The following is a 143,100-nucleotide window of genomic DNA, read 5'->3' on the forward strand; positions in this document are numbered from 1 at the left end:
GGTGGGTTGAAAACATCATATTTATTTTGTTTTTCTAATGATATTTTCTAGCAATGTCAACATTGCTTGGTACAATATTATACCGTCATGTCTGTCCGAGCGAAAATGTAGGAATAGTGTAGGGTCCATGTAACCACTCTGGGGTTTCACAGTGGCAGAATTCTAGCCAGCGCACATGAGTTATAGGCACTGTCACATGGACTAGAGAAGGTCCTCTACACATTGATGTGCAAGCTAGCATTCAATTCGTAGCAAATTAGGTCAAATTGAGATTTTGAGTAAACCATTGCCTTAAAAAAAAAAAAAACACTTTGAATTAAACTTTGAATTTGTAGTTTTTTTTTCTTCTGTACAAAGCAGTGCAGGGTAGACAAAGGGTGATGATGAGAACAGATGGGGTGATGGTCACTCTTGTTTCCACTTCCCTTCTGCTCTTCTGAAGAACACTTTCTTTTTCATTATTGCCGGGAGAGTCTTTGTCTCATTGTCACTCCAAAGAGCTGAGGAAACCGTTGAAACCCACTTAGTCCCGGTGTCTTGTATCTCCAGACATCCAGCAGAAGCTGTGGTTGTAGTGGGACACGGTGTGCATCCATTATTCAGCGTGCCATAGGAGAAAAAAAAAAAACCCGGCTTCATATCCTGGTGGGAGAGCGTTTCATGGATGAGAAAGTCCAAGCACATGCTCAATTAGCTTTGATTCCAGATATATGCCCCTTGTCTCCGCTCTCGGCCAGAACAGAGAAAAAAGTTTTTCGCCATGATATACCGCCGGCCGGGGGGCCGCTGGTGGGCGGGTCCTCGTGTCGAGGGCCATGAGATTAGAGTCGTGGAAGAGCAGAGGACTCGGGCCATTGGGAGCGGGATGGGTTTAGTCTCCCTGGAGGGGCACAGACTTGCAATTTTTAGAAACGGCTCTCTTTGCACAAATTGGAAACTGCTGCCTTCACATGAAAGGTCAGTGGAGGTCACTCGTCAAATTAGAATCCATAAAGCAGATTTAAGGGAAATGTGGCCATTCGTTTTAGGCATCTGAGGCATTGAAGGCAAGTGAAGACTTTTTTTTCTTTCCCTCCTCTTCTCTTTTTTTTCTGGTGGGTAATCCCGGAGGAAAAGTCCTCCAGTTTCCAGAATGGAAGCGGTTCAAGCGTGAATGTGCAGAGCGTCTGGACGATGTTTCCTCTGCACAGCACCACTGACACAGCCTGACAGACTCGACGACGGTCCTTGTAGCTGAAATATCATGATCAGCAGGATCGTGTACAGTGAACAGAAGCTTCAAAAGCAGGAGATCAATTGGATGGAAAACCTGTAAAATCGTATATTTAGCAATATTAGACCAATTTGGACGACCCATTATTTTTCATCCCTGACCTCACCTGTCGGAGCATTATCAAAAAATACTTATCAAAACGCTTGAAAAATTGCATGTTTAGCCCTCTGTTTACATCTTGCCGTTTTAGCTTCCCACTAAACCTGACGCCATTCCGAGCATTCCACATGCAAGAGGGGTGTAGCATAATCCTGGCTGCGGGCGGGGTGTCATCTGACCGGGGAACAGGTATCTGCGCCCTTTGTGACCTCACAAATATCACATTTTGCCGATTGAAAAAGCAAAGGAAGTGAAAGGGTGAAATGTTTTTATCGCCGGAGTTCCCCGCCTGACTCAGAGACACAAAGTTGTTCTGTAACACTGGTCAATTGATTCCTGCATAATGTCAGAGCGCTAATACTCCAATCTGTATTCACACCGGGGCGGAAGCCAGCCGTGGTTTCAGGCTGACGCCTCCTTCCGCACGGAAGAGCCCGAGCCTGCATTTTGTGTCGTTGCAACAGTCCGAGGTCCACAGGGTCGCGTGCGAGAACATTTGCACTTCCCGTGTTCCTTCGCGCCGCACCGTCTGAAAGGAGAGAGGACGCGACGTTTTTAATTCCCTCGGCGCTTTTCACTGCGAGCCCCCCCCCCCTCCCCCCCTGCCCCCCGCGCGTGCGCGCGGACGAGTGTTTAAATTCCTCGTCGCGAGGGAGGAGCAGATATTGAAGCCGAAAACGAGATGTCACGCTCAGGCTGGGCTTCCTGTAACCGGTTTAGAGCGTCCCCCAGCACGCGCGGGCGTCTGTGTTTGTCTCTGTGTGTGTGTGTGTGTGTGTGTGTGTGTGTGTGTGTGTGCATGTGGGGGAAAAGGTGGCTGGAGGGTGGAGAGGCAGAGAGGCGGAAGGGATGGCGAGAACGTCAGTTTCCCTGACAGTTATCTGTGCAAATTATTCATCGACAGGAAGAGCGGCGGCTGTGGCTGACTGCTCGACGCTGACAGGTGTCCTGCTCTCTGGCTGGAAGGGGGAGGGGCGGGGCGGCGAAGGAGTGGAGGTTGTTTTTTTTGTGTGTGGAGGGAAGGAGGGAAGAGGGGGTCACGCCGTGACACCTAAGAGCAGCAATCCTGGACCCCGACCGACCATCTGTCACCTGGTGGCACTGTGACGCATCATCAGCCCCTCATTGGCGTCCTGCCTGACCGCCCTGCTAATGTTAAAGAAAGTGAAGCTGAGCAGGAAAAAAAAAGGAACCGAGGGGGGAAAAAAATCAGCGGAGCTCCGTTGATGGCATAAAAAAAGATCCAACGAGGCCAACGTGCCAAACACCTGCATTCTATTCTTTGGCCAGCAGGGACCGCCAAATCTGGTTGCAGAAAGGCTAGAAATGACTAAATTCATTCTGTTAGAAACCAGTTGTATTTTTGTTGTTGGTTTAAATTGTTTTAAACTTGTGGGCGTGGCTGCAGTTTCATAGCCAACTGTAGTCACTGGCTGGCTGGCTGGTGGGCGGGCACCAATCATTGCTCACCTCTGGTACCACCCACACGGTCTAAAAATGGAATCTCACGGAACAGAACAGAATCTCCAGCCCTCGGAATGAGTATTTGCGAGACTGTGGGTGACTCCGCCCATCGTTACATACAGTCAAAGTGTAGTGAACACAAATAATGTGCCACTTCATTAATTTGAATATGATAGGTAAATTAATCCTTATGCTCATTTTACGGGTTGAGAGTGATTTCCCCGGTGATTAACGGGATAGTTGCACCTAAACTGAAGCTTCAGCTTTTTGCCGCTCGCCGCTCTGTCAATGCCGGCACTTTAACCCGCATTAGCGATGATGAGCTCGATTTCTTTGACTCGGGTGCGAGTCATTTGAGTCAAACAGTCACTCAACCAGAGTGTGCGAAAATCCATATGCGTACAGGAGCTCCGCCCACTGATCCATACGGCCGAAGCGGCTGCCATGAAACGATCCCGTTCGTTGAAAAGTGGGGAAAAAAGAAGACTTTCAAACTGCTACATGTCTGACTCCAATCTATCAACTGTCTAATTTCTTACTTCTACTGCCAGCAACTCAGCCATGCCAGTTTTCTGTGGTTTTTAAATGACCTTTTTTTTTTTTTTTCCCTCTCCACATTTTTATTTGTCCTAATTTTAGCTCCAGCTCCTTCTCTGCGCCTCCCGCTGCTGAAGGCTCGAGCCCACATTCCGATCCAAGACCAGCAAAAGAACATCTGAGTCGGCTGATTATTTTTATTTTTAATTTTTTGCCTCACCGCCACGCAGCCTCCATCGCCTCTGAGAACGTCGCTTTTTCTTCTCCGCCGTCCAAACAAAATCTCCAAAGAAGAAAACAAAGGATACGGAAAGCGGCCAGACGAAACCGAAGAAAGCGGCGGCTAGATTTTTTTTGCCCCCCCCACCCCCTCACCCCGCACCCTGACAACGACGACCCAGGGGCGGGAGACGTCCGCCGCCAGAGGCAGAGCAGGTTTGGAGACTTGATTTCTTCTTTTTCTCCTTGTGTGTTTCTGATTGTTTCCTTTCACGCGTGGCGGCTCCAAAACGCGAGCTTGCTAGCTTGTTTCATCGCGCAAGCGCCTCAGTGCGTCACAAAGACCAAATTGTTGCCTCCCGCCCTTGTTTCTAGTGTTTAACATATATGTTGCTCGACGTGTGTGTGTGTGTGTGTGTGTGTGTGTGAGAGAGAGAGAGAGAGAAAGAGAGAGAGAGAGAGAGAGAGAGAGAGAGAGAGAGACTGTGGCACACAGTTTGACAGTGCGGTGAAAGCATTACTTAGTGTCAACTCAGGCGTGTATTATGCCATCTTCACTGCTCTTATTGCACTTATTTAACTGTTAACACCGTCATTACCACTGGCAGTGCTTCACTTACCACCACTGTTTTGTTCCGTGTGCGTGTTCGCCAGGCCGGGATGAAAGAAAAAGTAATTCTTGTAATCATTTCATCTTGAGGAGAGAAGAATCCTCCTCCCGACGTTCCGACGGGTGAGCTCGGGCTTTGTGCGGCGTCGCCGTTTCGCGGGGTTTCTCTCTGCCGCCATTCGCCGTCGATCGCGCCGCACGTAGCTGCGGCGTGCCGGTGTGAAACTTTAATGAGGGTGGTGGAAACAACAACAATGAAAAAAGAAAAAAAAAACAAGGATCGAGACGGGAGCGTTACAGCGCCACATCGTAATCGGCGCCGTCGGTGTTTAGGAGACACGCGCACACTCGAGACGCAGCGCGCTCGTTTACTTAGGCATCAAGCGCGGATCCGATTGGGTTATGGGATATTTGGTGCAAAAGCAATAAGCTAAATTGTGTTTTGATTACGAGTCAAGTGGAAATTAAGATGGTGCGACTTTCACTTAGGCAACTGTTTTAGAAAACCAAAAGCCTTTTCAACTAGTACACTAATCCACTGTGCTTCATTGACTTACTGAGTGACTGATCTCACGTCGTCTCTCGACCTCCCACATTAAAGGACCTGTACGATGCAAAATTACAACAATTGTGAGTTTCTATTCCTTAAATGGATTCCCCAGGAATGAGAAAAGCCAAACTTTTGAGTTCTTTTATCCTTTTGCACCATGTTCAACAGTGTCGGCTCAGGAAGACAGTTATACAAATCCACCCTTTCTGATGTCACGTAGGGAACAGACACCCCCCTAGCGCTCCGAGACCATGTCAAGCTGCCTTATTTTGGCTGAGCCTGGACTTATGGAAAATCCAACTGAGCATCAGTTTTAGCGGGAAGCTAACGCCAAGCAGCTTTGCTGTAAACACAGCGCTAAGTAATGCTGGATTCCAGAGTTTGTTTTTTTTAACGGAGAGATGAAAGCATGAGTTTGCTCCATTTGATAAGCAACTAAAATTAGTGGACAGTGGATAGGAGTATTTTTTTAACAGGTCAATCAGGACGCAGCAGTTCTCTTCTAATTTCAATAAAGCGACTCAAACGCATATTGAGCTGATGACGACATCAAACAGGTGACAGTGTTACGCCGGCGTCTCTTCCCCCCACCAATTTGTCCCAGCCCCGCGCACGCCGTCCACCTCCAGAAAGCACTCGGCGCTCTCTACTTTTTTGGCGAGAGCGCCGATAAGCGACAGCCAAAGAGCCTCATTCGCCGTCATTTGGAAATCATTTGCGCGGCAGATATTGCAGGGGGGGGAGCTTTTGTTCAACAGCGTGAAAAGTCGTTACAGCCGGCCTTTTATTCCAGCAATTTAATGTCTCCCATGTTGGGCTCATTTGACGCAGGCTTGTCTGCGCGGCAAATACAGTAATGTGAAAATTGCCGGGAGGTAATTACAGGCAGGTTGCGTCGTCGTTTTTAATCCCTCTTTTTGGGTCGACTTACCCTGCCACTCATCATCACCTTTGCATTATAGATTAAACCTGGTAATATGTGACTGGGGGGGGAAGAGGGAAGGGGGAATTTGCAAAACATGTTTATGCATCGTTGTTTGTGGCCACAGTCATCATCCTCTGATATAAATATATAAATATATATATATATATTTGCCAGCCACGTTGTGCAGCATAACAACTCAAGTGTAGCCGCGTGCACGTCTCTGCTCCACAAAGTCAGATACGGTTGCAAGCGAGAAAGATTAAAACAAACCCCAAAACTCACAATCCTCGCACGCTCCACGAGTTTGTTCTTTTGACAGTAGACAATTGTGAAAAAGCGCCCCCTGCCTTCGGAGACTCGACTCGACTCGACGAAAACGCGGACTCCAATGCGGTAATGAGCGCCGGGTCTCCGGCGAAAATGTCTGCGTGATGTCATGTGAGCGCATGCCTCTTATATAATCAGTTGTGACCCGCTTAATCAGCGGCTGTAACCCTGTGAAAAATCTCAACGCTTGGCCGCACAGTTGCATCTGACATGCGATATAATGAGTAAAGTCGGCCGTTTCTTACACATTCGAGAGGCTTCCCGGGCGACTTCGAAGGCATCGTCTGCTTCCAACACATCTGACAGATTCTTGCGCGGAGGAATTTTAGCTCGTCTGAATCGTGCTCTGGCACAGTTTCAGCAGATTCCTCAACGTCCGCTCCTTTTTCTCTTTTTCTCCCTGATAAGGGGCCAAGCGAGGCCAAACGTCATCGTGGCTAAATTGAGCGGTCATGCTAAACAAGTAAAAGCAGTAAAAGCAAGTCAAAGCAACCGACACTGCGCGCTTTCTATTTGGAGTTGTTACCCAGTGACTGTGTATAAAAACAAGTGGAGTCATGGTGATGTCCACCCATTGGCTTGTGAAGACACAATGATGGCTAAGCTTTAGCTGCACCCCCCCTCAGCTTTATCACTATTTTCACTCTAATAAGACCAACTTATACAAACTGGACCTGACAGCAACAGTTTTTTTTTTTTTTTTCAAACAAGCAATTCAGACAAACAAACGTTACATTTAAATGTATTGACTGCCAGTGTTTTTGGAATCTACTTTACCACTTCCTGCTGGCCAAGCGATATAATGCAGGATTTTGGTACCAGGGAACTCCATCCATCTTTTTACACAGTCAAAATGATCACCAAGTTGATGTGCTGAAATCCTCCACGCCCCTCCCCACACCCCATACATACACACACACACAGGAAATGCTTGGTTAGCACTGTGGCTAGTAAATTAGCTTTTTAGCTTTCGAATGGAACTTTATTGTCCGTTGTCTATGGTCAAACGAACAATAGCTGAAGGGCTATTTTCCAGCGCTGAGGTCTTGGCCTGACTACGCTGACAGTGCACAACAATCATGAACTTTGGCTTTTGCTCCTACGTGAGAAGATGCGGCGTAAGAGTTCTAGATCCAAACACTGTGTTCCCGGCAACAATCAAATCCTGATGGTGCAGTCAGGTGAAGAGTTAGTGGTGCCTCCAGAGACCCAGTGAGATTATTATTTGTGCCCTAATGGAGCACTAACAGCATCTCCCAATGCATTTCTCGTCCGTATAATAGAATCTAATTCAACTCATCAGCAGGAATAGCTACACAGTGCATTGCGGTCTTTCTTCTGCTGTTTGTAATTCGATGCAAGGCCAATTAGAGGAAAAGTTGTTATGCACCGCGACGCATCCGCGAAGAAACGTAATGCAGTTTTCTCCATTTCCTTTTTTCAATCAGACAGAATAAAAACAAACACACACACAGGATGTTTTTATCTGTTAATAATAAATGATTTGATCACTTCCTAATTATGGACTTGGGGCAACAATATGCAAGCTGGACCGAGGTCATAAAATACAGGAAATGAAAAGGCAATTTATCTATTTATTGGTGTTAAGGGCTAAACAGCTCATTAGCAACAAGTTAATATCGACAGGCCGGAATGAAGGAAGAATTACCATTTTCTCAAAAAAACTGTCCCGTCAGTTGAAAAATGCTTCTCCGAATGCAATTGTAGGAAGATTAAAGAGAATTCATCCTGCCCAGCCAGTGGAATAAGCGCTTTTTCTTTCAAATACAACGTGGAGAAATCTCAACGCACGACGGGTAAAAAAAAAAAAAAAGGCGATAGCTTTTGGTAATTGCTGAAAAGCCGTCAGCCGCTCAGCGGCGCTGCAGTGAAACGCCGACAATGTGACACAATGTTTTCTACCAGCTGGCATCAGAAGGCAACTTGGAAAACCCACCGTCAGTAAACACAATTAATTAGCTGCATCCAAATCCAATTTAAAACTCGTCCATGGAAAGCCCAAGTCGTACATCATTCAAAAAAAGCCTTCAGAGGACTGGAGGGGTGGCGGCGTGCGTGATCATTAGCACTCTTTTTTAAAAAAAAAAAAAAAAAAAAAAAAGAGAATCCGCTCCCTTTTCAGTGGAGTGTCCTGAAAATTCTGGGTGTATAGGTAGTGACAGCATGTGGGGAAAGAAAAAAAAAAAAAAAAACCCAGAAGATCCATGATGCAACCGCTGTAGTAATGACTGCAATAAGCCGGAGCCTCTGACTTCACTCGAGGCGAGCTAATATACAGTCATTAACATTGTCTCAGTTAACCAAGGGAGAAACTATCAAGCGCCGCGGGCTGTCGCAGATGCAATTATTGACTTTCTTAATGAAATTAAGGCAGACATTAGGCTTCTTACATCTCCAACTCATTATTGGTTTTGCTCTTAAAAAAAAAAAAAAAAAAATCTCGGGGTGTTTGCGCGTGACTTATTGCGGTCACATGCTAGCCGCGGCACGCCGACGGCTCACTGACGACGCGTGTGCCGTGTTCTAGGGCGCGTTTGTTCCTTTTCGTGCAGTAGATGTGTGATGTTTTGTTCTCCCCACAAAGATGTGGGTGGGGTAGGAGAGCTTGACAGGTTCCTGAACCGGTCCGCGCCGCTAATTGGTAGAAACGTTTTCCAAGCATGCTGAGGGGATGTGGAACACGCTGGCGGATGAAATGTGAACCCTCTCTCCATTACCGCGCAGAGTGATGGTGCTTTGTCGGGGCTTTAGCCAAACAGCGAGTCCAGTTCGAAATCCGGCTTCCTGGCAGGGAGGCTGTTTAAAATCTCTGCACATGCTGCGGCTTTCCCCCCGAAAGGTTCCTCCCAAAACCAACAGAGCCGTTCGAGCCATTTAAACAAATTGTGTTTGGCATTGGAGGCCGTTCCCAACTCTGCTACTGTACTCTTCGCTCTCCCCTCCCCGCTAATGAACCTGGGGAATCTCCTCATTGTTTCCCGTTCTGAGCAGAATTTGTCCTTCTTCTTTGTTTCGCACGGACCGAACTACCCGTTGCCTGCGCTGCGCTTTAACTACGGCCACTTAAGACAACGGCAACGAGGCACTTGCACAATATTATGATTGCCAGTGGCGCCCTGCGGGAAGTGTTGCGCTGGGTGACGCCGTCGCACTCTGCATTCACTTGACATTTATTCCCGTAAGAGCCGTCCAATGGAGCCGCGGAGGAGCGTTTAGCCGACAGGTAAATGCTGGTGTCGCTCGCTTTTCGAGCTTTGGCTTAAAGGTACTTGGGAGCAGAGAGCTTCCTCACATTACTCTCGCGCCTAACAAATCGCCCCATCTGCGCGGGCCGACGGCAATACAATGTCCTTTGTATTTGCGGATGCACCGTTAGCCCTCTTTCAGTGTACGCTGCAAGTTGGGTGCAAACAAATCCAGTTGTTTAGAGTCAAACTAGAGATGGGAAACTGTTTCACTTATTTTTACTGTGACTCGAGTTTAATTGAGTCATTGAGTCATTTGCCGTCCGTGCACGCCTCATGGTATCAAATGACTTCCTTGCACGGGCAAAGTTTTTCGATGCAAGAAAAGCGAGACCGCTGTGGGTTGTTTGCGGTGGGTTTACCTCGATGAAATGGCAACATGTTCAGCTTAGCGAACTTCTGTCAGAATTCCAGTTCTTCCTCTGATTTAAACTTCTACAGCACTCCCGCAATCTTTTCCAGCTGGGAGCCGGAACGCCAGGCGCCCTCGATGCTAATACCATTGGCTTTGGAGGTAGGTCACGTGGCTGATTGCCCCGCCCACGCCTTGTCTTTGGATTAAACCGAGCACGTACCAGTCGTCCTTTCTCAGACTGGTAGAATGGCATTTTTCTCAGAAAGGAAATACGGGTTTGCCCTGGTGACTGAAATTGGGATGAACAAATAAAAACCCTTCAATCCTTAAACGTTCAGGACCAGTTTTTGTAAAGTCCATGCTAACACAATCAATGAAGGTGATTAGAAAACTTTCCAAAAGTTCCAAGGTCTCCATCGGTTTTCGTACACAGTCCCCTCCCCCGCAAACATCACCAACACCACCACCAGAGTTGGGGTCTGCTCGAGGTTTCTTCCCCCTGCTCTGGAGGGACCAGTTGGCTTCACCTCTGATTGTGCAAAGCGCTTTATAACCAAAAGTTGATCGATGAATTCACTGGGTTTTGCAGTTATCACAGCAGAAACTGCCAAACTAGAGAAGAAACGGCTAAAAAGTTTCGTCTCGCTTGAGCTTCTCGACTGACTGCGGAAACCCATTTGCGCAGCGGCGTGGCATGAGACACATGGCAGAGAGACCCCCCCACCCCCCCGCTTTTCATCACCTCTTCCCTTATTGTTCGCACTTTTTCCACGCCAGCCGCTGCAAGGCAACGCACCTAATTTCTCCGCCCGCCCTGTTTATTGTGAATTTTTCATCAGCTTTGCCTCACGCTGAGACGGAAGCCGAGCTTATGAAAGCGGCACTGATGGAAAGGAAACGTCTTCAACCTGGAGAGACGTCTTATGATCGCGTCTCTTTTTTTTTCTCTCCCTCGCTCTCTCGCGTGTGTGACATCCCGAGCGTCTCCTGGCGTCGGGATGCATCCCAATTAATCGGCAATCTGGCAAATCCGACTTTAATTATGAGGCGTGCCACTAAAACAGGCCAACACATAAAACAGGCTTTCCAGTTATAATGGGATTATTGATTGGGTGGCAGCTTAGAACTAAGACTGTGTGTATATCTATCTATGTCTATATATATTTTTCTGTGTGTGTGTGTGTGTGTGAGTATTGTCTAGAGTCCTGCCTGTGTGGCTCAGGGTTGCCGCCGCTGCTGAAGAACTGAAGGAATGGAGCATTAAATTACCTCACAGCTTGAGTCTCATCAAGTGTGTGACATGTTTTACTGATGAGTTCTGAGTTCCTCCGCCGGGACGTTCATTACTTGGCTTTTCCCAATATTTTCCGATGTAAAATCGGTTTCCGAGATCTCCCCTGTGGCTCTCAACCACCCACCCCCTTCTCTTTTATTTCCACCCAACTTTCCCTTTCTCAAATTAAAAGGGGGCCGATCGTTAGTTCTGGCTTCGGCGGGGGCCTTCGAGGTCATTACCTCCACTCCGGCTGAGTTTCCAGGTAGCCAGACGGCCGCCTGTCGCACCCCCCCGTCCAGGGCGGCCGGTTTGAGAGTGCGCCTCATCAGCGCTGTCAGATCCATTAGGCCGTGCCAGCGCCAGCGCCAGCGCCAGCGCCAGCCTTCCCGGGGCCCCGTCTTGGCCTCTCCTGGTCGCTCCTTTACTTTGGGAGGATAAACAAGAAACCCACGGAGGCGGAACAGCTATTTGTATGCAAATAAAACAATTCCGTCCACTCGCTCCCACCTTCTGTCACCTTTGCGTCATGGCGCCGGATGCGTTTGTCGCCGTCTGTTTGTCGCAGCCGGCCCTCTGTTTGGCACGAGATGAACAAATAACAACAGAAAAAACAAAAAAAACAACCGTTTTTCCTTTCCAAAAGCGATGCTGTTTTATTCCCGCATTGGCGCCACCCTCTCTCTTTTGTCCCACCCTTTTCTTGATACCCGTGATTGTCCCGGCGCTGCCATTCCACGTGCCAGTGACACACTCTTGTTGTTGTTATCGCGCGACACGTGTCGAATTTGGCCCCCCGAACGTCTCGTGTTTTGCGCCCATCTCCTGTTTCGAAGCGCCACCTCACATTTCTCCTGGCTCGGACCCCCTTTCCCTCGCTCATTTCCCCTCCTTTGAAGTGTTAATCCCCCTGCGCCAGGTCTGTTGGCTAATGAAGGCGCAACCTTGACGTAATTATCGGCTGCTGCTTTTGTGTGTGTGTGTGTGTGTGTGTGTGTGTGCGCTTTTCGCGTGCACACGCGAAAAGCCTGCCAGCCGGCGGAAGCGGGAACCCAGAGAGAGAGAAAGAGAAAGAAATCGCAAGCGAAAGCGTAAATTGCAAACATATTCCTGGAGAAGAGCGACGTTCCTCCGCTGAGGGCGCCGCGCTCGTTCATAGAAAAACCCGCGCGGCGCCTGTAGCACAGCCACCGCTCGAGGGGAGGAAGAGGCGATGACATAATGGGTGTAGGGAGGAGTGGAAACGGGGTCGTATTCGAAAAAAAAGGGGGCGGCGGGGGGCGGGGGAGCAGGGAGGGGGAGGGGGAGGGGCGCGCGGAGGTGAGGTGAGGCGCTAGGAGGAGGGACGCGGTGACTCCGGTGATTTACAAACTAGCGGAGATATAAAGTGGGTTGGCAGAGCGACGTGTCCTTTTCTTCTCCCGGGTGCAGTGGGGTGGAGGGGGAGTGGGAGGTCACATTTTTCCTCATTTCATCCCAGTTAATCTGTGCTGACGTTCACACTATGGCCCCCGCTCGCCGCCAGATGATAACGTTACACTTCTTGGCCCGCAGTAAAGGAGAAGAGGAGGAGACGGATTACAAGATTTCTCGATAGATAGCTGCCGGGGCTCTTCTTCTTCTTCTTCTTCTTCTTCTTCTTCTTCTTCTTCCTCCTCTTTTTTTGCATGCATAAACACTCTTTGAGGCGGAAATCTTCGCTTGTCCACAACGAATGAAACAGTGAATTGGGGCACAGCGGAGCGTTTGCATCAGACACATTCGCGAGACTCCGTCCAATTGGGTTAGCATGGACCTCGCGGTTTGCGGGATGAATCCGGTGAACGAAGGCGCTTGCGGTAAACGTTTGATTTCGTTAAAGTCAGCCGGGATTGTTTTGAGGTGAAAGTACCGGAGAGAAGAGTTCATTTAAATTGCTTTGACTTTGTTAATACTGTTGCGCAGACAGGAATCATTGTAGCACAACAACAATTTACTGACTCAATTTTATAAAATAGAATTGGGTGGAAATAACCGGATGGTATAATTCCAGGGTGTTCAGCAGCAATGCAAACGGCACAAAAAAAAGAAAAGAATCCTGGCTCAGTGAATTATCAGGTTTATTGCATTTGTTTATTCATTTCGCTAATTCCCAAAAGTCACTGAGCAAAATCCCTTAAAAAGCTTTTGACTGTAAATCAAACACTGGCAAATACGGGTAGCTGACACGAGTGAGGTTCAATTCAATTAAGTCGATGAGGATGGGAGAAATTGCACCGTTTGAAATACATTTACTGTACTTAAAATGCATCGCGATCATTAATCCAATTAAATGAAATTAAATTCCGATTGAATTCATAACATGTTTCACTTAGTTTTGATTAGCAAAAAAACCAAACAAAGTGTCTTTATTTATCTGTATATGAGGGGCTGAAATGTTTCTACACTATTAACATGCAAATTGGACGCGAGGGTTGCAGCGATGTGCGCCGGGGTCGCATATTGGTCATGTGATTAGCCGCGGGCGTGCCCTACAAACGACAGACAGACAGCGAGAGCAAATGAGGGAGAGCGAGACGCGCCCGTTGCGTAAGCTGACCTATCTAGCGCGCCAATGGCGGTGGAGCGTTCGCGGAAAAGCCTCATCCCGCCGCGGCGACTTTAATGACAGACAGTCGGAGGCTGTCGGCGGGGGAGGAGGGGGGGGGGGGGGTGCGGGAGGGGGAGGAACTGGGAGGCTTCGACAAACGACGGAAGCTCCGCTCGGGCGGCGCCTCCACCACCACCACCACCTCCTCCTCCTCCTCCTCCTCCTCTTCCTCCACGGGGATTCGAACGCATCCAAGCCTCCGCTCGCGGTTCCTCTTCGGAGCGCTCGTCCCGCGGAGCGCGGTGAAATATATATAACAGGGACAGTTGGAAAAAAGAAAATGAAGAAGAAGAAGAAGAAGAAGGAGCAGCAGCCGCGAGGTCGGGGCGGTGTCGGCGGTGATTTTGGGGGCGGGCCCCATGCGTGAGAATCTGAACACACCCATCAGCTTCTCGCCGGGCAACCTGGCTGGAATTTATCAAGTATTCATAAGAGGTGCTTCCGCAATAAGAGGGCAGTTTGGAGAGAGGGGGAGATCCTGATGAATGTGAGGGGATATGAGAGTTCAAACAGAATGTGCTGATTAAATTTAATGGCCGTCTGAAATGACTCTTGGTGTTGATGGGGGGGCCTTTTCTCACGCTCCGGATTAGGTAACAGTAATCTGACTCTATTAATGCAGAGCCCATCGGTCCGAGGACGAGAGAAATGGTAGATTAATCTTTTTCTTTTTCAGTATGATTTCCAACCTTGGCACTCCGTGATACTCAAACTTGGGAGACTTTGTGAACCCATCCGCAAGTTTGTTTGCCAAAGGCCTCAATCTGGACGTCAGATATTCCCTCGCAAATAAAAATCAAAGGAAAAACCCAGATTGGGAACGCGGATCTGCGCGAACGCGAGCGTAATCACCAAATTAAAGCGTTTTGTCTATTTTTGCAGCCTCTCGCTTTGATTCGTGCGTCAGTTTGTCGCCCTGTTTGTGGCGACAACAAAAAAAAAAGTGACAGCGAGGCGTCACTTTGAGCCGAGATTGTATTTTTTTTCCCGTTGCGCCCGTCTTGATCAGACGAACATCGCGCTCATTCAACAGCCCGTCGAGAGAGGAGTCGGCGTAACGAATCGCAACCCCACCCCGTGGGGGGGGGGGGAGGAAGAAAGGGCGCCCCAGCTACTCACGTCATTTCTGTGAATTAAACTCAGTTAGCGGCGCAGAGCTGAATAATGCACGACGAAGGACGCCGCCGCCGCCGCCGCGACTCAGCTAAACAAACAAGCTCGGAACAAACACCAGACTCGCAGGCGGCGACGGGAACTCGGCGGCGCTGTGGGAAGAACTGAGCCGAGGTGCCACTCACCCGTTTTTCTGAGCCGAGCTCAGCCGTGAGTGGCGACGCGTCTCTTCCCCGACTAACCTTTCGCTCCTTGCCGCTTCTTACGCCCACTTCCAGTCTCGCGAGCAAATGAGCCGCTTTGTAAAAGTTTGGAGAGGCATTTTTTTTCCCCTCTCTCTCCCTTTTCAAAAAAGTTCAGGGGAGTTATTAATGGGCTGTAATTTGCGTGTGCGCGCTCGTGTCTCTATTAAGATGCTCCACTCCCCCCACCCAAGCCAAACACACACACACACACACACACACACATGCAGATCCACTGCCAAGACGCTGGAAGTGGAGCACTAAATGAGGAACGATGGCTCGTCTGAGACCTAGCCCTGTGTAATTTTAGAGCTGGGGAAGCGTGTCAGGGTGATGCTATCTAGGTAGCCCAGAACTGAGCGACCTGTTTGGAAAACTGCTGCTAAAGCCAAGGTCAAGGTTGCATGAAAACACTGCCCAAATTCTGAAAGAAAGGGATATGTCAACAACCTGCAGCGTCAAAACATGGTATTTGCGGAGGAGGAGGGCAGCGGAGGATCAGCTAGCAACAAGCTAGCTGACCCTCCGCAGCCGCTGGGTCGCTAAGCTATCAGGCGTCCCTGTCAAAACTGCTGAAGCTGCTCTTCAACAAAAAACTGGAGAAGAAGAATTGCGAGAAGCGGAAACTAGCCACTGCCTCCCGTGGCAACAGTTTTGGCAAATTTGGATCTGTCGCTAAAGGCTTTTCTTGCTTGTAACTGGTTAAATTACAGCCTTTGGTTAGTTAAACACCACAGCACATCATGTGTTCAGCATCCAGCTGTTGCCAGCAGTTAGAAATCTGCTCAGTCTACTTGGTGTGATAGACAGAGAGTACATTGTAAATAGTCCCCCCTTCCGCAACAAGACCTTAACTTGGCCATGTAAGATGTACGCAATGTTAGATGGACATGTTAAATAGCACACACAGACACCAAGCTATCCATTCTAAACTACTGTGATGTGGTACGATGGAAACAGTAACAATGACAATTAACGCAAAAAACCCAGAGTTGTGCAGAGAACGAAGAGCAAACGACTCGCTGCTTCCTCAAGTGTCCCAAAACGTCAGATGTTTATGTCGGAGCGAGAGAGCCCTCCAGTGACTGCGAGTCATTACGGTCCCAGCACAGGAGATTGCATTGTTACAGTGAATCAATTAGAGTTGAGCGTCGCTCTTTCTGCTTTTAATAAAAGCCCATTTATTTAATGCATCACAGGCATTGTCCTAAAAACCGCTCATCAAAGGGAAAAAAAAGAACTTGAAGCGGTGACTAAGTTTGGGAGTCGGCGAGCGTTTCCAGGAATAACTCCAATGATTCGCCGTCTTCTGACTTCCCTTTGGAGAGCGTCTGTGGGGCCGGGTGTCCTTCCAACATGTTAACATCACAAAGCACATTTCCTCAGCAAACCATTTTGAACCGGATATCATATTTGCATCGCCGTCGCTTAATCCCAAATGCAAATATGAGCGTTGAGAGTTTTTGGGAGGCGTTTTGGTTTCCGCACTGTGCTCCGTGGCGCTCTCTAGTGGTGGAAAACATTGTGCGCTGTCACTTTAAATATCCCTTTTTTTTTTTTTTAAAGTGCAGCCTTGAAGTGGAAGGTTTGCGTTTATGTGTGCGTGTGTGTGTGTGTGTGTGCAAGCGTGTTCGACAGAGGAGCGGCTGGCTCACAGAAAGGGAAGTGAGAAGATGGCAGCAATTATTGCCGTCGCTTGCAGCAGTTTAGGGAACCATTGTTCTCATCACGGAGGCCGCCGTCTTCCCAACAGGGGCCGCTTTCTCTGCGACGGTGATGTTTTCCCGGACAGACGGATAGTTGGGCACTGTGGGTGTATAATCAGTCAGTCAAATCAAACCAAACTGTGTCAATGCGACGGTAGCACATTTAAATAGAATTGCATGAAAGTTCTAGGGGCGAACACAGACAACAGACAGCTGCGTTTGGCTCTGCTGCAGTGAAACACAGTCAGGGTAAAAGAAATAGAGCATAAAGCAATAGATAACCGCCCCCCCCCCCCCCCCCCCCAAAAAAAAAAAAAGGCCCAGTGTCCATCTGACGCTATGAAATCACGCTGCACGCAGGTAAATGAGCCCTATATTTGTAATGTACAGCATCCTGCCAGCTGCCTCGCTGTCACATTAGCTACGGCTCAATCAAACTATAAATCTTAATCAGGCCCGTCGGCTCGTTGGGCCGTGCCGCAGACAGCAGCCGGCTTCGCTCCGCGGACGTCTTTCCCTCCGCCTGACAAAGGCCACTGCGATGTCAATCTGCGTTCACTGACTGGGCTCACTCGATCGCACATCTTTTTCTTATCGGCGCTGGTGTCAAATCATGAAAAACGCTGAGCAGATGTAGACACACATACACACACGTGGACACGTTTTCTTCTTCGTTTTATACCGGTGGATCCAGGCACACACACACGGTTCAGTGGGTTTTTTTTTAAGTGATGGATGATCAATGGCTTGATTGTTAATTGTTAGGTGAATGGAATGACAGTCGATGAATGGCTGGCCAATTGATTGCTGATGAGTGATGGATTGACGAACTGATAGACGGATAGATGGGTCAGTACATTGGTGGATTGATGCTAGACTTTGTTTTTACATTGTTGGGTCAATCAACTCAACCTTTATGACTAAAGTGCTCACTTACGTCCAGAAACCCTTCAAAGCGCACAGTCAACAGAGAAACCAACAGATAACTGTGGAATGCATGAATGGACAATCTTTAAGTAAAGGACAATGGATGGATGGTTGGATGGATGGATGGATGAATGGATGGATAGGCAAATTGTAGTTTGAATTAAATTTGAATGGAGGGACGATAGGTTTTTTTTAGACAGTTGGAAGGATGATGGATGGTTGACAGGTCAATAAATGCATGAATGGAGAGATGATGGACTTTTTTAGGCAGTTGGATGGATGCAGCGATAATGGATGGATGACTCGGGGTAATAGTGAATTGATGAACGATGGATGGATGGATGACAGGTAAAGAGATGTATGAATGGAGAGATGATAGACCTCTTTCAGACAGTTGGATGGATGCAGCGATAATGGATGGATGACATCAGGGAATAGTGGATGATGGATAGATGGATGGATGGATGGATGGATGGAGGTATGACAGGTAAATAAATGTATGAATGGAGAGATGATGGATTTTTTTAGACAGTTGGATGCAGTGATAATGAATAGATGACATAGGGGAATAGTGGATGGATGGATGGATGGATGGATGGTATTAACGAAGGCGGGCAGTGTGCAGCAGGACAGCAGCCATCGATCCCTCTCCTTTAAATTGCTCCTCTTGCTTTGGTTGGCTGGAGGGTCTCGGGGGGGAGGAGGGATGAGGGAGGAGGGAGGAGGGAGGGATGGGGGGGGCATGATTATAGGAGCAGAGCCTTGGCCATGCCAGGCTGTGTATATGTGTATACGAGTGTGTGTGTGATGGAGGGGAGGGGAGAGAGAGGGAGGTAAACTGATAATGGTGCCTTCTAAACGTTGCCAGGCGGCCCTGCGGACAACAGAAGTAATAATGAAGCTCGCTCTTGTTATCTGTCTCGCCCGTGTCAACTCCAGGAACAGCTGTTAGCTTCCCCCGACGTTGTCCTTTGTCATCTCGCGCCCTCCCCCACTTCCTCCTCTTCCTCCTCTCCCTCTTATCTCTTCCTCACCTTCTGCAGCACTTTCTTATGCATTTCTTAGTTCGTTTATTTTATTTATTTTATTTTCGCTGGCACTTTTCTCTGCTAATCGCAAACACCCTCCTTCCTTCCTCCCACACCTTCCTCCGCGGCGCTTCCTCCGCTCGGCTCTCCGTCTTCTCTGCCCAGCTTCCCTCTTCCAGTCCCCCCCCCCCAACCCCCCCTCCTTTTTTCCCTTCCTGCCTCTTCCCTTCCAGCCTATTGCCTCATTCGCTCGGCACGCTTACGCCGTCTGATTGCATCACCCCCCCCGGCTCCCCAACCCCCCCCCCGGTGAAAAAGCTTTCCACTCGGATTCTGAACATTATTACAAGCATATTACACATTTATTGTGCCGCGCTCGGATGCCTTTCACCGCAAGGAGAAAACAACAGTGACGTTTGGGGGAGGGCATGGGGGGGGGGGTGCTGGGATACGAAGGCGGCCGCTGGTCTGATTCATGCGCGTCTGCATTGCAACGAGGGGGCTTTTTGCTGGGCTGCGGCGCCACGTAAGACTTGGTAGCTTAGCAACAGGTGGCGCGCAGGCCAGGCAGCCGTGTCAAGACCCCCCCCCCCCCCTGCGTCTGGGGGGGATGTCGTACAGTTGGCGCATTATTTTAATGACTGTGTGTTTAAGAGGGAATGAATCAGGTTCATTTTTTTATTACTCCACAGGTCTAAAGTGTGCTTGTGGAAAAACGCAGCTAAAGGAGGAAGCAACGCAGTGTCTGTTTTAAAAAACAGATGTGAAAGACGTGAGTTCGGCATCTAGTCGGGAAATGATCGCACCCTTTCAGGCTGAGGACGTATGCACGTCATGGATGGGTGCAAGATAGATAGGTGGAATGATAATGAATGAACGGATGGTTGGTAGACGTGTCGAAGATGATGGCTGGACGGAAGGATGTACGTGGTTGAACATGTAGATGAACTGACTGCTAAATTGCTGGATGTGTGTATGGATGGATGGGTGACAAATAGGTGGATGGAAGACAGATGAACAGATGATCGACATGCTCTATTTCATGCATCATTCCGTCCAGCCAACTTCAATTGAGCCAACCAGAAGAGTTTTCCCAGCCAGCAAGGCGGTTTCCGTTTTCCTGCCACCTCGTTAACGCAAATGTTCCACTTTTTGCTGCATGTTAGCTTATTAGCTGGCTCTACTTTTGCAGTCTCTGCCTCTCAGCCTTCACGAGTGGCAGCCCCCTTCTCACTCTCCCACCTCCCACCTCTCTGCCGATCAGGTTTGGAGCCCTTGGAGCGTTAAAGAACGGCTCAAAACTCACATTTAGCTTAAGAAACCGTATTTAAATCTCTGGCGTTTTGATTGACTGACTTGCCTCCAAAAACAGACCCCTGCACTGCCAAGTACCCACAGGCTCACAGCTATCATACACTCCTGTGAAATCATGGGGTGAGAAGGAGGAGTGGGGGGGGGGGGGGGGGGGGCGTGGAGGTGTGTTCGCTTTGATTTAAGTGGCTTTCAAAGTAAGAAGAAGCCTTGTTTTGGGCTGCTGGGATCGGACTGAAGAGTTTGGCTTTCAAGTGGGAGACAAATGGTCCTCGGTTCAGAGGGGGGGGGAGCACCAGCGGAAAGGAGCGCGGAGGGAGAGATGGAGTGAGTGAATGACAAGTGAGACCATCATTAAGAGGCGGGTGGTGGGTATCGGAGGGGAGGCGGAGGATGGATGGAAGTCGGTCGGAGACCGGAGGAGTGTGAAATAGTGGAGATATGCTTCACTGTGAGGGGGGCAGACGAGCGGTGAGACGTAGCGGTGATGAATCTACAGTCACCGACTCCAGTGTCCGCCGGTTCTCCACCCAGGAGTGCGCTTCTCACGCCGCCGTTAGACCTGACCGCGTTTTTAAACGTTTTCAAGTTCACAGAAAGTTTCAATAGTGTAAGTTTTTGTTGAAACTGGTCAAAGGGATCTCGGTTGCTTGGTGTACGCAGGACTCCGCCCAGTCGGCAAGCACCATTTGCAAAAAAATAAAAATGATGTATTTCTTAGTTTCTCAAAGTGCTGTCAATGTGAATGTGTTCATTTACGTGATTAAAGTCAATTAACCGGTGGCCAACCGCCGCTAAACAGTGAGAAAATAATAAAATTGCATCAATTTATATACCTACATTGTCACTTTCCAATTTCGGGCATTTCTCTTTGCACCTAAAACCCAACAATAATTCATAAAGGAATGTATTTTCAAACTGTGATTAATCGTGATTAATCAGAACAAGTGACCTCATTTTAACTAGATCATTTTTTTTAAAAAAAACGGTCGCAATGGTGACATAAAAAAAACACGATGAGACTAAAATGCTAGTGCGGCTCATTAAAAAAAAAAAAAATGTATTCGACTGACAACAATACGCTGACTTACAAAAGGGGCCTGGTTTTATTTATTTGTTTATTTTCGTTGCATCGTTGCGCGTTACATCACGCTGGCACTCAAATCAGATCCTCGTCAAGATAACGCCTCCGAACCATAAAACAGAAAGAAAGACAGAAGGAAATGATTGTTGATGTGTATCTGCATCTATTTTTGACAGGGCCGCCCGGCCTAATTAAAGATTTCCCCTTCACGCTTCCCTCCTGCCGTTGCGTACGCGCTCCCCCCGCACACACATGGGCTTTGCATCTGTTTGCATCTCCGCGCGCCGTTCTAATGTGGACTAATCCTGCGTAATGAAAGCCCCTGCGTCCGCTCAGTGACTTCATTAAAATATTTAGTACTGATGGTTATAAATTACCCGCCGCCTGCTGCTGCAACCGCGGCGCACGCAGCCCCTTATATGTAAAGAAAAGATAGAAAGGAAAAAAAAAAAAAAAAGACCTTCAACTTTCTCCCCTTCAGTTTTATTTCCGTTCTGACGTTTGCCTTTTTTTTTTTTTTCCCCAGCTGTCGGGTTGATGTACCTGGTTTACAAGCCGGGGGAACAAGTCGGGTTTTCACGCTGCAGCATGCCCCCCGGCTGCCCACAGGCAGAATTCAACCCTGCACACAACTCTTTTTTTTTTTTTTTTAACTCAAAACGATGATGTAATTTCAGGACGAGAGCAGAGATTGCGGCAACACTGATCAGAGCTTCTTATAACCCTCTTCTAGGCCTGTGCTGTCCACTGCAGCTTCACCAGGCATGGTTTTTAAATAAATGTTTTTTCCTTTTATCGAATATAGATTTTTTTTTTTTTCTCTTAATTGTTGTTTCCTTTGGCAAGTTAACCTCAACCCTAACACTAGATTTAAGTCAATTCTATGCAGAGACTTGCTGGTTTTTGTTTTTTACACACCACCTACTGTTCGACCATTGAGAATTTCCTCATTACTAATGTTTTAAAATAATCACGTGTACACTGAAAAAAAAAAAAAAATCGGTCATTATATTTATATAGGAACTAATATGACTGTGATTTAGCCTAAACCTGATCAATGCTCTTCACTCGAGAAAAATGAACTTTATATCCCCTGTTGACACTCTGGAAGATCAATTTCCAAATGTCTGTTTCGCCGAGTGGCCAGCAGAGGGTTAAGAGCGAGTGTGAGGGAAACCACCAGGAGCAGACAATCCGTAATGAAATTTTAAAGTGACGAACCGAGTCGTTTCTATTATTCACACACATCTGCACTTAGGGGCGGGGGTTGAGCTCACCCACACTGGGGGGGAGGCGCGACCGGGGGGCTTGGCAGACGAGCTAACAGCCCGTCTTCCCGCAACAGCAGGTCACACATCCTCGAACCCCTGCCGTTGACGTTGTCATTAACATGGAATTTTAGAGCATCCGTCTGTCTTTTTGTTTTCTATCACTGATGACAGCAGCACAGGTGACGTGAGCTGATTGTTTGCAGCGTCAGACTGAACCTGGCGAACCTGCAGCAACAGAACATTTTTTTTAATCCGTGTTTTGAATTTTGCCATTTCCAAAAATTCCCTAATGCATTTTTTTTTTTTTTTTTTTGCTCTTCAATCCAACCACTGCACTCCATCAGCAATCGATGTATTCACTGAAAGTGAATGACCTTCATTTCGACGCGCATACATATCTTTAGCGCTAGATGCTAATCGACTGATCCATGGAACGGACGGACGAGAATTCCCGACTGAGCGGCGCGTCCCGAGCGTAGCGGTGCGGATGTTTTCTTTAATGCCGTTATCGCGGGAACAATGCCCCCGATAAACTCGCCTTCCTGCCAACACGGCTCGTTTCCAGCTCCTCCTCGCAAATGTATGCAAATTCCACTTCCTGACTCACCGGTGCATCGCAGATCCGGCCGACGGAGGCCAAACATGAGTGAAACTTTCAAAACGGCAACCAAACGCCTTCAGCGACCCCCCGCCCCCATTACCCACCTCGCCCAAAGTCCCACTGTGAATTACATGCAAAGGAGGGGTGTGGGGGCTCTAAGCCAATCAGGAAGCTCTGGCGAATGGGGGTCATTTATTCCTTTGGGGTTGGAGCATGCAGAGAAAACTGGATATTCCAAAAGCTGTCTTGATTCCTGAGAGCTGCGTCCCTGGTATTGATTTTTTTTTTTTGTGTGTGTTTTGTTTTATTGTTTTCCACAACACAAACCGTGTCAATTTGTAAATAACACCGCCGAGCCTTTACTGCACACGTCCGCACTCTTAAATGTCAAACACGCTGCGGCGACCCGCGACCTGTTTTGGCGCCGTCTTAACCAGGTCAGAGCGTCGACGCTCTCAGGTTTGTTTGTTTTTTTTCTTTTTTTAATTTAAACTTCCAGTGATGTTTGAATCTTTTTTTTAACGGCTTAAAGAAGAAAAAAAATTATCAGCTTCTCGGTAGCGAGAGTAAGATGTCACTTGACCGAGGCGGCTGTCAGAGTCCGGAGTCCGGAGGGGATGCAGTTGTCTCGGCAGCAAAATCAGCTTTCACGGAACCAGGATGCGGCTGGGTTGAAATGAAACAAGAGTTTAATCGTAGGATTTAGTTCAAAAATGGAAAGTTAAAATCATAACCCAGATACTTGGCATGGCCTGGTGCAGCAAGAAATCCCTGGTTCTGACTGGATTCTCCTTTCTCTCTCTCTCTCTCTCTCTTTTTTTTTTTTTACTTACTGTCGCGAATTTCTGCAACGTAATAATTTAAAAAGAGTTTTGGGGGAAGAAACAAAAAAACCAAAACAAAACTAATGAAAGCACACAGTAGCGAGCAGTCCTCTCCCTCACACGAGGTGGGAAATGAGGCACTGCTTGTTGTTCCTCGGGGGGGGAGACAGGTGTTGAAAGAGCACTGGTGCGTGCACGTGCTCATCCAATCTCGCTCTCATTCCCGTCCACGCCCTGCCATCTCGCCGCCGCCGCCGCCGCCGACACAATTGTCGCTGACAAATGCTATGGGTTTTTTTTTTCCCCGACCCGAATCTTTTTTTTTTTTAATGCTAATTGGGGGGGAAGCAGCAGTTAGTCGGAGCCCCTGGTGTGAGATAATACACCGCTCCATGGGGGGGTTTCCACGCGAAGGCGCGGGTAGGAGAGATCGAGGCGGGAGACAAACCGGCTGAGCGTCCAAGTTTAGGATGGCGAGGGCAATGCTGAAACACTTCCAGAAAGACTTCCTGATGACTTTCCATTTTTTTTCCTATAGATTTTGAAAAGTGTTTGCAATTCTTTTTAAAAAAAAAAAAAAAAAAAAAGTGTTTCTAACAGTCTGGTTCTCAGCAGATGGTTTTGGCATGTGTGTGAATGCCATCGAGAGGATCATTGAATTGATTCAATATTTGGAGAAAGTGTCAACATTTTAAATCACCTCCCTTTGATTGCATACTTATTGGATATATTGAGACAACATTGGACTATGTAGTGAATACTGATGTTCACCACGGCAAAATACCGTATCTTCTAAATGATTGGTGCAGTATATCTATATATAGTCAGCAAGGGGGGCGGGGGGGTTCAGACACAGCGCTCGTCTTATTTTGAAGGTCTCTCTCATTGGCTTTGCACTTCCTGCCTCATTTCCCTCTCTCCCGCTCTGTCCTCCGCTAATCACCCTCATCACTCTCGTCAAGTACCTGTCAGGGTTCCCTCCCGTGGGATGATCAGGCTCCGCCCTAACGCCACTCTGCGTCAGCGCCCCGTGCGTTAAAGGGCCCAACAGTAAATCTGGGCCCCCCCCGCCGGGTGGGTTTGCTGCATTTCAGGAGCCGCCGTCTTGAGGGTGAGTGTGAACCTTTTGGCGGCTCAGATTTCAATGCTGGATTTCTGGCTCATTCATCTCGCCGGGCCTCCTGATGCACGGCGCATTCAGCACCTCTCAAAGCAACATTATGTTGTTCCCCCACCTCAAAATTTCCAGTTTCGGAATCGATTTCACGATTCACGGTCGTGCAGCCGGGAGAATGGCAGCGGCGCCGCTGACACAGCCCGACCGCCCTCCTCCTCCTCCTCCTCCTCCTCTTCCTCCTCCAGCGACGTCCTCTGCCGTTCTGCCTGTTTGCACACATGAGCGAGCCGGGTCCTGCTTCTTCTGGCCACCAGGAGGGAGGTGTGGGTGTCGAAGGGAGGAACCAGCGCTGCACGACTTTGAAAATGCTTTGTCAACATGTGCAACGTGCCCTCGCCGCCCGCAGCTTTATTAGGTACAACCTGTTAGTACCGGGTACCTAATTACACCCTTCTTCCTTATTCTGAGGCTCGCTTCGAACCTCAGCAAGTCCTCCACCTCTAAAATGCCTACATGTAAAAAAAAAAAAAAGTTGCTGCCATGTGATTGGCTGACTGGCTGTCTGTATAACACGCCTGTATCGTGTCAGCCCAGCGTGTTGCGGCTACGGTGCCGTTTTCCCCCCGTTAGAAAACGTATTGAAACAGTATGAAGTTGGAAAAAAAACCCGACAGTGTTGCTTTACCATTGCACTGGATTACATATGCAAGCAGCATCTGTTTGTACCTGTGACCAAACTAAGCTGCTAGCTGCTCTTAAATACCCCCAGAAGAAGGCAGAGCAGCTTATATGGTATTTTCCCCAGAAAAATATTAAAACATTTTACGTTCAAGATTTTTTTCGGATAGAAGATAGTTGCTCATTTTCACCCCCTGGCCTTGGCTGTTCAGTTTCAAACCACTCACAGCAGCTAGCCTTGAGCTCTAGTGACCGAGGCTAAACTAGGAACTTGAAAAAGAAAGACAGAAGGTTTATACAATCAGCTTCAAAGCGCCCTTCAATCTTTAAAAGAGCTCTCGGGGACCTGAAATAAATACAAAGGATTTAGCAGACGCTGAATTAGCATTTTAAGCTAACTACAGCGTAGCACAGGGCTACGTTGGCTAACTGCTACCAGTGGCAGAGCCAGAAATGTTTCCTTTGGGTGGCCACAGGGTGACATCATGACTCACATAGGGATGGCAATAATTGACTGTCTGAAATGACCACATGACTGTTTTTATTATTATAATTTCTACTGTAGTGTTTGTATCTATTTAGCATTTTCTGCTCATACTATCTTGTTCGTACTGTCCAAGAATTCGGGTTAGTGTCACATTAAATTCCTCTGAGTGACTTGTTTCCACCAAGAACAAAATCCAGGCCAAACATTAAGTCAGAAATACATTATACATAAATGCATCCATCCACCCATCCTTCCATCTTCCACTTCTTCCTGCACTCAGGGTTGCGGGGGTCTGCTGGAGCCCATCCCAGTTACATATTAAATACATACATACATTCATACATACATACATACATACATACATACATGTATTAATACATGCTAAAAAAAAAAAAAAAAAAGATACTGTGCACTTCAATCGACAAAGATATGTCTTGAGATGCTGCAGTGTGGAAGTGTGGAAGTCTAAGGTCTTTTGTCAAATAACCCCCCGCACCCCCCCAAGGGGTGGTGTGGGAGAGGGGGGGGGGGGGGGGGGGGTGATAATGGCCCCGCGTAGCTCCGCCCCTGACGACTACCCACCTGAACAGAATTTCTCAGCTTGAATTCGAGGTTCCAGTCAACTGCTGGACTATACTAAAGTGACATCACCGCTCTTGGACTTTTGCCCCGAGCTTGTTGACTCACTGCTTCAGCCGGTGTGTGTGTGTGTGTGTGTGTGTGTGTGTGTGTGTATGTGTGTGTAGTAGGGGTGGGGTGGATAGTCTAGCCGGAGCGGCCGCGTCAGGCAGGAGTCCGTAATCGCTGCTGCTGCGGGGATTTGAACATTCCTTTGCCCGGGCCGGCTCCGACCCCCCCCCCCCTCCGCTATTAAGACGTGCTGACTCTGCTGTAGACTCCCGAGTGCCGAGACGCCGCTCGGCGTCCCGTAGCTGCAATATCTGCCGCCGCCTGGAATGATTTATCGTCGGAGGTGAGAGTGCCGCTGGAGGTGGCTGTGTGCCGCCGCAGGTCCATTAGAGGCCTGACACAAAACAAGGTGTTTGGTGTGTGTGTGTGTGTGTGTGTGTGTGTGTGTGTGTGTGTGTGTCTTTGGAAGAACATGATTTATTTTTTTTTAGCAATAGATGGGAGGGGTGTTTAGGTGTTGCTATATTTTTTATATTTATTTTAAAACCTACGTTCACGATGCGCAGACATTAAACGTTGCACAGTTACCCTTCGGAATTCAGCAGAGATCCATTAGCCAGCCCCTGTGCGTGTGTGTGTGTGTGTGTGTGTGTGTGTATGTGTGAATCAGGCCGTTTGACAGCATTGACGTAAAAGATGTTATGAGCGTCTGTGCGGCGGCTCTTGCATTAACCTTGTTGTCGCGCAAACTGAAATTTGGACGCGAGAACGCGGATAACGGACACACGTCAAGAGAAAAAGGAAAAAGCTTTTTCACTCTTACACAGTGCAGGGTGTCTTCTTCCGGCAGTGAGATGAAGGCATATTTCATTTAAGATAAAAAAAAAAAAAAAAAAGTTGTAGCATTTACAGCAGCGATTTGCTCAAATCACAACCGAATCCCTAAGACTGCGTCCAGAACCAGAACTTGAAGGTTCCTTATCGGCTGTGCTACGCTAACTCTAAACGCTAACCCCCCCCCAATCAGCCCGCCCCCCCGCCCCACATACTCTCCGCCATCTTGCTTTTTTCCCGGAATCCTCCTCTAATTGCGTCAATTCATGCGTGCCGCTTTTTGATCCGCCACTCCTCTATCTTGATCTCGCCACACACACACTCACCTCTCTGTCCCTCTCCTCACTCATTTCCTGCTCTCACTCCGCCGCTCATTCACACGTTTCCTGCCTCCTGCGCCGGCTTAGCCGCCGCGCCGCTAATTCGCCACTCTCCCTCCTCGCTCTGCTCCGCTATTTATTTAATTTTTTTTCCTCACGTATAGCGCCCGCCGTTTGTTTTACATAAGCGGGCCGCCATCTATTCCTGAATCTCACGAGGACGGGCGTTCAGATCGGAGCGTCCTCCCCGTCTTTCTCCCTCTCCCTTCCCCTCATTTGGCGTCTTGCGCACGTTCCCGATCTCTCCCAGATTTAACAGGCAAGGGGGGAGTTTCATAACATGATCTGTCACAGCTCGTTTGCTCTGCGGCGTCGGCCCTTTTGTTCCCTCCATCAGCGCCGCTCTCCCGGTCCCGCGTTTCCCCCCCCTCTTCCCTATTTTTTCTTTGCCGCCTCCATTTTGCACCCCCTCCTCGGTTCCAGGACCCCCAGTCTGCCAGCGCTGCGAAAACGTGTTTGCTCTCTCTCCCCCTATCCCCCCCCCCCCCCTCTCTCTCTCCATCTTTTTTTCAGCCACTTGAAATTCCTTGTTTCGTCTCAGATAGCGCAACATATTCCGGTGGGAGATTGAATATTTCTCAGGGTGAAGGATCCAAAGCGGCCGCTTTATAGATGCCTGAGGACCAGCAGATGTACCTAATGAAGTGGCCATCGAGTGTGTATGCCACTCATCTTTTCAAATATTATCCAAAACAGCGTGGTTATAACATTCCGTAAGTTAAATCGAAAAAGGCAGGAAGACAAAATGCTGAATTTCAGAGAAAACCGTGATTTTTCATTTGCATTTTCTTGGCAATCAGACAAAAAACTTCAACGCGGTGAAAAGTCTGACAAGCCAACAATCCTTTAATTTAACTGTCGAAGAAAGAAAGAAAAAAATGACAGCAAGCAGCCTCCGGTCTTCTTCGCCCAGTGGTGCAATTTATTACCTTTGCCAACACCTGGAACAAAATGAAAATTACCATTACACTAATGGGCCATATTAGAGCCACTGAAAGTGCAAATGGAAATGGAGGCGGAGGGGGGGAAATAACACGGCTGGAAACTTTTTTTTTTTTTTTTCCCAGCTCGGTGAGGAAGCTTTCCAGGCCGTACGTGATCAACGGCGCTGCTAACTAACTAGCCGCTGCTGCTTGAGCTCAACCAGGATCTCAGGCCTTTTTTTCAGGCTGTGAAGACAAACTGAAACCCATCCATCCATCCATCCATCCATCCATCCATCCATCCATTTTCAATACCAGCTTCTTCCTGCACTCGTGGTTGCTGGGGTCTGCTGGAGGCTCTCCCAGCTGTCATGGGGCGAAGGCAGGGCGACACCCCAGTTTATCGCGGAGCCATGTAGCGACTAACAAAGACAAACAACAATTTACGCTCACACACACTCCTACGGTCAATTTAGAGTTGCCAATTGACCTCACATGCATGTGGGAGGAAGCTGGAGAACCCGGAGAGAACCCACGCAGACACAGGGAGACCATGCACACTCCACACAGACAGGCCCCAGGTCCTGGAACCGAACCCACAACCTTTTTTGCTATGAGACGTCAGTGCTAACCGCTGCGCCCCAAACTGAAATCACAACTTCAAAAATGTCCTCGTGCAGCGGCTTACCGTGCGTTTCGACCCTTTGCACAGTTTAGCATATGACTGCATCGTAACCAATCCGCATGCAGATTAGATGCGCGCTGCATCTCTAATATTATGCCCAATACATGCCCTGGTGGAATAAAGCCTCTTCAAAAACAACGCAAAATCTACAGAACCGAATTTTGAGACTCTTGTAATTAATTCACTGCAGCAGTTGTTTCCAGACAACTTTCATCGACGGAACACAACGTCCATTAACATCGCCGACGGAATCCAAGGACGACGTCTGAGTCACCGGCTCCAGGCTGGGGGGGGGGCGCTCGGCCGCGACCGCCGATGGCCGTAGTTCTCGGACCGTTCAATATAAACTCATCTTCTTTCTTTCTTTCTTTCTTTCTTTCTTTCTTTCTTTCTTTCCGAGCCAGTATTAAATTCGCCCGGGCGTTATCTCGGGCCCCGGCCTTGACAGATGCCACGGCACTGAGCAGCCGTCAAAGGTCATTAATGAATGACTGCTGATACCATCGGAGCTCCGCCCCGACCCGCTCCGTCAGTATCAAAGCGCGGCGCCATAATTGAATCAGTGGCAGGGGTCAAATAATTAGAGGGCTCGAAGGGGACGGTGCGTTTTTTTTTTTTTTCCTTTTAGGGCGATGAGCTCCGATGTCGCGTGTTGGCCCCGCCCCCTCCTCTCTTCCCACTCCTCCGAGGGAAGCCCAACCCGTTTACCTGTTTCATCCAGTTTGCGGCGCCCTCGCCCGCAACCGCGATGCGATTACAGCGATGCCCGGGTCACACGTAACACGTGTTGTTGTTGTTGTTGTTGTTGTTGTTGTTGTTGTTGTTTTTTCCCCCCCACCTACGTTCCCCCGTACGCTCTCTCGTCCTTCTCCGTCTCACCATCTTTTTTTTTTTTATTTCCTCCTCTCCCCTTCCCTCCACCCCCCTCCCTCCCTCCTCCCTCTACTGCCAGAGGCCGTGCAGTGGCCTAGTTTGGCGGTGCAGAAGGTTTTGCTAGCGTCACCCGAAAAACGAAAAACAATAAGCGGCGCGCAAAAACCAGGCGAGAGAAGCGCAGGTTTTCCAGGGCGCTCCCACGCGGCTGGACGCTGATCTCGTTGTTTAAACTTTTTCGACGCAGATGGCAGAAGGTTTCGCCCATATCCCTCAGAATATATTAAACGGGAAGCAGCGCACACCTACACACACACACACGCGCACACACCAACATATACTGTATCTCCGACCAGCTTTGCAGCGCGGCTCGCCTGCCAACGTGAAGTCTCTGGATCCTATACGGGTTCCCTCTGAGCGCCGTGCACCTGCTCCCTTCCGCAAACACGCACGTTTGCTGGACATTATGTCTGTGTATAAATAGCTTCACCCAAACCCCGCCGCGCGTATGTCAAGTGCGTTTTCAGAGCTTCACTCGTTTCCTTCCTATCGATTTTTGCAGTAGATTCTTTTTTTTTTTTTTTTTTTTTCCCAAAAACTAACTTTTATGAATATAAATGCGATGCCCTGCGCAGTCTATGACCTGTGTGCCAAGTCCTGCGGCGCGTATTCGACGCTAAAGGGCTGTTTTGAAAAATTTCCCTTTACAGATATTTCGCAGCCTGTCAAAGGAACGAGAAAATTCCATCCTTTCCTTTCATATGCTTGCGGCGCTGTCCAGAGAGTGCTCGCGCTAACACGCGGTTGGAGAATTCAGCCCTTTTAGATGTCAAAAAATACACCGTCCTTCTTCAGTTTGTCTCCCTTTCCAAACATGTGAGCAGTGCCAGATATCATCAACATATCTTCCATTTTTTTTTGCAGCTTTGCTTTTCTAATCATTGGCGAGAGCGTATTTATTATAGGCTGAATGTTGGAATTTACATTTTTATATATTTATTCTATCTTATTTTTTTCTATGTTTAGCCCTATTTATTAACATTGCAGTTTCATTATGGCTTATAGCCATTAAGACTAAACACTCTGTGTTTAGCTGTCATCTATGTTCACTGTAAATGCACTGAAGCTTTTACACAAATGAAGAACATAGTTATTTGAATTGAATATCATCAGTTTTAGCTTCCAGTGTTGTTGCAGGAAGCTGCAAACACAGAGCTAAATATCCTGCGTTGTGGATACCCGCTGTTTTTATTTTGTCTCTTCCTGGAGAAACAACTGAGCGAAGTCGTCAGTCCTGGGGAATCAGTGATGCGAAAACCGACTGTGCGCATCGGAACAACAGGGGACCATTTGGTTTAAAGTCGCTTGGAAAGAAAAATGGATCAGCAAGATTGACGACGACAGAGAAGACAGAGTTTGTCTGTTACCTCAATAAACGACAGAACGCAGGTCTCATCATGCAGAAAGAGACTCACATTGCAGGAACATGTGCGAGCTCTTCGGGGACACACACACGCGCAGACACACAAAATTACAAACCACCCATTTGCCACGTCTGCCTGCCTGTGTCCCTCGGCTTCCCCAAACAAGTGTCGGCTGTCAGTTGACCCCTCGAGCGACGGTTACCGCATCAGCCAATCGTTGTCCTGCGGGTCACTGTGTTCGGAGCCGTTCATCTGCGGCCCCAGACAGTCACCGCCGTGGCCCATCATTATTAACCATGACTCATTGCCCGGCTTCGCTGTTGACTCATAGTTAATAAAAATGGACGGATCGACGCCGGGATGGAACGATGGCCCACGCTGAGTTAAAGCAGCGGTTTCAAAGTGTGGAAAAATGGTGAAAAATACATGAAAGAGGAGAGGAAAAAAAGGCAGAAAGATGCCCATGTCGATACGCGTTGACGCTTTCGCCATCCTTTCCCCCTAAATCGTCCCCCCCGCTCTCATTGGAAAGAAGATGCGAGCACGTAATTAACATCTTACAGTCTTACAGTGAAGCACCTGGAGGTGAGACGGGGCTAAAATGTTTAGCTCAGAACAAAACAGAGGCCAATTTCCCCCCTCATTTTCCAATAAACCTCCCGCTCTCCCGGCTCAAGGCGACAGACAAAATTGTGTCTTGGAAATAAACACGGAACCACGCAGGTCTTTTGTAAAAAGGCGGCCTCGCGGCGCCGTCGGAGTAATCGCGTTAAGCACTCGAGGCCGGGCTGAAGTTTTAATGCGGTAAATGATGCTGTCCAGGAGATGACGAGCCCCCCCCCCCACCGAAACTCCTGCCATGTCGGCGCGTGCAGATTTTTTGCTGGAGAAACTGCCAAACAATTGGGACCGAAGGGGCTTTTTTTTGCAGCACAGTTAATAACTCATCAGCACCGCGAAGGCTAAAAGCAGAGAGTGGAGCAGAGCTTTCCACTAAATGAGTCTGGGGGTCAGACTCTTCAATAAAAACGAAAGCGTTTGACCCGGGCCGATCTGCCTCACAGCGCCTTGTCTCAGAAAAGCAAATGCAAGTGCAGACATTTCACCGACAACTCTTGCGAAACTTACGCCACAGTGATTCGTCGTAATGGTCTTAATTAATCATATTGTAACGATTCGTTCTTTCTTGTTCGGCCCTGTTGTTTTCTGACTGTAGGTGAATCATATGAAGGACCACTGTGTATTTAGCATTTTCTTATTTTCATCTTGTTTTGCGCACAAACCCTGAAGGAAAGGCGTCGACAACTGATGACCATTCATGCAAGTGAAACACACGGACAAATTCTTCTTAAATTTCCGAGTTTTTACCACAGTGAATGTCTGGGCAGAATGAGGCTGCGGTCGGACCGTGGAGCAAGAGAGGAGATTTACGGATGCAGTGAAAGAGGATGTGAAGTCGGTTGGTGTGAGAGAAGAGGAAGAAGCTGCAGAGGACAGGTGTAAATGGAGGCACATGATTGGCCACCCCTGAAGGGCACGCCCCCCAAAGAAAGAGAAGATAAAGGTAGACCACAGACTGTATTTTTTTTACTGTGTCATTGCACATTTTTTCCGCCCCTCCCCCCGCCCCAGAACATAACTCCACAGTGATGACTTTTGAGATCCCACAGATCTGCTCTGGCTTGCACTGCCTTCACCACAAAACAGAAAAGAAAAGGAGGAGGCGGTGGAAGTAGAAGAAATATTGGCCGTGCGGGGCCTCCATCAGAGGCAGCCTGACGTCGGATCGTAAATATCAAAATGTGTTTTTGCGATTGGGGAGCCTTGGACTTGACCAGCAGCTGTAAAATATTCCAGCTCGACACTGGAGGACTTTTTTTTTTTTTTTTGACCAACAATAATTTGGCAGCCCCGCTGAGGAACAGGTCAGCCGTGGGGGGGCCAAGACATGGTTTAATATTGTCATTGGGTCGGTTCCATCAGGTTCCATCAGGTTTTCAATTAGCTCACCCCCATAGCGTGGAGCGAACACAGCCTCCTCCCACTTCTTCCAACCTCCTCCTCCTCTTAGCCAAGTCGCGGATCGTCGACGAGCCTGAAACAGGAGCGCTGGTCCTCGGCCGTCTGCGAATTCCGCGAACCGGAGTTAATGTGCTTACGGTTCCGGCGGGGATTAGCGCTCCCAGCAGGATCCCGCTGCTGCTTGCCGGGATTCCTCGGGAGCGGAGCTTTTCCGTGTCCCCGCGTGTCACCGTGAGAGCCTTTTGTGTGTGTGTGTGTGTGTTGGTGGTGGGGGGGGGTTGACTTAAAATCTGCCCGAATGAGTGATTACGGCAGGGAGAAAAAGAGAGAAATCATTAGCCTTTTTGCGCTGTTTACGCCTCTTCATTTAAATATTTTGCGAAATGAGGCCGCCGCGTGCCATTCGGCGGCGGTGATTACGCAACGAGCGGCGGAGCGAGGATCGTTAAGATCTCACCGTTTTCCAAATGCCGCGTTTTTTTTTTTTTTTTTTTTTCCGTGCCGAGAGAGTCGTTCCAGGAAGTCGGATACGGAAAAGATGTTTTGTTTCGAGGGACAAACTGCACTCATCGCGGCTTCTCCTTATACAACCTTCTTTCCCCCTCCCCATATGGCATTTTGTATACCGTTGGAGCTCTTCAACAATTCCGCTGGAATATTCATGACTTATAACATAAATAGCCGGAGCCGTGCAGTCAACTCCCAGCTGGGCTGTGAATATGCACGCAAAATGTAAAAAAAAAAAAAAAAGTCTTTAGAACAAATCCATATGGGGAATTTCTCTCATTTATTTCTGGGGATTGTTTCCTCTTGCTGAAGCTAATATGTAATAATATCGCTCGTTTATCCATTTACTGATATGCATGAGCAACTCTTCCACGCGACGCACTGAAATAATTGGACTCCAAGGAACATTCTAAGATTTTCTTTTTTCAAAGTTTCCCCAAAATTTCTGAGGTGGCCTGAACTTTTTTTCATTTTTGTTTTTTTTTTTGCCTTCAAAACAAAACGTGGGAAACCAGCGTTTCCGGGCGCGGCATCCCTCGATTCGATGGGTTTGACTGATGCGGGTCGGCGAAGGAGAAGCGGTGCGGCGCACGGTGATGCCGAGCAAGAGATTCCCGCCTCTGTCTCCCGAGAATCAGCCACCGCGAGAGACGGAAATGTGATTGTGACGCCGTTATTCACTCGAGCACTGCGGCCCGCCGCCGCCACTCCGGACTCACTGCTGATTCATCACTGCGGGCGCCATCCTTCTTCATTCCTCCTCTTGACACCCCCCACAACCCCACCACTCCGCCATTTATTACCCATTCCTCATGTACTCCATCCCACCGACCAATCTATCCCGGCGTCGCGCTCCTGGAATCCCATCTTCTCTCGGCCCTGCGTGAATCTCACCTATCTCTCCGCTTGCATCTCGCGCTCTTCAATATTTAATACCCAATTAGCTCTGAGGATCCTTAGTTACGGAGGAGCGCCGGTGTTTGCGCGCCCGTTGCCATGACAGCGACGTGGGAAGACATTGAGGATAATGCAGGCGCCGATGGTGCCGAGCGCACCGCTGCTGCTGCTGCTGCTGCTTTGATCGAGAGCGCGGCTCCGACCCGCGCCGCTTTCATACGTGCGCCGCCGTAAAATGTCCCACAAACCGCCAACCACCAAACGCTGCGCATTTTCACGCAAAGGTTCATATCTCTCCGATGGATTCCGGGTTGGAGCTGCTGTAGAAAAACATGAATCTATTAAGTTTCTGCAAAGGGAAGGAGAAGAAGAAGACGAAGAAGAAGAAAAACAAGACCCTTCAGGACCCTCCGGCCGGAAGAAAATCAATAGAATCCAGCTCCGGCCGCCTTATATAACCCTGCATCCTGTGAGGAAAAACCCAGGGCCTTTTAAATCCATACATTAGATCCGCGGTCACTAAGTACATTTGGAGTTTGGGGACATTATTTTTGCTGTAAATTCCAAACAGCAGGGACCGGATCAAGGCCTCGCTTAACGTTGTTTCCTCCTTACGAGGCCGCATAGGAGCGGCGTTTGCAGGCGCTTTGCAGCTCGATGATCTTTGAAAACTGTGACATAATAGTCACATTTAAAGGCCCACCCCCCAGTGTGAAACTTACTGCCATCTGATGGCTGGAAAAGCACGTTGCAGGCAACGTGGAGTCAATGTTGGTCTTTCTTCAAGCCTTGAGAAGATTGATATTCTCTCCCATTGCAGGTGTGCAGTAATGGACCGCCTCCTTGGAGATGGTCCAGGTGCTCTTTTTGCAGGCGCTAATTATTTGCATCATAGTTAGTGAATTAAACTTTGACTTTGTGTAACTAAAAATATAGATTTTTTTTTTGTTGTTCGTTCCATCTCATGCCCATTCATGTTCCGCACTGGGCCAATAAAAGTAAATCAGTGTTCACAACAGGTTTCAACACGGATCACATGACATATCAGAATTACCCAAAGCATCTTTGCGAGCGATAACTCCTGTCTGACTCACCAGTGGGTCCGTTCAAACAAGAGCCCACCCACCAGCTCAGCCAATCATAGACATGTTTATCCACGGTATGGATCCCAAAAAACTGACCTGGGAGGAATTGGAATTGAGTTTGATATTGACTTTTCTTATCGACGACCCCCCCCCCCCCACCACCACCACCACCACCACCACCACACCCCCCACTTTTCACAAATTACTGACAGAAATGTTTTCATTTTCATCATCTACCTATTGATCTCCCCCGGATGAGCAAAAGCCTTAAATCTTTTGAGCTGGCAGCCAAATATTTGACCTTTAAACAGTGATGTTGGAAAAGGAGGCACGCACGGCTGTCCTTTCTAAGGGGCTCCTTTGTGAATAATGGCTTCATTTCTGTCGCTCTGGCAATTTTCAAAGGTGCAGCGTGTAAGATTTTTGACGTTTCTCCACTGTGTTCCCATTGAAGCACAAGTAATAATTATAATAGCGATAATAAATCCTTTTCATGACTGGATTCTTACCTAATTGTCATGTTTCATGCATCTCTTCTTTTAGCAGTATAATCGTGAAATTTCCCAACAAATTTTCCAATGAACTGTTTCGTTTTTTCAAATGAAAAAACAAATTTTTGTAAATGCAATAGCAAAATCAAAATTTTTCTTGTGCAGGAAACATTATGCAGATATGTTTTCTGGCCACTCAACACTAACTGGTTCTGACTGCCATTTTAATTTATTCAGCCCTAAAAAGCTCTGCTGGACACTTAAAAAAAATCTGCCTCTGACGTCACCCAAACATTTCCCTGCTGTTTGAACGGGCTACTTGTTTTTCCTTCTTTTTTCCTTTCTTCCCGTTACTCCACCGAGGGGATTTCAGCGCTGCATCGCCCCGGCTGCAATCTTTGACATGCCGCCGACCCCAATCACTGCCTCGTCCCCCAAGTTCTGTGGCCTATATCATCCAATTTGTTTGTTGTCTGTCGCTGCCCCGCTGCTCGCCGGGGCTGCAACGCACGCGGCGCTTTTGTCCCAAAACAATCCCAGAAAATCCCGCCAATGCGACTGGAAGAAAAACAAAAAAATGAAAATAAATGAAATGAATAAAATCCGCATCTTTCCACACCCCACGTCTCACTCTGGCTGGGACCCCAAACCCTCCCTGCCTGATATCTGTCTCCGTCCTCTCGGCTGTGACGGCAGAGCGTCGCGTCCCGCTGGGCTCCTGCCCCGGCAAACAACGGCCCTGCAGCCCTGCCAATACTGCAGTTTCTTGTTTTGTTTTTTTTGGTGGGGTGGGGGTGGAGGTTGAGGGGCGGGCCCATAGGTGCTTTGCTCCATTTAGCCCCGGACCTCTGGGTCTCTCTCTTTTTTTTTATTATTTTTTCTTGTCACGCTCCATTGCATCACTTCTCCTTCCTGCGAGGCATCCAGGAAATGGATATGATGTCACGCGTGAGCGGCCACAGCGACGGCGGCCGCGGTCTTAAGGTCAAGGCCCAGGCAATCGCTCTCGGACAGACAGGCAGGCAGGCAGGCAGGCAGACAGACAGACAGGGCAGGCGAGGAAGGAGAGGCTGGGAAGATCTTGTGGAGGATCGACGATGACGTGTGAATTATACATCAAACCTGATGCGGCTAGCCGCGGCTAACGATCCCTCTGATTCCTTCGCCGCGTTCCGCGATACAAAAACTTTTTGGTCCGTTCCGGTGAGGTGATCTGTGTCTTCTTTTTTCTTCTCCTTCTTCTTCTTCTTTTTGCGCCGTCTGCGGCTTTGTCTCGCTCCTCGGGCCGGCTGCGGGAAGAGAGGACTGTGAGGGAATCAAAGATCAAACGCCGCAACTCGTCAGCTTCTGTCTCGGCTGTCGGCCCGCTGCCCTCCTCTCTCTTCCCTGTCGAACTTCTTCTCCTGCTTTATTGTGCCTCCTTCATTATTTATAACTTTTCTCCCCCTCCCGCACACACACGCGCACGTTTTGATTGAGCTGATCAAAGCGCCTGCGAGCAGTACAACAACAAAAAAAAGTTGCCAGAAATGTATCTCACCGCGTGCCATTTTAAAGTCGAGGGTCTCTCGCCTGCACGCGAGGCCGTCGAAAGCGACATAGTAACACCTTTTTTTTTTTTTTTTTTGCACGCAAAGTAGTAACAGCTTCAGATTTGGAAGGGCAGCGGCCATCGCTGCAGCCCCGGCTGAATCCATGGGAACCAGATGAGAGGAGCTCAAGGCGAGACGTCCTATCAGAATCACGCATTAGAGGCCTAGAGGAGGAAGAGGAAGAAGAAGAGGAAGAAGCGCAGAGCCCGTTGCATGATAGCAAATCCAGGGGGAGCCTGAGCTCCCTGCCTAAGCCCCCCCCCCCCTCCCTTAACTACATCTGCCAAACTAAGGGAGTGTGTCTGTCTGCCGGACTGAGACCAGAAGGTAGTTCCACAAGAGAGGAGCTCGATTACCACGAGGCTCTGGCTGCCGTTTGACTTTAAGGAACCACCCCCCTCCCATCCCCCAGAAGGGAAAAAGAGATGGGGAACCGAGCACTATGTTGTGACGATGGCTCACCCAGAGCCCAAGTTTCACCCGTACGATGTCAGGCTGCGGTGACCTTTTCTTAATTTGTATAAACTGTTCTAGAATTCCGTGGAGGGAAATAATTCCAGTTTCTCGCTCCCGGGGGGTTTACACGCTGCCACATTAGCCTCAGCTAGCAAGGCGCGACGTTCCAGGTGGATTTTCTGGCTAAAATCACGACATAGTTCTTTTTTTGGCTTGGACAATGCGGCATTTTGCATTATTTCCCATTTTTCTTTCGCAGTCAGGTCGGCGTGTCTAATTTTTGGCTAAGCTACAGCGCATAAGCGAAACAGGTCTTCGAAAACGTGTTCTTATGTGGGAGTGAAAAGACGAATCCAGATCACAGAACGCTCCCGGAAGACAGCGTAGTGCAGAGGTTACATCACAATGTAATATTTTTATATGTTTATATCGACGCCACAAAGACTTCAGCTTTCACTTCAGATGCTTTTAAATGCTGTTTCTGTTCTCTGATGCGCTCGTATCAAGCAAACATTTACTTCTCCACTGACGCTTTTGAACAATAATGTGAAGCTGAAATGGCAAAAGCCAGTCATGCTGAAACAAAATTATAGATGTCTGCCCTCTGTGATGTCACAAATAGCACTAATCCCATCGTATAATCCACCGTTAAGACATCGGCTTCACGCTATTTATGTGTCTGACCATGTGTGTGGATTATTGGAATACTCATATTCTCATATTGAGGATGATTTTAGTCGAGTAAACTTTAATTCCGTAGTCTTTCTGTTTCCTTTCCATTTTCTATTAAAAGATGTCTAACTATGCGCCTGATGAATGGAATTCATTCAAGCACAAAAAAGAATAATAGACAAATAATTTAAGAAAAACAGTCTGACAAAGGCCGTGATGTGGAACCATTTGAATAAAAGAGAAGGTCGTGAGGGCAGATGAAAATACTGGTTTTAAAGTTCAGCCAACTCGAGCCCAAGAGCCAGATTAAGGCCACGCCCACGTCATCTTAATCAATTTCCTTTTTGATATTCAAATTTGCCGAAATAATTTATCTGTTTAAAATATTAAACTTGCTCAAATCTCAGTAGATTTTTTTTTTTTTGTGAGAGATAAAGGCGCTGCTTTGTGTGTTTTTTCTTCCAGGCTTTCAAATGAATTTTATTCATAACCGGGTTAAATTTAGACTCTTATAATAGATCCCAGTCGAAAAATAGCTGCCACTCCAACTCCCCGGGTGGCGCCTCGAGGAGTGGAAGCACCGACGACGACGGCTGGAGGGGGGATCGTCGCGCTCGCCAGCACATTCATCATTCATCACGTTATCTCTAATTAGCCGCGCAGGTATGCGGGTTTGAGAGGGAGGATGCGTTGTTTTTTTTGTTTTTTTCTCAAAACACAAGCAAAAAAAAAAAAAAAACACACAAAAAAAACAACAACATACTTTGAACAGGTTTCGCTCTTTGGCGGCAAGAAGAACAACGCGCTCGCCTCTCAGAGGAGCTCCATCCGTCTGCGGCCGTGCTCGTCTCATCTCTAAGCCCTGTGTGAAGTGGAGAGGAAAGAGTCTTTTTGCTCCAACCCTCCCAGCGCCGCCGCCCCAACTGTACTCTGGGGGACGCGTCTCCGGACCGAGAGGAAAGCACAACAACCCGCAACGGCGGGAAGGAGATAGCGGGGCGGAAGGTGGGAAGGAGACAAAAGTGAAGGAAATGAAGTGAGGAACAAATATCGAGGCTTGCCGAGAGATTAAAAGGGGTTGAGAGATTTGAGAGACTTTGGAGGAGGCAGATAAAGGGAGACGGGAGCGGGGCTGCCGACAAGAGGAAGGCGAGACGGAGATTCTTGTCAAACTTTGCCGGGTTTGTCAAACAAACAAACAAGGCAAACTTGTCACTCCGGTCGCTGGGGGGAGGGGATTGAGGGAGTTGAGGGGGGGAACGCTCGAGAAAAGTGCTCTGTTACAGTTCGTGACATCAGCCAGTGGGTACAAAGAGAGGTTGTATCCCCAATATGAAGGAGAAGAAAGAGAAGAACTGAGGTTTCATCCTGACACCTGTTGAGCGGCTGAGGTGTAACGTCATTGTTACCCAATAAGACGAGCTCGAACCACGCATGACGCCCCTGAATCGAAATCCCAGAGGAGTCGTCGTCGTCGCCGCCATTGTGTGTCAACTTTTCATACCGCCGCCTCGCGGCAGTTTCAGCGTGAGTTCAGGCTGAGTTTAAATATATGTATTATTAACTAAGGACAAATAAAGCTCGCCGGGTGTAAAAAGTCGAAATTACCTCCAGGCGAAGGGCCAATAAACAAAGAGGCGAGGCGCGCGGCGGCGTCTGCGGGAATGGAAAAACGCGGCGAAGTGACAAAAGGGGAACACGACGCGTTTAATACAGCGGGAGTGACGCGCGAAACGAGAGTGAGCCCACGGCTGTGGAGGTGAGAGGGAAAAGAGGAGAAAATGACTCGCAATTATCTACAAAAGAGCAAATTAAGGGAAGGAAAACAAAAAGAAAGCCCTGCACGCAGAAACCGTTGCAGCTTCTTTTCATTTCTACATCCATTTGTTGAGGGAATGGGGGGAGAGGGAGTCCTCCGTCCCTTTGTTGTCATGCTAGCGTAAGATCCCGCCTAACGCTAGTGCGTTGTGACTGCCGCCGCCCGGGGAAATGTCACGGCACCGTGTGCCGGGTGCGAACACTCCTGGGTCGGCGCCGGACGCGTTCAAACGTATTCCCCCCATTTTTATTTATAGAACGTCTGCCACGTACGAAGCGGTCTGCCAAAAAAGCAGCGACAGAGTGTCAACGCCGCTGGATGTTTACCGCTAGCTAGCACTCTTAAGCGGCGACGGCGGTGGCGGGCGCCCGGTGTCCGTCACGTCCGAAGCGGGAAAGTCCTTGTCTGATTTGCCTAATGAGCTCCTGGCCCGAGTAAATCAGAGGCTAATTACACGCGGGGGACGGAGAGGTGCTCGAAAATGAATGGAGCCGTTTTGTGAATTAGCCGCGGCGCTAACGCGCGTAAACCCACGTAAACCCGCCTCCCCGCCTTTCGATTACGCACGTCGGGGCTCGTGTAATTCGCAGGTGACACGATTCAAAATGACAGCGCAATGCGTCCCGCTTTCAAATCGTGACGGACAAGCGGCCCCAGTGAGGAGGAAGGGGGAGGGAGGAAAAATGTTTAGCTTTTCAAAATTCCCAACGCTCGTCCGTCAACGGCGAGCGGTCGCGGGTAATTCGGCGGAGGCAGCATCTGCTCTGGAAGCACGGGGCCTGAATGGCCGCTGTCAGTCATGAGGGCGGTTGCCGTAGCGACGGGCCCGGATCGATATCAGCGCGTTGCTTGGAGTAACCCAGATCCGTGTGGAATGAGAGACAGAGGGAGACAGAGGGAGAGAGAGAGAGAGAGAGAGGAAATGGTCTGTTTGGTGCAGGTGCTGATAAGATGCAGTTGAGATTAGAGCAAAGGGGTTTCGGGAAGGCAGTGCTGAAATGCGGCGAATGGCCTTTTATGTGTGTTCGACCACTGCTTTAACTACGGCTTTAAGTATGAGGTGGAAACGAGGTTCAAGTTCAGGTTTGCATATTTCATGAGCCTATAGGAACCCAGCGAGGGCTCTTTGGAACACGCTCAGAACGAACCCGGGCTTCACCCTGTACGTCCTTGGCAGAGATTTAAAGGAGTGGCCGTCATAAAATATTGATATTTCACACCTCATTGTGGATCCAGGCCCAGGGCCTGGTGACGTCTATCGAATCCACGTAACGACTCCGGAGTTTCACAGACGCAAAGAACACCACCTACTGGATGCCTGCGGTAGCCGTCGCGTGTTAACATTATAAAGGGAGAAAAGGGAATAAAACATCTAGCGCCTGGGAGGAGTGGGAGGCCAGTTTGACCTGGAAAATGCAACAATGGTAACATTGTGGGTTTTTTTTTTGCCAGAATATCCACTGTGGCGTCAAAGCCAGGAGGAACTCAGGATCAGCACGAACCTGCCACAGCTGCCTGCGTTTCATGAGACACGCTGCTTTCCCCTTAAAATGATGAATTTGTCCTCGAAATTATCACTTTTTTTTTCCCCCTGAAGAATTAATTTATTTTGTGAATCACACCGGTGTTGGTTAAAGTTGGCCAGTGAGACATTTGCCGCTTGCCTTCCGCCAGCAGATATTTTCTCATTCGCTTTAACCTTTTGGCTTCAGTTTGTTCAGATTGAATGAATGTGAAGTTCATCCATAATTTAGAGAATAAGGCCATTGATATGAAAGTCATTACAGCAATGTTAAAAAAAAAAAACAAAGTTAGAGAGAAAATAGTAATTGAAAACAGAATTTTAAGATTTTTTTTTTTTAAACCACCAGAGGGAAATGTTTGCTCGCAGGCCAATGAGTTAATTAATGACATTTCGAGGAGCGCTATATATATACACAGTATATTTATTTATATAATGTACATTTTGAATGTTTTTCCCCCAAAAACATTTACTGGAGGGGAATGACTTCTCCTGACTCCTCCCTCCTGTCCTGTATTTTGACAGGTACAAATGGATCGTTCTTATGACTCACACTCTTTCCCTCCAAGACGTGTGTGTGTGTGTGTGTGTGTGTGTGTGTGTGTGTTTCTCTCCACTCCTTCCACCACATTCCAGCTTCAGCTTCCGTATCCCTCAATGTGCACACGTGCAGACCTTCTGCGTTTCCTCACCTCCCTCATGTGAACCCTCTGGGTCTCACAATGTAGAGCACCGAATCAGATCACGTCTCATGTGGAGGAGATGAACCTCAGACGGGAGCGAGCAAACGAGCGAGAGAGAGAGGGGGAGGGGACGAGTGAGGGGTGGTGGGACATTTGCAGCGCGGTTACTCCTCGAAGATTGGATCAAATTCAGGGGGGGGGAGAAAAAGATTCGGCATCCGTCTCCTTACGTGTTTTGAACGCAAGCCACGACTGCTCCTCCTCGACAGACCCACGCCTCTCAAAAGCATCAGGACGCTAGGTGCACGATAACATTCCTCCCCCCCCACCCTCCACCCCTCACCCCGTTCAGTAATAAGTAGATTAAAAAGGAGGCAGGACCTGATTCTGTGCTGGCACCTCCAGGGAGCTTGGACTGGAATAGGCTGGAATGAGCTCAATTCTCTGTCGGAATTAGAAAGAGGTCTGGAGTTGGAGCACAAGGTTTTTTTTTCTTTTTTTCCCCCCTCCTTTTTGGCCTCGTTCATCAAAGGCAGCGGGGGAAGATTTGCATTGCGGCTTTCAAAAAAGGGACGCCGATAATGAAAATGTAAACCGGGGAAGATGTGGGATAAAAGGGAGGCGAGACGAGCCAATTCATTTAGCCGGCCGGGGTGCATTATGTGATTACGCCTTTTTTTTTTTTTTTTGCGCGTCTTCGCCCTCTCCAAAGTGAAGAAAGCCACGCGTGACGCGGGAGGAGCGCGCGCACGTGTGTGCTTAATGGTGGATGGCCGGAATGCTCGGCCGAGAGAATCCATTCCGTCCGATGCACACGACTGCGCCACGCGTGTGTAATTGTCAAGTATGTGGAGTGTGTATATGCTGTGCGTTTTGCCAGCTGCTGAGCAGGGAAGAGGACAATGTCTGTCATGATGCAACAGGCAGCTAATCCTCTCCTTATGTAAACGCTTGACTGCTATTCAAGTGACATGCAGATGGGATAGAGGCAGCTTAGGTTTTGGCAGCTCGTATCATAACACGGATTGTCTGCACGGAGACGGTGTGCCGTCAGCACATGGGTGATTAATGTTGCACTTTTTTTCTTGCCCTCCTCCCCCCTCTGTCCCACTCTTGTTCTCTCCCGGGAATCATCCCGTTGAGGGTCTGAGCCCCTCTTGGTTGGTATGCTTAAGTCCGGTGGTCTGGTGGCCTCATCCTTAAAGGGGCAAAGTAGGGCGAAGCAGAGATTACAGCTAATGCAGTTGGGATTTTACCCGCTGGATCTTTAAATGGAAGAGCCGTGGGCAATGGAGTGGAAAATGATCTTCCCTCAATGTGCATTAAAGGCTGCCTACGCAAAAATTCACTTAACAGAAAAAAAACAACAGCGCATCCCTCAAGGTGGTGGCCATGAGCACCTGCCCCTGCATAAACATAATGGAGGTTCCTCCTTTTGTCTCCTCAACGTTTCTGAACGTGTGTACCGAAACACGGCATTCTGGAAGCCGACCCTCTCTGATGTCACACGGGGCACTGACACCTCTCCCATGTCACTGACAACACCTAAAGCATGTTAGCATCTTGGGCTGTGGCTGTGTTTGACGTTCGAAATGGGCAGAGGGTTCGACAAAGCATTGGTTCTTAGCAGGAGGTCAGATGCTGCACATCTGCAAATAAAGGGCTAAATTAGCTATTTTTGAAAATCTATGCACTTTTTTTTATATATCAGGATGAAAAACAGACGTCCAAACATGGCTACATTGCTGAACCATTGGTGACTTCTGAGTGGTTAGCTTATGGGATGTTGCGCAAATAAATATTGCGGTTTGCAGTTATATGCTGACACATTTCACGTCAGATTTTTTTTGGATGCCACTAATTGGATTGTTTTTGTGCCTTTTCTCTCTTATCCTTCACAGATTCTACATTGCTTCAGTGCGGTCAAACTCATCCCGAGTCAAAGGAGGGACTATGAAGACAGGTTGTGTCACGCCGCATCGCAGCCCGACAAGATTCAACGTAACTTGGGTCCCTTGCTAATCGCCATGACGATCATAAAGCTGTGAAAGGCATAGTGACAGGAAAAAAAAACAAAACAAAGCACCCCTCTTGATAAAAACCCTGACCCTCTGTGGAAATCTCTCCCTGAAAAAGCTGTGTTGCCTCCCTGCAACAAACACAACCTCCTCTCCTGCCTGCCCTTAAAAAACTCTCCCTGAATTATTACACTCCTGTGCAATCTGCCGCTTCCATCTGCATCATGCAGGGTTCTTCTCCCACCGCAACTCTCCTCCTAATTGTTATTCCCTCCCTGGTGTTCCTCTCCCACTTTCCCCACACGGCCAGTGGGGACTGCTGGCTCATCGAGGGGGACAAAGGCTACGTGTGGCTGGCCATCTGCAGTCAAAACCAGCCGCCGTACGAGACCATCCCCCAGCACATCAACAACACGGTCCACGACCTGAGATTGAACGAGAACAAGCTGAAAGCGGTGCTCTTCAGCTCCATGTACCGCTTCACCAACCTGACTGACCTGAACCTCACCAAGAACGAAATCAGCTTCATCGAGGACGGAGCCTTCGCGGGACAAGCCAACCTACAGGTGGGTGGATGGGGTAGGGTGGAGGGGCTCCAACCAAACCACCAAACACGGTTCATTTCGGAACGACATCGCAGGAAGGTGCGTTTCCATAAAGTTCCGCGTTCTGCTTTCTGAAAGGCAGTTATTTCTCGTCCCTGTCACTTCAGTACTGTCGGGGGAACAATTGGCGATGATAGGGTGGTCTAGACTGAATTGGGAGCGAATTGGCCTGAGTTAACGTTGTTATATTATGGCGCTATACAAATTGTGAAGATTTGCACAGAAAAGTTGATAGAAACTGAAGCAATCTGTGAAAAGTTCTCCTAATTTGCATCAAAGTGAGTCCCCTCGCTCGAGGTAGTTGTTGCTCAACTTGATAAACAGCCAATGTGCCTCTCGGCTTATGGAAAATACTTTGTCGAATGAATCTGGAAATGGCCAAAGTGTAACTCATCTGCACCAGAGCAGCGATTCTTTGGCCGAGAATATTATGTCAGTGTGGCCACTTAACTTCCTCTTTCATCTGCGAAATGTGATTTGTTTGACTTCCAGGCAACATTACCATGTTGCTAACTGCTAGTTTGTAAACATTGCCGAACAGCTGCCTTATAGTGACTCATTATGTGTCTTTACTCAATTCACACTTTGATGGAAACCAAATTTGCATTCTATTTTGCCAAATTTACTTTTAATGGAAACAAATCTAGATCATTTTTTTTAAAGAAATTTGACTACTTACTTTTCCACTGACCACAGCTGATCACTGCAATGATAGGGAACACTGTCCAACTTTTGTGACATGACGTCCATTTACTTTCAGGTTCTTCAGCTGGGCTACAACAAGTTGACAAACCTGACTGAGGGCATGATGAGAGGACTCAGCCGAATGCAGTGCCTCTTCCTGCAGCACAACCTCATCGAAGTGATCGCCAGCAATGCATTCTGGGAGTGCCCTAGCCTCAGCAGCATTGACCTGTCATCAAACAAACTTGGGCGCATTGACCCGTCCACATTCACAGTCCTTGCGCGGCTGATGGTATGTGAGCTGGCAGCGAATCCATTCCACTGCGGCTGCGATCTTTACAGCTTCCTAATCTGGTTGGAGTCGTTCAATAATGTTACACACACCTACGATCGCCTCCAGTGTGAGACGCCCCGGGAGATGTTTGGCTACCCTTTACTCGTCGCTGCTGGTCACGCTGGGCGGAATGCAAAAAACATTTTGTACCATCGCTGCAGGGATGGTGTGATGATTCCGGGAATGACATCTCTACCGCCAGATCTGGATGGTCCTTCCGGAATTGGACCAGAGATATATGGTGCAGTGGGACCATACAACCAGCCAACCACCTCCTCCTCGTCAACAGAAAACAGCTTCAGTCCCACCATTAAGCTCCAACACGTGTCTCTGTCCTCGGCTTCTCTTTTCATACAAATTCCAAAGCCCTTCAGCAAAATGTACATTCTGACACAGTACAACTACACATACGTGTCTGATGTCATGAATTTGAAGAACAAGAAGGAGATGATAACACTAAACAAGCTTAAAGCTCATACTAACTACACCTTCTGCGTGGCGTCAATCCGCAATTCCCAACGGTACAACCACACCTGCATCCAGTTTGGTACTCGGGCCCAAAGCACAGACAACATGCTCCCCTCACCCTCGACAACTACTCACTACATCATGACCATTGTGGGCTGCCTTTTTGGCATGCTCATTGTATTGGGCTTTGTCTACTACTGTCTACGTAAAAAACGGGCTCATGATGAAAAGAAGAAGTCCATCTGTGTCAAGAAAACCATTTTAGAGATGCGCTACGGGCCAGAGGTAGCGGCCGCAGTGGCCAACGATCCAGCCGCAGTGCACAAGCTACAGGAACAGTCGAGAGAGCATCACCAGTATCAGCACCACCATGGAGGCAAGCTTCCCATGTCTGCATCCTCCAGTTCGGGTATGCTTCATTCAGCAAACACCAGTTCCTCCAGACTATCCTCAATCCCACAAGTGGAGAAAATGGCGACGGCATTTTCAGAGGCGATGGGCGCGAGTAAAGGGAACTACATGGATGTACGAACCGGAGGCGCAGGGATGGATAGGATCGGAGATGGTGGCCATGGCATAATGAGGGGGGCAGACATGAGAGACGACAATGCAACTGAGGTGGGCGATGACTCGGATGACGATGGGCATGGTTCTGCCTCTGAGATTTCGACCATTGCCATGGAGGTGGACAAAGTTAACCAGATCATTAACAACTGCATTGACGCTCTAAAACTAGATGCAGTGGTTTCTGCTTCAGGGGCCTCTGCCAACCAACCAGCATCCTCCAATCCCACCTCCCTGCCTCCGACAAGTACTTCCTCCCTTACGCGTGGTCTCATCCCACTCTCCCAGGGGTTGGCTGAGGGATGCCAGGTCATTGCGCCAAACAAAATGCCACCGCCTCCTCCACTCCCCGCTTTGAATGCCCCCCTGTCTGAGCGCCCGGGAATCAGTGGTGGTGGTTTTGTTGTCACTCCCCCATACAGGCCCCCTCCACCGGCCACAGCTGTCCGCCCTATTCAGCGCCAAATGAGTGCAGACGCAGCTGGAGTCGTAGCAAACGCTGTCAAAAAACAGTGCAGCACCACCTCCTGTGGCTCCATGGGTCAGGACAGAGAGCGTGGGGGAGCAAGGGTATACAGCTTGGACGTTCCCGAGCCCAGAAGCCCGGATGGATGCAATCAACAGCAGCAGCCCTACCCAGACCGGGCCAGTCCCGTGGGCTGTGGGGAGCCCCTTGAGAGGCTACCATTAGTGGGAAGTGGGGGCTGTGGTGGAGGGGGTGGTGGTGGATGTGACAGTGGTGGTGTTGGTGGCCAGCATCAGGACAACCAGAAGCCACACCATTACCACCAACAACAGCAACAAATGCAACAGCAGCAGCAGCAACAGCAGCAGCAGCAGCAGCAGCAGTTGGAGGTGCAGCAGGACTACCACTGCTCAGAGCATCGCCACTCCGTCCCAGCTCTGTACTATGAAGGCTCCCACCAGGGCTCCCCAGCCCAGAAGGTCTCCTTCCTAAAGCCCTTGACACGTTCCCGTCGAGATGCAGCATCGTACTCCCAACTGTCCCCAGCTCGCCACCATTCCAGTTACTCCGGCTACTCCTCCAGCCCAGAGTACTCCACAGAGAGCACACTGAGGATCTGGGAGCGCTTTCGCCCCTACCGGAAGGGCCAGCGGGATGAGTCCTGTTACGTGACGGCCGGAAATGCCCTTCGAAAAAAGGTGCAATTCGCTAAAGGCGAGGACCTGCATGACATCCTTGATTACTGGAAAGGTGTATCAGCACAGCAGAAACTCTGACTGGGGGACCTGAGATAAGCATTGCGGAAAGTTTGGATATTCCTTTCCCTGAGTAGCCTTCGGCCAGAGAAGTATCAGGAGAACGTTTTTGGGGAAAAACTTTGCCTTTGGGTTAGTAGGCATGCTAAGTGTGTAGAATATTGTGCTCAGAGCAAGAAACTGTGCCTGATATACGAGAGTCATGATGGTGTTATATTTTACACTTCATTGTAGCACCGTTTTTGGACCATTCTCATTTTTTGTGTTTGTGGGGTTTATTTATAGCACAGGAAAGGAATTCATACTATCTAATGTGATAGCGTCTGGGCTATCGCATTTTGGGATCATCGGACCATCTTTTTTTTTTCAGTGCCATGTTATTATACCGACAGGTAATTACCGACGGTAAACATTGATAACCTTCAAGCTTGTGTTTTTCAAGATGTTAATACCTTCTTTTTTGTTTACGTATATATGTATATATGCTTATATATATACATATATAATTATGTAGACACATAACGGGTACTATATGAAGCTAACAGGATTGCTAAAGGACTTCTTAACGTGGGTATTTTTGATCCAGTAGCAAATGTGAAAGGGTAAAAAGATGTTAATAAATCGAGAGAGCGGAAAAACAGTCAAGTTGTCTCGTAGGCATTGCAGCACGAGGAAGTCATCGGATTTTCAGTCGGGAACCCTACCTAAAATAGTGCTCAGCTCAGATGTGACACATCTCTCCAGCTAAAACTGCAAATCACTGATCTAAAGAATGTTGTCCCAAACTGTCCTAAAGGATAAGCAAAAAAAAAAAAAAAAAAATCCCTCAATGAATTAGATCAGAAGGGGGAGATACGGCAAAAAAGCACTGGTGGATATGAGTAAAAAAAAAAAAGAAAGGCAAGGATATTTCTAATAATATTCTTCTGCCAAGGTAAAATGTAAGAAGATTACACGCAGGCTACGGAGAATCTATTTGCATCATTTAGCATGTGAGCGCCACAGTACATTCCAAATCCGTTTTCCTCAAAGCGAACCAACCTGTGGATGAGGCACACAGAGCGGAAGGGACACTTCTAATAACTGCCAAGCGTGTCTGTTCTGGAAAATTAGTACTATTGTTGTCTGTTGATAACCTCATTAGCCAACTTGTGACAGGCATGTTCACTTGCACTTTACGCCTCATGATTGTGTGTGTGTAGCTGTGTGGTTTACAGTGGTCAGTGTAAGTGGGTGTTGGCATGCCTTGTCAGATTATATTGTATTCCGAATTTGACTTAAATTAAATGTAGTAATATCTTTCCCGGTGACTGGATGTCGAAGTAAACAAATGCTAGGTTGTCCATGGCATGAGCTACAAGATATTTACATTGTTTAAGTGTTTACGTTTTTTTTTTGTTTGTTTGTTTGTTTGTTTTCCACCCAAAGGAGCGTCACATGATTGCGACAGCTCAATTGCACAAGTGCGGTGCGGAGTCTCTCGCTAACGATCGCAATCTGATTTCCATTCTCGGTGGATTATTATCCACAGAGCCGGTCGAATAATAATCAATTAGCGTTTTTGTTCTAAATGTAAATGTTGTACTGCCTGCAGTGCTGACACGAAAACAACGGGAAAAAAAAAAAAAAAAAAAGGCATCCGTTCCACTCGAAAGTGCTCTGTTGCTGTTGAATTTCCCCATCGTCAGCTGACATACACAATCTGAGACACCCCTGAAACCCGAACAATGTGAAAAACTCCCACGCGGTACCGGGAGCCTTTTACCGCACCACATTTCGCCCGCCTGCCGCTGTGTTTGATTTCAGGAACGTTTCTTTTCCACTTCTCCTCTTCATTTCTTGTCCGACCTCGGTTGTTCCGCAGCGGTTGACGTGTCTCGCTCGGCCCGCCGCTCAGCGGAAGCCACGGACGGAGCTCCGAGCTCAGCCCGCTTTTCACTCATCAAATGGGAAACGTGAAAAATTGCCTTTCGTGCAGAGTCAAAGCTCTCCGCGGCACCGACGCTGATCTTTCCCCCCTCCCACTTCCTCTTTTTGTTTGAAGCAGGTGCTTCAAAGCCTGCGCTGCACTACTACAAGAGCACTAATACGGCATCTCCATGTCATGCTCTGCAGTATGTGCTCCTTCCTCCCCGTTGTTTTTATTTAACAGCTACTTCCCTTCTTTTATGTTCCTCCCTTTTGCATTAATAAAACACAGAGTTCGGGGGCCATACGTTCTAGACAATGTGCGCCTCATTGTTCCATGTGAGTCACAGCCCGTCTCGGGTGCACTATCATTCCCGCATGATCGAGCACCGTGTCAGTCCCACGGTGGCGAAGGCCGTTCCTCCACTGCTCTCCGTAATTATCGGCAGAATCGCGTTAAGAAGGGATGCCATTGGCTCGCGGGCCGGATTTCAGGGTTGAGAAGTACCTCCAATCCCCCCACAAAGTGAATGCGACGAGACCAGAACCCCAAGATCCTCAGCCGCAATGGCACAATTTACGGGACAGACACTGCGGGACAACGGCTATGATCGAAAATTGTTCATTTTTGTGCATTCTCTGCCGTTGAAGTGCAAAAACTGCAGAGAAAAAAAAAATCCTCGTTACCGCCGCTGTTCAGCGGAGCGCCCCCCCCCACCCCCAAAAGCGGCGCAGGTTTATGCAGGTGTACAATCAAGTGCTCTTCTGCTCCGATTCAATTCAAAAACACTGTGAATGCATCTTGTTGATTATACGGAGTGAGGTTGGTGGGTAGCGACGGTGGTCTCGCAAAAGAGGGACCACTTTCAGCGCCAGCGCGAGAACGGACAATCACCCTAATCACCCGTAAACATTTTTCCCGTCGCCGCTCAAAATCAGTAGTTGGAGGGGATATTGTGTTGCTCGCCGCTGATGAGCGCCCGCGGTGGCCGCTGCCAGAAGCGGCCGCAGGAGAGTCGCTCAAATGAAAATTGAGAACAAAACTAAACAAGACAACGCCCCAAAAAAAACAAAACGTAGAAATAAAGAGAATATATATATTAAAAAAAAAACGAGACGTCTTTTCCCGAAATTGGCCCCCTAAAATTCTAGCTTCCCTCTCGCAACTTTTGGGGGAATAACTACATATTTACATCATCGTCCGACAGCGAGGAGTAAGACTCTCAAGGACTCCAACAGAAGCGCTCTAGCGCCACGCGTCTTCTTCCGTCCCACAAAGTCAGCGAGGCCCTTTATTTCCTCCTCGGCTCATATCTTGCGCGAACCCCTGGAGGCCGCACGGCTCGCTCCCAGATCAATGATTCCTTTCTTTTTCTTTTCTTTTTTTCGCCCCCCCGCAGCGCCGCCCTGGTTGTTTGTCTCAGAGCCACAGGACAGCCATACGTGAGAAAGCCATCTAATGTGCTATTAATGTTTAATCCTTTTGTGGGAAAAGAGCGAATCCCCTATCTGGTCGCGCACGGAGAAAATCACACTGCCTCACAGTTTTTTCCAGCCACCGTAATCCTTTGACACTCTCCTATATTTAAAAGACCACCCCCCCCCCCACCCCACCCCCAATTATGCAGAAAAAGAAATCCAGTTTGTTAAATAATAAATCAGTAGCCCCATAAAAAAAAAAAATAAAAAAAAAATTGGAAGTGGGTTTAGGTCTGATCATTCTTCTAAATGACTAAAAGAGTTAAACGCTTTTGCTGTAAGAAGCCACGATTAAAGTTTTCCGTACTCCCGTAGACTCTCGCTGAACCGTCCTCTTTGAGGGAAGCGCGCTACAGTTTAGCAGCCAGCGAGGGGTGAACTGAGGATGCGGACTGAATACAATGTACACCAATGAGTGCAATCTGGATGGCTTTTCTGAGTAATCTTCAGGCGGTTTAACACTCATCCCTACGATAAAGTCCACACATGCAAATGTGATGCATTCCAACCACGCTGCAGCAACGCGCACATTTATTACACGTATTTCAAATGCAGATAGGAATATTATTTACATCTTGCAGCGATTTTTAATTATAGACTAATAACCAAACCAGGAGCAGAAGAAGTTTTTTGTTTGGAGGGAGATAACAGCGGGAGCAAGTCTGGCAGAGAAAAATGTTGATTAAACGTAAATAAATAAATGCTGAAGCAACAGAAAAAAAAAAGGGAGAAAAATAATGGACACACGCTGATTCGGAGACCATTAAAAACTACATCCAGCATTTTCTTCTTCCTTTGGCTGTCGGTCCGTTCATTAAGCGGCATGTTGGAATGATTTTTAAAGAACTTTGCTTCCTCTATTCTGCCGACAAACACAACCACCCACCCGTACACGCACACACACACACACATAGAGAAAAGAGTGAGAGAGAAAGAGAGGGGGAGGAGAATAGATGGCAAAAGTGGAGCGTGAAACAAAAAAAAAAAGTGAATCAGAGTGAGTCATAGTGTGATTAAGCCGAAATGACTCTTTTTTTCCTGAAAGGCAGGTAATGGGCAAGGTCTTTTAAAAAGGAGAGAACAAGCAGAGTGCAGATTTTCATCATTTGTTTTGTGGGCTGTGCGCTGGCGAACATCTGGGCTGAAAACACGCTTGGCTGCGCTGAAAACTTCATACGCGCAAGTCGCTGAACTGCCTCTAATGAATCACGACATCGGCCCCCGACGTGCAGCGGGGTAGAAGCCCAGAATTCTCCCCGTCTGAAGCCGCCGAGGTCTCGCTTCTGGTTCATTTCAACGCAGGCGACGTGCAGGTATTAGCTGTGAAATCCCTTCTACTTTGGTATCTTTGTGCCTTGTGTTTGGACATTGGCTGGATAACTGGGACAGCGGGGGGGGGGGCCGAGATCTGAGAAGTGGTCTGCACGTTGCCTTAATGTGAATTTGTTTCCGTCCAAAGAGTGAAAGAAGAAGAATCGGTCGGAACGACTTGGAGAGTCGCTACGCAGCGACTTGATTCTTCTCTCGGTCTTCCCCCTTTTCAAGGTTTTTCATCACTGCCTTTTTAACTAGCAGACAGTCTAGGGACAAAAAAAAAAAAAAAAAAGTCTTCAAAATCAATAGCCGTGTAAGTCCAAGATAACGACGCTTTCCGGCAAAAAAAACTTTGGCAGGAAGTAGCCGACTCCGCCCGTCTGAACACGAACAGAAGGAAGCGTCAAAGTTTTTTCTGGCCGCTGCTCAGCTCAAACGATGCGACGCGCAGGATTTAAACTTTGCTGTCATGTTTATCCAGCTGGAAAACTAAAGAGGTTGGAAGCAGGGATGTCTCAAAGTCCAGTGATTACTGATAATTATATTATTTAAAAAAATAATAATAATTCCAGTAGGCGTGTTTCCGTCAGTGGCTGCGTGTGGTTTATTAGCTTTAGCTTCCACACGTCCACGAACGTTGAGGCCTTCCGTTCTCTGTGATGGTAACTGTAGTTCTCACCGCTTTGGATAAAAAAACAACTTATTTCCCAGACAACCTGGAGTTTGAATCCGTGAACAGGCACGAGTTGCAACATCAGGACACGTCTGCCGCCAAAATACTGTGAAAGTGACCATCGCATCGCAGCCTTAGTTGAGAGTCACCTTCAGTTTCATACGTCACCACACGTTCTGAGCAGAAGAGCATTTGACAACCCTGACAGTAGCCTGGCTGAGATGTACTTTTTTGTTTTGTGTTGTTTTTTGTTGTTGTTTTTTTTTTGTTTTTTTTTGCCATCTGAGCGGACTTCACGAGAACATCGGCACAACAAAGTCCATCGACGCTGACACAATATGCATTAATGTCTGCAAGGTTCGGTTTCCAAAGATGGACAAAGGACTTAATGAATCTGTGAAATAGCTGTGAATTTTGTACACTAGGTTTAAAAAACAAATAAACAAAAAAAAACTACAACAAATGCTAAGGTCTTAAAAAAAAAAAGAGAGAAAAATGCTTCAATGGTTGTTTTATACTCAGCCTGATCTCTTGTTATGTCTGTGTGTTTCTATATTTTCATTTATCTGCTTGTCTTTATTTTATTTCTTAATTTGAGGGCTCATTTTTTTTTAAACAGAAAAAAAAAAGTAGGGGTGGTCGGGTGGGTGTGCTGGAACTGGGGAGGGGAGCGACTTTTTACTACTTGCAATGACTATATGTTACAAAGGTTTAGGAAAAGAGAAAGCTTATACTAGTGTACTACATAAAAAGAAAAAGTTGTTATATTTGCATGATTCCCTGTATTTTTTCGAGAGACAAAAAATATATTGTTGTGTACAATGAGTGGACATACATTGAAAAACAAGAAGCAGTAGGGGCTGATATACAGTATTGTGGAGTATTTTTGATTTGAATATTTTTTTGATTTTTTTATTTTCGGTTGACGTTTTTTTTATATATTTGCAACCTTAAGGAGCGTTGTTCCATTCGGGTGATTGTACAGCCGCGCCGCCGTTTAGCCACGGGCTGGCGGAGTGTGTAAGGAGGGGATTAAATGGGTTTTTACATCCATCAGTTATGGGAAACGGCGCCCCTCTCTCTTTTACATTACAAAAGGTTGTTTTTTTAATTTATTTTTTCCGCGGCGGACATGCAAATTCATCTTTCTCCGGCTGGAGGTGTGGGCTCCTCTTCACACTGTAATCGCTCATAACCCGGCCTTACCTTTTTCTCTTCTTGTTTATGGAAAACAAACATGCGAGTATATCCTGTAAAAGACATTGACTATTCAAATATACACACACACAAACACATCTATATATATATACATATATATATATATATATATATATGTATATATATATATATATATATATATATATATATATATATATATATATACATATATATAAATACATACATTTGTAAAGAAGAAGTAGCAGAGTGCGCTGAAGAAATACAATCACGGTCCGAAGCATAATTCATCCGGCAGAAGTCAGAGGCAAATCGATGCGGCATCAGCGGCTTCTCCTCTACCCGCCCCGTCCCCACTCACTCTTTACTAAATCACAAGTATTTATTATTCCTCCTCCTCGGCTCCCAGAGCCTGCAGGTTTTGTTTTTTGTTTTAGTTTTTTTTTTTTTTTAAATATATATATATATATATTTATATATACCAAACTGGTTAATTGAAATTACACCTCATTGTAAATCATCCTTTTGCCATTCATCTGTCATTATGCGGCAGTTTATTATTGAAAATTCCACTTATTATGTGCGTAGAAAGGGGCCGTGCCAAATTGATGTAAATAAAGAATGGGACGGGAATGCGGCGCCGACGAGGCTGCTGATAATTTTAATTAAAATAGAAAGAAAGGAAGAGAAAGAAAATGGCTAAAACACAAACAATTCTATTCCGCGGCGGCTGGAAATCGTCAGATCTTCATCTGGTTTTTGGCAAAATAAATTCAGACAAGCAGATTGAAAGGCCCAGCGTGTAAAATTTTTAGTCTCGTCGAAAATCTAGTGACCGGAAAGCGTATTACAAATGACCCCCCCCCCCCCCCCCACTTGGTGTCATGTCCCTCTCGCAAAAACAGGTTATGGATGACGCCTCCATGCGGGGGCGGAGCTGCTTTTTGTGTAGCCAAATTTCACACACTCATTGTTGCCGAATGTAAACAAAACACAAATTTGTTGTATTTTCGATGCCACCTAGTTGCAGGTGATCCCCTTTTTTTAAAAAAAAAAATAAACCTCACACACTGGGCCTGTAGCTAATGTTCTGGTGAGCAGAAGGAGGGAGGCATTTCATTTGGCACGCGTCCAACAGCGCGCTCATAACATCCGCCGCTTATTTTATCACATGAGGGCTCGTGCACGGACGGGCAGGCTTGAGTCGGAGCCGTATGTTTACATTGTCCAGTGATAGCACAAGGCTCCTCAGTTCAGACGCGCAAGTGACACGCGCTCCTCGGCCGGCCATGCTAACCTCACGCTAGCAGCTAACTTGTGTGTATCGAGATTTAATTGCGCAAAATAGCGTCGTTGGGTTTCTTTGGGGTTTTTTGCCTCCGAAACCCCGAAACGATTCAGAACGGCCACGGCAGTTGTTTATTTATTTATTTTTTCTTTTGAAGGGGAGTGGGGTGGGCTTTGTTTGTGCTCAGGCATAGCAGGGGCGACTTGCGCTCGATTTGCTATTCCGCGCACACCATCCGGCGCCGTGGTTCTCCCAGAGCCGGAATGATCGGCCTTGTCAGTGCCAGAGATTGAAAACACAGCGGCTTCCAGATATGGCTGTCAGTGTGGAGACGAGGGGAATGGGAGGGGTCGTTGGTAGGGAGAGAGAGAGAGAGGGAGGGAGAGAGAGAGAGACAGGCCATCCTCGACTCATTGAGGAAATTAAATGTCAGAGGAGTGGCGCGTTCAAAAAGCTTAGTGTCTCGGCCCGACAGCAAACTCAACATTAGCCTAAAAGTAGAAAGTACGAGCGATATTAAAACCTGCTCAGTCAGGTCGCTCACTCCGGATCCCTTTAATTGATCTATTTATTTATTTTTACAATGTGATGTAATGCCGGAAAGAAGAACAGGAAGCAGTCTGGCGCAAATTTAACCCCCCCCCCTCCCTCCCGCCCCCACACACACACCCAACCCTGAACCCCCCCAAGCACTCAGAAGGAAGTCGAGGCATTTCACTGTCTTACACGTCGTGCCAGCTGAAAATGGGTATATATACTATAAATACTTTTTAATAGCTGCTTCTTTTGAAAAAAATAAAAATGAAACATAACAAAAGTTCCACTCGCGACCGCGCGCACACACCGTAGTAGTTGTCCATGATCCTGCCTGTTACACTACAGCCGTGGAATGTACAGTTTACTGAAGTGTTCAAGTATATCTACTCTACGTGTGACTAAAGGGATCCGAGGGGGGGGCCAAAGACGCAAAACTTGGCACCGTTTCGCTTTCCCTTAAACGCGACTGTGTGTGTGTAACATACGAGCCGGCATATGGCTCCTGTCAGGTTCTTTAGGTCATCGCTGTATCAAATTATAAACTTGTCACGGTGTGTTCAAACCCCCCCCGCCCGACCCCCATGTGGCTCCTTCCCCCTTTGGTTTCAGCTCCAGGACTGGCTGGAGGTTTAGAGGGCAAGAGGGGAGGACACCACAGAGGTCTGGGATGACGGGAACAAATCTTGGCTTTTTAGGTTCTTTGTTTATCCGTTGCTCGTATTGACTTTTTTTTTCTCCCCCCCCCCTCCCCCCCTTTGCAATTTCTGTACAAAAGATCTATTTCTATATTTGCAATAAATTTCTAATTAAAAACGACAAGTGTGACCGATTGCTCTCTGCTTTCGCGGTGCGTTCGCGGCTCGCGTGACAGATCAGCCGCTGTCAGATGGAAATCCAGCCTCTTTCATTCACAGAGACACATCCGATACGGACGGAGCATCAGTCAGTGCGTGCGCGGCCTCTAAGCGCGCACATCAGATAGCCAGATCGTCTCTTTGAAAATGCAACGATTCAACATTTTCAGTGATGGAAGGACACATGCGAGTCAGTAAATCCATGCAACAAATCCATGGCACTAATGAGCTAATGTTCCCTGGTGGCCCTTGAAAATTACTGCAGGAAGCATGCGTGGAGCTCAAACCTTCCCAGGTTTGTAGCTGAACATCCAGGCAGCATGTGTGAGTTTAGATCAGATATGGATGGTAGAAAAGAATTATATATATATACATATATATATATATGTATATATATATATATATATATATATATATATATATATATATATATATATATATATATATATATACATATATATATGTATATATATATATATATATATATATATATATATATATATATATATATATATATATATGTATATATACATATATATATGTGTGTGTGTGTGTGTGTGTGTGTGTATATATATATGGTGTAAATCCAGTCCAAATGTCACTTCAGATTTGTGCAGAGATAAAAGTGACTGCGAGTGTGTGTGTGTGTGTGTGTGGCACTAAGGAGCCAATAGAAAGACCGACTGAATAAAACCCATCAATGGGTTGCAGATCAAGGTTTGTGTGTGTGTGTGTGTGTGTCTCCTGAAAATGTGTCACTTGGAGAACTGCTCCATCTTATCACCACAGAAGGGAAGTGAGGACATCTTGTTAGCATTACATTTTAGCATGAAGGCTGAACGCTCTCTCTCTCTCTCTCTCTCTCTCTCTCTCTCTCTCTCTGTGTGTGTGTGTGTGTGTGTGTGTGTGCGTCCACGCCAGCATGTGGTTCTCAACATGCTTTACAATATGTGCCCAACTCCATCTTTATGCTCAGTCCTTTGATTTAATTATTCATGCACCAAGGGTTGCAGAGCACCTGGCCAGTCTGTTGTGAGAGACTCTTGCTCTTAGACACACACAGAGAGAGAGAGAGAGAGAGAGAGAGAGAGAGAGAGAGAGAAACACACAACACTGGCCACTTGTACTCTCCATTAAAACCTCTTAGTGTGTTGAGGGCCCTGGTAAACAGACACAGATGGGTACTCAAAAAAGGGAAAAAAGGAGGGAGGGAGGGTTAAATTGAGACTTGATGACTCAGAAACGACAGACACGTCCACCTTAGTCACAGCCCCACAGAGAGTCGACTGTTTTAGGCGACGGTGAGCAAACACTTTGCTGAACATACAAGTTTAATGAGAGGCCCGGCACACAACAAGCAGGGACCTCCAGCAACCTAAAGGCACAGAGGGTCGGCTGTGTGGGCTCAGCCAGCGGCACTCCGGGTGCCAGCAGGACCTGCTTTACATGCACGGTTGGTATTTGATGGCCGCAAACGAAACAGCAAAATTAAAGGTACACTCATCTTTCTGGAAATTTTGCGCTTTACTTTAAAGTGTGAAATATTTGAAAAGTGGTTGAAAACTGTAAGTTTAAATAAAATGTTAATACGCTGGTAGCAAACTGGAATGTATTCATCCAGTTGGGTGAACTGATAGTGATACTTTCTCATATGGTTGTAAGAAAATTGTAAAATTGTAAAATAGACCAATTGTTGTATTTGGTCAGAACTTAATAATTTGTTTGAATTTTCTCCGACTGATGACCACTCGTGGAATATCCTGTCTCCTTCCCCCCATTGGCCCCAACCAGACCAAATAAGACTGAGTCTGTGACACAACAATGAGAAATACTTGTTGGATGTGAACTTTTAGTCAGACTTCACTGTTTCGACTCTCTTTCCTCCTCCGTTTGTGGGACTGTGGAGGAAGGCGGGACTTGGGGGATTTTCACCTTCTACGAAACGCAAGAAAGGTACGTTGTTTTTTTTTCTTGAAAGCAAAGCCGGAAGTAATTCGAATGATTAAAATCGCCAAGTTTTTTTTATCTCCATAAAGTCACATATATCTAACTGAAGTAACCAGATGGATTTCACATATCAATCTGGAAAAGAGCTGGTGGAAAACCATTGGGAAAACCTTGATAATGATTGTCGGTGAGTTTGTAGTGAAAAACATCTACTTGCGATCTTAATTCTTCTGGTACTCAAGGTTTGTTGTCCACAGCAACTGAGACTGTTGTCTCATTGCCGTTGCTTCCCGCTCCCCGAGCACAACTAAACCACGGCCCTCATCTTCTTCCTCAGAGGACCACCGGTTCATCCGCATGGCTGAAAATGCTTTGGACCGGAGCTTTTGAAGATGGGTCTGCGAGATTTTTCACCCGAAATGATCGAGGATTGATTGAACCCATGAGCGATTTGACTTTGACTCTCATGTGTCCCACGTTCATATTCTTGTTTGTTGTTGTCACCTGTGTCCCGTGAACATTCCCAGACTGGATTGAGGCGGTAAAATTCCGGAAAACGGAAGGAGGAGAGACCTTCTTCCGTCGTCACAGCCGGCTCAGTCCTCCAGGGCCCGAATCCCGCAGCACCTCCCTCCTAAAAATGAACCCACTTTTTCAGATTGCGCAACGCGGACTTGAACGCGTCGGCTCGCAAGTCATGGGAGCTAAGTGCATCATGGGAGGGTGGACGGCTTAAAATAACCAGAGGGTTTAAAAAAAGAATTAAAGTGGAAATGAAAAACACATGTAAGCAACAGTGTGGGAAAAGTTGAAACCACTTGATTGTGTTTTTGGAACAGACCGATGCGGGCACTTTGGACTTGCTGACTTCAGCCTCCTGCCCTTTCCAGTGGCGTTTGACGCAAGTTCCTGTGGATGTGTGTGATCGGACTGTCCTCCGACGCTGTGACGTCTTGCGCTTGCAGGCTGTAAAATATGCATGACTGCGTATTTTCATGACTTCATTCGTCATCTGTGTCTCAAGTCGTTTTTTTTCCCCGTCCATCTCTTGCAGAATCAAACGTTTCCTCTCTCTGCTCAGCGGATCTTCCCCCCCCCTCGCTTCCCCTTCCCTCCATCTCCTTCCCCAACATCCACTTTCCTTCATTGTTGCCCTTCCTTTGTCAACATCCCCACTGAGAGACTTCTCTAAGCCAAACTGAACAGCTATAGAAAATCCCATATTTCTAAATATCCATAACTCCGAACCATCCTTGTTAAGCTCTTTATCGCCCTGAGGATTATAATGTCGCATTAACCCGTGACTATCCATTATCCATTCTGCTTTTCTTTTTTTTTTCTCCCCCCCCCGCCACCCCCACCACCAACTACCGGTTAATCCTGCCCGGGTATCTCGGTCTGCCCCTTCACGCCTGTGTCTTTCATTGTGCCTCGACACTGTGCGCTTTTGTGTTTGCGTGCGTGCATGAAAGAGGGAAGCACAATATAAAATGAAAGGGATGAAAGAGCAAACATACAGTGGGGGGGGGAGAGAGAGAGAGAGAGAGGAGAGCGGGAGAGGGAAATTCCGTGGGAACTCGGCGGTTTTTATTGACCAGAGGATGTGCGAGTCACAGTAATCTCCCTTTGACCTCATGGCTTGCTAACACACAAATATGTAGACGCGCGCACACACACACACACACACACACACACACACACACACACGCGCGAGCGCTGAGAGACACAGCTGAGAGAAAATGACATCAGGGTTCTAATTTTAGCAGCTAAATGACCACAAATATATCACACAAAGTGGTCCAGATTAAAACTGGTCTGCCGTCTGTTTGTGTAAATGTACGGCCGTCTGAAAATACTTGTATCTGTTGGTGTTTAATTAAAAATGGAGGGGGGTTGGAGATGGGGGTGGGGGGCGGGGGTTGGGGGGTATATAGGGGTTCTCAGACTCTTCGAGTGTCTCGGGCTCTGTAATAATTATCCTTATTAAAACTAATTTGTTATTAACTCTGTCTTAAGACCCACCGAGCTTCAAACGGCAGCGGCGCCCTGAGGAATCAGAGTGTGAGTTCCCATTAAAAAAAACTTTTCCCGCTCTAATGCGTCGCTGTGAATTTGAATTACGGTCTGATGCGGTCCGTGCAACGCTAATCAGTTCAATTTTCTGATACGAGAACAGGAAAAAAAACAAACAAACAAAACGAAACAAAACAAATCAGAAAAATTGAATCCAGTTTATAAAGTCGTGGAGGTGTCTTGCTGTCGCGATGAACTCATATGTGGCTCTCCGGGGTTCTGTTATTTTATTTCTATCCCCGTGGTGCTTAATGAAATGGGTAATTGAAAAATCGAAACAATCTGCTGCTCTTCGTTTCCGTCTTTGCCTCAGTGTGTTGGAGAGGCGGCGGCCTCGGAGCCCTCGCTCCTGCTGCCGTCTTATTGGCTGGCTGTCGCTGGTTCGACCCATTGTGACACCAGCAGTCTGCCGCGGCCGCCTCCGTGTGCTGCAGCCGCTAATTAGAGATACTCTGTGCAATTAATTTTTCTACCATATAGGGCTGCAGTTAGCGTCACTTGCAGACTCAGGAATAAAAGCCTCTGTGGCTGAGAAGTTCATGAGAAAGTTCAGCGTCTTTAGAAAAGTGCCAAAAGTAAGGAAACTTCTTCTTTTTTTTTTCCTTTTAGAAGGACACTAGCCAATGAAACGTAAGCTTATCCAAGGCATAGACAGAAACTGGTTAGACTCTTCTGTGTTTTAAATGTCTGTTTCATTGAGCAGCTCGGAAAAGAAAACAACATTTAAAATAAGACAATAGTTTAGTGCAGGTCATTACATAAAACTTTAAAATATCAGACTTGAAATTGATTGATGTAATTTGACAGGTAAAATTTAAACAATGTTTTGTTACGTGTGCATGTGTGTGTGTGTGTGTGTACATATATATATATAGCTTATAGCCATGTTGTTGTGCTTCTGCATAGTAAGGGTGCAACAATACAGTGAATTTTCAAGTGTAACAACAACAACAACAAAAAAAATACATGTTATTTTTTTTGAAATACAATAACAAGAGGTGTGACCTTAAAGAACAACTTTCCGACTTTTTAAAACACAGTAATTTATCAGAAAAGTGTTTTAAAGCTTTCTTATTCGTTTTACAGACAAAAGGAAAATTGTCTCCTTAAAAAAAAAAAAAAAAGACAGCCTAACAAATCGACTGTTTCTTAAAAGCAAATAGAAGAGATGCCTCCAAAAACAAAAACAAAAACAAAAACAAAAAATCTATGTCCAATAACAAGCACACTCGTTTGGGCGTTCACTTTAAGAGCCTTTGGGAGAATGAAATGACAGAATTCTAAAGTCTCCTTTCAGAATAGCCGTGAAATGTGCCGCATGAACTCCGAGGTGGAAGCGCATTAAGCAGTTTCCTGGGTCGTGTTTATGATGCCTTGCATGGATGCTGCTGGGGTTTTAGAGGCATAATGACAGAGGCAAAAACACAGGATGATGATTGCTTTCCCCGCTCCACTAAGAGCAAAAACCTGCTCTCCCCTCTGCTAACATCGCTTCGCCGCCTTTTAAGATTTATGCATGCAAACAAGGCACGAGGTGTGCGCGAAAAAAAAAAATCCAAAACTGAGAGGGAAAGAAAAAAAAACCAAAACTATCTACACTATAAATAATTTATTGCGTCTATTGCGGCTCTTTCCTCGAGGATCTCTCAGGGTTTTGGCTTCTGAATAGATTTCCCCAAATGGTTGTAGTTTGGAAGCAAAGGCACAAAGAAAATAAAGTTTAAAATCCTTTTTTTTTTTTTTTTTTAACCTTTCACGCTGGGATTTTGCTCTCAGTTGCGGCCTTAAAATGAGTAGCGACCCTTGAAATGCAACCCCCTCTCCCCCTTGGTTGTGATTTAAAACAGAATGCGAAAGTGAAATCGATGGTGTAATTTACACAAATTGAAACTGGCACTGTTCTTTTTTTCTCCCTTCCCAGTTTCATATAACTACCAGACCAGCTTCCAGCATCAAATGAAAGGAAATTAATCTTGAGCGTAATTCAGAATTATGCAAACAATGTGAGAACAGGCTGCTGGCCCAAAGCTTGCGCCGCCATCAGCGGAAGGTTGTGCATTTTTCCCCCTCTTTTCTGGTTTGTTCTTTTCTTTTTCCAACAGAAAGAAAGAAAGAAAGAAAGAAAGAAAGAAAGAAAGAAAGAAAGAAAGAAAAAAAAAAGCTGCCAGGCGCCCGAGGAATCTTCCGTCGCGGGGAAATATCTCACCGCCTTCCTCCCCACTTGCCACTCCAAGTGAGCGGCAGAGGATGTGAGGTGACAGCTGGCCGATACATGTGTAGGGTGCTGGGCGCCAGACTTGACTGACTGTGTCAGCGATCCTGGTGCCGAGGTTGAAAAGAAACTCGGCTTCTGAGCGCCTCTCACGTCTGCCGCGGTGACAGTCGCCACGGCCGGGGGAAAACGCTGTAAGCCAACCGAGATTTGATTATTCGGGGGGTGGGGGGGTAGCGGAATTGGGACGCGTCCGACGCCTTTTACCGTGATTACAGGCCTCCGGAGTTTTTGCCATGGTGTTTTTTCAACCTTTTTTTTCAGCCACGGCACATTTTTTTTTACATTGAAAAATACCATTGGAACACCACCAACCGAAAATATTATCAAATCACATCTTTTAGCCTACTAACCACAATATAGTCTCTTAATCCATTTATGCTCAGTCAGTGTGAAACCTGGGCCTGTTTAGATGCACACAAAGCTAATATGTTGGAAGGAATTGAGGGGGAAATAGGCTCACATTCCTTTTGAGGCACAGTCACTCTGCAATGGAATGTTATTATTATTATTATTCTTGGAGTAATTGGATCATTTTTCACCGCACACCTGACATTATCTCACGGAAGCCTTCGCCATGGCGCAGTGGTTGAAAAACACTGGTTTAAAACGACGTGTAGATGCAAACTTTTTTTTTTTTGTGTTCACTTCCAGAGAATGTGCACCTTTGCCTTCGACTGTGTTCCGGTTGGGCGAGTCAGACCCACAGCGCCCTCTGTGGCTGGACAGCAGCGTCAGTGTGGCGGCTGTGACGCGCTTTTGACGCGGGCCTGGTGGAGCCATGAAAGCGAGATGCCTTCGTATCGTGCTGCCCCTCCCCCGCCCTCCAACATCATCTGCTCGTATTTTTGCAATCAGAGCAGAACGTTCATTGAAGGGTATTGCTATGACTTTGTTGGTTCACTATTGTCATTTTATTTTGAAATTTATCGTGGAAAAAAAGGTGACTGTTGAAATTTGAATCAGAAGATTTCAAATTTCCGTATTCAGGTTGATGAAGCAAAACTTGATTGGGTCCATATAAAAAGGGTCGCTGTTCTATCTCGAGGAAGATTTTTTTTTTTTCAATAAATCAACATTGGTTCGCAAAGTTTAAAATTTTGGCCCTCTGTGTGTTTGAGTTTGACACCCCTGGTCTGGAGGTCCTGGATTTGATGGACTTATAACGTAGAGAGAACAGATGAAGAGAATTTTCCCTAAAGCCCCCCCCAATGCCCCAGCTCCACCACCTCCTGCCCCTCTGCCTGCGACACCAGCGCAGGCCTGTCAGACGCACCGCTGGCGAGGGTTTAACACCCTTCCGCGGCACCGTGTAATTACTCTGAATATTACGTGTCATCGCCGGCTGCCACCGTTAAGAGCACGTCAGGAATCACCCCGCCGCGCTCCTAAAACTATTAAAGCTCATTTGAACGTCTCCTCATCCCTCCTCTCCGCCCCTCCCCCCGTTCACCGTACAGTTTTTTTTTTTTTTTAAACCTCTCCCATCCCATAATCCTTCCTTATCTCTCATTAATTCATCACTCCTGGCGCGGCTCCCCCCCCCCAAGCCGCCTCCCGTCGAGGCTGATGGGGGCGCTAGTGGGGGAGGGAGACCACGCGGGCCGGTCGCCGCACGTTTTGTTTGTTTGTTTTCGACCGCATGTTTTTTTTTTTTTTTATCCTTCATTATTTTTTATTTTGAAAAGCGAGGGAACATTTCTCAGCCACGCCGCCACTCGCCATCGGCGTCCACTTGTCACGTTTATTATTCAGCTGTCAGCTCCTCGTTTGTGCCGAGCGGATTTTGTGTGGGCTCGCCATGGTCGCACTCATTTTCATTCACGCTGTTGCTGTGTGTGTGTGTGTGTGTGTGTGTGTCTCCACACCGTCCTGATGTGCAGGCAGGGGAAAATGTCCCTCTGTTTATGCTTCTCGCGCTCCCTCGGCACTGAAGCGTCAACGCGACACTGTGGGGTTTTTCGATTTTCAGCGGCGCCCACTGCATTAACTGTTTCTCATAATGGAGCGAAGCCACGTCAAATCTTGGCTTTTTTGGAGACTCAGCTGCCTCTGGAAACCAACAACCAGCAAGGCAACAACAAATTTACAGACACTGTGTTACTGTGACATTTGTCTTTACTGCCTCGGCGCACCTGCTGCCTTGTCTATGCCTTGGCTCTATGTAAAGATGGGCAGAATCATCGCGACGTCCCCTCCCGGTTCTACAAATCTACATGTGGGACATTTAAAAATGGCTTTGTCTTACATCAAACTTCTTACCCAATCAGTGCTCTACGTCACCACTTTGGTCCCTGCTCAGCTCCCGTGGAACCCCAAGGGAGTGGAAACATGCCCTAAAACAGTGAAGATGGCAAGTGTTGACTGCTGACTTTCACATGCAGTTGAAGACTGGTAGCGAGGTCGGCGAAGACTACGCGCGCGGTTGCACACGGGGGCCTTTGTCGCCCCGCTGTAGCATGACGGACAGGGAGCGCTGCTCACATCCCTCTCGTTTGAGTTCCACCTTTAATTACAGCCGTTCCGCTGGGTTCAGCCGATATCACAAAAGGAACAAAAGACGCGCTTTAAATAATTCTAATGAGTCCAAATGAAAACCATTCAGTTAAGACGAAAAACATCCAGGCTCAGGGTTTTTTTTTTTTTCCTCTAAATTTTTAATTATTTGTGAAGGAAAAAATTGGTCTGTAATATTATAAGTCGGTATCACGGCATCAATAAATGGTATACTTAAAAAAAAAAAAAAAGTATTATTTAATTATTATTTATCTAATTGCAAATTGAATTGATTCAAGATGAGAATTGTAATGTTTCCTTTGCAGTTGCAATACAGAAGACGAAATAACAGACAGAGTGCAGCCTAGTACAGCCACGAGGACATCTGTTGACTTTCACTCGTGTTCCAATCCCACCAGAGTCGATGTCTGGCCTGCTAGGATTATTTTTTGTTTCTGTTGTATTTAACAGTGTTCGGCCTTATTCCTGTGCGTGAACTGCTTTTGTGTTGTTGTTGTTGTTGTTGTTGTTTGCCTCAAAACCTTTCAATAGGTGTGAAAAGCTCCCGCAGGAAAAGCATTACCTGTTGCCCTCCATCTCTGACGCCAACCTTGCATTCAAGGTGTTCTTGTTTTCAAAATAAAGCAGTTTCGGACACACACACACACACACACAACTCAAGGTAAATAACCGTCAACTAGCGTTCACCCTTTAATGTGAGTAACTGGAACACTAGACAATACGCAAACGTTGCAGGAGATCATTGGAGGTGTTGGCTCTAGTAATGGAAGCTTTATTAACCAGGTAATGAGACAAGTGGTACCACACAATAGTTAAACGACATTTAAAGGCCCAGTGTGTATAATGCATTGCGATCTAATGATAAGAAAGAATATTGCCGCTGTGTCGCTGCAGCAATGTTCTCGTAGATCCTCGTTTTGACCCTCTCTGGATGTTTGCTGGCAAAATATGGCTGCCTGGTTATAAATAGACCCTCTTTAGATGTTTTTATGAAAAGGAAAATTAGCTCTACTCTTTTAGTGACTTTATATATTGGCGTAAATATATGCACAGAGAGAGAGAAACATTCCAAAATTAAATTACCGTTATATTCAATTGGCAGTTTGCTCTCTGTTTCCAATGCAAATGTGGTTTTGCCATTCAAAGCGTATTTTCTTTCACTGTTGGTTGATTTTTTTTTTCCATAAAGAGAGCACAGACATGTACATGAAACGCATGATGAAATGTAAAAAGGAAAACTGAAATAACCTGAAATAATCTTTTAAAAAAAAAAAATCTAATTTACGATTCAAATGACAATAGAATAGTAAAGAAGCAGGCTCAAAGAGAAGACACCCTGCACCTCTGTGTCCCAATTTGGACAAGATTACGTATTTGCGGCACCATTTCTTGGTTTATTTATATTCTTGGTGGTGACGTCGTCCAGGATACTGCACAGTGAAGGAGAAAGGCCGGCAACGCTTCGACGTGAACACGCCGTAAAAACTGAGCTTACGTGTCCAGAAGACATGACACAGATGAGGCGAACTTGGTCACGTGACTCCGTCGACCAATCGGGCTCATTAAAAACCTGTTGGAGGGGCCCTCTGCATTTTTAATGCAGAGCCAGCATTCAGGATTCCGCCAGATGTTTTATTCATTGTGCTTGAATATAAATGGCATGTGATGAATGTTGAATGTGTTTGTAGACATATTTGCTCAGAGCCCCGTTGATTATGCGAGAGGCAAACGTGTGTGTGTGTGTGTGTGTGTGTGTGTGTGTGTGTGTGTGTGTGTGTGTGTGTGTGTGTGTTCGTATGCTAGATTTGGTTCGGCTCACACATGGCTTAAAGTGTTTGTACGGGGCCGTCAGTAGGAGCCGTACCCGTCCAATGTAAGCATGTCACGGCTGTTCGGGGCACATGTGCCCGCGCGTACCCAGTACACGTGCTCCGGATCTCCAACTGTTCTTTCAAAATAATGAGCTGCTGCACTCGTATTAGCACTAGTTACAGAACTTGGGGTCGTCATTAGTTTTGACGTAAGACTTTTCGTAGAATCTCTTTGAGGTCGCCCTTGTGTTCTTCCCCACTAATGAACGTCACGGTTGCCTGAGTATTCCCATGCCGTTTTTAGATTATGCATGTCATTTCCACAACGGTTTGCCCGCTGAAAACTTTGCAGAAGACTGACGACTCCATTAACTGACTGTAACAACACGTTTGATTCTCTTACTATTGTAATTAGGATGAATTATCATGTTTGAGATCAGATGGAGAGATTAGCAAAATCACTAAGAGATACAGTGGCGTTTAGAAAGAGAGGGGCTCTTAAATGTTTGCTTGCAACCACCTCTTGTATATAATGAACCCTGGCTGTGGATACCAATCTCTTTCTCTTTGAAGGATGCAAAGAATAGTTGACTCAGGTGGGAATCACTGCAACCCCACTGCCTTGGTTGAGGTAAAGGTTCCAGTACAGATACTGACCACGCTTCTTTAACTTCTTGAGAAGCATTAATCAAAACCATCCATAGGTAACATTTCAGAAGGGAGAGGTCTAAATTGTCTCTTAGCCAGTTGGCCCTGGTACAAGACTATCTATTACAGTGCCTGTTGGGTTTTATCATAACTCTACCCAAAGCCCACTGGGAGAAGACAAAAGTCCAGAACTGGACACAAAAGTGTCCAGTTCTGATTAAAGTGCCAAATCCAAGCTGTCCAAGCTATCCACCATAGTTTAGCCTACAACCGTCACGCCTCTTTCACTTTATAAGATCCTGGTGGTCCTGCAATAGTAGCTGATTATTCCGATCCGTAACATTCCAGGCTTGAATCATGGCAATCTTTGGTAAATGTCTTGGTAAATGTAAAAAGGTTAATTTTACCTTGATGATTTAGAGGGGAACTTTTTAGGATGGATGTGCAAGACTCCAGGCTGGAATCACTGAAAGCCAACTGCCTTGGTTGAGTCAAAAGGTTCCTGGCCACACTTCTTTAACGTCTTGTGAGGCATTTATCAAAACCACCCATATATAGCACTTGAAAAGGAGGAGTCCTTGAAAAATAAAAGCACTTGAATGGTGATCTGAAAAACCATCTGTCTTTTGAATAGCAGGCCAATCATATTTCCTCACTGCTACCTGAGCAAGTTGGTTCTGGGCTGGCACAAGGTTTTCTTTTGACATGAAGGGTCATCGCTGTGCCTCTTGAGCCGCAGTCCTCGGGTATTATCTTAACTCTTAAACACCTCTTCTATATGCCAGTGCTTCTGATTAAAGTGCCGACACTTTCTTTCTCTTTACAGAATACCAGTGGCCCTACCAAGTGATAGCTTTTTTGGGATGGATCAGGCCTAGCATCACAACAACCCAGCTAGCTTGATAAAGGTCAATTTTCAAGATTCCCTTACAATGTTTTTGACATGTCGTGCGTTCTGGCTCTCGAAAGAAGGTTATAGTTGCATGAATATTTCCACAAGTGACACTTGTTTAACTTTGCATTGACGCATCCAAACCAACCATAGATATCGTACGTGAAAAAAGAAAACTTGTGTGGACTGTAGGCAGTGGCTACCATTTCTTTATGCTAGCTGATTCAGATCAGAGCAGTTAAGGAAAGAATTGAGGCTTGGAATCAGTGCAACCCAGTAGTGGGAGTCGGTATTCCCCATATATTCCCCAAACTGGACAAGTGTAAACCAACAATAGAACCACCCACTCAAGTCATTGTGGCAGTACTCTACAGTGATTCAAGGAGCAGTAACTGTCAGCAGTAGTCACATTTTAAATGGCGTTTCAATGTTTTTGTTTTGTGTTTTTTTTTTTTTTTTTTTTTCTTGTCTTTGACTTGCCAAATAATATCAGGATCAAATTAGCTTGTAGCGAAATTATGGTCCCATACATCAACTGATGGATGGAACACATGTTAAAGGTCACAAAGTGGGACGCGTCGTGGGCCGTACTTTTCTTCAAGATTGTGGTGGTGACTCATGTATTTACCATTGCGTCATGCATAATGTATATCCCGGATTCGCTTTCCAGCACACGCATTAGTTTCATATATGTATATTTACAGCATCCGCTCCATAGTGGGGAGTAATTCATGAGGTGGTTTTCATATGTTTGTCACATGGTGTCTTTCATTATTAACTCTTGCCGCTCTTTTGGGGTTTTGCGGGAAATAAGGAGCAAAAACTCCACTGCGTTTTATGAAATAACATTTGGTGAGCTGTCTGGTGGCTACAGTGTGCGCGCGCGCGTGTGCGCTTTGAGTATATGAGAAAAGCTGAGGATCACAAGAGGGATGAATGAAAGAGAGGGAACCTCTGAGTGATTCAGCGATGTGATTCGTTGTGTGGGTGTTTGTCTGTGTGTGCGTGCGTATGTGTGTGTGTTACCCACGTATTCTGTGGCATTATTGTGCTCCGTCTCAGAGGCCAAGTGACTGAAGGCGCAGCAACACCGACACCAGCACAGCAAACATGATTCCCGCGACACAATATAACAGCGAGCACATGAAAGGCACACAAAGATATAGGCTTTCTGAGCGGCTAACTCAAGCGTAGCGATGTCAGACCGCAATTCAGCTGCGGAGCAACCCTGGCTTCTGAACAGCAGGCTCCGCGGGCACCAAGAGCAGCTCAAGTACCCTGGAGCATTGCTCACAAACCGAGGTTCGGTGTGTGTTTGGCCAGTTTTGGGACTTATTTTTCATGTTTTCATCCTCCCTCAGCAAACGGTGAAACCGATGGTATATCAAAAAAGCAAGTGAATCCCAGAGCAGTACCACGTACGAGCATTGTTTGCCTGTCCTTGGCACAAGAAGGGCCGCTGACCTGTTCGGCCAAATATTTAAAGTTTTACCCAACAACCTGGCACGAATGTTTCCCCAATTCTTGGGATGTATCTCACGTATCCATCAGGGCAAGGTACCCATAGAAAGTGTTTTGCAAAGGCCAGGAAATACTTGGAAGGTGCCTAGATAGTTTCGAGAGGAAGCTGCAGCGCAGGGTTTCCGGTCTGTTTACATGGGCAACATTATTTGAGGTTCAGCTAGCGCAACAGGGGTTAACTGAAGTCAAGCAGTTGTTTTGTGAAAAAACGCCAATGGATAAGAATGAACCAGTTGTGCCTCTTGCTTTGTTCCGCCTGTGTGAGAAGCCACCACCAAAAGGCCTCTTTGATGCAATGAGTTTTGTTTTTAGCGTCAAGAACTGTCTGTCCCAACTTCAACATCGGTTTACTGCTGGGTTGTAGTTTAAACGCCGCTATACTTGCAGTCCCTTCCTGTATGTTTTACTTATTCCTCTTCTTCTTCTGTGGCTTTTCAGGGCAGCTAGTAGCTGCCGCCCTCTGTTTTCAGGAAGACTAGTAATTGACGTTTTATTTCTGATGAAGCTGGTGTCTCTACGCTATGCTATGCTACGCTAAACCTTCTGGAGCATCTAGGCTTGCAGTTGCCCTCTGAGTTTCCTCTTTGTTCTCTCCTGGGACTTTTAAGTCCAGCTAACAACACTTGCTTCCAGGGATTATTGCAGCTAAATGGTAGCTGACAGGTAGAGGAATCCCAAGACTGATTGTGAACACTTTCTGCCTGAGCTTGACAAGACAGATGAGCAAGAGTTTGGCGTTAAAGTCTGAGTGATGCAGCTGCTCCGTTTGTCTGGACTTGTGTAGGAATTGACCCAGATGGATAAAGAGGCTTCATAGAGTGATACCTCAGATCAGCATTGGCGCATCATACCCTACGTAGCCGATGTTACTATAACAACTGTCAGAACAAATTCAGTAGCTTCTCGCCACCGCATAAAATATTCATGCGATTAAAGCTGGCGTTACTGAATCTATTCATAACCTGTCAGAGAATAGGAACAACAACAACAACAGGCATTTTTTTTTTTTTTTTGCTCATGTGCAGATTGCAGAAATGTATCTCCGAGATACTTTTCACCTCTTCTGTTTTGCTATTTTCCCATTGGAGCAGGTCAACACAGACAATAAGCTTGGCTCAGTCGTGCTCCACGAACGCTGCAGATCTGCCCGGAAAATGAAAACAGTCATACGGAATAGAATTGGCCGATGCCCTCTGACAGTCAGCTTTATCTTCTTCTCACTCTCAATTAGGACCAAAGCTACACTTTCGCTGACATACACTTCACCTCTGACCTTCCAGGGATTTACTACCAAACAGTGAAAACAGTAATCCTGGCCGCAGCAGCCATTAGGTTTAAACTTGGTTTTTATCACAGCATTACATTGCGCATATATGCATGTCACGATACCCTTTTGAAAGTTTTGCGTTTTAGGAAATTCTGAGTTGTTTTCATTGCTTTGGGCTACTTTTTTTTAAAAAAAAAAGTTAATCTTATTTGAGTTTTGCATAATCATTGAGACCAAGACTTGCAATAACCCCCAGTCTGAATCGTCACGAGTATTTCTTTTTCTGTCCAACATTATGTGTTTTTTTCTCATTTGGCCTTAATTGGTTCTGCCTTTTTTTCCCACCATTATTATTGAATACATTTTGTTTTTTTTTAAAATACATGCAATAGGGTGCATGCAAATGCATTCACAGCCACAGACCACCGCCGCCTCCCCTGAGCTCATATAGTGCTGCGTTCCCGGTCCGATGCCGCTGATCCCACGCTGGTTGTCATTCCGCAGCAGCGTCCCCCAGCTTAAAGCTCAACCTCATCAATTGCTTTGTTTGTCGGCGAGTGTGCGGTGAATATTTGCAAAAGTTGTGTTTTTCTTTGTTCTTTTCGTAAAAGTTTAAAACTCTTTTTCTTTCTTTTTTACCTTTCGGGCCAGTTGGGCATTGTTCAAAAAGACAGGCAACACCGCAAAGAGTCAACGCGTCACGGGTGAATGCACTTACAGACAATTTTGAGGGGGGCTTTTTGTCCGCACGCTGCTTTCCGATTGTTCATTTTCACTCTGGTGTTACAATACAGACCAGTGACGTGATTGCTCCGCAGGTGTTTCACGTTCGCAAATTAGCCGTAGGGATAACATAGTAGGGAGCTTTCCACTCTCACCGCCTCTGAGAAACGGCACCACTGCGAATTTCGTTCACTCCATTATTGGTCTGCTTCAATTTTCGTTCAATGTCGCTGCCATGAGTTGGTTGTGCAAGGAATTGGTGAGTTTGGAAAATGTGTTGTCTAGCATGAATGCTAACTGTGTTTGACTGCTCTGATTGGGTAACCTTAGCATTTTAGCATTGTCTTTTTTGTTGCCGGCAAATATATTATGTCTTTTGATTTGTGCTCGTTCATTCTAGTTGTTTACTGGTCCTGTTTTTTAATCCAGGCCAGGTGAATAATGAATGGTCTGGTTGACGAGCTAACTGAACTGGGAGAAGAATTTGGAGTCGAACGTAGCTTCTGGCTCTTGAACGTAAATGCATTGAACAATAACTACATGAACATTTTTCCCACACGTACGCACACCTTCACTCAGCTGTCCAACTATCTCCTCCTGGTCCTGAACTTTTTTTTCATGTTTCTTTTCTCCCTTGTTTCATTATATTGATTAATTACTGAATTTAGCCAGTTTAAGAGTTGTTTTGTTACAGATCCTAACTGGTTTCCATACTGCAGTGTAAATTATTTTGTGGCCATTATTATTATTATTATTATTATTATTATTATTATTATTATTATTATTATTAATAATAATAATAATAATAATAATAATAATAATAATAATAATATTCTTGCTGTTTTTGCTGTTTATTATTGATGCTCTTGATTATTATTGTTTTGGGGGTTTGTAAATATTTTGGTTTCCACTTATCACTCAATACACGTAATTGATAAACAATCATCTTGTGTCTTAATTACTTACATCAGCTCCAGCAGACGATCTTGGCTTTTGATCATAGCATTAGTATTTTTTCAAAAGTAACTAATTGAAACACCCGTTACACGAGCATAAAAGCATAATCAGAGTAACTGACGAGCAGTGATGAATCAATGCGAGAGTCTGAATCTCATTTCGCAAGTGTTTTCCATTTTCTACTCCACTGGCAGGGTTATTTTTCTGCTGCAGATCGGGGTCTCCAAAGGGAAAATGCCTCTAAGGTGTCTCCGCGGCTCGTTGAAAATTGAAGAGATTTTAAATTTAATTGAAAAAAAAAAAAAAGTAATTGCGGAGCAATGTCAGAAATCTGACAGAACATAGTTTATCAGGTAATCCTTCTTGAATCGCTGCGACACTCGGATCAATATTACACCACGAGGCTGCGGCAGTTGTGTATGTTTTATTGGCTCTTAAAGCAATTATGTTTGTTTTTTTCCCCGTTTTGGGAAAACAACACGGCGCAACACTTTACACTTTGCGCGCTAAGTGGGATTAGTGCATCCAGGGTTGTAGCTGTCAGAACCGGGGGCCACTCTGAAGGCGAATCCATCAAGCGTTATGGACACGCTGGAGGCCAAAGTTGGCCTGGCACATGGATTCATAGCCAAGCGGAATATCGATTTACAGATAGAGAATCATTATGTGGCGATAGTCTTCAAGACGGACCTACACACCCATACATTAGTCATCGGTTCACCTCCCCGCAAAACAAGGAGACATTACGCTGCCCCCTGCAGGCTGACTGCGTGAGCTGATTAAAACTCCGCGTCTGTCCTAAATCCTGCTGCTCCCTGTTGCGTCATGGCCAGCCATTACCTCTCCCTCTCTCTCTCTCTCTGTCTCTCCCTCCACACCACCTCCAGAGCTGACCTTCCCAGAAGGCTGTGCTCCATCAGCGCACCACCGGGCCCGTCACGCTCTCGGAGCTCATCATGTTGTGGACCTCGGCTGACAGGCTGTCACGGCCGCAAAAAACAACAAAGCTGTATTTTCAAATAGTGTGTGTGTGTGTGTGTGTGTGTGTGTGTGTGTGTCCGCTCTCTCCAAAACATGTATTTTAGTTTTTATTTTGCTTTTTAAAAACACAGTTGGCTCCAACTGGTCACTTGAGGTGGGGGCAGGTTAACGAACCTCGGGTCGCGTACCCGTGCGCACGCACGCGTGTTCTTGAGGTCCAACCAGGGAAGGTACATTAAAATTTTAGGGAGGAATAACCTCTCCGAGTGCCCACATAAATATTTAATGTGCTCTATTTCTCAAGGCCTCCAGTGTCAGCGTGTGTGTGCGAGCGCACGAGCGAGCGAGCGAGGGCGCATGTGTGTGCAGGCTGTAATTACCTCACTGCTGCTGTTGCTGCTGCTGCTGCTACAAAACAAAAAAAAAAAACACCAAGAGGGGAGAAAAGGGAATGGAGGAAGGGAAGAGGAAGGAGTGGATGGGGATGAAAGAGAGGACGGCGAGGAGGAGAGGAAGGAGTCACGGCGCTCGGAAAAAGACGCTGTTATGATAATTCGGAGCGTCTGGGCGGCCATTGTCAAGGTTTGAGCTCTCCTGCACTGTAATTATTAGACAGAGACCTGAGCTTTGGCGCACACACACACACACACAGAAATGCATGCGGAAGAACCTTAAATGCTAAATCTCCTAACGTGTGTTATTATTAAGAATTCATTTCTCCGCGTTTCCTTTTCAAGACCGTCGCCCCGGCAACAAGTGTTTGCGCGAAAAACAAAAGTCGACTCTTTCAGCTGGCCGTGTCTCCACGCCATTAACTTGGTGCTTGTATTAACACAACTAGGTGTGACCATTGGTGGGGGAAAAAAACGAAGTCCTCACTGAACAATCTGCCTGCTAGCGTTTGAGAGTCTCCAACTCTCCCTATCAGTTAGGAGAACAGTGCATCCTATTTACACAGCTTTTGGTGTGTCTTATTCTGAACATCGATTTTTGTTGCCTAATCATTACACAGAAAAGGACCAGGTCAAGCAGAATCAGGTATTGATATTATGCGTGGATAAAACTAGAAACAACCATTCTCAGAAGTAACAGATAAGCTGAGACGCAACTCAAGATGCAACTTGTGGACACTTTGAGGTCAAGAACTGGGAAACAGTGCAAACGCAGTGAACATTACAACCAGACTTGTACAGGATTATTATGAACAGAAATAAAACACCATTACATAACCAAAAGAAAGTAAGAAAAAAAAAAATCCTAGAAGTAATGTTGCGGCGCGGTGCGAAGGAAAGTTTGTAGGGCGACGGCAGTGATCCACATTGTGTTGCTGAATAACTTTGCACACCAACTGGCTTCAGTCGGCTTGTGTGTATTTTTGTTCTGGGGCCGACGCCACGCGCACATGCAAAACACGCAAACGGGCACGTATCACTCCCACACGTGCTCACACTAAGTCTGGCGCTAACGAACGATCGGCGCTGCTCTACATTTTTCTTGCATTCTCTCTATCTGCAGCGGAACATATGGCCAAGACACCTACTCACGTAGCGTTTGCGCGCGCGAAACAATGCTTGGAAGCGAGGCGCCGTCTGAAGGTGGGGTTGGAATTCATGCAGGACACAATCCCATTGATGTGCGAGTTGGAAAACAAAAGGCGGCAGCGTCCCGGTGGAGTTACAACCTGCAGTTAGTTTGCGGAGAGCGGCAGGTTTTCTGAGACGTCGCTGTATTACCCCGTCTCCTCTGAGTTGTCTTCCAGAAGAGACGTGGGCGTAAATGAAATTCTGCCGTTTGCTGCTGGAAGTTTTTTTTTTTTTTTTTTGTCAATGTCTCGGGACTGTTGTTGACAGCGTTGCTTTTAGCAATGTCCTCAAAGAACAATGTGTGTCTCCAGGCTGGGAGTGAAACCCCCAGAGACGGGAACAATTCCTCCTTCACTTCCTCGGCTAGCTACACTTGTTTTTTTTTCTTTGTTTTTTTGCTAAAACACGCATTTCTGGCAAATCATCCTTTTGTGATGTCACATAAGGGCAGGTGGGCAGGTGGATGTGAACATTAGATCAGTGCAAAAACCAGGAAACTTAAATGTGCAGACCAATTGGTGGATTTCAGAAATGCAACGCAATGCACAACCTCTCAGTTCCACGTTACGATAGAAAACGCTTGGCGTTTTTTGCTGGTCTAAATCACATAATCAGAAAAATAAAAATCAGCTCCACCCTGACTCCACTCTTCTTTATATACATCAAATAGTTCCAATGAACCTCAGAGTTTTGGATGCCGGCTGTAAACAGAGGGCTAAACTTGCTGCTGCTTTTCCAGAGATACATGAAGTTCTCGTCTATTTTTATTTTATTTTTTTTAGCTAATCGATGCTGCAAGGCCGCTCCGCTGTCAACACTTCGTCAACACGTCCATTAATGCACCTCTGACCTTCCTGCGTACCTTTGCTGTTGTGACAGCTTCAGGTGCTCCCTCCCTCTGCTTCCTGTCTCTGCCACACTTCCTCCCCTGGATCGATGCAGTGATTTAAAGAGGGGAGATACACAATCATGATAAGGGCCGCTACATGTAAACTGGGATTTGCCAGGGCAGTGGAGACGCGTCGGGGGGCGTGAAGGTTACCCTATCGCCGCAGTTCCCCCACTCACCTGCAGGCCCCCTCACTCCTCAGCTTATCTCCAGATTAGTATTTATTAGAGCACAATTAACCGCCTGAGTGGTTCCTGCTACAGGTACACATGAAGGGCGTAAATTTGATAGCACTGAATGACTCTCTGGAAATGTATTTTTTGTTTTTATTGTCACTATGCGGAGCCACGTTTCTGATGAAATATGCACAGCTACAAAAAGAGACAGTTTGTTTTTTATGAAGGAAGAATTTAAGAGCGTCATAAGGGGAGCAGATGCTGGAAGGTACAAACAGCAACTGGTTAATAATATGACAAGGATTATGGGACGGTAGATAAATTCTACTAGAGTTGCATGAGTTGCTGTTGCAGGATGCGTATGGGAAACAAATCTAAAATCTGTCTCTTTAATCACTATCAGGAGCTTGTTAATGTTAATTCACTTGTATCTTTCCGGGCAATATGTTTCCCCTTTATATTGTGGCAGGAAGACATTAAGAAAGATGACAAGTAGTGAAGGCAAAAAAAAAAAAAAAAATGAACTTAATTTATTAGACTGTATTAGATACTTGTGAAACATAATTAAAAAAAAATACTATTAACAAATTAAAATGTCAGCACCAATTTCTTTTGATTATTACTCCATTAAAATAATAACTGGTCTTTATATATATATATATATATATATGTATATATATATATATATATGTATACATATATATATATATATATATATATATATATATATATATATATATATATATATATATATATATGTATATATATATATATATAAGAAGTCAGAGTTACATTCCGTTGCAGTTCCATTTCTGATTAAATAATCTGATTTTGAACTAGCCAGAAAGTGAAACTTAATCTGTTTGCCTGCTGCTTCACTCTTTCGTCACGTTCTGCTGTGTGATGTCCTTTGAATTCAGGGGGCAGTCGCGCTTTGTCAATCTTTACTTGTCGATGTGCCAGAGTCGTTATGCACGGCATCTGGTACGAGCCTTGCACGTGAGTCACATCAAACGGAAGCCTGGGCGCTGTATGATTAACTGTCGGGGGGGGGAGAGAAGAAAAAAAAGAAATCAGCTCAATGCCAGTCAACGTACAAGAAAGGACGGTGAGCTATCGACGCCTCTGGTTCGGCGTCGAGTCGCTCGACTTTGACGCGCTTAAGTGTTTCCCGCTGAAATCTTCACTTTTTACTTTTTATTTATTTATTTATTTATTTATTTAATTATTGAATTATTATGCAGAAAACGTGTGTGTGGCCACGACCGCTAAAGGCTCTCACACACACACACGCTCAGACACACGAGCGTGCTTACAAAACCCTGCACGGTCCGCCGGATCACTCAGCGATTCCCCTGAGCGCGTGTCTGTCGTGGCGAATGCATTGCGACAGGGAACCTGACTCACCACAGCACCCGCGGGAGCCCGGCGTTAGCAGCAAGCCCACAGCGCCCGACGCTCGCAGCACCAGACCTCCTTTTCGTTGGGGGAGGGGGGCGGGGGCTGGAGTTGAGGTCGGGCGGGGGAAGAAAGCATCAGCTGCCTCTCCGTCATCCTACCGCCGTCAGGCGTCAATTAAGGTGACTTTTCAAATCGCCCTCGTGCTTCGATTCGCTCTTCGACCCGAGCGGAGGTGAATTATCATCGCCGCCCGTCGTCCCAGGGGTCTGATTGAAAGCTCTCTATCAGACGGAATATCCGGCTCGGTGTGTTACGACGGAGTGGAATCTTTGGCGGCACTTCAAAGGCGCGCCAGTCTTAAAAGGCAGCTAATATATTAACTTATGCGCACGCAGCGAATTTTTTTTTTTTTTTTTTTTTTTTTTTTTTTTAATTTCCACATTTTAGCTGATATGAAAGTTTTTCCTGTCAAAACGAGTAAAAAAAAAAAAATCTGCTACAGGGAGCTGCAAATGCATTTTAAAACACTTTGTGCACATAGCGTTTGTTGCTGTTGTTGTGTTTTGGCTAAACACGATAGTCTGACTGTATTTATTTTCGCAGTGGACACTCAAGGTACTGCAGTCAAAAATCCCACGCATCCCCAAAAGCATTTTCCCCCACAGACCGGAATTAAAAAATCAGATGTTAGGACGCCTCTGATCTGAATTACAGTCCGTAACAAATTTGTTTGTTGGATATTTAAAGTCATTTTAATCTTTCTAAAAAAAAACAGGAAAATACCCAAAAAAGTCTTCATTCCAAGCGTGACGTCGCGTCACATCATGAGCTGTGTCTTGGCTCGTTCTGATTGGCTGATGTGTTCTTATGCATCAGGGGAGTTACATCGTGGGAGGTGACCCTACTACTGCGCATACTTTATGGGCCACATAGTGCAAAAGTAACCCAGGATCCAATCCTTTTTTTCAGCATGGGCACCAGGTGTGCAACTTAGTTGAAATTAACAGGCCAACATCTTTGATTTGTCATGTAGTTATTATTGATAAATCAATGAAAAAGAAAGAAGAAAGCAGAAGAAGAAAATAAGCATGACGCAGGTGTTAGCTTAGCAGCTGTTGAAAAGAACCGCAAGTGTTTTCGTTGTTTCTTTTGTATTGGAGCTGTGTGGCATTTTTGCAACAACAAAACAACCACAAACCAAACTGAAAATAATTTAGTTACGCGTCAAAGCAACCTGATTTAACTTGCCCTTGCAAATCTGAGGGAGAGAAGGTTTCACCTTCCAAGCTTTGTCGTCTCTTTGAAAACACTTTATATGGCTTCCTTCCATTCAGGATAGATTCAATCTGGTGGGCCTGATTTGCTAGTAAAATTTCCATTTCTGGTTTTGATTTTCTGTGGCAATCACAATCTGTTCAAGATTTTTACATAAAGTCAAAGGATCTGCGCAACAAAATGACTAATAGGTTTATCTGGCCGCCCATCCTCTGTCAAAGACATTGAAATATTATGCTGCTCCTGTGGTTTATCTCGCTCCTGAGAGATCAGCGATTTCATTTGCCGAGGATCTTTGCTAAATCAAAGGAGAGATAGAAGGGTCACGCTAGCCAAACACACAAAGCCCCGGGGTCAGATTCATTTGCCGACCGCTGAGCCGGCTGCTCGATTTATTAAAAAAGCACTTTCTACAGGCTGTTTACCAGGTGGATGCATCAATCTGAAAGAAATCTGCAAAAAACTGTAACTAGGTCTAGTGTGAATAAAGCTAAAAAAAAATCAGATCGCTGACACACTTTTGATCCAGCAAGGCGAGTGCAGCAGGACAGACCATCAGCGGCATCGGACTGAACAACGGAATCCGTCTTTAAAAGCTCGGAACAAAAGACCGAAGAAACCCCCCCCACTCCTCCATCTCCCCACTGTGATCCACCGTCCTGCGTGGCCTCAGCCAACCCCCTCGCCCCTTTTTCCTCCCCTCGTTCGTCCTCTCCCTCTTTCTTTTCTCTCTCTCTCTCGCTCATTTTCTTTGTCCAACTTTCTCTCACTGCGGGGACCCAGCGCCACCATATTCTCCCCCTTCCTCGGCTCATCATTACTTGCGCCGCTCTCCCTTCATCTCTCTCAAGTTCCAAGTGGTCAATGGCGAGCAGGATTCATCGCCTTAATTACACCCCAGAGGAGGCTGCCCTCCTCCTCCGCCCCCCTCCCCCTCCCCCCCCCCCTCCTCCTGCTCCGCCGCCTCCCCTCCTCTCTTATCTCCCGACCACTGCTGTTCCCTCATCTCCTCACTCCTGCTCTTCACTTCTCTCCTCCGTCTCCCCTCCTCATTTTTCTCTTCCCCCCACCCCCCACCCCTGCACGCTCACACTGTACATGTATTATCTCGCAGGTTTTATCTTCTTCCGAGCGGCTTGTGCCACCTCCTTCCTTATCGCGCCGCGGCCTTTCTGCTCCCTGCGCGCTCAAGCGGTCTTCTCACGCCTCGGTACTAACCCTTGTTGGTGGGGGAGGCGGGGGAGGGCGGGATGAAACAACAAAAGCAAAGCACCGAGCTGCCAGGGAAACACGTTTTCATCCCAATTTTTTTTTTTTGAGTCTCACATGCATTCGAGGCGAAATGTTGTTGATGAATTGCTTTCCACTGGGAAGTCAGAGTTCAGAGTCGGCCGCCGTATAGCACCTGAGCGCGGCAGATGTCGGCTGTCAGGCAGGCATGAAATGGCCGGGCAGCTGTCTGGCCTCTTCACACTGCCGCGCCGCCAAAAGGCATCTGCCCCTGCGCGATTCACTCTGGCAGAGACTGAGAGCGCTTGCTGCTAAACAGCGGCTAAGTGACAACCTGTGCACTTGACAAGTGGGCAAGAAAAAGAGCGAAAAAAAAAGAAAAGAAAATGAAATCAACTCAGGAGCCTCCCCCCAAGTCGTAACTTGAAGGTTTTTCAGAGTGAGCTCTCTCTTTCCCAGTGAGGACAGGAACCGCTGCAGGGTTTGGAACCTGCTCCGACGCTGTTGTACTGCAACAAGAGAAATACTCTGGTGATTTTTTTTCCTCTGCGTGATTCGAGGAGAGCTGAACCACTTAAATAGCCAACCATTTGTAAAATAGGGACACGTTGCTCTATGCTTCAGCTGGGCCTATGTGATTTAAAAAAAATTATCTGGTGTGAACAGTGCGAAAAATCTTTCTGTTGGTTTGCAACTTGTGTGCTTTCGCTGCTGCACTGTCACCTCACAGCAGGACAGAAGATCACAGGTTCGATCCTATTTGGTCCTGTTTCTGTCTGTCGTTTGCAAGTTCTCCCTGTGTCAGCACGGGTCCCTCCAGTTACCCTGGTTTCCTCCTACAGTCCAAAGATGTGAACATTAGGCTACAGTCCAAAGATGTTAACGTTAGTTCTAGGTGGCAGCTCCAAAATTAGTCATTGGTGTGAATGTGTCCTGATGGAGTCGGCTCCAAGCAGTCCTGCAAACCAGGAAGGATGGATGGATAGATGATGTGTTTGCTAAAACGTTAATGGACTGTGGACCTGGACCATATACAGTATGATTTGTCCATGTTGTACCAGGAATAGAAGGTAAGCCATCTGATTCTACTTTCTCAGATTCAGGGGGAAAATCCAAATTCCTCCCTCAACCCTCAGTCTCAAAAATGCATGCTCTCACCAAGTGCTAATGCTGTCCTGATTCTGAATGTGTCAAGGTGAAGGACAAGACTGGGGCTGTATTGCTCTAAGATCTTCCATGGCCACCTTGAATTGCTATCCCAAAATACCTATATTCTTTGATAGATGACAGATCTAAAAATGACCAAACATCATCTGTGTTATCTTAGTTCATTGTCATTTTATTGGAATATTTACGACTTTGTTGCACAAAATTTACTTTCTATTTTTTACCATTTTAAGTCCTTAACCATACACTGCTATCGTTGACTTCAGAAATGTATGTCATTGGTAATGTTGTTAAGTTGTTTTACCAAGATACAGCCAGAGTTAAACGTTTACACCGACGTACAAACTTGCGTCATCTCGCGTGGCCCTGCAGTCGGGTTATCTGGTCACATTCAACGGTGACGTTTCAGCTTCATGTGTCCGTGGACAATCTCAAACAGATGCCTAAAGCATCGCAATCGACACACTAACACAGCAGCAGATGTCATTGCTGCTGGTTCTGCTGTCAGGAAAAACATCAAGCCGCATCTTTTTAATGTCAACAGTAATGAATCACTACCGATGACGTAACGGCCTTCTTCTGTTTCTTCTTTTATAGGGGTGTCTCATTTTGAAGTCACAAGGGCCCTTCACACTCGGTTTTGACTGCTACTGCAATTAAGAATTGAGTTTGAGGGTTGAGATGGAAAGTGGGACTGGGCCTCGGCCTCACCTTGTGTGGCCTCTGTATTTGTTTCGACAGCCGGTCCGTGCAGGCACCGAGAGAGGAGGTTGGCAGAGGGGCTGAAATACTGGCTCATTAACTCGTCGCTCTGATTTTAAAAGTGCAAGATCGTCTTTTTACCCCCACTGAAATGTCAGAAATCATCCCGCCATCCAAAGGATTGTTGGCATGAGGTGATGGCATGAGGTGCTCCGTGCCTCTCCCTATGAGGAAGCGCTCCTCGATCCCAGATCTTCGTTTTCTAATTATCGCAAGCACAAATCAAAAACACTACAGCTGGCAATATAAAACTTATCACCAACATTATAAAGAACAATAATGGACTTGTCCTCTTGCTGCTGAACTTGCATCAAATATCTCTAATTGCGCCGCCGCGTTCTCCCAAGCTCTCGGTTTTCACACTCGTTCGGTCCGCCCGCTCACGGCGCGCCGTGAAAAGGGGAGCGCGAGTCACCTGCAGACACGTTTAAATTACTTTTCGCCAGCGCTGCCTCCACCTGAAGCCACGGAAAGGCTCGGAAGGCTTGTAAACACCGCAAATTAAAATGCCCGTCTTCGCCCTCATTTATCCGCAGCCATCCGAAGATACACGAGACAACCGGCATATGCGGAGCAGATGTGCGCCGATGTTGTTGTTAATGTGCTGTGATGTTGATCATTGACTGGAGGGAAAGTGGACTTTATTATTTATGGTAGGCACAGGCATGATGATAACATTCTGCCACTGTTCATGGCAAAGTAAAGACGTTCATTATGGATTTAAAGAAAAAACAGATTTCTCCACAATCTCCAACATGAATGTTAATGATGCTCTGTAGTCCATTGCTGTGTTCCCATTCGGTTCATATCATCTGCCTAGAAGGTCCTACCACACTAATGGGTTTACCAACAGAGTACTGTTCATTATTTATATCATTATTATTATTATTTATATAATTATTTTGGCAATTTCTTTTTTTTTTGGGGGGGTAGGGGGGCGTCACTTTCTCTATTTATCTAGACCTCACACTGGAACTAAAAGTAACTTTTCCCACCCCTTTAATAAAAGATAAGACTTAGTCAACAGTAGGTCTACACACAGTCACGGGAAGGCAGCCAGCATATGCTGCAAACAAAACAAAAACACTTTCAGTAAGAAACAGTAGCCCCTAGCAAAAACACACTTAACGCCGAATCTTCAGAGCAGCAGCGCGGTGAGTTGCTCGCCGCTCGGTGCGGCTCCACTGTGATCGGCTGAAGCGATCGGGGATGAAACAACGCGGATGTATAAAGTGTACATAAAAGTTTAATTGTGACGGGCCTATCAGAGGGCCGACGCAGCAGGCTCCTGTTGCCGCGTGGGACCCGGGAGCTGGCAGGGCGGAGAAAATTAATGGTTTGGTGATGAATTATGGCATTATTCATATCCGCGTCATGCTGCTTCAGCACTCCGATTGAAAGTGAGGCAAGCTGCGAGAAAGAAAAAAAAAAAGTTGTCCCCAAATTACTTTGGTGTGTGTGTGCGTGCGCATGGGAGAGAGAGAGAGTGAGAGTGGGCGAGAGACTTTTCGCATCAGGTGGGGAAAATGAGGACAGAGCGCCGGCAGACAGGGCCGGCGAGCTTGGGGAAGAGGAGGTGAATGGAAGGATGAGCACGGCCCGAGAAAAATGACGGGGGAAGGGCACGGATGGCTGAAGTGATAGAAAGAGAAAGGCAGGGAGGGAGAGTGGAAAGAGGGAGAGAGGGAGGGTGGGAGGCGTGGACAAATGGCTGCGAGAGAGGAGAGTCGGTGCCGAGAGCAGGCGCTGATACAGCTGACAGCGACGGAGACAGGAGGGAGAAAATTACAGTCGGCGCCTTGACGGCTATTAGTCCCCTGAAATATTAATAAGTGTACACATACACACACACAGGGAGAAATAATGGATTCAAACCATAAAGTTAACCATTTTCCCTTCACACGTGTCAGAAGATACAACAGGTCAGTGCCGGCCGAACACACGTATCAACGGGACAGATGAGTCGGCGGGACGCATTACACCACGCGCCGCATCTCGTCTCTCAGTCGCGACAGCATGATAATGACCAGTGGTGGATATAATCCAGCTCCACCGGGAGGGAAAAACTATCACTTGGTGCGGCGAAGCGAAATGACGGTGCTAGGTTCCGTTGCTGTTTTCACACGGAGGTTCTCACGGAGGACGGATTTCTTCGCGTGTCCGATGGGCTGTGAAGAGGAGACGCCAGATTGCATCGCTGACAAGGAAGAAGGAAAGCAAAAAAAAAAAAACAAAAAGAAACGACCACATCGCTGCTACTTCCGTCACGGTTCGGACGACACTCGTGAAACTATCTTAGTGCAAACATACAGGTTCACATGATCGCGTCTTTAACGGATACTTGTACAGATTCTGGCTCATTGCGGAGTTCAAGTATCTCGGGGTCTTGTTCACGAGTGAGGGAAAGATGGAGTGCGAGATCGACAGGCGGATCGGTGCGGCGTCTGCAGCGGTGCGGTCGCTGTACCGATCTGTCGTGGTGAAGAAGGAGTTGAGTCAAAAGGCGAAGCTCTCGATTCACTATTCGATCTACGTTCCCACCCACACCTATGGTCATGAGCTTTGGGTAATGACCGAAAGAACAAGATCGCGGATACAAGTGACCGAAATGAGTTTCCTCCGTAGGGTGGCTGGGCGCACCCTTAGGGACAGGGTGAGGAGCTCAGTTACCCGGGAGGAGATCGGAGTAGAGCCGCTGCTGCTCTGCATTGAGAGGAGCCAGCTGGGTGGCTCGGGCATCTGTTTCAGATACCTCCTGGACGTAGGTGTTCCGGGCATGTCCTATCGGGAGGAGACCCTGAGGAAGACCCAGGACACACTGGAGGGACTATATCTCTCGGCTGGCCTGGGAACGCCTTGAGGTCCCGCCGGATGAGCTGGAGGAGGTGACTGGGGCCGGGGAAGTCTGGACATCTCTTCTAAGAATGTTGCCCCTGCGACCCAAAACTTGTTTGAGATCTGGTGCACCAAATAGTGATTTGATTTGATACTCAAACACTGATACTCACAATACCAAATGGGGAACTGTCAATTAGTCCCACCTCCCATTAGGGTTAGGCTTATGGTGAGGGTTGGGGTTAGGGTTAGAGGAGGTCAGACCAATGGGCAATGTGTCAAACTAATGGGAGTTCGGAGTAATGAGAGGTGGGAACAATACCATGCTCCCACCAAATACGTACGGCTTATCATGTTTAAATATTGATAGAGCAGGACAGATACGTAGAGCTCGATACAGTTTGCATAACAACAATTATCTAGCTAAATAAACTCACTTTTTAAAAATGTCCCTCTCTTAACGCTATGAGCTTTATTTAAAAAGCATCTTTCGTATCGGCGATACCACCTTCGGACATTTATACTGCTGAGTCTACAATCACACAGATTCATCTTAGAAAGCTTCGACAGGAATAATGAAGTATGACCTGACCAATCAGCATCCTTTGAGAAAAAAGGGGGGCAGCAGAGAGACTGTAAGGGCTTTTCTCATTATGCCTTGGTTTCATTTTTTTCTCTAGAGTCTACTGAACCACGCATGGCTTGCAACTCGCCTCAGGCACCCTTGTTTGCACCGATCAGGTGTATGTTTTGAAGGGTCCTCCCCTTTTCAAATGCTTCCTACGGGCTCCTTACAATGTTGATATTTGAGCTCAAGCCGGTCCACATGGTCCAGACAGCTCACCAGATGAGGGTCAGTCAGTTTCTGCGTCTTGCTCCACTCGACACCGCCATTGAGGAAGAGAACACGGAAAGCAGTACTTTATTGTCATTTGGTCAAGTCACATCACACGATGTGCCTCCGCCTTAAAATATCTTTGTAATAAGGTTATTCTATGTCTGTGCAGAGTGCCAGGCTTTTTCATTATAACACAGACTTTCAATATTTGATGTCCTTCAAGCACGGGTAAGGTGAAAGGAGTGTGTTAAATATTTGATGAAATCCAGGTACATGCCGCCATGAGAAAGCGTGCGCAGGCGGCTTAGTGAGGCTGAGCAACGAGCCTGAGCATTACTGACAAGAAAGTGGAATCTTAAAGCCTTATTTTCAGACAGGCTGTTGCTACAAATTGGAATGAAAATGTATTTTTCTCTCTCTCCCTCTCTCTTCCACCAGCGCTCCGATCCCTGTTTTGATGTCGACTTTCAGTGGGAATGAGCCGCCCTCTTGCTTTGCTTTTCCGCTTTTCACACCACGTCTTAATGGAAATCGGATCAGAATCCTGCCGAGCACCCACAGGAAAAAAAAGAATAAAATAATGCAGAGTAGAAAATACGGCGCCTATGATTAAATCCCTACAAGAGCCCTGGTGGACTGCTGGAAAGTCTCGACTTGGTCAGCTAATTATATTGACCCTATGCGATGCAGGTTATGGACAGCCATTTCAGCAAGTCTCTGTGACTTGACGGGGAAAAGCACTCAGGCACTGGCAGGTAAACAGCAAGGCACACAATAAAAGCCAAACAGACCCCTTAGGCCGGACCCTGTTATTAGTCCCAGGCAGCAATTTATTTGCTGATGGGTTTTCATACAAGAAGCGTAACTCAGACCTTTCAACATACTGAACAGCAGCATGATCTCTGCTATGCCCGGCGGGCGATGATTAACGGTATTCCGGTATGTCTTAATGCAGTTCTTGAAAGGATGCTTTGAGATGATTTCAGATGAAGAAAAGATGCGTTGAATATTGTATGCAAGGTAGCCAAAGTGCAATTTTAATTTCCTCATTCACTTTGTACCACTGCTGTGCGGTCTAAAATCTTGCACATCCGTCTTGACAACCTTTCATAAAAAGCATTTTTAGTCAGTCTTCCTCTATTCTGCAATCATCTGCCTGCATCTCACCCTCTAATCCGCTTTGCATCTTCTTCCCTCACGCCGCTCTTCCTCCAGGCCTCTGGCCTGCCAGTTCCAAACTGTCCCTCTTTCCAAACCATCTCAATCTGATCACTGCCTCCACTTTCTCTCTACATTTCTCCTTTCATTCCTGCTGACTCTTTTCTCAAAACCCTCTGCTTCACCTCTTTTCAACAATCTCTACTGCTAGCTGGTGTAACTGGCATTTCTTTTTTTCTTAAGAGCATCTGATAACCGTTACAGACAGAAGGTTTTTGTCCAATCACCTTTAAAGTTTGACCTCCCCTCTGCAGACACTTCCAATGGGCTTTACCCCCTAGATGGATACCAGCAATAAATCAAAAAGACTTTTCAACCAGCGCGGCAGGTTACACCTCTATTTCGTTCGTCTTTGCCCTCCTTTGATTTAAGGCCCTGACTGCACCTTTTACCTTCTGCCCGTTAAAACAAATAAGCGTACACTGTTATTGTTGAATCCTTTGTTGTTCATCCAAACTTTGTTGCTTTGTTTACCTGCTTTGGAGCCTCCATGCTGGCGGTATTATTCCTTTGTTTGTTAAAATGCGACACAGAAATGCATGTCCTGACGCAGGGAGGTACGCGTTGTGCTGAGATGGACGCGGCGCCGCACATATTCATGAGGCGAGCGGACCCTCGGACGCATACGCATCTGCACTTTCGCCCGCTACTCATGACTCCGCGTGCGGCCGAATGGAGCCGATGAATTATCTGAAATTTTGAGCACGGTCGCGCATGTTTCCACAAGAGGACGGAGTTATTGAAACTGACAACAAGCGGCCCCTATTTTTTTTTTTTTTTTTTCGAATGACGTCCCCAATGTTTATTCAAAACGGGCTTTCTAATAAAGTCCCAGCGGTCACGGCTAGGATGGAGGCTGCATATAAATTGTGAGCGGAGTTTAAACAGAATCTTGAGTAACACAATTTTAATATCCACTTACTCTTTGGCTTTATTCTCCTGATGTCACATCGGGGTGAAAAGTTGAATCGGTTTAAATATTGAGTATTTTTTTTTATTGTGCATGCATCTGTGTGTGTGTGAGTGTGTGTGTGTGTGTGTGTTACCACCAACTGGCGAATGAGATTCCGTGAATGGGTCACAAAGTTTGGCCACCATAAATCATGTATCATCAATGTATTTATTTTTTTTGCAATACCCCCCATGGGCATATTTCCTGTTTTTGTATCTTACACTTCCTACATCTTTCTTCTCTAAAAAAAACCACATATCGGCACGGATATGTGTGAGAGCGGCGGGCGATTTATTAGAAGCTGGAGAGAGTTGACTGAAAGTAAACAGAAGTGTCTGTCAGCCGATGTCTATCGGGGCCACAGGGGCTGCGCTAATTCCCATTATCAGCGATTACGGCAGCTATTGAGTGCTCTCGCCTCACTCGATTTTTATCTGTCCTGGCAGACCAAAAGATCCCTATCAGACACACATCCACTACAATAACTACTGATAAAGGTCCCTCTGTCTTTTTTTGTACACCCCCTTTTTTTGGGGGATTAATTAGCTGCAGCGAGAGATGGAGGTTGTATTTGGTGCTGAATTTGGAAATGCTTGCTTGTGTCCAATGGAAGAACGGGTGACGCTGCAACCATTTTGGTGAACTGTTCGCAAATATTTGAATTTTGGATTGGATTGATATTTTTCTGGACAAGCAACGACTCCATATTCACAGCAGCATGCCGGTGTTGAACCCAGTCAATATTATACACTGGCTCAGACACTGTGGACGCTGCGTCCTCGGCATAGCAAGAGTAAGGTTCTATTCAGACTCGGTAATCATGCTGGTTTCATGACGGTGCAGTGGTCGGCAATGTCGCCTCACGGCAAGAAGGTCAGGGGATTCAATTTCTAAGTCCTGGGCCTTTTTGTGAACTTTGCATGTTCTCCCAGTGTTTGAGTGGTTTCTCTCCAAGTACTCAAAACCACAGTCCAATGACATGCACAATAGGAGTTTCGCTTGATTTTCTACTTCAGCATCTGCAGCAGTTTGCAACGTGGGCCGACTGTCAACTCGTCCCTTTGAAATAGTTTGCAATTGCCCTTTACCACGGCCCCCCTTAATCACTTGTAGCTTCTTTTTTTTTCTTTCTCTAATGAAGATTAATGTGTGTTTGGAAGAAAAAAAACAAAAAAAAAAAACTAGGGCTCTTCACTCAATCTCATTACATTAGCTTAAGAAGAAAAAGAAGAAGAAGAAGAAAGGTTGTGTGCCAGAAGACTCCCACTGCGGGAAAACCCGCTCCACTGCAAGTCAGAGGCCCCATTAGGGAATGTCATTAAAGGAGTTCAAGCCATAAACTACAACGCTCCTGCCTCACCACTTCATAAAGGAGCAGCAGGCCAACGCCGTAATCCAGGTAGGAGCTGCGCAATGTTCCACAGCTAATGATCCCTCGGTTCCGTCGCACTTTTGCACAGTAAGTGAGTCAAGATGTTTTCTGTGATCGAAAGGTTCAGTCTCATGAGAAAATCACTCTAATGATGTTTTTTTGATGTGTCCCTATATCCTGAGAGCGATCTTCCTGGAAATGAGCGGGAACGAGGTCCATCCTTCACTTCTTTTGCTTGTTTCCCTTTGTAGAAGTCGGCCCTTTGTGATGTCACAAGGCACACTGACAGCGGTGTCGTGCATATCGGTACTTCGCTATCTATAGTTACGATACTATTGGTCGGTTTTTAGGATTATTTTTCTCTCTAGTTTGAACCCTGTACCCATATGTGACGCTTTAAGTTTAAAGTTAATGTGTGATTTACTGTCCTTATGGAACTATGATTCAAAATGCACATTTTAAAAACTCACTTCTCTAACACCTTTTGCTTCCGTTAAAGAGTGTTGGTGTTGGCACTGGCATTGGTAAGGTTTTTCTTATTGAAACCAAATGTAATTGACCTTGTCTCTTTCTTTCTCTCTCTCTCTTTTTCCGTTTATTCCCAGGTGTGTCTACACAGAGTGGGATTTTGCCAAAACAACAGGGGCAGCTGGTACTTTGTGCAGCACACTTTTAACACAACAGGAAAATCTAGCAAAAGCTCTGTTTCCTTCTGTCCCTGTTACATAACAATAAGACTATTACGTCTAATTTATTAGTTTCAGTCAGTCACAGTGCTTACTTGCACCCATTTTGGCATCTCAGTACTGATGTTGGTCAGTTCGGTTATTGCCTTTATCCGAGACGTTAACATCGGTTTTGGCTGTCACTTTTGTAATAACACAGGAAGTAATGCAGGAGGTCGGCCATGAAACGAAACAGCAACCCATCAGCGTCTGTCACAAAGATAATTAAAGAGCGGCCTCCCACTCAACAAATGGCAGCGGCAGATGCACAGGATGGGGAAAAGTCCGCCGCTGTAAACCGGAGGTAGACTTCAGCAGCAGGGCCGCTGGACGCTTTGACATTGTTGCGCGCAATGCAAATTACATGAATTCTAATTAAGTGATTAAGACCCTCCGCGCTACTGTTCTGTCGAATTGAAAGTCCCCTTTTATGTGGCATGGGTTTTTTTTTTATAGCACTTTTCAAAGGTACAACTACACAAGGCTTTTTTTCCTGCATTGAAAGGCAGTTTTTTTTTTCTCTTTCTCTCATTCTACAAGCTGCTCTGAATACAGCATATGCAAAACAAAAAAACATTCCTTTCCCCCCACTTCGTTGGCTCCACGCTGCCCCCCCCACCCCCCCACCCCAACCTCCCACCCCCTTTACTTCAAGACCTCCGCGCCCATCACCGCGCTCGGCGGCTCCCCTTCACCCCCATTACCCCATCCAGAAGGCGCCAGTGTGTTTGGATGTGCGCTTGCCTGTAGCGGCCTCGGTGCAGCCTCTCCCAAATGATCTGACCTCCATATACGATCAAACAAAGCCGAGACGGAGAGGCGAGGAACCGCTGGCTTTGGAAGTGCATTAAAGATGTCAAGACGCACGAGAGACCGCTGTCAGTCTCTCCCCCTCCCCCTCCCCCCCCTTCTCTTTATCTCTTCCGCGTTTCCCGTTGCTCCACAACCCGCCCTCTCCGTGGCGGAGGGGGGGGAAAGAAAAAAATAAGAGAGGAGAAATGAAGTCGGATGGTTTTCTCCTCTGGTGTGGGTTTTTTATTTAATTTTTTTTCTCACCCGCTTCTCGCTGTGTGCTTTATGTGCTCCGCCACGTGCCCCCGTTGCAGGCCTGGAAACATAAAATCATAAATAAAGGGGGCAGCCACTCCCATCACTGCACCCAGGAGAAATTACTCGCTGTTGGAATGAGCAGCCTCCATGTACTTGCCCTTTACCTTCAAAACCCTCCCATCACAGGAAAAGCCCTCTGAGACTGTGTGTGTGCATGTGTGTTTGTATGTGTGTGTGAGAGAGAGAGACCATGCCAGGTGTAGTCTATCACAGCCTTATATGCATAAGTGATGTAAATCATCCCAAAGGCAGTGGCCACATCATACGCAGGTTACATAAACCTGCCTGCTCTCCGCGGCTCCAGGGGAGCCCTTTGCACCTCCACTCCTGACAGCGGAGATGTGAAGACCCGACCACGTTCCGACTCACTGCCTCCACGTTACATGCGGGCTTTTACCAAGGTGGTGCAGGAGGGGGAGAAACATGCAGAAATAAGAGATTCTCAGCACTTATCTGCTGTTTTTTTCCCCCCCTCGTTATTATGCACGCGTAGCGAATACATCCGAGAACGACAGCAAACATGTACGGCTAAACACACGTGAACAACGCAGATAAACTGGAAGAAGAACACATCTGCGCGCGCAGGCATGCATGCACGCCTGCAACACACAGGCCAATTTGCATTCTCCGATATTGCCGCCCTCGACCCGCACGTGGTTCTCAATGTGCGGCCTCCCCCGTGCGTGCGATGCAACAGCGCTATCTTCCGTCCCGTGGTGGCACTGCAGGACTGCAGCAAAAAAAAAAAAAAGCGCTCAGCGTGTGTCGGCTTGTGGCCGTCCGGTCTCGTGGTGACCAACTGATTTCACCTGTTTCCAGCCCGGTTCCACTGCTGCTGCAGCATTCGCTGCCTCACGCGAGCGCATCACATAAGGGGTTTACGTATAATCTCACTTGTCATCATCTCTGTACCTGCGTATGTTTGATCACCCCACCCTGTCTCTCTCTTCACAGCATCTTCCGCCTCTGCAAATAAACACTTTCCCTCATCACGTTTCCTCCCTTCTTCTTTCAATCTTTTCAGCTTTGCCTGGTTGCTGGTTTGTTTTCTTCTTCTCAATCCTCCCACCTCCTCCTTTGCTCCTAGAGAGACCACCGTCTTCTCATCCCTCCCTCGGCAACCCCCCCTCCCCACCTCTCTCCTCCCTGACGTCACACAGAGAACCGCAGTGTGAGACCCGAGGCTCGCTTGACAGTGCCCATCATTCAGGAACGACGCAGACGAGTCAGACAGATGAGCGCTGCATGGTGGAGGGCGGGTGGGAGGGAGGGGAGGTGAGGGGTTGCACGGGGGGGGGGGTCCGCGCACTACCATGACACGTCAGGTGGACGCGCTTTTAGGCACTGTTTTTGGGCAATCTGCGGGCAAGGTCGGCTCTGGTCTGCAGCATTTTTTTTTTCTTTCTTCTTCTTCTTCTTGTAATGATGTGACTCAGTCTGGCACGGCGCCGCAGTCTGAGCGTACAGTGCAAAGAGGGTTGGAGCGAAGGGGGAGATTGCCAGCCTGATATGTCACGCAGGGTGAAGGCAGAGAGAGAGGAAGGGAGGCTTGGAGAAAGGACCGGGGGAGACGTCCAATTCAATGTGTGAAGCAGTGGTGAACGGACAAGGGATGGGCGAAGGGGGGGGGGGATTCAACAGGTGAAAACACAGTGAAATTATGACTTATTTTTTTTGTAAAAACAAACAAAAGAATTCTCCTTCTGTGTACAAAAAGATAAAACACAAATGTTGCCCTTCCCCTTTCATTGACAGAAGAAGCCCATAATCAGGAGAACATCAGTCTGTTTCCTTGATTTGGAAAATAATAATAATAATAAAAAGTTAAATTATTATCAGTCAATGTTTGGCCCAAGTCCCATAAATATTGCAGGAACGCACCATGGTGCACATCTTCGACAGATCTTGATGTGTGTATGTTTGCGTGGGCGGGTCTGCGCGCACGGAGGGGGCTTGTTGGGGTTGTGACAAATGGAATGGACACTATCTGCATCGTGAGGATGAATTTGCCACAGAGAGGCGTGGGGTGGGGTGTGGTGGAGAGAGAGAGAGAGAGAGAGAGAGAGAGAGAGAGAGAGAGAGAGTAAACACCCCCACCCCCCCTGTACACTTGCAGTATGAGAGACATCTAGTGGGGGAATTGTGCAATAGCTTTGTGGTTTGACATCAAGCCCATAGAAACAGTACGAAACCCGAGCCGAGGGGTTTTCCTGAAATGATAGATTTCAGTTTGTTCTCCACATTTCCACATTTGGGGCTCAAGGAGCTGCAGGTTAACGTGTCACACACTGCTTGATTTTATTTTATTTATTTATTTTTTGCTTTGATGCATCTATGATCAAAACCTCGATTTGTTGCGTGATTGGACGATAAACCGCATAGTATTTCTAACAGCTTTGGTGTCCTGTATAGCTTTAAGAAACAGATATTCCCTTAGTGCGAAGTGGTAGTTTGTCGTGACAAAAGGCTCACTGACTACACACGACGCTCTGCAAATTGAATTCAGGCTTGGCAGTATTTTTGAACGACGTGCCATTTGCTAATCGCATTTCATTTATTCTTTGACTGGTTTGACAATGTGACAAGTCGGCCGGCGCTGTGAGTCGTGACTGGCTGGCTTCATTAAGTCAGACACACGCGTACAGGGAACTAATATGAATGAACCGTGTGAAACGTCAGGTGCCTGCGTCATTCGGGGCTGCGCGGAAGGATACCTTGGGCGAGGGATGTAGTTCCGGGATCTGGAACTACTTCTTGGGAATGGAAAGGGGGATGAGAAAAAAAAAATCGTTCGGGTGTAGGGATACACGTCAGCTAGCAGGTGCACTCAGTGTAAGTGGAAATTACAAATGCGAGGCTAAAAGATGGCACAGCATATGGCAGTTTGCAGCGGCAGATGAGGCGTCTGCCCAGAAACGGCGAGGATTTCTACCGGAAGAGAATAATGCCACGGTAAGGAATGTTAGCAGGCTACTGCGCCGTGTGTCGCTGTTAGCCAACAATAGCAAACAGTAGCATGTTCGGCTAACAACTCTCGAGTGCGCCGCTTTGAGAGGATGGACGGAGGTTTATCTTTTTGTTTTTAACCCTTCGAAATGTGCACGCAACTTTTTGCGGGATACACACCTCTAACAATTACACACACATTCGTTGTCATTAGGCGGAAAGTGAGATATTGGACAATTTTATTTAGTATTTCGACGACTTCTGACGTCACTTGTGGGCTTGACTTGAGGCGTCACACATAACAGCCAACACATGATGAAGACTCGATCTCGGCATGCAAACTAAACAACCGGCGTTTATTGTGTGACGTAGTAACAGTCGTTAGCATGAGATTACAGAGAACAGGTTATCTCGCGCGCGCACACCGAGCTAATTAGGAACGTTGACCGTGGAAAACTCATCGTCATTATTAAATTGACTCGCAGCCACCTGCTGCTGACCAATCGGAGTGAGCCAATTTTTTTTTAATTATTATTATTTTTTACCATTTGGCCCAATGTACTTACTGTTCGCTTTGTTTTAATTTTACAAATGTCAAATATGATAAAACTGTGTACACCAAACAGATTAATTAATGTTAATTATTATCGCCATCGAAAGATGGCTATGATGGACCCTCCTACCCTGCCCCAACAGATAGTTTCCTCTTAGTTCCCCGTCGTTTGCACAATTTTAACGCGTGAGCGTGATGCCTGCGTGGTTATGGATGTGCAAGAGTCGCAGTCTGCTCAAGACAAGGAAGGAGTTTGTGTGTTTTCTCTCCGGCAACAATTGCCAGGGCACGAGATTGGCTGAGAACGGCTGACATCCGGGTGCTGTGGGGTTGGTGGGGGTGGTGGTTGAGGGCAATGAGTGGGTGGGTGGGTGCACCAGAGGGAACGCCTGACTCACCACTGGTGGCGCAGCGGTGACAAACAGCTGCGGGAGGTGATAGGATGAGTGGTGAGGTGTGGGCAAGGGAAACCCACAAGTCGTTTATCTCCTCGGCATTGAGATTCCCTCCTCCGTGGAAGAGTGGGAGTCTGCGGGCCCGCCTGTCCGCACCTGGCTGCCCTATCAGCAGCAGGATGTTCTAGTCTTTTGTTTTCCTTGCACCAGGGTGTTGACCCGCGCGTGTAAACACAAGTGGAACTCAGCCCTGCCCCAGTAACTTGGACAAGTGCCTCGCGCACAAAGGCGAGGTGTTGCAGCTTCACTGCTGCTTGGGCCGCTTGGCCCTCCTGCTAAATGTAATTTTCCTCAGTTTTGTTTGTCTGTTTTGCTTCTGGATATTTTTTTGCATCTGCTGTGAGATGGAAGAAGAAGTGAGCTGAATAAATGAATGAAAACATTTTAATTCAAACATGTCTAAAAAATGTAACTTGTTGTACTGCAAAAAAAATAAACATAACAGAACACGCACTTAGTTTGAAAAGGAGTAGGAAGAAGTAAGAAACTTTAATTTCCTAACCCTTTTTCTTTTTTAACTATTATTCCATATAGCAAAGTATTACCAAATATTACTTCAAATATATCCATATAAATACATAATATATAAACACCCATATTATATTATGTATATACACTAAATAAATATCTATATAAACGTATAATTATAAAAAATACAAATATACGACATACATAGCCTCATAAATATAACACAATATTACATAATATAACATGATATAGTATAATATATGCATATACTATACAGATATCCACACAATTGCATAATATGTACACATGCATACTACATCATTATCCCTGTAAATACCATACACAACCTGAAGTCCCTCCAAACCTTGACCAATAAATCAGGAAAAGCTGTCTTCACTTTTAACTGTGTCATTCTTCCACATTAAGGCTGATCATATCAATGCTCATTAACTGGTCTTACTATTGAAATAGAATAAAGATTCAATAATCATTCATTTTTTCCAAATGAAATGACTTTAGAATGCAAACGCATGTGATTTGCCATTAAACAGGAAACGGCTCGCAGGTGTGGGGGTGCAGATGTGATTCACCTGACATTGTTCCTGTTAAGCAGCCAGTCTCAAATCCTCCCCTGAGCCGCACGCCGAGCAGGTCTGAATGTAGTTGGCCGTCCTCCAAACCTCAAATTGATTTCCCATCACTCCTGAATCCTAAATCCCTCTTCAGAGGCGGCAGCGAGCCGGCTGCAGGACTAAGTCTTTTTTTTTTTTTTGGCAGTGTGGCGCTTTTTTGCGGGTTTGCAGGTTCTGGTTGTTGTGGTTCTCATTCACTTTTTTTTTTTTAATTTTCTTTCTTTTTTTTTTTTTTTTAGGTTTGCGACAGACTGCACACCCTATAAACACTTTTCACTCACTCTGTCTAACACCAGGCCTCCTAATATTGCCTGGCCTTGATGTCTTTTGACGCTAGTGACACTGTTTTTATAAATCTGTATTTCAGTTTTTAATGGGACATCGTAAATAACACTGAAATCTGATGAACTGCAAAACTGGAAGAGGACCCGTCGGAAATAGAAAGAGCGACAGCGAAAGCGTTGACACTTTGATGTTAAACAACTGTTTTAAAGCTAAAGTTCTGGTTTGTGTTTGCTTGTGTAGCCAGAGGACCTTTATTGTCTCGAAGTAGTGCAGAGGCCAATCAAAATAAAGGACAATAATTAGCCTCTGGTGAATGCGGCAGTCATAAGGTCGGAGAGGAGACGCCTAAATGTCTCTTTTCTTTTCTTTTTTTCTGCCTGCCGCTGCTGCACAGCAGAAGTTCTTTCTCTTGCTAGGGTGAAGGGACCGCTTGTTTTTATACAAGATTGTTGGACTTTTTTGCTCGTTGAGGTATTTTCTTTTCTTATTTATTTATTTCTTTTTTTACTTTTTCAGAGGTTGTAATGTGTGTGGCAAAAAAAAAAAAGGAAAGCTTGGTCTCTGTATTAGAAGAATGCTCTAAAAATAGATGTGCTTGATTGTTTTAGCAGTGTTCAGTAGCGTTTGAAGAGCTGCATGCTTCAGTGTTTTGCTTTAGGATGGGAGGTTGTTTTTTTTCTTCTTACTGTCATTACACAGAAATGGAACAACTAACTTATTTTATTTTTTTTCCCTGTGTCCTTTTTGCAGAGCTGCTGACCTCCTTTCCCCAGAGTGGCTTTAGTACCTGCTAGAAGACTTGTTTCACTCAATTACTGTCAAAATGTCAGGTATGTTTTCTGTGGTTTCTAACAAGGACCTGTGTTTATTTAGTGTTAAAAATAATCTGTTAGGTTTTTGGGATCCCAGTTTGCCTAATGTATTTCACCACTGCTACACTTGAACTCTTCAGATAAGTCCTATTAAATGTGCATGGCTATGATGAGCGTTGCAATTTTCAGTTGGATTACTGTTTGACCTTCTTCTCTTCTCCTTCCTCAGGCACCTACACACCAGCTCCTGGCGGGCCCTTCTCCGCTCTCACCCCAAGCATGTGGCCCCAGGATATTTTGGCCAAGTACCATCAAGTGAGGATTTACATTCATGCAATCACTGCGGCTTAACCTTTGCAACTTGCTCTTCTTTGGCGATGCACTAATAAGACAAAAACACAGGCACAGCGTGACTTGGTTGCACCACAGAAGAATTCTCCTCGTGACCGCGACGTCCAATTTGATTAACCAATAAAAGAAATGCTTAAGGCTAGCGTCAGCACGGCCTTTTATAACGAAACGCATGTGCTTTGTTTACGCAGAAGGATGCCACAGAACAGCTGGAAGTCCAGTACGATGAGTTTGGCTTCAGACTGAACCCCGAGGGTAATAATCTGTCTTCTGAAATAGGTCACCAGATGTTTGTTTGTTTTTTTGTTTTTTCCCAGCACACAAGCAAACTGAGCCATGTATTAGGCCTGAATCGAAGTGGGTTCCTCTTAGAATGAATTCCAGTGTTAAACATGGAAAATCAAGGAATTGAGTGTGCAACTGAAAATTCTGTTCGCGTTCGAAACGGGAATGTTTATGTGGAAAAAAATGTTGCTTGTCATTCGCTGATGAGAAGCTGGCCATGAAACTGTGGCCATGTTGTGACTGACGTCAATGTACAGAAGTTGTACTGGTGTAACCTTTTAAAGCCTGTGGAAAAACAAGGGACAAACATTATAAAAGATTACAAAAAAAAACACAGAAACAGAAAAATACATAATGGAAAAACAGAGTGGATTTCACAGTGGCGCTACGTGTGGCTAGTACGAGCGCATTAGGGCATATATATATTAAAGGAAGGAGATTTTTATTTAAGTTTTCATTTTGAGTTTTAAGTCAAAATTTCGTGAAAAAAATCAACGTAAAAAAAGACGAAATTTTGTGGAAAAAGTCGACGTTAAAAAAAGGCTTGCGCTTTCTTAAATGTTCTAGATCACCTATAATTATTTGTGTTTGATGCTGATGATGCTACACAGCTTCAACTTAGTACTCATTTCTGTATCCAGCTGTTTCTGCGCAGCATTGTATTTCATATGCCATCGTTGATCTGTCTCGTTATCGGCATAACAAACCGCTACACGACGGGCGCCGCTTCCGAATTCGATCCACATCCGTCGTCCTCCTCCTCCTCCTCCTCTTCCTCCTCTTTGTGCTCAGACGGCGGGAAGCCCAGGTCGCGGCTGGACGCCGAGGGCTCGCCGCAGCGCGAGGACCCCCAGCAGCGGCTGCGCTGGCAGGCCCACCTGGAGTTCACGCACAACCACACGGTGGGCGACCTGACCTGGGAGCTGATCGACCCCGTCCTGCCCCGCTCGGAGCGCCTGCGCTCCCTGGTGCTCGGTGGCATCCCTCACAGCATGAGGCCGCAGGTGAGTGGGGCTGCGCAGCGTGAAGGGACGGATCTGTTAATTAAGAGAAGAAGAAAGAAGAAAAAAAAAAAAAAAAAAAAGCCAAGACGTTTGGTTGAAGCCCAGGCAATACTGGTTGTCTTTCTCCGTCAGCTTTGGATGCGTTTGTCTGGAGCGCTGCAGAAGAAGAGGACCTCCGAGATGCCGTACAGAGAAATCATCAAGAACAGTTCCAACGATGACTCCGCCACAGCCAAACAGGTAAAGCACCGCTCCTCTTAAAAAAAAAAAAAAAACATTTGCAGGGCTGAATTGCTTTGGAACACTTCTATTTTGCACATTTCTATGAATGCAACTTGCTGCACAGTCCCCAAAACGAGCAGCAGAACAAACTGCGAGTCTGAGGAGGACATGCACTTCTCAGAAAGAGACGAGCAGCCGCACAGGCTCGCATTCACACCTGCTAACGTGTCATGTGACGTACGCGCATTTGAGCCGTGGCTGCAAACCACCGTCCTGCCCCCCAGTGACATTTGAGAAATCCTACCACAGTAACCGGCTCCAAATTGAGCTTGATGTAATCACGGTGACTGACGTTGTCAACCGCAAATGAGAGAAACTCACCGTGACGCCAGAGTCTCGCGGCCTCCTCGCCCGCAGAGGCCGAGTCAAGTTGGCCCAGATTTCAGAGCGTCGCGAGCGAAGTCGACTTCCCTGCTCCGGCTGCCCCTGCTTCACCTCCGCACGCCGCTTGTTCCACTCTGCCCCTCAGATAGAGAAGGACCTGCTGCGGACCATGCCCACCAACGCCTGTTTCAGCAGCATGAGCAGCGTGGGCGTGCCCAGGCTGCGGCGTGTGCTGCGGGCCCTGGCCTGGCTCTACCCGGACATCGGCTACTGTCAGGGCACCGGCATGGTGAGAACACACAAAACAAAAATTATATATTTATATAATACACACACACAGTCCCATTCTTGCCTTTTTAATTGACTGGCCTTCCTCCCCACACCCCTGTCCCCAGGTGGTTTCCTGCCTCCTCCTCTTCCTGGAGGAGGAGGACGTGCTCTGGATGATGTGCGCGCTGATCGAAGACCTCCTCCCCCCGTCCTACTTCTCCTCCACCCTGCTGGGCGTACAGACGGACCAGCGGGTTCTCCGCCAGCTCATTGTGCAGTACCTGCCGGCCCTTGACCGCCTGCTGCAGGAGCACGACATAGGTGAGCAGGAGAGAGAGAATGGAAAACTTTGCACCTCTTCAGTGTGTAACCAATTAATGTATTATAAGAACTCGATGCCAGACTCCCAGAATGGTGGTGCAACAATTTTCTTTATTTTTTTTTAACCAGTGGCCGCTTGAAGTACTGCAAGTCAAAAAACCCATGCGTCCCAGAAAACATATTTCCCATAGACCAGGCGTGGGCAAACTACGGCCTGGGGGCAATATGCGGCCCTTTAAGCTTTTTAATCCGGCCTGCGGAACTTGAAGCAATGATAGCAATAGTAAGCAAGTCATAGAATTTATGTATTTCATCCATTTTCTCAGTTATTCCAATAAATGCCTAAACACTGCGAACACCCAGAAGCCGTTTTGAAATTGACGGCACCTCCATTGAAACGACTGGGCAGCTGTTTTATATTCTGGAGGCCTGGTCTAACCCCCGCTTTTGTTTGTGTTTGTTTGTTCTGTGTGCGCAGAGTTGTCGCTGATCACGCTGCACTGGTTCCTGACGTCGTTTGCCAGCGTGGTGGACATCCGCCTGCTGCTGAGGATCTGGGACCTGCTCTTCTACCAGGGCTCGCTGGTTCTCTTTCAGGTCACGCTGGGCATGCTCAAGATCAAGGTACGTGACCTGCCGTGCCTCTGTTGAGACTCTGCTGCTGATTATATGCCACTAGATTCTGACTGTAGATAGTCGGATGGCAATGTACAGTGCACAGTCAGCGAGTGTTGCTTTAACGGCGAGTAACCTTGCAATGGGCAACCTTGCTGCAGTTTTTTTTTTCTGACAAATGCTCCTGTCCCACCTCAGCAGTCGGTCTTATCGATGGAAAAACGCCCCGTCGTCGTCGTCGTCGTGCATTAATCAAGTCGCGCTTTGCCGCCCGTCCCCAGGAGGAGGAGCTGGTGTCATCGGAGAACTCCGCCTCCATTTTCAACACGCTGTCGGACCTGCCGAGCCAGCTGAAGGACGGGCCCGCCGTCCTCGGGGAGGCCACCAGGTTGGCCGGCTCTCTCTCCCAGGAGGCGCTGGAGGCCCACAGGCACAAGCACCTGGCCTACATCCTCAACGAGCAGACGCAGCTCAACAACGGCAACAATGCTGCGCTCGGCACCAACCTCAACAAGGTCGAGCCCCCCCCCCCCCCCCCCCCACCCGCCCCGATTCCGTTTCCCCATTCAGAGCTGGATTATTAAGAAATTAAAGGGTCTACCCTGTGTTGTCAGGTGGTGAGGAGACAGTCTCTGCGCAGGAAGTCCACTCTGACCTCGCTGCTGTTCGGGGAAGACGAGGCCGAGGCCTTGAAGTCCAAAAACATCAAGCAGACGGAGTTGGTGGCGGCGCTGCGGGAGGCCATCACCCGCACGGCCGAGCACTTCCACTGCCTGGACCCCCACCACTCCAGCACCGTGAGCGCCGCCACAGCTAAAAGGAAAAACAGCAAGTGCGTTGAGTGTGTGGAGGCGACTCCCATCATCTCGGGTGTTTTTTCCCATGCTTTATTTGCAGGACTTGACTCCCGACTACTCCATGGAGAGTCACCAGCAGGACCACGAGAACTTCCTGGTGGTGTCCCGCAACCGGCGGAGGCGCGCCAAGGCTCTGCTCGACTTCGAGAGACACGACGACGACGAACTGGGCTTCAGGAAAAATGACATCATCACAGTGAGTCAAGTGCACTGCACGCATGCTGCCTTTCTCTCTTTTTTCCTTGCTGCCCTGCTGTACTGACCCTTCCGCCTCTCACTTTTTAGATAATCTCACAGAAAGACGAACACTGTTGGATTGGAGAGCTCAATGGCCTCAGAGGTACGTGTCTGTCTGTCTGTCTCACTCGACGTCTCAATGCTAAGCCGTCTTTTGATATAAATCTCCACTCTCTTTCTCTCAAACAGGTTGGTTTCCTGCCAAGTTTGTGGAGATCCTCGACGAACGCAGCAAAGAGGTGCGACAGCAGCCCCCCCCGCCCCCCCCATCGCCGTGTCCGTGCCTCGTCTGACTCTGCCCCCTGATCCCCGCAATATCTCAATTTCGCGTTCCTCCGTCACCTTCGTCACCCGCATCATTAATTCGCAGTGATCAGACAGCAAATTGTGCTCTGTGCGTCCTCAGTATTCGTTAGCGGGCGATGACTCTGTGACCGAGGCGGTGACGGACCTGGTCCGAGGGACGCTCTGTCCTGCCCTCAAGGCCATTTTTCTGCACGGACTCAAGAAACCCTCCATCCTGGGAGGCCCCTGTCACCCTTGGTTGTACATAGAAGAGGTACAAGGCTTTCCATGGTCACATCAAATGGCTTCTTATTGCAAATGCTGATGCATTGACGTTCATCTCCTTTTTTTTTTTTTTTTCCGCCAGGCTGCCAGCAGAGAAGTGGAGAGAGACTTTAACTCCGTCTACTCCAGGCTGGTGCTGTGTAAAACCTACAGGTGAGGCTGCCGTCGCATTTCCAGGCTTCTGACTGACTTCACAGTGCCAGAGTCAGAATGTCAGTATTAGTTGGGTTTGAACTTTGATGAACTAACCTTCATCACCGGGCACAACATTGAAAAGAGATGCTGCAGCTTAATGCTTCTTGTTGATGCCACAGTGCACAACATTGTAGTGGTTTTTGTTTTTTTTCATTTACTGTATATGTATTAGCCTTTACTTCAGTGCAAGTCTTTATTCTTCTCTAGAATGCAGAAATGCTACAAAAAGTAAAGCATATGTACCAGTCTTTGAAATGTTAGTTGGCTTGGTCATTTCCTTATATTCCTCTTCCTTGTCTTTGAAAGATGAAGGTTGGCACGAGTGAGATTTCACGATACAAATCTGAGCGAACCATCTGCCGTGCCGTATTGCGCGGCAGCTTGATCACAACTCTATAAGATCACAACTCTATAAGAAGCGTTGTAAAAAAAAAAAATATGCATACGGTCGGGAGGAGACTGCAGTCTGCTGCAGCAAAAACGGAAAATGTGCGAAACGTGCCGCTGTCTGTGTTGGCAAAATAACAGCTGATCACTCCCAGATGTGCACAACATTGTAATGGATTATTCCAATGCATTTTCCAGGTTGGACGAAGATGGGAAGGTGCTCACACCAGAGGAGCTGCTGTACAGGGTGAGCAAACCTCACAAAAGACCTGACAAATGTAGTTCACTGCGAAAGGTTTTGCACAAAACTGACTAAAGGTTTGCTGATTTGATGTAGAGTAAAAAAGGCATTTGAGCGCCCTCTGCTGGTTCTTTCTAGGCAGTGCAGTCGGTAAACATGACCCATGACCTGGCACACGCTCAGATGGACATCAAGTTCAGATCTCTTATCTGCGTCGGCCTCAAGTGAGTATTTAAGGCACGCACATCTGCACTCTGGATAGGTTAGCATGGACACGAATAATGAGCATTAGTGGAAAATTCAGGATCCGTTAAGATTAGTTTGTAAATAAACGCGGTTTCCAACAACAGGAATTGTTCATCCTGAACCTCGATCAAACGGCTTCTTTTGCTATTTCCAGATAATTGGCTGAAGAATTAGACCCCAGTGGAATCAATGTCTGATTTATGATTCTTCACACACACACACACACACACACACACACACTGCACATGCTGCCCTGACACCGTCTCGCCCCTCCAGTGAGCAGGTGCTGCACCTTTGGCTGGAGGTGCTGTGCTCCAGCATCGCTGCCGTGGAGAAGTGGTACCACCCCTGGTCGTTCCTGCGCAGCCCGGGATGGGTGCAGATCAAGTGTGAGCTCAGGTGGGAAACCATTGGCTCCATCAATACCCCCCCACCCCCACCTCCAAAAAAAGAACAAAGATCCTGAATTTGCGACGTTCAATTCCCCGTCTCGCCCCTCCAGGGTCCTGTCGAAATTTGCCTTCAGCCTCTCTCAAGACTGCGAGCTTCCCGACAAGAAAGAGGTGAGCACAGCCAGATTACACAGCGCCTCGTCTGCACCGCGACCCGAATGCTGGAATACATCTTGTCTCTAGTGTTGAGGGAAGGGCAACCTCTCATGACTTTATGCCGTTGCAGAAATCAACCTCGCTGAAAGCAGAAGCTATGGATGTGCTGATTCAGCATCACCTCTTTAGTTGGGACCTCTAGGTAAAAACCATAAAGCAGACTGTAGGTGTGTTAGAGGAGTCGCCGGTGTTAGTTTAGCGTTCTGTTGGTTTTTAGGGCCGCTACCCTGGCTGCAGGAAATCCGTATCTGCATGCAGTCTCCCCGTCCAAACATCAATCTTTAGTTTAGTTTTGATTTGTTTTCATGAAGTGAGGTGAGAAATCCACTTTGCAGGATTAATGTGCTTGCGCCGTCCCTCCGGTAGAGATCATTAGTCACCATCGATCAGTGCTTTGCGGCGGTAGATGGCTCGTGTTTGAGCTGCAGGGCGAGACCTCGGTCCATCACGGCAAGCGTTGCAGTTTACTTTTGCTAAAATCGACCTCATTGTTTTTCAAACTCCCCCTTTTGCAGGAGAAGGAGCAGAAACCGCTGAAGGAAGGAGTGCAGGACATGCTGGTGAAGCATCACCTCTTCAGCTGGGACATTGATGGTTAAAAAAAAAAAAAAAAAAAGAGATCGTACGCCGTCGCGCACGCGCGCTACTTGTCTCCTCGCCAGTACAGACTGTTGACGGCTGTCTGCAAAGTGAGTGAATCGCACCACAGAACCATCCGCTACACAACCTCTTAGCATAGGGCAGTGAAGACAATCTAATCAGAGCCGTGTGTACTGGCGCATTGAAGCATGCCTGCATTGCGACTTGCGACTGGTACTTTAAATTCCTGCACCATCGTGGAAACGACACCCCCCCCCCCCCCCCCCCCGGCGGGGGCACAGGACAGTTGTAACCTTTTTGGAACGAGGACACTGTTGCCATTCAGATTTGAAGGTCCCATATTATGAATCATTCATTCAGCGTACCTATCGAACACGACTAGCACTCCAGTCTTTCGACAAACTACAGAGAAATTAATCTCACTTACAAAAACGAAACTCTGCCCATTGTGATGTCACAAAGGGCACCGACGGCACCCACAGTCCGCAAGTGGAAGGTGTAACAATCGATCGGCTTTAGCAGCGAACTAAAACCAAGCATTTGTTTTGCTACAGGCTGTAACCAGAGGGCTAAATTCACCATTTGTGGAGGTGTCAAAGGTTTTTGGATACTAACGTGTAACGATATTACGCGTGTATAATATGGGACCGGAAATTGTCTTTTTGTCCGCAAAATCTTTGACAGACAGAAGTGGCAGTGAGTTTTGTTCCAATTCCAAACAATGAGACGGTTACGGACCTTCCTCAACGCACCGCTGCAGAGATACAAACTATTTTTGCAGAATGACTTACCTCGCACTCGTGAAGTCCATATAATGTTTGTGTGTATATGTATAGATATACACATAGTTAAGTTGCACATGCCGAGTGAAGCCTTTTCAACTTGTTATATCGGACAATGGAATATATATATATGTATATATATATATATATATATATATATATATATATATATATATATATATATATACATATATATATGTATATATATGTATGTATATGTATATATATGTATATATATGTATATGTATATATATGTATATGTATATATATATAAATATATATGCTGTATGTATACATGTTGTGTGCTACCCTTTAAAGTGGTAGTGATGAATCTACATTTGTATGAAGTCATGTGACAGGAACGGGTGAATATTAGGACTATAGAGATGTTACAATATAATCTGAATCTTTTTTTTTCTTCTTTTTTTGGTTTTGTTTGTTTGCAACCATAATGACCATCATGACTTGGTACTTTTCCATTTTGACCAGGTTAGAACACTGGTTTCCTTACATTTTAAGTTATGATCTTAAATTTCAAATGAAGAAGAAAACAGGAAGTTAAGCATTTTATTTACTTTAGCTGCACTGGCAGTTCACTTTAATGTACACTCGTTTATAATCATTTTTTACAGTTTTCTTTTAAACTTCTTGGAAGTGGATTATTTTTTCACCAATTTATCTGAAACGTTGGAATTAGACCATCATGTTCTTCCCCTCACTATGTTCATCAAACAATCAACTTGTTCCATGTGATTGTAGCCATCAAAAATGCAAGTATTTGAATTAGGCTTTAATAAATTCCAGACTCAAACACCACATTTGTTATGTAACTATGTACAACACACTGACATTTTGTGTGTAAATATGTATGTGTATTTAAAAAAAAAATGTATGTATATATATATAGATTATATATAGATTATATATATATATTATATATATATATATATATATATATATATATATATATATATATATATATATATATATATATATATATATATATATATATATATATATATATATAGATATAGCTATATATATAGATATATATGCATACTTCAAATGAAGGAGACAAAAGTTCAGTAAAGCTTGTTTATTCATGGCCGAATTTTTGAGCAACAAAGTGTCTTCACCGGGTAACCGGCCAATAGCGTTTCAGGGTACTAGAGTTACACCGCAAGTCCTGCATGTGTCGCCGAGTGTCTGCTGAGTGGTGGCGGGAGGTCGTGTGCTGTATATGTCTGTGCTAAACCTACTGGTCCAGGGTCTGGGATGTGGATGCATGGTGGGGACTATTGACTGGCTGAAAGATACAAGACCATTCTGCATGTATGCCAAATAAATGACCGCCCTGTCATGTAACAGATTCCTTTCTCATATATATATATCTCTCTATTTAGATTTTGAAATCAATGTGCCCTCGGCTACATTCATTTAAGTTGCATACAAGTTTTCTTTTTGTTTGTTTTTTTTTTTTAGTGGCATTTTTTCAGTCTAAGCACAAACTGAACAGCTGATTCATATATAAGTATAAATAGAATATTCCTTTTTTTCCCTGGAAATACATGTTGGGGGTTGGGGTGGTGGTGGGAGGGGTTTGAAAATTGACGGGGAGTTTTCAATTCTAGCTGCTCTTGTCGGTGCTGGTCCCTCGTTTTAGTCAGGATTTGGCCTCCCCGCCTTCGCACCGAGCGGAGGAGGCCCCACTGTTGGGATTCCATGGAAGTACAAAATCACAAAGTACCTGTCGCTTTGAAGTGAACCTCAAAAAACGTTTCAATCAGAAAAAACTCTTTGCTTGTAAAGGCAGCTTAAAAAACTGGGTGTTTTCGTTTGAGAACATACTCTTCAGACTTCCCTTAAAAAGACAACTACAGGACCTGGTGGTTTGTTTTTCTTCTGTTTTTCTTAAAAACGAACAAAAAAGAAAAGGCAAGCATAACTGAAGTGAGGAGTGTCCTGCTCCGATTATCTCTATCATTGTAATTTGTGAGATGAAGACACTTGGTGGAGTGACGGCGTAGACGAGGAAGAGGAGGAGGAGCATGGGGGGGGGGGGGGGGAGTTCAGCAGCCTCCCACTCCTGATGCAGAGGGGGCTGCTGTGGAGTTGGTGTTGTTGCCCTGGCCCTTTCCTTTATGCCTCTGGCCACCTCTTCTTCTTCCTCCTCCTGCAGACTTTGGCTGGAGGAAAGAAAATAAACACACTGTAAACAACATCTCAACACACGTCAGCCAACTTCCCCTCGAAAAAAACAAACAAACACACACACACACTCTCTACCCATGTTCTGTACTTGTTCCTTTTGTAAAGAGACAACCCTTTTTTTTTTTTTTTTACCTTGTTCTCTTTGTTGCCCTCTTTCATCTGAGGGTCTTCCTCTCCCTCTCCCTGAGAGGGTCAGCCATGCAAAGCAGAGGCAGGAGAGTGCGTGTGAAGCGGGTGGTTGTGGCGTGGGAGATTTAAAAATTTGGGGTGAACGAAAGGCAAAGAAAAAGAATCCAAGCCGGGGGTGTTAAGTGGCGAAGGAAGGAAGGAAGGAAGGAAAGGAGGAGAGGACAGGGCAGAGTAGCGAGTTAGAAAAGAGCACCGGTGTCAGGAAAAAGCTGCACTACAAGGCAAAAGCAGAGTCGCCGCACTTCATCAAAAGCCCCCCCCCCCCAAAAAAAAATAAAATAAATAAAGGCGCCTCACCAGTTGTGTCATGTTCACACCAGCTGGCGGTGCTATCGTAGCTCCGTCGTCGCCGGCCACGGCAGCGCCGTCCTCTTTCCTCTGTGGCGCCTTCTTTGTCGACTGCATTTTGATCTGTGGCGGTTTGGAGTTGGATGGCAAGTTGTTGGTGGATTGCAGCAGCTGCAAAAAAACGTAAGTTGACATTTTTCTTTCTTCCGTTATTTTAAATGTATTACCGCGTTGTCCAGCTAAGCCCAGGCGAGGGCTAACCGTAACCCCTTTTTTTACGGAAGGACAAGTGCTTCGTGTAATGGCTTTTTACTTAAAGTGCAGCCTTGCTGATGTGCGTCCTCTAAAGTCGTGAAAAGTAGTTTTAATCTGCTCTTAAAACCTTTATACCAACCAAGTTCTCATGTCGGACTCTAGTCAAGCTGCCATTTGCAGCAATGTATCCAAAAAGCTTGCTTGACTGAGTGTGTCCCCTGCTTTTGGCCCCTCTCTGCTAAAACTTTGTCTGCAATCATTTTAATGAATAATTGAATTTGTGGTGCGTTCAATGAATGGTGGCCAATACTAATGAAAACAGCTTTCGGAAGCTTTAAATGCCTGCTTAGAAATCTCCCAACGGCTGACTGATCAAGAACTGGGTGTCACCTTAGTGATGGTGCCGACCGCCTTGGTGCGTCCCTCTCTGAACACCAGTCTCTGGTCACAGTGCAGGTACTCGGGAGTCTTGATGAAGCGGAAGTGGACCGAGGCTTTGTCCCCTGTCCGTAGGCAGTCTCTGTTCATGGACAAGATGGTGGCCGTCTGCCTTATGCTGCCGCAGTGCACTAAGTAGAAGATGAGGACGTGACACAGATGAGTACAAAGATTCTGGTGACAAACGAAGGAACCTGCACCTACAAGGAAGCAAACCAAAGCTGCAAAGAGCAAGGTTGCTTTCCTTGCAATCTGCGTAGGGCGACCCACCCATGGCCTGGTATCGGGGGGATATCGTAGTGGGGTGGTGCAGGACCAGGATCTCGGCCTCGAACTCCCAGGTGGCCAGTGGGCACAGCTTTGGCGATACCATCACCATCCCTTTCCTTATGGACGAACGCTTGATCTGCACAGAGAGCGCCGGGATTGGAGGAAAGACGACTTGCATTTGTTTTGTTTTTTTTTTTGTGCACAAGCAGCAATTCGGACAATAAACAAACATAAAAAATAATCTCAGGCTCTCCGTAGCTGGAAAAGATGTTTTTGCTACAAACCTTTTTGAGGGCAAATGAGGCTGTCTGCCCCCCCCTGACCTCCTTGACTGGCATTCGCTTGCGGTGAATTGACTTTACAGCGATGGGGATGAAGCTGCCCAAGGGGTCCGGTCCTAGTAGCATCGTGTCGTTCAGTCGTATTAGCCCTCGTAGAGTAGTTCCAGATACTACTGTGCCAACTCCCTGAGCAATGAACAGAAACCGGTTTCAGGAGTAGTAAGTATAGTATACAAGGCCTCCGCTTGTATTTTTAAAAGTAAAAAAAAAAATGCAGGAATCATTATGTGTCAGTACCGGTACTGAGTAGGTGTCGTCTATCTGGAACTCGGCGGGCTGGTCGTCCCGGTAGGCGGTCCTGGAGGATAGCAGGTTGAGGAACATCTTGAGCAGGTCCATGTTCTCTCCGGTCACATTGGAGATTTGAAAGATTGGGCACATTCTGTTGAGGAAAGTCACACACACAGGTCAGGGCGTTTGTTGGCTCAGTGGAAATCTTACCACTTCAGACAAAGTACCTCTCTGAGCTGAAGTTGGACGCAGTGACTATGACATCATCCTTGTTCTGAACCAGAACAGGGATCTTCCTACAGCCGGGGGACTTGAGTAGCCTCTGGAGCAGCTTTAGCGTCTCTGTTGGAAGCATGGACCAGAGGAGTTCCAGCGTAAACACAAGCAGCCTCGACTGCGTGGACCCAACTGACGGCCGTAAGGGGAAGTAGCGTGGTGCACTAACCTTGTAGGATGTTGGCCGGGCACATGTCTATCTTGGTGACCACTACAAACACGGGAACATTGAGGGCTAAGGCCAGTCCGAGGTGCTCTTTGGTCATCCCTACGATCCCTGCATTACTGCCCACCTGGAGAAGAGCCACAAGAGAAGATTTCACAATGCAACCAACCTCTTCTTCCACACCTTCAGCAAGTCGGTGCTAGTTGGTCTCATGACCACCAAGAAAACCATCCCCACTGCATTCACTCTCCCCTCCCCTCCCTCCCCCCCCCCATTGATCATTTAGAGTTGCCAGTTAGCTTAATGAGCATGTTGCTGGACAGTGGGAGGAAACTGGAGTACCAGGAGAGAACCCCCCCACATGCAAACTCCGCACAAAAAAACGTCCAAGAATCAAACCCGCAGCCTTCTTGAGGCGACGGTGCCCCGTATTTTAAACAGAAGTTTAAACCCCAGTGATTGTACACATGTTGTTAAAATTGAATACCCCCCATTATCCAGAATGATGACGATAATTCCCCATCTAAACAAACATTCGCCTTCTCACCATGAGCATGCAGAAGTCAGGCAGGTGTCCAGTCATCCCGAACACGGTGGTCTTGAGGTATTTCTCGTGGCCAGCCAGGTCTATGAAAGTGATGACCTTGGAGGACTTCTCACAGATTTTGGTCCAGTCCAGGCTTCCTCCGTGACTGTCCGGCTTATTCACCACCTGAATAATGCCGAAAAAATGGGCTAGATTAAATCCACAGGACTCGCACTGCCATTAAGTCGTCGGCGCCTTGCCTATCTTTTGTAGAAGGTGAACCTTTTCATTTTCAGTCTTGTCAAGTTCTCATATTTGTTCTTGTGCATTAACAACAACTTGAACCTGAAGTGGTGCCACCTCTGCCTATCACACACTAGAGCAGTGGTTCTCAAACTTTCTCTGTCACGCCCCACCTTGGAGGAAGAAAATTGTTCTAGAAGCCCCAAATTTGATGTGGCTGTGTCTTGATGGATCCCGATGAACCTGCAAGTGGCCCCATGTCTCCAGGACAAAGTTGACTTTTGACCCGATAGACTTGCACCCGCTTCAAGTCCGGCGTGAATGACACCATCGTTTCGCAGCTACTCACGCCACCGCCAGACTCCTGAATTCTTCTTTTCGTCCCTGTCAAATATTTGTCCATCCTGTGTACCTGAGCAACGTTTTTCTTAGCTACAACCTACTGAACACTTTTTGTTAATTGTTCCACGGTGGAAACATTAGTTCCCCCGGGCGCCTCGTTCCCCCCCCCGACGTGACTCTGTGCCCCCCCCCCCCCCCCCAGTTTTCTGTCACAGCCTGAAGACAAAACAAGGACTTGTAATGATTCACAACAAAACAAGGAAAAGAACCCCTTCAAGCAACACAATTGTTTTTCTACTGTGAAAACCCCCAAGGCGTGATTGCAACTTCTGAAAATGTTACCTGTCCCTCCTGGTCAAAACCCAGGATATCGTTCCCCACGCTGCTGGTCCTGCCGCTCTCCATCTCGTGTTTGTGTCTGAAGAGCTTCTGGCGGGCGAACCCCCTGCCGTTGTCCAGCTCCCCGTGCGTTAACACTCCCAGCAGTGTGCTTTTCCCAGCGTCTACGTTACCCACCACAGCAACCCTGCAGGAAACCGTGAGACCCAAACATTTCGTTACTGCTGAAAACAAAAGAAACGGCGGTCAGCATTTGGTGGCACAGCGGCAGACGGTTTCTACCCTAACCCTAAGTGACGCTGAGGACTGACCTGACCTCCAGGAAGTCCAGCTCACCCACGCGCCTGCGTATCAAATAATCGCGCACCAGACCAGCAGCCTCGTTGCGCTCTCGGAGAGGGATGAGGTCAGCATCCAGCTGCTCGCACATGGAATGAACGGTGGCAACTGATGCCTCCATGTCTTTCTCATCCAGACCCCAGTCGCCACCGTCTGGAAAAAGCCAGTGGAAGGGACATGAAGAGGTCAGAGGGTAACAAAACAACCAAATGTTATGTAATTACAGCTGTAAGTTGATGTTTATGGGGACTGAGTCTTCCCTCACTATGCCTTACTCTAAGAAAGAAATCCCCCCCCCACCCCACCCTGCATTTCTGTTGCATTCCTGCTGTGCAGAGTGTCTAGGTAAGGTAAGTGAAAACCCAAAACAATAGGCCTTTAAAAAAAAACAACAAAAAAAACTCCCAGTTTTATTACAGTCTCAGTTGGTATTTCCCCCTCTCAGTTAAAAGAAGGGGAAAACAAAGGTGGACCAGTTGGGATTCACCCGGGTCTTCCAGACCACAGTTCAAGCTCCTATTCGCTGGGATATTTCGATGTATACATTTCGCTGCTGTCAGGCACATTGCTTCGCCTTATACTTGCTAAACACGGGGCTGCCACAGGTGCATTTCTGGGTTAAATGAGAAGTACAGGCATCTGTTGTGAGCATTTCAACTATGGTGCTGAATCTGTCAAATCCTTAAAACAAAAACAAAAAAGTTGTCAAACAAAATGCTGACACTTTCTAAAGCGCATTTAAATAACAGTCTTGTTCTCACCGGAGCCCATCCCGACCACATAGATGGTCTCTCCACATCCCTCCTCCATCCTGTCCCGTAGCTGGCGAAGTAACGAGTCGTACTGCTCCCCATTGGGACTGACGAGTGCCAGCTTATTGGGAGTGAAAGAGAAAGAGGGGAGAAAAGCACAAACTTAGTAGGACTCCAGGGACAGGCCTGGTGAGGCGGCTGTTGGGCAGCAAACACACAGTTTTAAACGTAGACTATGAGTGACTCAAATTTCATTTGTCCAGTGCTTTTCTAAACCCATCTGTGTATCTGGTCTAAACTCCACAGAAATTAGCAAAATCCAGACTACTTGTTTGCTGGCCACTCTTAAAAATGTGTCCTATTAGTAAGAGTTAAGAAAAGGGTGCAATTGTAGGTTATTCCAGGATGACATCTAATGACATGGCAAATATAACTTGGTGTTTAGTACATGTTGGTTGGGTCCATTTTTTAAAAAAAAATTAACAAGGGCTTCATGTCATATGGACCTCTTGGTAAACACAGCTGTCATTTTTCCCACTGGACGGCAAACTGTACCTGAAGGTCACCTCTTAGAGCAATAGTCTATCCTCTAAGTAAAAGATGAGAAAGTTAATGATCAGAACCGCAACTTTAAAAAGAGAGGGAAAATTAAATGCATAGGTAACGTAAAGTATCGTACAATAGGTCAAAGTAGATTACAAAGTACATTAAGGGCTGACGCAAACCTATGAACAAGAGGGCAAAAGGTAAACAAGACACGGCCAGTGTGAATTTGCTCTAATGCGTAAATGAACATTAATTGCTGGCAAAACGTCTTAAACGTCACTATTTCACTTAATTTTCAAAATTCTACACAGAAAACCTGTTATTGAAAGAAAACATATGTTTAAGTCATGATGTATTCCTTTAACGTGGATTCCTTGCCGGTTGAATTAGTCATAGGTTGTCGCTAACTGCTTTATCTTGTTGCCCAGCGTTTCATCAGTGAGGATTCCCTCCCAGTTATTTATTATTATCATCATTAGCTGAGTAACCACGACCTCCCTCGAAAGGCATTTCCTCGTTTTTCGGACAAGAACTGTGGTGAAAACCTGCCGTGCTAGCAGCATATGGTGCAGCGAGCCTCCACAAGCAACAGAGCTCTGACGTGGTTGACACGATAAAAGCGTGCGTTGGCAATTAGCATTAGCCACGGCTAGTGTCCAAGCTAACTAGACGCTAGCGAAAGCGATCGCGGAAATGCAAAAATGCCAGTCGATGCGCTGCTTTCGCGTGGTTGCAACGGGCGCGCGTTGGCCGTGTGGTTATCGCCCGGCGTTCGACGTCGGGTCATAAGATGAGTTTGGCGAAAAACGGCACGATTTGTCATTCATTCATTCCGGCTAACGGTAGCTCCGCGCTGCCAAAACAAACAAGGCCTAGCGTTACCTTGTTGCTGAAGTCCACCCCCCGGTCCTCGGGCTCGCCGTTGAACGCGTCGCCGTCCTCGAAGCACTCATCGTCGGCGTCGTCTCCGCACCCCCCTCGGTCCGGAGCAAATATACTCGCGGGGACTAGAGCGTCGGCAAGCGGTATGGAGCCCGGGCTTATTGCGGCCTCATGCCCCCCTTGTATCGATGCCATTTTTTAGGACAGACTCGCAGGAACTAAATTAGAAGATATCCTACGTGACAACCGCAGGAAGCCAAACGCGTAAAACGTAACCCCGGACCCTGCGCCGCGCACTGCCGCCAACGTTGGCTAATTAGCTATGCAATGGTCTTGAAAGAAGCGAGCTTAAAGTAGTTACAGTCTCACGTTCGCGGATATTTTAAATGTCATCTTGGCTTGTTTACGTGTCTCCAGTGTGCAAGTGGGTCAATTTAAAACTGCAACTACAGCCTCATCAATAATTATGACGGTAAACGCGACTAGCCACGCCTCTTTTCACTCAACCTACCAACCGTGTGAGAGTGACCGGGAATATGCAAACAGCGGGCCAATAGAAGCGAGGGGGTTGTTCATATGATTAAAGTGTACCTGGGGTGGCCCGCTCCGCCGTGTGTTTCTGTGTGTGTTATGGTGCAATCACAGTGTAACATTCCTGTATTACTGTTGACTTATGTTCACTGAGATTTGCTTTCATTAATTAAAAAAAAAAAAAAAAAAAGATTTCCGCGAGTACCAGGCTTTCATTGTGTCTTTTCTGTTGCTTCTAACACATGTTTTATGTGTTGACCAGATATTCAAAGAAACTTTGATCTGTCATTATGAACAAAAATAAACCTGGCATTCGACTTTAAAAACAGGTCAGTTGGAGGGAGTGTTTGAAATAAAGGATTGTTGTGTAACAAGTATTTGTCACTTGAGCAAGAGCCAGTCCTCTAATGTACCTTGCAGACGTTTTCAAGGTATTTCATCATGACCTAGCTTTTATGCTAGCAAAGTAGTGAGGATGTTTATGGTATTAACCCTTTGTTTTACCGGTTTTTGAATATTTTTTTTGTTTTGTTTTTATGTTCAAAAGAGACTATAAAAGATGTTATTAAACTGGCAAATGTCATGTGAACAAATGTAGATTTGTATTTTTTTACGTTGCTTAGAATTTAAAATTGGTTTGAAATCTCAAGACACTCCACCATCCCTGCTTTGCTCTGGGTTAAACCTGTGGGCCTTTGATTGTAAATGTAAGAATTTATTCAGTGTTTTCATTTAGGCTGGAATTCTTGGTTGTCTGAGTTATGAGTTCCTCTGTTGACCCTGACGTCACTGCAATAAGACTGCAAACGTAATGTGTAGGCAAATTGTTGCACTGCCTCTATGGTACCCATAGAGGGGAGCAGTCAGACGCATTGAAAAATTGACTTTGTGTGTAAAACGTTAAAGGCTCCTTGATTGCCAGCCTTCTACTTCGCAGCAGTTAGGACCTATCACAGCTGGCAGTCCCAGCAAAGCAAACCAAAAAAAATGTTTCTCCCTTGTGATATCTCTTTTTTTTTTTGGGGGGGGGGGGGGGGGGGGGGGGCATTTTCAGGTTTTTTTTCTTCTTCTTCATTTTCAATTTCAAATCAAATGGCACACAGATGCTATTTGTTTTCAGATGAATGTAGCATCTGTATTTATTTTTCTACTCTGAATTCACTCTGACAATGAATTGATCCAGTTTTGTGCTGGTACAAACACATAATAACAACATTAACGAACTTCTTTATATTCAAGTGTGTGGACGTGTGAGTGTGTGTTTTGTTTGTTTGTGGAAGTCTTTGAGCTCGCTGTCATGAGATCAGCTGACTGTCTTGAGACTGGGTCGAGGGGCGTTGGAAGAGAACATCGAAGATTTTTGTGCCAAATAAAAGTTACATCACATGAGCCTGACAACAACGGTTTGTTTATTAATTTCTACGAGTCACAGGGCAGTTTCGCAAGGAAGCGTACATTACAAATAACAGCATGCATGGTATGTGGTTAATATCCAGCAGCTGATGTGTGGATGTAATGACTGCAACTCCTCTAATTCTTTTTTTTTTTGAATATGTTTTGCATTTTTTTGGATGGCTGCAGGCAGCAGCTGTGTGGACTAACAAACCTCTCACTGTTGTTCGCTGAACAGTCGGAGAGAACAGCTGAGCTTACGGGCCAGTCCCAGTTGCTTCGAAGCCACACTTGTGTGCGAATGAGTCCGCTTGAAAGTGGACACTGCGTTGGTGATCAGCACATTCCTTCCCCTTTGACCCCTTTGTCACCACAGCCCCTGCCATAGGTGTATCCCCAACAAGCAGTTACTCTGTCCGTCTGTCTGGTATCAGTATTAATCGTGTATATATATATCCACATCGAAGTGTCTGTGTACTATTAAGCTATCTGCTGTCAGTATTAAATGATCTACTGTATTATGCATGAGTTAAAAAGAACATATGCAATATTAATCTATGTAGTGTCAGTTGTAATCTATTTATTATGAGTGCTAAACCTCATCTAGAATCAGTATTAAACTGTCTAACTACAACTAGTATTCATCTTGGTATCTAAGTCTTCATATTTCTATCTAGTCTCTGTATTAAACTATATACTGTATATAGTAGCGGTATGAAAAATAATCTACGTTCTGTATCAATATATCAGTATCAATCTGTCCATAGATTTGTATGCGCATTAAATTCACCAAACTTTAGAAACAGTATTTTGTCTGTTTAGAGAAAACAGTTTATAGAACAGCACTTAAAATAAAACAGTAAAAACGTAGACATGTTAGATCACTTAAAATCACAGGATTTTAAAGTTCAATAGTTTTGACTGTTGCTGTGGCGTCGTCATCCTGCCACGACAGCTGAGAGTCACTTCGGGGGCCAACGGTTGGAGAAAAGTTTGGTTCATCACATCAGCGTCTCGAGGTCAAAGATCATATTCAGAGTTTCCAAATCCTGTCCACAGTTGCACTTTGGCTCGGGTCTCGCCTAAGTGCAGAGTTTACTTTGTGATCCCCAACTGCTGCCATTTGATCCTACTATGACTTACAGTCTATATACAGTAAGTGGGTGTACAGGGCCGTCTGCTCTGCCAAATATTTAGCTGACTGCCAGGCAACAAACTCACTTCTATTTTTATCCGGCGCTCCATCTAGTCTGCCGCTCACCGTCGGAGCTGAACCTCTGTCGGGTCACGTCGAAACAATCTGGTTTAGATAAAACAAACCCGTCCTTTAATCGAGACTGTGGCAAAAAAAAAAAGAAAAACGAAAGACAAAAAAAAATCTGTTGAGCTCTAAATGAACAGCCGAGTGAGTCGTTTAAGATCGTCGATCTCACGATGACATCACCGGCCCAGTGTTCTCCCGAGGGCTGGCGGTATTTGCGGCTCGGGGTGTCACTCAGGTTGAAGGAACCGCCCACACTGAATACATAAATACCCTCCTGACTGGACTCGGTGAAGCGAGGCCCTGCTGCAACTCACGTCTCCTCAGCTGCACCCAACCAAAGTAGATCTGCAAAGATGATGAAAGTGAGTAAACTTTTTCTTTTTATTATCATTATTTCAGTTCCTGCCGCACTGCGTCTGTGCCCCAGTAATCTCTGCGTCTCGTCACATCTGCTAATACTGAACTGCCCATTGTCCTGCGACCTTCTTTTATATAATCATGCAAAATGTTTTAATAGGGAAATCCCAGATTTCCTTTTATGGTCAAAGTATTCACCGCAGAGCACTGATCCAAACTGAAGAAAGTCGACACGTCTCGGCCGTCGGGCTCCTCCTGCGCTCATTGAATTAAACCCCGACTCCTCTCGTCCTCGGCCGTTGCTGTGTCACCGTTCCAAGGCCGAGCGCAGGCTGCGGTGCGGTCTGCTCTCAAGAAACTGCTTAGCATGATTGGTGGGAAAAGATGCTCGGATGGGTCACTGCAAGGATGCAGGGGATGCAGCCTAAACCACCTTTACTAGGCATGTAGGATTTTCTGCATTTTGTCTAGTTTTAATCTTCATTCCTGAAAGAGGAAGGGACTGTTTCGTTTCTCTCTAAAGAATCGACAGTTTTACAGAGAGAGAGAGAAAGAGAAATCAAACGGCCCCTCTTAGATTCAGGTCGTGCAGTGCTGTGCTGCACAGATTTTCAGTTCCACGTGGAGTGTCCCAAGATGGAGGAAAGGGGGAGACTTTGTGCCAAGTGCACTGATTTAGCATCTTTTCCAGAGTGTCTCACTGATTCAGCTGCCAGCTCCCAGCTCCGGCCTCGCCCCCCCCAGGCCTCCGTGCCATTGGGGCGCCGGTGCTACACGATTACACTTGGACTCTGTCGCGGAAAGAATGTCTTGGTACCGTGCTACCCGGCCCCTCCTAAGCCCAACCCTCCCCTCTTATTTCACGTCTCTCCAAAGTGCGGCCCCCTTGCCCCTCGCTCCTCGTCATCGAGCAGAATGAACGTTCGGCACCGGTAATGATAGCGAGGGATTATCTCTCCCTCCCATCCCCTCCCAAACAGCTGCAGCGCATTAAAATCTCAGACGCGCCGTGGAGTTTCTTGTCCCTGTGCCCTGAGAACCAGCCACGTAATGCAATCATCCAAGCTGAAATCACAAGTATTACTGACGTTAATTCAAATCGGGAAGTGCAAATGTTTCCGCCCTGTTCTCGTTCTGCTTTTGGCATTGAACGAGTGTCAAGAGTCGGCGTTTGTCCCCTGCACTTCATTGCATATCATAAATACTTTAAGCCCGACTAAAATATTGTGAAACAAATGGCTGCTATTATTATTATTGTGCTCGTTGCCTTGGGAACAGCTCCCGGTTCCACAGATGCATCAGTTGACAGTGTGACAGAATGGCAACCGTGGCGATTTGTGTTTTAATGACCAGGGAGCGAGGAAGGGGGAAGAAATATGGGTTGCTCAAGTACGATTTCCAAATCGTGCATGGCTCAGTGTTTCCCTGCCACAGTGACAGAACCTGAACCCAGGGTTTCTGCTGTGTGCAGCCCTTTTTCTGCCCCCCCCCCCCCGTCCACGTCCACGTCTCCTTCATTGTGTGTCATCTAATTATTACGCTGTAGGAAAATGTTACTCGGCCACATGGTAATCTCTCCTCTTTTTTTTCTTCTTTTTTTTTTTTTTAAACATTTTATAGCATATGCCAAAAGCTGTGCACTGTAAATGGAAACAACGTTGAAGCTGGAATCTCTGACTGCTCTGTCAGAGGGAGTGTAATTTGAAACACATGTTTTCTCCTCATGAAAGAGCCGAGTGAGTCGGCGAGGTTGCCCGTGGTGCAGTCCTGTGGCCCGGAGCTGCAATAATAATTGGATCTACTGAGATATCTATTCATACTCTGATTTATTTCCCCCCCAACCCCCCATCTCGCGCAGGGTATGATTATAAAAAACATGTCCTTCAAGGTTGGCCAGACGCTGACCCTGGTCGGAGTCGCCAGGCCTGAGGCCTCAAAGTGAGTATACAGCAGTATATTATAACAGTATTATAACAGTAGAAAGCTCAAACTCCTAAACAACTCCTCTTGACTGAGAGGGTTCCGCTTGGCAGCAGCAGCAGCGGTTACTGTGTAATCTACTCCACAACAGACATACTTACCTAAAGGTCTTATTATATTAAGCAAATTTCATTTTGGAAATGTTCTCAAACAACGGTGTATCTCCATCCTGTCACTAGATTTAAAGGTCTCACATCATACCTCACTAATTCACCTGACCAATGTCTTTAGCTTTTCAGCGAGCTCCCCAGAAATGAGAAAAACATGTATTTGTTTTGATAAATTAGCTGACCCATTGTGATGTCACAAAGGGCAGCAATCTCACCTTTGGTTATTACGGAGCTGACTGGAAACCAGTGGGATCAAACGTCACATTTTCTACAGATCTGGTAAAGGATTCTAATGATAATCAATTATGCAAAGCTGCTCACCTATAATATAAAAAAAATAAATATCTAAAAATAGGAACGACATGGAATCTTTTCAGTATACAGAGACCTACAAAGACCCGGTGTCTTAACCGTAAATCTTAAATCCCAGATGAAGGTTAAACACTGACATCAATAAAACACCATCTGTCCTTATTCCTGTACTGGGACTGATTATGTAATCGTCCCTGTGAACGGCAGTGAGAGAACTTAACACTAGGGGGCAGTAACGTTTTAAATAAGCTTCTTTTACGCATCCCTTTAAAAATAAAACCCTGAATTTATCAAGTTGTCAAAAATGACTTTAATGATGAATGTTTGACCTCTGTGATATTGTGGAAATAAAAAAAAAATGCCATAAATCAAATAAGCGCATCTTTTCAATCACTATTTTAAACACAATGAGGCACTTGCTGGAAAACTCTTCTCCTCTGCTCCTTTTCATTGCAGCTTCATGGTGAACCTCGGCCCCAACGAGACGGACGTCACCATGCACATCAACCCTCGCTTCAACGCGCACGGAGACGAGAACGCGGTGGTTTGCAACTCCTGTCAGGGCGGCACCTGGGGCGAGGAGGTCCGCCAGGGAGGCTTCCCCTTCAAGCAGGGGGAGGAGTTCAAGGTAGGCCTATGCATAAAAGACTCCCTTAGAGGCTGTAAAGATCAGGTGTGTGCGCCATGTGTCTGGCCTGGAAAGGGGGTTCAATTTCATTTAAGAAGCTGATTTTATAGAATGGTCACATCAAGTCCACTCTGTCCCCCTTTTTTAATCGGCCTCTTCTGATGTCGCCCCCCCCACACACACACACTTACCTCTCATCTAGATTGTCATCACCTTCAACCCGGAGGAGTTCCAGGTGCTTCTGTCCGACGGCTCCACCATCGTCTTCCCGAACCGCATGGCCGCAGACAAGTACTCCCACATCAGCGTTGACGGCGACGCCCGCATCACCAGCATTGAAATCAAGTGAATCCCCCGAGGTCTTCTCCCGGGAGACGTTGGAGTTGATTTTTAGGGAGAGTTGTTGTGGATTTGTTTTTTTGTTTTTTATTATTATCGTCATTATTTTGAGTCCTTCCAACGTTGAGGTCTCACGCAGCCGAAGCTACGCTTCCTGAAGTGTTGAGTTGCCTTTTGAGGCGACTCTGCACCTTGCTCGTTTACGTGTGCAGACGCAAAGCAGCCACAGACGGAATAAGATTGTTGGGCGGATCAGAAATTCACTGGCAGAAACACTTGTGTCAGCCGCGCAGCTTTTAGCCAGAATTGGGAGAAGAAAAAAAAAAAAAAATGGGCACAGGATGTTCTCATTTGCTCGTAAAGGTTTCCTCGCTGCGTGTTCGCCGTCCTAGACATTCCACAGTTGTAACCAAGTGTGATGCTTGCCTTCAGAAACTGCATTAAAGCATCATTTTGTGACAAAATGAAAACGTGGACTTTGGTGGCTTTCTTCAAGTTGCACAAGCAAACCCCCCTCCCGCAACCCCCCCCCCCCCCTTTTTTTTTTTTTTTTTTTTTTTTTAATGAAACAAACCCTCCTCCCTCTCCAAGAACCGCGGAGGTGCTTGGTTTGTGAAAGGTCCTCCATAATTTAAAGACCCCCTCTGGACATGCTTTTATGTAACGAGTCGTATTTCACCTTTCGCCGTCCAATTCATTCTCATTTTCCACATCGCGCTCATGTTTGCAGGCTCTTGAGCAACGTTTCCTTTTTACAGCTTCTGAAGGCCCGCTAAATTGGATTTTTTTTTTTTATCATCATCATCCTCATGAAGCACAGAGGAAAATTTTCTACTTCCTGCGTGTGTGTGTGTGTGTGTGTGTGTGTGTGTGTGTGTGTGTGTGTGTGTGTGTGTGTGTGTGTGTGTGTGTGTGTGTGTGTGTGTGTGTGTGTGAAACAAGTTCAACCGGAGAAATGAGAGAGGAACGTTTGAGCGGATTAAGTTCACTCGAGTGAAACGTTCACAATAAGTGGCTTTGAGCTGACACGTGAAAATTGCTCATCATGGATTAGAATAATGTGTCGAGGCCGCAACCCATCAGCCAAACCGCGCTCTTCATCACTGTACAGTAAAGTCTGCACAGGCTTGCAAGGACCATACCGCTGTGTTATTGTTTTCTGCCCTGAGTTTTCCAGCTCAAATGTGTTTCTGCATTTCTCCATGGATTTACATGGAATGTGTCATTTAAAAAAGAAAAAAAAAATTCCATGGTAAAATATACCACACACACACACACACACACACACACACACACACACACACACAAACACTAGATGTCGCCATTGCTCCATTGATCCCCAGGCTGCCCAGTTGAACGTGGGAGACGAACTGCAGTGATTTGTGGGCCTTGGTTTGTTGCAGACTTTCCCAAAAACTAACCCAAAAACTGCCGTGAGGTGGTGTCAGAGTGTCGGGTCACAAGTTTATTATGCGTTTATGTAAGAAAACACTTTGCTCAAATATATATGTATGTGTATATATATATATATATATATATATATATATATATTACACATTATGTGTTGCATAATATCAGTGTAGTTAAAAATAAACAAGCAACAGCAACAAAAGAGAAACTCGTACAATTTTGCATCCAAATGCATGTCAAGTAAAGTGTCAGAAGTGCAGCATGCACAGATTCCAGCCCTCTTGGGGTTGAAATCTATTCTATGAAATCACTGACAGACTGAAAGAAAAAAAAAAGAGTCAAGGTGAATATCTGTGATGCAACACCTTAAACCAAAGCTGTATAATCTGACAGTTCTATTGATCTCTCGCTGGGTATTATGTGTTCGACATGCACAGAATAGCACTGAGGTGGAGATGACGGTATACGCACAACCTTCAGGGGTGCACCATTTTTTTTCTGTGTGTGTGTGTGTGTGTGTGTGTGTGTGTGTGCTTTTGAGACACTCATGAGTATTATTAAAATCTCTTCTGATGTAACTGAAGGCAATGTGTGCTTGTGTGTGTGTGTGTGTGTGTGTGTGTGTGTGTGTGTGTGTGTGTGTGTGTGTGTGTGTGTGTGTGTGAGACTGACTTTCCAGAGGTGGTGTGTGTGAGCTGGTTACTATGCTCGGAACCATAAAGACCAGCAGGATGACCTTTACCTTTATATGTTGGTCAGGTGTCAATGACAGCTATGTGTGTGCGTTTGTGTGTGCGCGTTGTATGTGTCTGTGTGCGCTCCAACGAAGGTGGGCTGTGAGTAAGTTTTACCTCAGCCCTGAAAAGGACAGAATTATGTTCCTGTCTTCGGCGAACTTCACTCTCCGAATCTGGACTCCTTGGGCCGGAAGCGTTAGCCAAAAGCATTTCCTGCCAGTAAAGTTGCTTGTGCACCCTGTAACGTCTTCAGCTATCAACTAATGCTAACATCTTAGCCTCATCAACGGTTCAATGATGAGTGCTAGTTTAAATTTTGTTTCTTAAAGACAGCTAAAGTATAGCTCCCAAAAACACTCATTTTTTTTCCCTCAGCTGTTTGTTGTTGTGTGAACATATTTAGAGACTTAAATAACTGCATTAAAGGAGAAAACGTAGCTGGGTGAGTTTCCACCAGGACAACTCAGTGGTTTTAGCCTGTGCATATTTGTCAGCCTCAGGCAAGTGAATATTAGCAGTTCCCTGTATTTGCCCTGGCTATGAATACTCTTTGCAGTGGAGCCACTTGACGGGGAACAAGTGGCTAATCAGAATGCAGCTGGTGTCTTGCTCTGTTCCTTCGCTCCTCTGTTAATGTTCACTTCCTGTCCTGCTAAAATTATTAAGCCACTGGTTTACGCTTGACGCGAGCAAAACGTCTTGATAGGTAACTGGAGTCCTGAAGCATTCTTGTAACACTGCTATGCACTTCAATATCTTCGCCCCCTGTGAGCGACGGCCAATTTAAAACCTCATTCCGTAATGAGAAACCCGAAAAAGGATGGCGGGGCTACATTTGGATTAAGCAGAATAATGTTTTCACGTTACCATGGAAACCGCTGGGGGCGAACGCTTCGGTGCCTGCATGCACACGGGGAAGGTAAAGTGTTGTCTTCTCCTTTTTCGGGGGAAAAGATGTCATGGAAAGGGCAACGCTCTCAATCTGAAAAAGACGAGGAGACGGTTGTTCCAACGCCGTCAGCGGGAGATGGACATTTTGACGCCCCTTGATGGCAGGAAGTGTCGGCGTTGATCTGTTTGCCTAAAAGTGGCTGCCTCTGAATCCTCTTTGCTGCCATCCAGGGTGGCATTTTGGCCTCGAGCACTCCTGTTGGAGGAGTTCCTTGACTGCTTGCTTGATGATATTTTTCCTTTCCTGGCTGTTCGTATTGTGTTTATATAATCTTATAAACTGCTGACTTAAACCCTGCCCTCACCCTTGAGACCTGATGTGCAGTAAGTACTTCGTACCACAACCAATCACATTTGACCCTTAACATCCGGTTTGCTTGACTGGTTGGAGCACTCCGCGCTGACCTAAGGCATGGTACACTTCTCTGGCTCCAGCACAGTTGGACTTAAGCTTGGGCGCCAGTGTGGTAGCGTAACGTGGACATGACTCACAGCCAAAATGACTGTTGGCAGCCGTCTACGAACAAAAAAGACTGAACGGCTCCAAAAATGATGACGCAATCGCAGGTAAACTGTAGGTCATGTTGGATTCAAGTGATGCGTGTCAAAGGAAGTGGATTTGCTCCTGCAGGAGTGAATGTGGCCTGGTCTGTTGTGGACGTGCCCCAAGATAGAAGTGGCGCCTTCAGAACATCACACCAGAAACGCATGTGCATATTATGGATGGATGGATGTTGTTCCCACACTCTTGCTCCCCACGCTCGTCCTTCATGGCACCCTGTACCCTCGGTAGCTCGCTGCTTAATCTGAATGCTAAATAAAATGGGGAGTGGGATGAGTAAAGCTTCCCGTGCAGAACAAATCCATTTTAAACATTACAGGCGCAACAGTCCTAGTGTTCACCATACTTCAGGCCAGGGACAATGAGTAACTTGCAATAGCGTCCTATTTCTGTCCCACCTGCAGCTAGGTCAGGGATTCCCTCCTTTTGTCTCCTTGAGTGATGAGCTCATCATCATAGTTGCAATGGCCATAAAACCATTAAGTTGGGAGCGTCTCAAGGCGTATCCGTTTGAAATCAAAGTTGAATTAATGATGATCCAGCCGCAAGGTCGGGGGTCGGGTGAAGTGTCGAGTTTTGGCGGTGAACGTTCGGCTTCTGAGAATGTCTGCATGCGTGTGTTCTCACAAATGCGGCATCGTGAGGAGCAGAAAAAACATTTCTCGCTAATGACATTTCAGACGGTCCCCGCTTTTCCTCCCATCTGTCTCATTAAAACTTGAATCCTGCGTCTTGAGTTGGGGAGCGAGCCACAGATTGCGTTTGGGGTTTTTGCGACGTACAAAATCCCGGCGCGCCCCGCTGCATTTCCAGACTCCATGCCCAGCAGAGATACTCCTCTCACTCTGTTGCCATGATGACGACACGCCGCCCCTGCCTCCGCCGTCGCCCTCTCTCGTCCTCTCCCGTCCTCCTTCTTACCCTCTCTGTCAGCCTTCGCTTTCGCTCCGTCCCTCTCCCCGCTCTCTTAATTGGAAATTATTCATTTTGGCTTCTTCCCCCCCCCGCTTCGTTATTTCGTGGCAGACTCGATCGATATCTCGTCGCGCGGCGCCGTCGGCGTACCACACACGCGTGTTTGCGTCGCTCGAGTGTCGGACGGAGCCTCGGGGCCCCTTTTTCGACGGCGCGGCCAATCAATCATGTTTGCGCTTTGATTAGCGTGTTCCAACCACCTCACTAATAGCGTGCCCCGAGGGGAACGCACGGGCGCCGGCGTGCAAATGTGTGTTTTTGCGCCGCAGATGTTAAACGCGTCTCCGTGTCTCCTCCACCTGCGCCGTGTCACTTGTGTGGCGCGCGAGCGAGCGAGCGAGCGAGCAAGCGAGTGCGCGGAATGGGAATGATTCACTTGTGCTTACATAAAGCCTTTGTCTATATTTAGCGCCAGCATGACTCCAGATTTCTGTGCTCAAGCTATCAGCCACACATTGAGATGTGCGTGGGCCCACCCGGAGCTCGCCGCGCTCCTGGATTCATGTTCCGCACGCCTGCCTCACCCTCCGGGCTCTGGCTCGGCGCAGCACAAACATGAGGACACATACATTGAAGGCAACCTGTTGGGCTCTTCCGGCAAAGTGATAGCGTCACCTTGGGGACTCTGAAGTGGAGATGGGCGTAGTGTTTGTTTGTTCAGAGAGCATAATGTTCTTTAAAAAAAAAAAAAAAAAGTAAAAGGTGTGAAACGTAATGGCAAATGTATGCAGGAGAGGACGGAAGCCTGTGTGGGCTTGTTGAAGCTGTCCCCAAAGAGCCTTGAAATTCAAGTCCCAAGCACAGGCAGGGAGGAAAAACAACAAAAATAAATATAATGTGAAGTCGAGGTAGAAACCTGCAGTGCTGTGACGGCACCCTCACATATTTTCAAGGATTAGCATATAGGAAAAAGGCATCCATATGGCATTCCTGCTGCCCAACACTGTTTCCTAGAGAGTAAAAAAGCGGCATGTATCAATTCTCAGCTTGTACGGTGGTCAGGACTGATAACTGATAGCGAGCTAACTGCCGCTGCCGTTAAAGGGTTTTACTTTTAACTGCACAATTATTATTCATAAGTCGAGCCAGTGCCTCTGAAAAAAAAAAAACTGCTCCTGTGAGAAACACAATAGAGCCGTTCGCTTGCCACAAGACTATGCAGGTGACCTTTTCCACGCCGCGAGCTCTTTCGCACGCCGGGCATCAGCCCTCGCTAGCGCTACAAATAGCTGCAGGTTTCATTTTTAAAGTTTACACTTTGGGCTCAGTGCATGTTGACACGGAGGGGGGGTCGGTGGTGGGGGGGGGGGGGGGGGGGGTTATCTCCAGGAGGGGAGCTATCTCCGCCCCGACTGTTGCAATGTCATCACGGTGGTGTCGCTCGGCTGGGTTTCACTCTGGATAATCCATTCGCAGCCTGTCGGCCGATGTCTTTGGCTCCGCTCTCGCCTCTGCCATCAACGCCGTTTAGACCCCGACGGTCGTCGGTGCTGTTCACTCGTCCTAGTTTTAGTCCGCGTTGTCAAAAAGATTTTTAATCAAGTTCTCAAAATCTGAACAGGCCCCCCCCGCAAAAAAAAATGTGTGTGCACCTTTTAATATGTAGATTTCACTGCGCATACAGCCTGCAGACAGAGCTCAGTTTTAGTGAGTAAGTAACAGCGTTTTTCTTTAACCATTAGTTGCTAAAAATAGTCAAATGTTTGAGGGTGTTTACAAAAAACATTCAGTCTGCGTTTGCTAAAAAACAAACAAACAAACACTGGATCGAGAGAACCAGACACGGAGAGACAGGTTATACCGGGAGTTCATTGGCTGCAACCCCCAAACGTATTTCTGATGCGCCACACACACATTATGTCACATTCACTCTACTGGTTTACTTGATTTGTCCGCCAGCCTGGAATTAAAGCTCATCACCCAGGCAGCTGATCAAGACACCGACTGACAACCGGGCTCGTGGGAATTCAGGGGCATTTCAGTCTTGTCTCAGACAACATCTTTTAACTACACTTTTTTTTGTCCTTTTGAGATAATTGTTTTTTTTTTATTATCCGTAAAGGTGTAGCCTATCTCGCTAATGGCACACAAAAGGTTTATGGGAATTCCACCAGGGATATGCAATCCTATCCTTAAACCAGTGCTTCTCAAACTTTCTCTGTCACGCCCCACCTTGGACACTTTTTGTTAATTGTTCCGCCGTGGAAAAAGTTCCGACGTGAAAACATTAGTACCCCCGGGCACCACCCACTTTGAGAAACACTGCCTTAAACCATTTTCATGCGGTTGTTATTAAATTCAGACCAATTTGTGAAATGGTGGCATACAGTCCGACTGCATTGTTTCATTCAGCAGCGGGAGTAGGACTTTGGAGGGAGCGGGAGTCGCGTATGTTAAAACATTTTTTGTTGCTTTAAGCTCCTTGCTGTAATTGAGGATTTGTCACACCTTCCACAGGTTTAGGAAGGTTCATAAACAAGGCAGGTGAAATGTGGTCTTAAAGAGAGCATGGAATAAACACCTTGATATATTTAGAGACAGAATACCTTTTTTCTATTCTGTGTCCTCAAATTGGTTTCCTTCGATTGCCTGCCATCCAGTTTATTCCACCCTGATGTCCTTTCCTGCAGGTGGTGGAATCTGGCTCCAAGTTGCCCTTTGGACTATACCAGACCAGACCCCATGGGCCAAGACCTGGCCACCAGGTTGCTGGTAAGCCGCCCAGCACTTCTTGGCTCCAGGAGGGTAGCTAGGACATCAAGGTACTCCAGCACCTCAATGACTTGTTTATTAGAATCCTCTGAATCGTCCTGTCTCACCGACCCTGTCATACCGCCCTGTCATACTGCCATGGCCTGTGGCTTTTTTCGGCTGCAACAACATGGTTCCCAGGGGGGTCGTAAGTGCGGTGAGGTTGTGACTCACGAGGGGGAGCTCTTTGCCGTTTTCCACGGCAGAGTAATGACATACCTCGGCTTCCTCCAACAGTTGCACACAAGGCTAATTGGCAACTAACTAACTCAAGTTGTCCAAAGCCGTGGGTGCGGATGGTGGTATTCCCTATGATGAACGAGCAGCTTGTACAAGGTGCAAGTCCACCTTCGCCAAAAGACAGCTGGTATAGACTCCACCTCCCCACCCCCTGCTACACACACACACACACACACACACAGCACATACACACAGACGAGAAGTAAGTGATAGAAAACGAAGTGGCAGTCGAGTGGTAGGATGTGTCATACATAAAGCACGTGTAAGAAAAGAATCTCTGCTTCAGCTCTGGAATTGTCGCTGAAGCAATGCTTTTGCAGCTAGACCATATAAAACTTTGGTCTCTTTTTACTACCTTAATGTGCCCTCCGCTGGGAGCATCCTAACGACTTTAGGCCGTATGCACGGACAATGAGTCACATTTAGGCTTATAAAGCCTAAATGCCAAACGTCCACCCGGAAACAGGAATGCATCTCTTTATCGTCCCCATAAACCTCAACAGCACACTTTACAGGACCACAATGCTTTTTTTTTTTATGTGATCACCACTTTCCTTTAGCCGAATAAAACTTCTGCTCTGTTATTTCAGGGTTGAATCGGGGAAGCGTCTAAGTCCACCGGTTGGCATAACAAGTAAATAGTGGGAGTTCTGTGAGTCACATCTCAAAAGTGTCTGCGAGAACAGAGAAAACAGGTTGTCCTTATTCCAAAAGGTTTAAGCAGTAAATGCCTCGTCAGAGCAGAGCTGTCAGGCGCATGATTGTTACAGATGACACGCTGATGGGTCTGACGGGGAGCTGCATGAAGACCGTGGGTGTGCGCCAGCGATAAAATAAGCAGAGTGAACCATAAGCTCCGCCATGGTGTTAATCCACACGGCGCCCTTGTTGTTATCTAACTGCCGACTGTAAACACAGAGGAAAAAAAACAACTAAATTCTACATCCTCTTCTCCCCACCCCCCCATCTGTCGGCGTAGTCCGTGGTTTTTTGGCTTGCTTCACTGAGCAGCTTGTGCGCGCCGCGGCCTTCCCATTGTGTCCCAGATGCTTTTGAGTCTCTCGCATTAAACCGAGCTACATTCCGCGAGCGTGTGCAATTAGGTGTAAGTGCGAGCGCGGGCCCGCGAGGGAGCCGTGTGTCTGCGCGAGTGTGACTGGCTCCCGCATCGCCTGTGAAAGAAACGCGCCGGGATGGGAGCTCTTCATCGGGCGGTGGCGCTGGGATAATTGAGGTTTCACCTTCACCCGGTCGTCCTTTGCTAACTTTGGCTGGCGGTGGTTCTTGTTCAGGAGGTGAGAGATGGTTCTGGGAGGGCAAGCAAAACGGACACATGCGCAGGAGATTCAAGGACGGAATATCGGCACTTTGCCAATTGAAAGTTTGAATAGAACGTGTCCTAGAAATGTTTTCAAGTGGTTCCAAAAGTTGAACTTCTACCGAGAGGAAGACCAAAGAGGAGATTTATGGATGTAGTGAAACAGGACATGAAGGCAGTTGGCTTGAGAGGCAGATGATTGGCTATGGCCACACCCAAGGGGATTCAGGGAAACTTTATTGTAATGCCGACAACACATTCACACGTGCAGAGGTACGGAACTTTGTTCCCAGGCCCGGTCAAGCCAAGACAAATAAATACAATATAAAATACAGACATATAAATTAAGAACCTTATAAATGTATCTGTTAAAAAGTGTACAAGCCAGTCCAGTCGGCTGATTTAGCCAATATTGCCCGTGTCCATAGGGAACAGCCTGTTTGTGAAAAAAAATCTATCAGGTTCCTTTTTATTGGGGGAAATAAATGGGATCAACCGCTGCTGCTCTTGACAGGCTTCACTTAGTCAAACAAAGTGGCACATTACAGTCTTGCCACAGGGGATGGGACATACGGCTAATGTTGCCCAAGCTGGGGGAAAAGATGTGATTGACCTGCTTGATTGCAGCAGAAAGTACCTTCTTTCAATCCCCTTCCGATTTTGAAACGTTCTCCACAATGTTTTTTTTTTTTTTTTTCTTTCACCATATGGATACGTGAGACAGTTCCACAGAACTGGAATCGTTCCTTTGGGCGTTCCAGGTCAAGTGGACTCACAACCTTTGATTGTGTGTTTTCCAGGACTCCTTGCCTCTTTATCCCGCATTGCGCGGTCACCTCTTGCTCCCCGCCGCCACTCCCCTCGACTCTCCGTCGCCTTTATCCGCTCCGGTGCCGCCGCCACCTCTCTGCTCCCTCTCACCTACCGTTTTATAATCTCTTTCCTATGGATTAACTCCGAGCCGGCCCCCCTCGGGCACGGTGAGTCAGGTTCGACCGCGGCACCGCTTTCCCGGAATCGCTCGGGTTAAGCGACAACAACAGCAGCAGCAATAACTCTAATCTGCGGCCGGTGCTCTGTCACCAGGATACAACTCTTGTTTTTCTCTCCCGCCCAGGCTCTGTCGCAGCCACCTTCATACGTCGCAGTTTAGTGGGCGCCTAAGACAAGCGCCCCGTGCGCGCGCACGCCATTCGAACGTTTTGCCAATTTGAGCCCGTGTGTGTTGACGCACTCCCACAGCGAGAGTGTGCGCGAGGCGCAGTGGCACCAGAGCTTATTCATCTTGCCGTCCCCAGCATTCGAGATGAAAGCACGCAGAATAATCTGTTATTCGACTCAGTTGGCTCAGATACATTATCGCTGTGATGGATTTTCTTTCCTTGTGATCCATGACTTTGGTCTCATTGGTCATTAATTCTGAAGTATCTACCTCCCCGAAAAACCCACTATTAACTTGCATCCAAATTCTGTAATTGGCTAAAGATCAATGAATTGCTGATACCATACCAATACCAATGCCTGTGCCTATCATTTAGGGAATCTGTAATCTATTTATTCGAGAATCAATCCTAGAAGTGTCAAGTCTGATATCGACATTTGAGTAACGACCCACACATTGCTGCTGTGCAGGCCTGTTGTATCTCATGGATCCTGTTTCTGCTTCTGTCCTTGTTTCAGATTTCCACAACGGCCCAACAAAGGGCCGACAGCCAGGGGCCGGGCTCCCGCTGCCCCGAGGTTTCTCCGAAGATCCGATGAGCCGCGCGGGGAAGTCCCAGAACAAAGTTACACAACACCAAATGTGAGAATACATCTTGCCCTCTGTGTGCTCTTTCAGCGGCGTGCATACATTCCACCTCAGTCCGTCTGTGTCCCGCAAATGCCTTTTGAGCCTCCGCGCCCGACGGTGGTTTGCATTCGGGTTTGCGCTCCACCTCTCCTTCTGCATTTCACTTGAAATGTGCCTCTGTCACCATCGCTACCGCCGCTGTCCCACATTTTTTTTCTTCCCCCCTCCCTTCCTTCTGTACCCTGGAACCACGGAGACCCTCGCTGCGCTCCACTCACAGCTTTTCTCGCACGTCGCTCTGAATGTTTGGATCGATAGGAAACCAGCTGCGTGATAGAATTAGCCCCTAATGGAAAGTACAAACTAGCTTTCTCTCCCTCCGGGGAGGGATTGTGGGTAGGTAAAGAGCAAGCTGCGGTCTGAGACTGTGTGCTCCGCGGATTTAGGCCTTCAGCTGCTGTCGCAAATTCTCTATTTCACTTTTGACAGGTTTTGTTTATTTATTTATTTATTTGGTTGCTGTTGTTGTCCGTGTGAGGAGCAAAAGGGAGGACAGCAGGCTTGAGAATATCATCACTTTGACGTTGTCTTTTAAAAAAAAAACACACACAAAACGCGAGAACAACGGGGATGTGTTTCAGGAATATTTTGTCGCTCTCCATCGGACATACACTCCATTGGGGCGCGACAGGATTTTTTCTTTTTTTTTTTTTTTGTTGTCCCGAACCGCAGTCAATAAACGCCGGAGAGCGATCGCGGCAAAAGTCTCAGTACTGTTGAAAAAGAGACTTCAGCCGTGGCAGCCGAGGGACTGACGGGGAACAATTAGAGCGACGCAATTAGAAATATTGTTTGGTTTTGTCGCGGACGCGCGCGCTCGCCGGCTGCCAACGCCGGGCGCTGACGGCGCACAGCTAAACAAACAAGCGGCCGTCCACTGGGCAAAACATCACAGCTGGGGTTTAATGGAATCCGAGCAGCTGCGTGAATTGCTTTCTGTTGCGGCGCCGCTCGGATTTGGCGGCCCGAGAGCTGTTGAATGTGAACGCTTTGGAATGATAAAAATGGCCCTTCGCTTCGAGTTCGCCACCGCTTTATTGTTACTTCCCCTCTTCCCCCAAACTCCTCCCCCCAAAAAAAAAATTCTCTTATCTCCGCTCTCGCGCCAGCTCCCTTATTACTCGCTCCTCTTTAATCTTTGTTTCCCTGGACGCGGAGAGGCAATTTGAGCACCTTTTTGTAAATTCCGCATCTTCCCTTCTTCCGTCGGTCTCACCTTCAGCCCCTCCCCTCCCCGCAGCCACTCAACCTCTGCCGCGTGGCCAATATAAAAAGATGGGGGAGTAACACCAGTCACCCGAGGAGACGCAGACGTGAAATGCGAGACGCCCGCCTACCCGCCCACGCGTAAGAAAAAAGAGAAAAAGATGCTCGCCGAACACGTGTCCAGTCAACTGGGACTCTGAATGTTTCATAGGAACACGACGATGCTGGTGGCCACTGTTGTGTCTGGGTCGCAGTTCAGGTTTCACTACCGCAGGAGAGGGAAAGTTTGATCATTTATGCAGATGACACCACGATGCTCACGTGAGATTTACATGCGCGGGCGTGTAGGGACGTTGAGCGCTGCTGCTCTTGAAGCGCTTTAGTTTTACGATGAAATCATGATTTATGAGCCGAGCTGGCACCTCTGGAAAAAAAAGAAGAAAAAAAAAAACTGCTCCTGTGAGAAACACAATAGAGCCGTTCGCTTGCCACAAGACTATGCAGGTGACCTTTTCCACACCGCGAGCTCTTTCGCACGCCGGGCATCAGCCCTCGCTAGTGCTACAAATAGCTGCAGGTTTCATTTTTAAAGTTTACACTTTGGACTCAGTGCATGTTGACACAGAGGAGGGGTTTATCTCCTGGACGGGAGCTATCTCCGCTCCGACTGTTGCAACGTCATCACGGTGGTGTCGCTCGGCTGGGTTTCACTCTGGATCATCCATTCGCAGCCTGTCGGCCGATGTCTTTAGATCGGCTCTCGCCTCTGCCATCAACGCCGTTTAGACCCCGACGATGGTCATCGGTGCTGTTCACCGCTCGTCTTAGTCTGTGTTGCCGAAAAGATATTTAAACACGTTCTCAAAATCTGAACAAGCCACCCCCAAAAAACATGCGTGTACACCTTTTAATATGTTGGAACGGCCGGTATTTACGTAAAACATTTGAGCCTTTCATTCTCAAAAAAAAAAAAAGTCCAGACAGGTTTCGCTGTGAGTTCATTAGCTGTGACACATTTCTGGTGCGCCTCACACACGTTATGTCACATCCACTCGGCTGGTTTACTCGATGACCAAGACGCAGACTGACAGCCAGGCTGCCGGGATTTCAGGCACATTTCACACTGTGAAGCGCTATGTAGAATCTAGAGATGTCAGGAAGGAGTATTCTTAGCTGTCTGTTTGCAGCTGACTGCTAAAACTGATGCTTTATTGCGCCTTCCACCAATTTGGAAGGAGACCGAAACAATGTGGAAGGCCAATAATTTACTGACAATTGTTCGATTGCTTGCAAACCTAAACCTGAGGTGTTGTGATGCGAATAGATTGTTCATTCGATCCATGATTTCTAATTGTTTTGCATCATTATGTATGTGAATCATTTGCGATAATTGTTGTGTGCTGTTGATGCAAAATGCAAAGCCCTAGTGGTTTCCAGCTAAGCCGGGATCTGCCAGGAACGCCAGATGGAACACTAAACTGGCCCGTGGGTGCCGAGGGCCACCTGCATCTCGCTGCCCGGCGGCTAGTGTCAATGTGATGTGAAGTTTAGCTAAAAAAAAAAAAGAAAAAAAGAGGAAACTTTAACGTGAAGACAATATTATATTTAGAATTATTTTTATTTTTCGTGAAACCACTTTTATTCAGCCACTTCAGCATCAGCATCGACGCTAACCATCTCCCATTTGTCTTCACCGTCTTCTGTTCGGGTTTCGAAGTCCGGCCACATGCTGGCAAGCAGAAGTCGCTTCATGGAATGGAAGCTGATTGGTTGGAACCCAATGGACTTGCACACACCGGCAGCATTTTCGTTGAAATCCAAGCGATCCGGCTGCCGCGCAAGTTTCCCACTCCGACGCGACTGTCTGGAGTTTAAAGGGCACCTTTGGTGACATTCCTCACTCCTGGTGCCGGTCTTCGCCCTGTCGTCACGCAAGCGCCTCCACGTGATGTGAGCTGACGTGCAGGGTGACATTCACCCCATCTGGCGCTTATATGCGACGTGACAGCTGCTTTAACGACGTCGGCAACGTGCCCGCTGTGGATAATATCAAATATCTGAAACCAGGAAGAAAAAAAAAAAAAAAAAAAGTTGTGTCGCTTCTTCCTAAAATGCTCCGAGTATTTTTCCTTCAAGGCTTTGTTCCGCCTGCTAATTGCCTGACCCAAGCATTGTGTTCCTCCGTAAGTGCCAAGCCAGACAAAGCACACAGTCAGCAAATATCGCCCCCCTCGGTTCCCGCCGTGCTCCCCAAACTTCAATTATTCACAACTTATGAATAACGCACTTTACCACAAGCTGGCAAGTGGGGGTATTTTTGCACATGGCGCCTTGAATTAGTCATAAACTCACAATGGCAAAACATACAATTTTCATGCCCGGGGCCATTTTTTTTTTTCTTCTTTTTCTTCCACCCCCTTCCACTCGCGTGGCATATGAAAGTGCCATAATAAGTATTTTGCTGCCAATACATGTAACAGGGAATCTGAAATGTGCTGGTGGTGTATATTTAAGCTTTAAAGCAACTTGCGTGGCGCTTTCCAGTGTGACTGACCTGGCATGTGGAGGGAATGTAGTCATGTTTAATTGAACCAAAATCTCTGCTGCTTCGCTCTCTTTGCGCTGCACGGATCAGCGTTCTTTCCCAGCCACCCACCACGCATTAAAATACATTTATTTTTCGCTATCGGGTCACATATCATGGCACGGTGAAGAGGGCCCGGAACACCAAATTAGCAGCGCGTCATCTCGGCCAAATTTGACAGGAAATGCTCCGACGAACAGAAAAAAACAAACAGACTAATCGAGATGTCTGCGCACTTTAGAAAACGTGGACGGGCGTCACTGGAGAACGTGGGGAGTCGGCGAGAAAGTTGGTTGGCCAGGCGCTCTGACCCCCCCGCTGCGGGGGGTTAAGGCAGATGGATGGATGGAGCCGCAGAGTAATGGCCCACATTAACGCGCTTCTCCTCCGCCAAACGAGAATTCTTCAGCACGCTGGACAGCGCCGCAAAGGACCGGCCCTGGGTTCTGCTTGTTAGCTGTCCGTGGTGCTGAAAAGCAGAAGCAACGGGAGCGGGAGAGCGTGCCCAAGTGTTTGTTCACGCCACTGGCTGAAAATTGCCTGGTTGATTTTTCCTTCATCTGCACAGAAGGGCCTCAGAAAGCCTCTCACACGGCCTCTTTACGTGATTTCAATCTAATCTGTTCCGTTGTTCTGTTATTGTTTTTTTAGTATGCACTTTTGAGTATTGCATCAATGAAACATAATGGAAGCATCTTTAATATTTACACATATTTTCAGGTCATCAAATTCATTCAAAAGAAGGTTTTTAGTTTGCTTTAGGTCATTTTCCGACAAAATAAATTGTGATGGACTGAACGTAGAACTGGCGGCCATTGCGCTGGTGATTCGCGATAGGGAAACTCTGACTCGAGTTTATATGAGTCACTCGCAGAAGACACTTGAATTTCTCTTGAGTCGTTTGAATCCCCCTGTCAGTCACCCAGAAACCTGGGGCTTTGCTCATTTTTGTGAGTTGTGCTACTTTAAATGACTGAGTGATTAATTTGTTTCACGCTGAGCCTCAGCAGGCCTTAACTAGCTAGTTAGCAAGCTAGCTAGCAGGGGCAGCGACAAGTCATTGAATCATAAATGAAGAATCATGACTCACAAGTCGGTAAAGTGGCTTGAGTGTTGATCCATTCGCTCAGGACTCGCTGCTGATGGTGTGAGTCCACGGCAGCCTGGCCGGTGTTGACACCTTCAGGTACTTTAAAGGAAAATAAAGTTTTCCTTGGGCTCGTACAGAAACACCAGCACCGCTAAAGCTAATGTAAACTTGCCACGTTTTAAGTTGCCAGGCTGACGACTTTTATAATGTATTCATTTGCATTTCCATCAAGTGGTGGCACCACTTTGTGGGAAATGCAACTAAATTGTGTTTCTTTTTTTTTTTTTCTTTACTTTGCAATTTCTTTCACGCTAATAGAAGGCTGGCTGCATCTCTCTCTCCTCTCTCTCTTCTTTCCTGATTTCTCCCTGCCCGCTCCTTTTTTTTTAAAAATCTCACTCTGTTTCCCTCCTTCCCTCATGAACTCCCTCCGACTTGCTCCTTTTGTCTCCCTCGGTGACTCTTTATCTCTCACCTCTCTCCTACTCTCTTTGTTTCTTTCCTCTCCAGCTCCTCTCTTCCTCCTTCACTTATACTCTCTCTCTCTCTCTCTCTCTCTCTCTCTCTCTCTCTCTCTCTCTCTCTCTCTCTCTCTCTCCCGCTCTCTCGAGTCAAAGTGAGTAAGTGACAGTGCTCTGTGTCCTTTCTGCCCAGCACTGGAAACTGTTTTCTAGACTGACATTGACTCAATGTTTTAGCCAGAATGTGTGTTTACGAAAGCAATAAAAAACACTGAGCGGAAAATGAGCTCGAGTCAGTGCAAATGAGAGTTTGAGTCACTTTAAGATTATATTCTTCAAGAATTTCTGTCTTGCGACGCAATGCTGTCAAATGGCACAAAGTACAATGGCTTTCCCACCTTATCGCAAAAGTTTCAATATCATTTTTTCCAATTCATCGACTTTTATTAAGACTACTGCCATGTCCTAGCCTTGGTTGCTACATTTCCAGCTATGATGGCAGCATAGCCTGTAATTTAACGAGGGGACGTGGCAGAGCTGAAGAAATACCATTAGGGGGCGCCCTTGTGCCTGCTGACTTGTTACTATTTAAAAAAAAAAAAAAAAAAAAAAAAAATGTCGATTCATCAACACAAATGCGGTTCAGCGCTCGCCGCTACTCGTGCAGGGAGGCGGTTGGTTGCGGCGGCGCCACTGCAGCGGCGAAACCACGACACCTGGTGGTGGAAGGGAGCAGCGCACCACCCCACCGCCACCACCTCCCCGCTGCCCCGGACTGCGTTCCGTAAAGTTTGTGGTGGTTGCGCGCGCCTGTCGTCCGTCGTGGTTAACCGAGGCTTGACGTGACGGTGCCGGCGTGACACCGGACACACACACACACACACACACGCACACACACACACACACACACACACACACACACACACACACACACACACACACACACACACACACCACTCATTTATTAGACTCGAGTCGCGTTAATGGCTTGATTTATCGCCGTGGCACCATTTCCGGGCTAAATCTAAATAGATGCGTTGGGTTCCGCGTGCGAACCCCCACCTCCTCGCGCCATCTCTCTCTCTCTCTCTCTCTCTCTCTCTCTCTCTCTCTCTCTCTCTCTCTCTCCCTCTCTCTCTCTCTCCACCCCCCTTTAGAACTCTTTCCTCTACAATCCAGCATCAAGGTGTTGAGCTCGCCGCAGTCCATTTTTTTTTTTTTTTAATAAATCAAATAAAAACAAATAACACCAATAAATCAAAGTGACGTTGACACTTATACTTAAGTGGGGGATTTCTTTTTCTTTAAAAAAAAAAAAAAAAAAGATTGAAGATGCGTCTTTTTTCCAAACACGGCTCCGGTGGATGTTTTCTAGCGGCTCCTCCGAGCCTCCGCGGGATTATTCCGGCATTGGTGGTGTGAAGAGGATCCGGGCTGCGGTAGGAGAGACGCACCTCTCCTCTGCTCTGCTCTGCTCTCCTCTGCTCCTCTCCACCCTCCGCTCCGCCTGCCCGTCCGCCGGAGAGGGAGCTGAGGACTTGGCGCATGATGCTGTGAAGTCCAGGCTGGAGGAGGAGGAGGAGAAGAAGAAGGAGAAGAAGAAGAAGAAGAAGAAGGAGAGCGTGGTTCCGCGTTGAAGCCTCGCAGGTGTTTGACAGTTGTTGGTGCTGCGAGGAACCGCTCGCTGCTACCAAACAACGCAAGAAAGAAAGAAAGAAAGAAAAAAAAAAAATCTACCCAGCAGTGTCGGAATGCTGTGAGAAGATGTGAAAAATGTTGCCGCCGTGTTTGGGGGAGACGGAGAGGCGGCGGAGACCGGAGAGCGACGCTTAAAGCTGCGAGGCTGGACGTGTACATACATGTATATTTAATTTATTTATTTTTTGCTCGATAGGATTTTATTTAAATTATTATTTTAATTTTTATCTGAGCGGTGTGCTCAGTCAACGTGACCGAGGATCGTGGGGGTGGGTGGTGGTGGTGGTGGGGGAGACAGAGAAGAAGTCTTCCCTAAAATTCTGAGGCGCTGGAGAGGAACTCGTATATTTTTCTCCTCTTTTCGCCGCCTGGCTCGACGTGGACGAGAGAATCTGACGGATTGTCGTTGAAAGTCTGTGGATTCTCTCCCCCCCCCCTCTTTCTCTCTTTACTCTTATTATTATTTTTTTGATTGAAATGTTTTGCCTGTGGATTTCCTGCACTACTCCCCGCTCCCTGGAGATGTGAGTCCGCTGCTGCTGCTGCTGGTGCTGGTGGTGCTGCTGTTGGCGGGGGATCCAGTGCGCATCACGCACAGTCGCACAGGCTGCGACGCACAGCCTTAACCACCCACCCCCCCACCCCACACACACACACCACTCCAAAAAAAAAAAAAGAAAGGAAAAAAAAAAAAAAAACAGTGGGGGTTGCGGTTGCGGTTTTGCGGGGCAACGCACCGCAGCGTCGCCGTCGCCCTCCTCCTGCTCGGATGCCAGGGTGCGCGGCGCCGATCCCGCGGCTGGCCGGCGGATGCTGAGTGTCCAGCGGTGCTCGCCAGGCCAGGTGTCTGCTCTCGGCTCCATCGCGGACACACCTTTTTTAATGCCAGTCAAGGTAAGTTTGGCCCCTCACTCCTTCTCCTTCTCCTTCTCCTTCTCCTTCTCCTTCTTCTCCTTCTTCTTCTTCCTCTTCTTCCAGTCTGAGCTCAAAGCTGCGGTTGAAGCAACGTGACTGATCCCACAAGTGCTGTTTTTCGTTGTTTTTTTTGTTTTTTTTTTTATTGTATTTTTTTTGTTGTTGCTGTGTTTTGTTTGTTTTTGTTCCGTCCTGTTAGCTGAGATGAGATTAAAAGGGCTGTTACGCAATGGCAACGGATCCCAATCTTTCGTATTTTGAGGATTTCATTTATCACCTCAGCTTGACATCCTCACCGACTGTGGCAGACTTTTGCTGTTGTTGTTGTTGATGTACTTGATGATGCGTCCCTGCGCTCCAGCTTCGCTCTGCATCTGCACAGCCTTCTCCTCCTCTTCTTCTTCCTCTTCCTCCTCCTCTTCCACCTTACAGCTGCAACATGACGCTCTCTGTGCATTTATCGCGACCGAGTTCTGCTTCCCACCCCCCACCACCACTTGTTACCTCTCGTGGCCTCTCAGAATTCCCCCATTTGTTATCCTTAAAATGCATTTGATGCTTCTTGCCGTTTGGCTGGGCCCCTCTGGTGGAGCCGGTCTGGAATGAACTCCAACTAATGCAGATTAATGCAGGTTTTCACCCTCGGTGCGCGTTGTGTGGGCTGCAGACACTTTGATGCGCGTGTTGTCTACACAGTGGTGGCAAACATGTGGTCAGACAGGCCGCGATCTCAGCCGAGAAGCCTCCTCCTCTTCCTCTTCCTCCTTCTCCGACACCTCCTCCTCTCTCCTCACTCTTCTT

General features: G+C 46.8%; 4 protein-coding genes across 5 annotated transcripts; 3 read left to right on the forward strand and 1 right to left on the reverse strand.

Moving 5' to 3' along the window:
• The first annotated feature begins 3,500 nt into the window (after positions 1-3,500).
• elfn2b (extracellular leucine-rich repeat and fibronectin type III domain containing 2b) lies at positions 3,501-49,503 on the forward strand. Its single transcript, XM_076023562.1, has 3 exons — positions 3,501-3,808; positions 45,313-45,995; positions 46,795-49,503. Exons 2-3 carry the CDS (start codon positions 45,654-45,656, stop codon positions 49,324-49,326), a joined length of 2,874 nt encoding a protein of 957 aa, XP_075879677.1. The 5' UTR covers positions 3,501-3,808; positions 45,313-45,653; the 3' UTR covers positions 49,327-49,503.
• A 46,933-nt stretch (positions 49,504-96,436) lies between these two features.
• sgsm3 (small G protein signaling modulator 3) lies at positions 96,437-108,818 on the forward strand. Its single transcript, XM_076023992.1, has 21 exons — positions 96,437-96,628; positions 99,766-99,845; positions 100,057-100,142; positions 100,370-100,433; positions 101,256-101,467; positions 101,600-101,707; positions 102,219-102,362; positions 102,469-102,664; positions 103,143-103,288; positions 103,561-103,794; positions 103,894-104,076; positions 104,177-104,332; positions 104,422-104,476; positions 104,563-104,612; positions 104,780-104,932; positions 105,026-105,096; positions 105,724-105,772; positions 105,905-105,990; positions 106,289-106,411; positions 106,515-106,575; positions 107,136-108,818. Exons 2-21 carry the CDS (start codon positions 99,839-99,841, stop codon positions 107,217-107,219), a joined length of 2,268 nt encoding a protein of 755 aa, XP_075880107.1. The 5' UTR covers positions 96,437-96,628; positions 99,766-99,838; the 3' UTR covers positions 107,220-108,818.
• A 265-nt stretch (positions 108,819-109,083) lies between these two features.
• gtpbp1 (GTP binding protein 1) lies at positions 109,084-117,080 on the reverse strand. 2 transcript variants are annotated; one of them, XM_076023993.1, is made up of 14 exons: positions 116,637-117,080; positions 115,218-115,329; positions 114,429-114,609; positions 114,121-114,304; positions 113,215-113,379; positions 112,671-112,794; positions 112,453-112,567; positions 112,232-112,376; positions 111,938-112,120; positions 111,654-111,789; positions 111,336-111,514; positions 110,700-110,861; positions 110,346-110,396; positions 109,084-110,188 (listed from the first exon to the last, which is right to left on the reverse strand). In XM_076023993.1, exons 1-14 carry the CDS (start codon positions 116,829-116,831, stop codon positions 110,072-110,074), a joined length of 2,049 nt encoding a protein of 682 aa, XP_075880108.1. In that variant the 5' UTR covers positions 116,832-117,080; the 3' UTR covers positions 109,084-110,071. The 2 variants fall into 2 exon arrangements, with proteins under 2 accessions (XP_075880108.1, XP_075880109.1); XM_076023994.1 differs by lacking the exon at positions 110,346-110,396 and having other exon boundaries at positions 116,637-117,078.
• A 2,947-nt stretch (positions 117,081-120,027) lies between these two features.
• Positions 120,028-124,019, forward strand: lgals2a (lectin, galactoside-binding, soluble, 2a). Its single transcript, XM_076023996.1, has 4 exons — positions 120,028-120,185; positions 122,039-122,118; positions 123,039-123,210; positions 123,413-124,019. The coding sequence occupies exons 1-4, from the start codon at positions 120,177-120,179 to the stop codon at positions 123,557-123,559; spliced, it is 408 nt and encodes a 135-aa protein (XP_075880111.1). The 5' UTR covers positions 120,028-120,176; the 3' UTR covers positions 123,560-124,019.
• The last annotated feature ends 19,081 nt before the right edge of the window (positions 124,020-143,100 follow it).

This window comes from Nelusetta ayraudi, unplaced genomic scaffold (assembly GCF_046127955.1).
Source record: "Nelusetta ayraudi isolate G7.1 ecotype Tasmania unplaced genomic scaffold, CSIRO-AGI_Nayr_v1 ptg000016l, whole genome shotgun sequence".
NCBI classification, from domain to species: Eukaryota; Metazoa; Chordata; class Actinopteri; order Tetraodontiformes; family Monacanthidae; genus Nelusetta; species Nelusetta ayraudi.

Bases quoted from the DNA above. Each gene is read 5' to 3' on its own strand.
- sgsm3 (XM_076023992.1), top strand. The intron at 101,708-102,218 runs GTAAAGCACCGC...TCTGCCCCTCAG, and splicing joins ACTCCGCCACAGCCAAACAG to ATAGAGAAGGACCTGCTGCG. The intron at 104,933-105,025 runs GTACAAGGCTTT...TTTTTCCGCCAG, and splicing joins CTTGGTTGTACATAGAAGAG to GCTGCCAGCAGAGAAGTGGA.
- elfn2b (XM_076023562.1), top strand. From the start codon at position 45,654: ATGCAGGGTTCTTCTCCCACCGCAACTCTCCTCCTAATTGTTATTCCC. The intron at 45,996-46,794 runs GTGGGTGGATGG...ATTTACTTTCAG, and splicing joins CGGGACAAGCCAACCTACAG to GTTCTTCAGCTGGGCTACAA.
- gtpbp1 (XM_076023993.1), bottom strand. From the start codon at position 116,831: ATGGCATCGATACAAGGGGGGCATGAGGCCGCAATAAGCCCGGGCTCC. The intron at 114,305-114,428 runs GTCAGTCCTCAG...GGTTTCCTGCAG, and splicing joins CTGGACTTCCTGGAGGTCAG to GGTTGCTGTGGTGGGTAACG. The intron at 112,377-112,452 runs GTACTTTGTCTG...TTTCCTCAACAG, and splicing joins TCCAACTTCAGCTCAGAGAG to AATGTGCCCAATCTTTCAAA.
- lgals2a (XM_076023996.1), top strand. The intron at 122,119-123,038 runs GTGAGTATACAG...TTTTCATTGCAG, and splicing joins GCCAGGCCTGAGGCCTCAAA to CTTCATGGTGAACCTCGGCC. The intron at 123,211-123,412 runs GTAGGCCTATGC...CCTCTCATCTAG, and splicing joins AGCAGGGGGAGGAGTTCAAG to ATTGTCATCACCTTCAACCC.